Consider the following 144,179-nt stretch of genomic DNA (forward strand, 5'->3'; position numbering starts at 1 on the left):
CTTCAATAGGCTTGTACCATTCAACAAGAAAAATAAATTTCTTGAAAGACATAAAATCAAGCTCAATAATGTCCTCCAACACTCCATAGTAGCGAAGTGTTCTTGTGATTGGTTGTCTATCATTTGCACGTGAACGACGTTACACCTCAAATGATGCTGAAACTCCACAATCATAAGTTTTTCTCTTTTCATCAACTTTTTTGATGTGAAAATGATGACCAAAATTCCACATTCCTTTGTAATATCTTACCTAAATTCATATAAATATCAACTAATTAGATTCAAGGATATGAAATTTAACAAAAAGTTTATTAAATATATGCAATATATTAATATATGTCACCTCCCCATTTATGGATCCTTTAATGAAATTCAATTGTTGTTGTGTTACTCTATTAATCCCTTTTGTTGCCTCGTGTTCAATATTGGCCTTTAGCCAATTCCACGAGCATCTCTTTGGCCACTTTCTTTTATGGCTTGCAGGCAATCCTCGAGTAGTGTTTTGACCATGTCTATTATATATATTGGCCCATGCATTTTCATCTTCTAATTTCTTTTTTTCAGCGTACTTCTCCATCCATTCCAACATAAAGTTAGAATTGTATGCAACATACAAATGTAATGCCTCCCGCTCCTTCGCATCTACAATGAAATTTTTTTTTTCATTCAATGAATTAATAATTATTTAAAGCCATGTAATATAAAACTTAAGATACAAATAACTCCTAACATTTTTTTATATCTTTTATCCTATTTGAAGTCCCTTCTCCCTCTAATTGTTCTCCTTCAAATGATTGAGATTGGTTATAATTCCATAATCGCGGAGCTTCAAGATGCAATTGAGGTAAGTACTCACTCAAATGAACCATGGCCTGGAAAACCATGTACCCCTCAACTATGGACCCTTCTGGTCGAGCCTTTTGCCTCAAAAATTGTTTCAAGACCCTCATATATCTCTCCACGAGCCACATTATTTGAATATGAATAGGACCACATTGTTCAATCTCTTCTACTAGGTGTACAAGGTAGTGCTCTTGAGAGTTAAAGAATCTTGGAGGGAAGCACATTTGAATATCACACATCAAAAGTGAAACATTCCTCTTCCAATACTTCAAGTCATCCTGATGTATCTCTTTAGATGAGACCCACCTACAAGTATTACAATAAAGACTTGTTATTTCTTGTAAACTAAAAGTATAAACTCATATAAAGGCATAACCAATGTTGCACTTCAAATGATAAGAGTAATGGAAGAGTATGCATGATGGATTGAAAAATACCTCAGATATTTTACATAATTTGTAAATAGTCAAAGTGACATTGTGGTCAAAAGTACTTGGTATTGCTGCAGGTAACACATAATGCATGACCATTAACAAATAACCATGTTCAAATATGCATGAACTAATTTCATCACTATACTAGCATGTCTATTAACAAATAACCATGTTCAAATATGCATGAACTGATATTATCACTAGGATATACAATTTTATAATTAAGTTTCCAACAAATATAACATGTGACAACGTTACCTTTATCCAATTGTGCCAATCATGTGTTTTTAGGCTTGAGAACTCTGATCCATCTCTTGTGAATAAGTTTTTTAATGTCACACCAAAGCCAGAAGGAAATCTTATGCTTTTCATAGTAGAAATGATGTTTTCTTTCTCATTTGATGTAAATGTCCATGGAGCATGAACATATGAGTTGTCTTCGTGCAACCACATGTTCGGCATGATATTGGCAACTCGAAGGTCCTTTCTTAACTTTATTTGTGCTTCAATGTTATTTCCATTTAGATGTTTCCACAAGCACTCTGCCACATTTTTCCCGATGTGCATAGTATCAAATAGGTGGGCTATTGGCAAGCTCTCATAATATTCTAATTTGTAGAGAATAGGGAGTCTTTTCATTCCTAGGGGAAAGCCTGTCCCTTCTTTTTTGTCATACATCGCTTTCCACCTAGCAGGGTTCATCTTTATTGGCTTCCTCATTTCCACTTCCTTTCCATTGAACATATGTTTATCATGCACTCAATAGCGATGATTTTGTGGTAAGAATTGTCGATACTCATCATAGACAATTTTATTGAGATCCCTTGACTGCCTATACAACAATTTTGGCCCACATGATGGACAGCCATGTTTCCCCTTTGTTTGTAGTCCTAAAATAAGATTGGAACCCATATTTAGTAAATGCTAAAATGAACATAATAATTATAAATGTAATTTATATTATATTACCACAACAAATAGAGAGCCCCGGGGCATCATGAATTGTCCAGATAAGAATCGCATGAAATAGGAAAATTCTATCATTGATAGGTCTTGATACATCAAACATATTTACACCATCCCATAATTCACGAAGCTCATCAATGAGGGGCTCCATGTATACATCCATATCCTTTACCTGATATTTCCCTAAGTGAACAAAGAGTTATTTACTAGGATTAACTGAATTGAAATATTTTTATATAATCTTCAAGAAAACATTGCATGTTCCTTTTTCATTGCCATCCAAGGGGGGAGATTGTTATTTATAATTAACACTGGCCAAACAGAATATGTTGTTCTAAGATCTCCAAAAGGATTTACGCCATCCACTGCTAGAGAAATTCTTGCATTCCTTGGCTCATTTCTGAAATGTGGCCATTTTACCTCAATATGTTTCCAACATTTACTATCCGCAACCATACGCATGACACCATCTTGGCTCCTCCCTTGTGCATGATGATCCATATATTTTGCCAATTCCTTGCATTTGAACATTCTCTCAAACCTTGGCTTTAGTGGAATGTGTCGTAATACTTTATAAGGAACCTTCTTGGATAATTGATCTTGATGATACCTATTTGTGTGACACTTTGGGCATTGTTGTAAATTTGCATTATTTCCATAGTACAATATATGGTCATTTGGACATGCATCATATGTTGTGTACTCCATTCCAATGTCTTTCATTATTGAAGATACTTCTCTATGAGAATGAGGCAACTTATTGTCCTTTGGAAGTATTTTGTTTTCCAAAAGTCTGCATAGTGCAACAAATGATTTTTATAAGTATACACAATATTCAAAACTTTTAAGACATCTAGAGAATTAATTTATAGGAATATCAATCCAACCTTAATATATCAATAAAGCATGTGTTTGTCAGTGCATGTGTAACCTTCAAGTTCAACAACAACATAAGTGTGGCCAATATAGAAGATTCAACATTTGCATAAAGATGTGTCCTAGCCAAATGAGCTAGGGGTGAAGCAACAACTTCTTCAAAAGATGTGTAGAAGTCTTGGATAAATTCATTGACACTAGCCTCATTTATCTGCGAAGTGGCTTCTTCCATAAATGTGTCTTGTCCTTCATCTTGAGAGTCGATATTATCAATATCATCCATTGGTTCTTCATGAATATTGGAAACTAGAAGCGGCTTTTCATAAATAAAAAAATCAAATGAAATGATCAATAATAATGTATTAAATAATGTGCATATTTATTTATTATAAGAATAACAATTTGTTAATTATAATGTACCTCTTCTATATAAACTCCATGTTCCAATCTATGGATACCAACAAGCCTTCGCTTCTTTAGTTTCCTATTTTTGCACATTTTGCAACTGCAATATATCATTTCATTGAGGTATTCATCTTTACTTGGAGTAGGTCTTGTTTCCTGTTCATCTGAATATTCGGATGACGATGTGTTATTTCCCTGAATGCACCACATTTTTTAAACAATAAGACTGCAATTTTTAACTTGGGTATTACTTATTTTTCAAGAGAACATGACCAATGAATAAACCTAGGGAGTGAATCTATGAATATGTAGTTTTGCAATGCACTTTTTGGCTCTTTGATCACTTGATTGTTTGTACTTTTGTTTTTTTGTTGTTTCAAGGTAGTGTTTAGTGCTTCTATAGGAATTAGATATGAAAAAAATTGAGAACTAGGTTCAAAACCCTGAACAAAACTCTACCAATATGTTGAGTGAGCATTGAAGATCTGTCCAACACTTTGAGGCAAGCTTATCAAAGTGTTCAAACAAGCATTTAACTAGTCACAAAAAAACTTTTGAAGTATCATTTTAAAGTTATTTATAAAAACAAATCCATCCTCTAACTAAATCAACAACATAAATAATACAAATACCAAAAGAAACATAAATATCTAGTCTGCCATTTTGTATAGAATAATGTAATAGAAATCTGCAAAGAAAAGTTTGTGGACACTAGTTAGGATCATTACATAAATAAATGTTGAAATATATGACAAGTAGGAACTTTACCAATTGGATAATCCTTTGAAGACTCCTGAGGTTATATAGGCATATAATATAGCTGTGGAAAAGAATGAAGTTGAATATGGAGCATGCCAGGAAAGCATTTTTATTGTTGATGGCATAATTGATGCAAGTCCAATTAGAGAACAATTGTTTGATATGGACAACAACAAAAAACATGAGTGATTCATTGACCCTGCCAAAATTGAGGGAAACAATGGCCAGGAAGCTGGAGAGACACAAAATTTCAAAGTTGGAGAAAATATACAGATTGTGGTGAGAAATCAGGAACCTTCCCAGTTTGATACTCCGTTGAGGATCCCTGAGGTTATGGAGGGATATAATATATCTCCTTGTTTAAGCACCTAATTTGGCATGGACTCCAGTATTCCATCAAAAAGTTCAGGAACTTAGAAAAATTTACAATATATCCCCTTATTTAAGTATGAATGAATCTCTTCTAGAAGACAAGGATGTTTGCAATCAGCAACATTCCTTGGATAATCCATTGAAGAGGCTTGAACATGCCGAGGGACCAGAATATGATACCCTACTGAAAAATATTGAGCTTATAGAAATTGATGTGACATCAGAGACTGAATATTTGTCACTGCATGTCCCACTTGGAGACCATGTGTGTGTCATGGAGAAGGATGCTACGGTTTTGGATGGGATAGATCATTCTGAAAGTATTCTCCTCACATAAAATCCTGTAGAATCTGGAGAAGTAGCTGAGGGTTATACTATTTTGGATGATATGAATGTTCCTAGTAAAGGGGATTCAAGAAGAACCAAACTTGTAGACAGAATACCGACTTTGAGCAATAGATTACAAAATTTGCAATTGGACTTACAAGGACCATTCCCTATATTGTTGATAAAGAAAATTTCCATATTATATGTGATTTTATCTTGCTGGTAAAAGCAAGTTGTATGTGATATGGACCTATTTCATGCTAAAGAATTAGAGTCTAGTGCCAAACACATGATCACATATCCAAGCAAAAGATCATCCCAGTGCATCTCCTAGAATGGTAGATATCAAGTGACACAATGTGACCATTTATTGCACAGAAGTTGAATTATATAGCAATGAGCCAATGGGGAGTGCATTTTCATAAAAGGATGACCTCATTTCTCAAAACACACCCAAAGGAACTAGGATTGTTACAATGTTGTATGTTGGGTTAGGGTGCAACACTATCATGTTATAAGACACAATTGCATATAAAAGGTTATACTCCATTATTAATTTAAATTGTGATGCTAATTTACAACTAATTATTGAATTTTTTGCATTACACACTAAAAAGAAAATATAATTGAGTGAAAAAGGTGGAACCAACATCACAAGAAAAACCCAATATGGTATGATGTCCTCTTGAAGAAACCAACCATGTCGAATGTGAGGAATATCAAGAGAGGATGAATGTAGAAAAACCCCTAAATCTTGCAGAAATGGTGAGGATCCTAAAGTAGAAACACTCCTAAATCTTGCAGAAATAGTGAGGATCCTAAAAGAAATACTCTAAAGCTACGTGATAGATAATGAAAGGATAATCCAAGAGAGAGAAAGACCATTAGAATTGAATGCATTGTTGCTAGAAAATCTATCTGAAATTCAGAAGCAATTGCAACAAAGACCTAATGATACCAATGATTAATTTCAAAGATAAAGATTCATTGAGAGGTTAAAAAACACATATTATCTACAAATAAAATGAGGAAAATCACCTCCATAAAAATACACCATGCTAAAAGGATAGATACATCTAGTAACAAATCATTATTTGCTTTGTCTAAGGTTAGGATAGTCAATTCATATGAGCTTCTTGGAAATGGTTCCAAGAGTGAATTACATAAGAAAAAATAAAAATAAGCATTCTTGAACAAAACTTCCTTGAAGGAGAATAGATTCAAATCACAATAATGCAAGACTTTAGGAAATGGTACCAAGATGAGTTTCTTAGCCAAGATAAAACTATAATAGAAATATATAAGTGTGAAAAAATACTAGATAGCTACTTGCAAAACAAGAAACAAAAGAGAATAAAACCACTAAGAAATTAACTAGTGAACGAGAGAGACAATTCAAATTTCTAATAAAATCTAATAATATGTTATTGATGAACATGAATGCAATATATAGACTCTGCTAGAGACCAATTAATTCAAATTAGGTTGGGGTTCCATGTTCATGCACTAGTATAATTCAAAAGTACTTTCCCTAGTTGGAAAACATGTTAAATTATACTCACAAACCCAAATATACCCTGAAAATAATCTTAATGCCTACATCTATACCATGAAAATAATCCCAATTCCTACAACTATACCAATGAATACAACTACGCAAGGAAAATAATACCAATGCCAACATCTTTGCAAGGGAAATACATCAAATTGAAAGGAAAATACCTATGGAAAATAAACCCTTTGCTGTCTTCCTTGAAACTTCTAGCTCAGCTTCGAGTTCCTTTGCAAAATAACAGTGAAAACCCCAACATATAAAAACTAAAACAATTTGGCACCAAAAAGATTTTTGGCCTCTACACCAAAGAAGTTTCAGTGGTTTTAACTATCTTGTTTCCATTTTAAGCCAGCCTATTTCCATTTTAAGATGGCCTAGCCCGCTGTTTCCTATTGTTTCCCACTCAGTCGGCGCCCATGTCTCCCACTTTTCCTAAGAATGAGGATCTTAATATCTATCTCCCGCCACCCACAAATAAACGAGTATTTGCTCTGCTGCTGTTGGGCCTCATGCCCTTAATGCCCATCACAGAAACCCTAGTCTCGTGGCTCTCAAACATTGGTGTTTGTCTCTCCATTTTCTCGACAAACCCTCCATTGCAATGGGGCAAATGAGGAGGAAGGTTTGGTTGATGACGAGGAGGAAGGTTTGGTTTTAGAAGCAAAGGTGCTGGTTCATTGTAGTGTGGAGGAAGGTTTGGTTGATGAAGATGCGGCACCACTTTCCAGTGGATTCATAATGGAAAGTCGTGGCAGGAATCAGACATGGAATGGAGTAGTTCCGCGAGGCCCACCGCTGGATTCCGTTCCATCAATTCCTCCCAAAAGCCAAATTTCTCGTGCCGTCTGGAGAATCCCTCTGGAACAAATCGAGGCGATTCTCTAGCCATCTCTTAGCACAAAATGAAACAAAGTGACGTTGGTGTGGCACTGTCATCATCTTCGTGAATCTGCAAACATTTCTCAATCTTTTTTGTTCCTCTGTTCCTTGCAGAAACCCTCTTTGTTCCTTGAAACCCTCTATGTTCTTGTATATACTTTTGAATACAAACTGGCAAAACCAAAGTAATTAAGGTATCAAACCAATGAGTCATGATCCTTATATGAACAAAAAAAAGAATGGCTCCAATCTCAAACCAAGTCCACGAGCTAAGCATCAAATCTACGTAACATACCAAATCTTGGTCAACCCCACACGTAGCCCAGAGCTCTAGTTTATAGCCAAACCCCAAAGGGAAGAGCCCACAAGGGGTGCAAGTGTATGCGTGAACTGAAAAGAAACCCTGATTGTCGTCCTCCAGCTCTGAAGAAACCAGAAAATGTAAAATACCACTTTCTTCCAAAAACCAAAAATCCAAGTGGTGTGGATCATAAAACCACAAACCAACTTCCTGAGTATAAAATGCGCAATTAAATGACACCGATATAGCTGTAGTAGTGGTAAATTTTAGAGTTGTGGTAAGATCAAATCAAAGGTATTGTAGGCCAACATGGTGAAAAGTAGTAACACCCTTTGATTCGGTAATAAATAAATAATAAAATTTGGATGGAGACATTACATATTAAGACAACAAAACTATTAAAACTATTAATTAAATAGCATGAAATTTAATGTAACATGTTAAAATTTAAGTAATATAACATGAATCTAATGAATGGTTGTCTCTGGACTTTTGTGTTGATTATTATTTTTTTTTAATTTTGATTTTTATTATGTAAAATTAGTTTTTAATTATATATATGGATTTATATTTTAGAAAATCTTCTAAATTTCCAGAGCACTTGAATTTTAGAGAATTTTCAACTCAAACATGTGATTTTAATAAATTTCTAAAAAATTCTAAACAACTTAAACCAATCAAATATGCAAGAAAAACCTAAAAACAAATATGCATTTAACCAAAAAAAAAAAAAAAAAAAACCTATAAACAAATACACTAAAGCCTAATAAATTACAAGGCTTAATAAATTAATCAACTATAAGAAAAAAATTAACTAAACTAAACCAAAATATATTTTATATTTATATTTTTTATGAAGTTTAAAACTAGTTTCCTCAGTGTCTAAGGCCTAATAAATTAATCAACTATATAAAAAAAATTAGTAAACTAAACCGAAATATATTTTATATTTATATTTGTTATGTATTAACTAAACCAAAATATATTTATATTTATATTTGTTATGAATTTTAAAACTAGTGATGGATATTGACACTACAATGAGGGTGGTAGAATTTGTAAATCAGCTAACCACTAAGGGAATTAGTAAAAAATAATTAACTTAGCTGTTTTTGGAATTTAGTGGAGTCCCTGAATTTACAGAAGCAACCTCGGTAATTCTCTTTTACCAGAAAGTTGACAGTTAAGGTAGTTATACCTACCTGTTTCTTTTGGAAAAGAAAAAAAAGATAGGACGCTGTCAAAAAGGGGGGAAGGAAAAAGATTTCTTGAGCTGGAGAGACCAGTGGAAATCTATAAAGAAAAATGCAGAGAGATTTTGTGAATAATTCTAGGTTGGACCAAGAGTCCTCAAGCAAGTGAATTATTGTGAAAAATTGTTGACTCTGTGACTACTCTAGAACTGAGGAGCACGGTGGAGAAGACTGGGCATAATAGGTAGTTTCTTGTTGGAAGGGTAGAGTGGTCCCTTCTGTAAATTTGTGGTCAAGATAACAACAGATAACAAAAAATAACAGCAGATAAAATATATGCGAATATTTTCTCAGATGAAGATAGATTAAATATTTCTTGAGGAAATTTCTTATGTCTATGTATTTGATAGATTAAATATTTCTTGAGGAAATTTATTATGTCTATGTACTTGATATAATTTTTAGAACAACAAACTTTCCAAAAGATTGAAAATCTAGTTAAATTTTCCAGAAGTTTAACTAGCTGAAATGTTATTCTGTGTTTTTTTCTTGAAAATAAATGTTTATCAATGATTGATGATATTTTAAATAAATAATAATAACAAATATAAATTAAAAAAAATAAAAATTGCAACTCTCATAGCTTAGAAAAAATAATATCCCTAATCAAAACATGTAGAAACATTCGTTTTACTGAATTGGCCACTATGGTTACACTGGAGTTTCAGTAGAAAGCCACACCATTTTTCACCACACACATGAAAGAGGTTTGAAATGAGATACTACATAATTACTTACAATTGGTTTGGATTTTATCAAGACAGTCAAACTCATCAGATACTCACCAACATCTTTTTAAAGCTTAAAATTACAAAAAAATAATTTAGAATTTAGAAATATATATATTCTCAATATAACCTGCATTTCAACTGACCTGATCCTGTTGCAGACACTCCAACTTCAGTCTATATAGTTTAATGTATTTTCTTCGAGCATTCCTGTACTTAGACAACCCATTGTCAAACTCAATGCTACAAGCAAAGAAAATGATAAGCAAGTAAAATTAGAACGGTCTCCATAGTCATTCTCAGTGCTCCAGAATTCAAATAAGAAGGGCAACTTAACAATTTCCTTGGAAATGGTATTATATAAGGGAGAAATATAACAACAGACACATGAAAGAATGGAATAGAATAAACAGGATTATCATTTAAAAGCTAGACATGCAAAATCTGGAATAACCCGACAGCCAGATGATGATAAGTGTGTCTATGAGTAGTAATTCACCACGTATCAGTAAATAAGTATGTTAAAATTTTGCAACCTTGTGGTCAGCACAGTGTGGTTATTCTTTCTGATAATTTTAGCCTCTGTGTTTAGATTCATAGAAGAAGCATATCCAACCAATAACTATAGCACATAAAATGTGTCATTCTAGAAATCAAAATAAGCCACCAACACCATTGGGTTTCAAACAAACAACTTCCATAAGTAGAACAAAAGATGAGTTTGTTGATCCATACAGGCGTGATCCAAAGTAAATCCAAGAAGTGCGACGCAGAAAGCACATCAGCGAGGACTGCATTTATAGCATACTGCCACCACATTCTTTGCCAGCGAACACCAGTTCTAGCCAAAATATATTGAGTCCAAGGTCTAAACGGGCCATACCTAACAAGTACACAACCAACTAATATTCTTTAGCCAAAAATAGACATTCTGTGAACATAAACAATCCCAACAATCCCTTTTCGAGAATGCAAGCATTCTCTTAATCATACTTTACAAAACTGAAAACGAAAAACAAAAAGAATTAGAAAGATTGGTTACAAGATAAATAGATTGGTTACAAGATAAATGACTTGTGGAAGAAAGCAACCAGTGCATTACCATGTATCCATGAAGCCTAAAATATGTGTATTATATTTAGATGTAAGAAAACAATAATCGTATACCACAAACTAGTAAAGCCACAGATGAAAATATCATACCAACATAGGTACCAGAGATAACAATAAGTTCAGAGCAGATCAGAATAATATCTCCATATTAATTAAAGAAGATAGTAATATAGTTCAAACAAACTACAACTACTCGTAGCCTACAAAACCCTTTTCTAGAATGGGATCCAGAACCACACAAGAAAAAGTTCTAGTTGCTGCCATTGTTAGTCAAAGTGATGCAGAGGAGCTCAGACAATGCATCAGCCTATAGGCCATGAGCTCCTCTGTATAGGAAACAGTAATTTCATCACGAGTTCTTAAAAATGATTCTTTGCTACAAAATTCAACAGGACAAAAGCTCAATTTGTCAAAGGACGAGAATCTAGTTAAATTTTCGAGAAGTTTAACTAGCTGAAATGTTATTTTGTGTTCTTTTCTTGAAAATAAATGTTTATCTATGATTGATTGTATTTTAAATTCATTTAGTCAAAAAATTATCATACTTAGGAATGATCTGTAGCGGCACCGAGTACCTGAGGAAAGGGGTTTATGGGAGACTGTAAACAACAAAGATCCAAAAGTTTTGTTGAAACAACGAAGTTGGTAGACTCCCTGTAAGTAAGCCTCTATAGTACCATAAACTCACAAAGTGCATTGGATGACTAGAAAAAATTACCTGTGGGTAATTTACACCAATTTAGTCGTCAATTTGGGTCAGTTACTGACAGCCGAAGGAATAGTCTAGAGACAGGGGAAAATAAACATAGATGAATAACTTATTTACGGTGGAAGGATGGAAAAAGGAAACTACTAGTTGTTAAAGCCAAAATGAAGATGCGTTGAAGCCTTCGAAAAGATTAACTTGAGGATAAAAACACACATTTTTCTATGGTTTATTTATTTATGATAAATTAATTTCAAACAGAAAATAAGGGTTATCAAAACATAAGCTTGCCCTCCTTGTATCCGGTAACTTAAAAAAAGAATATACAATCGACTTGGTAATTCTATATACATGGGGTCTTGAGCAAAGAAACTTGTAATTCACACAAACAAAAGAAAATAGAACCAATTATACAATATATATATAAAACATGGATTGAAACAAAAAAGAAATACAACAAAAATTGAAGGAATGCATAGTTTTAGCCTTAGTACCAGAAAACTTAACAGAACGCTTACATTCGCTAAAACCCACATCTTTATGATTGTAGATAAAATTGTTACACCAAAACAAGCCAAAATGTGCCATGCAACAAATTCAGGGAGCAAACTTCTCTAGAAATATTTGATCAACTTATAGTATACATTAATAATACCAGCCATAGATATTAAGGGACACCTCGTACTCAGACAGAAGAACAAAGGAGGAAAATAAAAATAAAATCGTAAGGGCAAGATGAAACCCTAATATGTAGCCTACCGAATTTAACAATGTTTGGCATTACAAACAATAGAGTGTGGCTGAATAGGTAAGAATAGGAAATCCCCGAGAGCTGAAATAATAGCATCAAACCCTTCCTCCTCCCAATCCCACCGAACTCAGCCTAAGAGAACCTGCAATTCAAAGGAATGGCAATAAAATGAGTAAGGAATAGTTAAAGGAAGTATATGTGCGAAATCATGGAGGAAAGTAAAAAATTATAAGGGATTTACCTGAGGGGATTCGGTTATGTCGCCATAGTGGAGGAAGCATTTTTCAGGTTCCATCATTCCAACTGAGCTTAGCCCAAAATCAAATCTAGGAAGAACATATCATAAGGAATTGGGTTATTCCTGTAACCAAAATGGAACCCATTCTACTAAATTTCTTGCAGAAAATTTGTACCTCTTCCGTTCAACTCAATGTAAAGGAGATAGCAAGGCCAAAGAAATATACCTGAGTGATGAATTTCATAACTTTCTGTGTAAAAACCAGCAAACCAAACCCTCGACAGTGGAACCTCCTCCTTCGAATAGATGGAGTGCAAATGACTGACTGTAGCAGGGAATGGGGTAGTTGGTTACCCTAAATCCCCTCCCATGCACCCAACCTGTGTGATTAAGGGTATGGAAATAAAAAACAATGATTGTGACCAGGTGGAAGGGTTGTAGGTCACCTCGGTTCTAGAAAAACTGAGAATGGGTAATGGTACACCCACGCATAATATTATGTAAATGAATCAAATCCAAGTTGGTTTGGCAAAACACAGATCAACAACACGAAAAAATAATCCAAGTTCCAAACACAAAGTTACAATTGTCAAGTTCAAGGCTATGCATTCAATATCACCAGGACTGAGACCTTAGGGAAAAATTCACATCAGTTAATCAAATCCAAGTACTTGATATAATAATTATTAATGTGTGGTAGTGGTTACGGAATATTGGAATATGTAATGTTGTGTTAATTTTATTTAATGATTTTTTTCTTATGGTATGCCAAGTGGATGTTATAGCGAGGTTTGAGATGATGGTCGATATTTATGTTGTTTTATATCATGTGTTAAGTTGATATTTTTGAGGTGGAGTTTCTTGTGCGAAAGTAATTGCATGTTTACTTAAACACATGATTCAAATCAAATTTAAAGAAATAGTGTTAGTATTTATTGAAGATGTTTTAAAAAGAAACATGACAAAAAAATAATTAAAGAAATGATATTAGTATTCATTTAAGATGTTTTAAAAAACTAAATAGGAGGAAAATAATAATTTAAAAATTGTAAGCCTTAGCAAAATAATATTTCGAAAATATTATTTATTTTTTATTATGAGCAAAAGGAATAATTAAAAAAATGATATTACTATTTACACCTTAGCAAAATAATACTTAAAAAAAATTATTTCTTTATTATTATGAGAAAAAAGAATAATTGAAGACCTTCCATAGTTAAATAAAAAAATGATATTAATATTTATTTATGAGGTTTTTTTTATATTTATTTATGACCTTCAAAAAAAACCATGAGAAGAAGAATAATTATCATGAAAAGGGAAAAAATAATAAACCAAAAAGATAAAAAGTTTAAATATTTGTGTGGAAAATTCAAAATTATATATCTAATTTTCTCTTTGAAATTTATAATATTTAATATTAAATAAATAAAAGAATTGTTGAGTCTATATGCTCATTCGATAGTCCAATATCCAATGTGAAGGCAATGTATAAGTATATCCATTCCTAAATAGAAAAACAATGTTGACTATAATAAAAATGAAAAAACTATTATGCTTATTTAATTAATTGTCCATATAACCTAATATAATTTCATGTAAAGTAATTAGAAGTACAAAAAAAATATGCAAGATATTTAATACGTGATATCAACTTCATATATATCTATATATAGAAAAAATTGTTAAAAGAAAATATTTTAATGTTGTATAGAATGAAATATCCAATGTAAGTTATCAATAAAATATTTTAATATTAATTAATATTGACATATATTTAAAAATATATCAATAACAAAAGATGAATTAAGTTGTTTTTTGCACTCTCAGATAAGTTTACACAATATGAAATTTGATCCTTATCTACTCAAGTTAGATCTGTCGTTAAGATGGATATGTACTAGTATAATTAGTCATATGAAATTTGACCCTTCTCTTCTCAAGTTAGATTTGTGGTTAAGATGGATCTATGCTGGTATAATTAGTCTTGAGTGAGAGAGAAATGGAATAATTAGGTATCAATGGAAAAACGGGCTAGGGATTTGGGTGAAAAATCATGACGGCTATGAATTTGGCTGAAAAATCTGAGGTCTCGCGTCATGGTAAGGAATGCATCACCAAATGAAACATGTAAAAATATACTGTAAATTTTGAAACACGTTTGGTGCTAGTTACTTCACAATGGCACTAGGAATTTGTACTTTTAAAAAAATGTATAAATATAATTTTCCGAATCTTTAATGGGAAAACATTATTAAAATGATAGATAGATACTAATATACAAAAATTTAGCATTTGAATATAACACATTTAAATACATGTTTTTTACATTTACATATAATGTGGAAAATATGCACCCTTTGCATCTTCAACAATGAAACAACTCATTGCCCATACATCCACATGATCAACAATGTGACACATCAACATGGGTATTCAGTAGGTTAGCATAGTGTTTTTCTTTTCGCATGAAAAACCATCTTGTATCCCACATCTAGGGGAGAGATGTCTAATGTTGTGCAGGGACCAGTAATTGATATAGTACTAGTCCCACCAAACCACAAGTTGAGACTTGTGCCACCAATATTTAAACAAAAGTAAATAATATTAAGTGCAAATATGTTTTAATTTATGTCCAAAATTTCCCCAAACATTGACTGGGCCCACAACTATCCATAAATAGTATCTTAATACTTAAGAGTACAAATCATATTGGCTGAACTAGAAAATAGATAAAACCATAAATCCTTCCAAAATGGTCTATTCTAGAAGTACAAAGTAGCAGTCACGTCAACCCCCACTCATGAGAACAAAAGCTATGTATCCAAAATAAATATCCATACCTGCACATAATAAAAGTGAATTTATGTCAACCATAATTCTTGTGTTCTTCAACATTTAAACTCATTGTGTTCAATAAATGATTCCCATATAGGTTATGATGCCTTATGGGAGTGGATTAGGTCTAGCTTTGTTTTAAAGCTTTATTGCATGAAGACAAGATTGAAGGGTTAATAAAATTGGAGAGTTGATAAGTGTGAAAAAGCTTTTGTTTTCTCTATTTGGACGGTTCCACATCATATAACTTGTTGAACTAGAATGGAATATCCCCATAATGGTATTTTGTTCCAGTAAGTGCTCTACTTAATGGATAAGTGTTACAAGAATCAAAGTATGACATTTTCTTAGCATACTTGGTTGAAGTTGGGTTGTCAAGCTAAAGTAGAGGAGAGGTTGTGCACCCTACGAAGAAGTCTGAAGTTGCAACTAAATCTGAAGGTAGTCGCTGATTTTTCTCAGGAGAAGAATAAGAAGACTAACAAGTGTCTTGTTCCTTATACACCACACCAACATGCACACAACCATCTAGACCTCTTCAGTGTTTCCATGGTTATGGTCAGTGTTTTCATGGTTATAGGTAGCATTTAATGTTTATAAACTAATGCTAGCATTAGTTTCAAATCTTGGAAATATGAATCAAATAAATGAATGGAAAAAAGATATTGTATGAATAATATCAATGATATGGTTTGTCTACCTTGGGAAGAGGCCAAATAAGAACATCAATTATCTTATTGGTCCTCAAAGTTAAATTGATAAATTGATAGGTTGAGAACACCAATCATTTTATGAACATGGTAAAGTTCATAAGAACTTTGGATTAATATGCACAACTACATTCTATGTTGCACTACATTCTTTAGAATCGGTTAATTTAGTAGAGAACTAGTCACTTTGGTGTTTTAAGGTCAGTTCAATACAAGACCAACCTTAGCCAATCTGAACCACCAAATTAGACCAGTACAACTCTAAAACCATTGGGACCAACCAATTCTACTAGTTCAAGGTTAGTTCCAATAAGAGTGTGCCCTTCTCATCTTCCTCTCAAGTCGTTTTGTTGGATGCTTCCAAGAATGGTGATTTGGAGAGTGCCATAAACTGCCGAACTGTTGTGAGCACCTAAGATCATAACTAGTTAAGCCTTGACAAACAGGAATTTTCAAGGAACTAGTATAGACATCCCAAAACATATTTACTGAGGACGTGCATGCAAGGAACTATTACAGACCTCCCAAGATAGTTAGTGAGGACGTGCATGACCAAAAAGTATAAAAAAAATTATCCACCCTCAAAAACCTTGCCGAAAACATTGAAGTGTGGTGCAAAACAAACTGTTGGTAGGCTATTAATTCTACCAACAACCATTCCCTCTCCAATTTCACAAGAAGCTCCTACTCAAGCTACCTCCTCCATTATTGTTATAGTAAGTTTTTGCAACTGTGTGAGCTACAAGAAATTAAAAATCCCTCGGAATCTCCACCAATTTTAGGGGACTTGACTTCTCAATGATTGATTGATCAGTTAACTAAATGATCACTGAGTTTGACTGAAGTCCCACTACTTAAATGACCTTCCACTAGTTCCTCCAAAAGTTAGAACTAGTTTAACTGACAACAACTTGAGATAATTGACCTTTATTGCCACAAGTTAGCAATCGCATATGCAGAACTGAACTCTAACTCCTCTAACTCGAATTTATTGAGTAAACTAGGTGACACAAGCCATGTCACACAAGTTAACATCATCCAAGTTGTTTGTTGATGTGGAAATTTGAATTTTTTCAATTTAATCAAGGAAAAATCAAATTGAGAATTTCTTGCTGCATTTTTCAAAACATAGTTCATTGGAATGTATTACTTTCACTACGAACTTGGCATAGTTCACATGTTAAGTTCATAAGGTTTTGGGCTGATGTGGTTCTATGTGTTGTGTATATAAATAATAGGTTTCCAACTCTTGCTATTAGAAACAAGACTCCTTATGAAATGTGGTATGGCCACATTCTTTTGGTGAGGCATCTCAGGGTTTTTGGTTCCTCATATTATGCCTTCGTACCTAAGGAATAGATAAAAAAAAATCAGTGCAAGGAGTCACAAATGTATCTTCTTTGGGTACTCATACCTCCAAAGCATACCATCTCTATGATGAAGTGAATAAGAAGTTTATAATATTTAGAGATGTGATCTTTCTTGAGTCTTCCAAGATTGACAATGTTGTTGAGTGGTAGCTTAATTGTTTGGATATATTCGAACATGCAAAGTATTTTCAAGAGTTTGATAGTGAGATTCCACATCTCCTTCTCTTAGCTCTATAATTTCTATGAAGAGCCTTGAAGAAATCAGGTTGAAGGAAATTCCTTCACCTGCTTTGTCAGGAAAGAGCTAAGAGACTATTGGCAGCAGGTAGCCAAATCTGACAAGCGGTGAGGGTACATGCAAGATACAAAGCAAGGATTAATGCAAAAAAGTAATGCAGAGGAGTGTACTAACTACATACATATCATCAAACATCTTTCATCCCACTTAGGATGCCTTGCATCGTGCTTGGTTACTCATAAGATCATGTTGGTCACAACCTCAGTAGCTTAAATAAACAAGTGGTAATACTCTTCATCTTCTAAGCTATGTAATAAACAAGTGAAAGGGAGCAAGACATGTAGATCAAACACATGGAATGACTTTCAGTTCTTACAACCATGAATGTCATTGAAGACGGAATGATACGACAATGATAAGCAAACTTTTAAGCTACATTAAGAGGTGTATTTCAAAAGACGTGCTTTGTTTTCCATACCTAGCCTCCAAAGGGTTATGCATCAGATGGAGTCTTCATGCGATCCTAATATTCTATCAGACCTTGGGTTTCTTGGTCTACTTGTTTTTCTCCTCAGCTCCTTGAGAGTCATCTATCATGTCATCTTTCTTCGCGGCTCGTGAGAGACATAATTGTGTAGTTTCAATGGGCAGTGATTGTTGCGGGATGAGGCCTTGGGAGGACACATTTACACAGTTTTAGGATGTAAGGCAATACTTGGGACGAGGCCCTCGGAGGACACATCTATGCAATTTCAGGATGCAAGGCAGACTGGGTAGTCAAGGGACAAAACTGCACAGTTTTTGAAGACAGTGGGTTCTAGCTGAGGGAAGGACACTAGAGGAAACCAGTGTGCATTTTTGAATGGTAAGGGAGGTTGGGATTTCTGTGAATTGAACGGTTCGAACAAGCAACGAAAAAGCTTGAGGGTTACATATGTGAAGTATGTAGTTCAGGAAAGTTGGATGAGGCTAGGTTGCTAAGGAAACTCCGAAATTTAGCTAAGTGTGGGATCAACAGAACTTATGTGAATAGTGATAAAACTTCACCATGATCACACACTTGAAAACTTATCAATACAACATAGACCATCCAGAACATATATCACATACTTCACTTAATGCAACAACCTTTGTGGTAGATTACGGAAAGTGCGGCTTCGATTATAGGCTTCGGGAGGATAAAGGCGACACTTGTGTAAGAGTGTGTGAAATGAGTGTTAAACATGTATCATTCTCATAAATATTTCCCCTTGAAGCAAAACAAACCTCCCTTTGCATGACAAGCGATTACCCCCATGCCCAAAGATGACACATTCTATGTAAAGATAAAAGCATAAACGACTCTTAAGATCGAAAAGGGGAGCTTGAGATCATCAACTTACCAATAAGTGACTAAGGAATGATTGATCACAATATGCATAGTAGGCTCTGAAATTTAAGTGCAGGCCAAAATTTTGGAGGGTGTTGCAGCCTCTACAATAGAGCCTTCACCTTCTTGCTAGCTTCGTTTTCAACTAGTGTCTTGAATTCTACGAACTCAGAAAATGTCTCATCTTTATTCCATGTGAAGAAGATCCAACACTTCCGTGAGAAGTCATCAATAAAAGTGACAAAATATTTGTGTCTGATAGTGTAGGTTGTCAAGAAAGGTCCATAAACATCATAGTGGATCCTTTCTAGGACTGCATGTGCTTTGTTTTCCTATTCATGGAATGTGGATTTTATGTACTTTTGTAATGTACATCCTTTGCATATATCCTATTGCTTAAGTGCTCTTTTAGAGAGGCGAGTGGTTATTTGTTTTATAATATTCGAGGTACCATGATAAATATGACCAAGTATTTTGTGCCAAAGTTCATCGACATTGCGACCTTCACTTTCTCCTCCTTAGTGCTTAATGTAGCACATTCTTCCACATCTAGGTTATACAGGTTCTTCACACGAACCCTGATCTGCTTCACCTGCCTCGTGGCTATGTGTCTCAGGAATGCTTTTCCTTTGTTGAATATCACTTCACAATCATGGTAAACCAACCAATCAGTGAATGCCAGTAGACAGACCCCTAATCCTTTACCTTTACCTTTTTTTACTATCACCTCATATTGAAATTTTGAAGACAAAATATTTCTTTTCTCTTTAAAAATTGTCTTAAAGTCCCCCTCCGTGTAGTAGTGCCAAATGCAACAATAGACAAGTTGTCTCTAATCGTATCAGCATATATGAAAGGGACAAAAGAGGAATTGATGTCCGAGAAATCTTTTCAGTGAAACTTGTTGCGTTCTTCTTAGTCGAATACCCCCACAAAACAAAGAGCCCAACAACTCGTTGTCTTTATATAAGATAACGTGAATGATAAGTAAAATAACCACCTCGGTATAGGTGCAAGACAATAGCTGTCTACAAGCTGGCCGACTTAGGGCGCACTGTCACAGTCAATTTTTCAGTTGTAATTAGATAATATCATCTTAAATTGATATGTTTGTGTCTTAATTGTTAATTGTATTAAACATAGTTTTTTTTTTTCTAAGTAGTACTGATCTATTAATATAATACAAAAAAAGTTACAAAAAAACCTGATCTCAGAGATGTTAAGCATCAGTCAACATCACAAAATGCAACTGTTGGTATTGGACTACCCCAATAGAGGGGAAACCAGTCCAAGAAGCTTTGAAGTCTGCCCCTGTTATGGGGGAAACTAGCCATTGAACTAGAATAACTATTTCAAAGTAGACCTTGGTTTTCCAAAATGAACAAAGAGGAATGCAATCTTGAACCAAAAAGATAGGGACATAACCAAGTAACAGTATGCCATTTCCACCTAGCAGAGAGTCAACCAGAGAATTCAAGACCCTTGTCGTGAAGACAGAACACATCCAGACCACAAAACCACAAATCATAGAAACATATCCACCTAGAAGCTGAACACCTTTGCGAGAGACCAAAAACCACAAAAAGTGAGACGAATCCACCTAGGAGCCAGAGACCTTTGCATGATGCCACGTGTTAGGCTGGTGGTTCTTCTGGAGCTGGATCTTCGTCAATCCGGCAGGCAAACTGATACCAGTCGTCATCCTCTTTAGACGCGCCGCGACCTTGAACAGTTGGAGAATCTACAGTGCCTTCAACATCCATTTGTCGCTTACCAGCGTCCCCAGCTTTATCTTTGTCATGCAGAGCCTTACTGCTTTCACCTTGCTGCTTGTTGCTGATCCCATGACTACCTATCTCTTCCCTGTTCTGCTTGTTCCCACGACTAGATAGAGTAGCTTGCATCGCAGACTCTTCCTTGAAAGAAATTATGATGGTAGCAGTGATTGTAGGCCTGTTTAGTGAATTGCGGAAACGAAATTGTGTGTTGTGAGGGCCAGAAAGAGGAGGGAGTGGGAGATCCACAGTGTGGACAGCATTGTCCCTCCAACCTCTCCCACTTCTGGTATTTGGGTAGCTATGAGTGGGGTTAATGAGCGAGTTGGGAAATTTAGTAGTTGAGTCTGGGGAGTCAAAGGTGGAACTGGTAGAAGATTGCGAGTGGTTAAAACCTCCATGCGAACCTCCACGCCTACTGCGCATGCAGTGCCTGAGGCGAGCCATGGCTGAATTGACAGCGGAAGAATTGGAATGAAGGTGACAATGAGCGGGAGCAGGGGTGGGTGAACCACAATCAAGAAGACAATGAAAAGAATGTGAAAAATGAAAACCATTACCAAAATCCTGACAAGGGAGAATTAGGCAACGACTGCCTGTAGCAGTTCTGAAACACGGTTCAGCCGCTTGCGGAGGAAAAACGCCATGGAGAGGGGGAGGAGTAACAAAATTGTTTCCAAGGGCCATGGTGTTGAAGGAGGTGAGCTCGTCATAGCTTTCAGAGTCAATAAATGTCACCGGCAAAGTGTTTTTAATCCATCTACAGTGAGCCTCAGGACGAAGCACTTAGCCAGATGGCTTCCCAACCCGCCGGCGATCCGTCTTGTCATTTAAATGTCGTTGTTGACACCCGCATCCGAGTGCGTTTCCTCTGTATTTTCCCTTTCCTTTTGCACTAGATCATTGAAATCCTACAATTGATGAGTATTGGCTATAGTGCTAAGAGCTCCTACATGAAGAGTCTTACCACTTTCAACGCCAATGTTTGCTAGGAGGTCTGCTACTTTGTTACCATTCCAACGAGTGTGCTTATTGGTAACTACTCTATGAATGAGTAGCCACTATTCAATCTGTTCCAGCCTTTACACCAATCTCCAACTGCTACCCACTTTATGTGCTGGAGTTCCCTGTAAGATCTGGTTGATCATGTTAATTAAGGTCTGAGAGTCCCCTTCAATTATGAGTGGGAAGAATCTATTGTTTTGAGCAGGAGAAGTCCTTGCCAAATTCCTTCTAATTCGGTTGAGTTGTTTGTATCCCAACCTATTGACCCCATGAATGTTTGGAGAACATTTCCCTTGTGATTTCTAAATATTCCCCCAAATCCTGCTTAGCTTGGATTCCCTTTGATGGTCCATGAAAGTTGAATAGTACCATGTGTGGTGGGGGTGGAGTCCATTTGTCAGGTGTATCTCTAGAGGGTGGGATTTTCCTTAGGTGTACTTGCTCATGGTTCCACTGAAGGTTCCAGTTTAGCCATATATTTTGTTCCTGTGGTGTGGATGGGAAATCATCATCAAGCCATGTTTGGAGCATCAAGGTTTCTCGTATGTTTTGACATATATTGATCCATAGAACTTCTATGGGAGAGGAATGGTCTTTGAAGATGCAGATATTTCTCTCTTTCCAGATTGTCCACATGAGGAAACTTGGTATTAGCTTCCATAAGGCGTTTAAGATTTTGCTTTTATAAGGGTGAGGTGCCCAAGAACGAATAGCTGGTTGAATTCTCCTTATTTCGTCCATCTCTTTGACATCTGAAGCTAACCTTCTCCCAAAGTCGGGTGGCTAACAGACATGAGTTTAGGAGATGTTCCTTAGTTTCTTCTACCTGTTTACAATTTGGGCAGATGGAAGGTCTGTGAAAGCTCTGTTTCCTTCGATTATCCCAAGTAAGGATTCCATTTTGGCACAACAACCAGAGAAAGGTGGAGTTTTTTGGCCAAATTGGTGGTTCCCAAACTTTGTGCTAGAGGCTATCCTTGACAGTATGGTCCCTTAGTATTATATGATATGCTTCCCGGGAAGTGAAGGTACCTCTCATTTCATAACCCCATCTGATGATGTCTTTCCTATCTGATTGGCGAATTTTCATGTTTGAGAGTTCCGTATCCAGGCTATCTTTGATGGATTGCGTGGCTTGCCCAAGAATGAGGTTCGAGCATAACCATTGACTATAACCTTGGTTGTGAACTTCCTCCCAAAGTTGATTTACTTTCATCATCAGTTGCTCTACCCAATCCTGAAGCTGATGGGGCGTGAGTAGGTCCTTCAATTTTGGCCTTTGCTGCCATGATTCCTCCCAAAACCTTGCATTATCTCCATTCCTGATTTCCCAAAAACTGTGTTGTTGGATTAGATCTTTATGTTGTTTGGCAGCATTCCAAATTAGAGAGCCTGTGCCAACTTTTTTGAGCCGAATTAAATCATCCACTGGTCTATTATGAGCATACTTAGTTGTCCAGAGGATTGCCCAAGGAGTATATGGGTTTGAGAGCCATCTCCACCAGATGCGCGCTCCCATGACCTCGTTGCTATGCTAAGGATCCCGTAATCCAGTGCCTCCAGAGGATTTTAGGTGACAAAATGTTTCCCACTTTACTAGAGCCCATTTTCCTTTTTGTTTCATATTCCCCCATAAAAAATCTCGTTGAAGATTTTTGATTGCTTTAAGAACCCATTTGGGTGCTGCCAGGATCGTGAACAGATAGAGCGGCATAGATTGTAGCATTGCCTTGATTAGAACTAGGCGACTCGCCATATTCAGAGCTCTGAAGGTCCATGAAGAGATACGGGCTTCCAGTTTTTCTAGGAGAATTTTCTAGGATGAGTGCTTTAAGGCAGAGGTTGTCATTGGAGCTCCCAGGTATTTGGAGGGTAGAGATGCAATCGAGAAGCCCAAAATTCTAGCTATGGAGGCTTGAGTGATGGGAGGTGTGTGAAAGAAGAAGACTTGAGATTTTTATTTGTTAATGTAGGCACCAGAGGCATCCGAAAAGTCAGATAAAATTGATTTCAGCTTACGAGCTTCCTAGACTGAAGGATGACCAAATAACATATTGTCATCCACAAATTGTTGGTTGGTGAAAGCAGGGGTATTTTGGAAATAAAGGCCACATAATTGCTAGTTTTGAAGGGCATCTTTGATGTAACATCCAAGACCTTCCGCCATAATAACAAATAGAAAGGGTGAGAGAGGGTCCCCTTGTCAGATACCTCTGGATGGGTGGAAGGGGGTGGAGGGGCTCCCGTTGACAAGAATTGAGAAAAAGGTAGATGTGATGAGACTCATAATCCATCTTACCCAGGGGGGGTAAAGCCAAAGGCTAGCAGTATTTTTTGAATATATTTCCAGCTTAAAGTATCGAAAGCTTTTGAGAGGTCGATTTTATGAGCATACCTGCCTTTTTGGTTTGCTTTAGGGAGTGAATGATTTCATGAGTGAGAATTATGCCATCGATGATTTGCCTTCCTTCCATGTAACTTGATTGCTCTGGTGATATAAGAAGAGGAAGCAGGGGCTTGAGACGTGTGGCGATCACTTTGGAGACAATTTTATATAATACATTGCATAGTGCAATAGGTCGAATTTGTCCGGAGTCTGGCTGTTCTCCTCCTTAGGGATGAGGGCGATGAAGGTGGCATTCAAGGATGGAAGCATCCATCTGTTAGCTCTGGACTCCTCGACTACTTGCCAGACTTCCTCCTTGATTAGATCCCAAAAGTTGTGAAAGAAGTCCGAAGTGAAGCCGTCTGGTCCAGGTGCTTTCCCAACTTTGAGCTGTCGCATAGCTGTCTCCACTTCCTGTAAAGAAATAGGCCTAAGGAGTATTTAATTGTGTTCCTCAGTTATGATCTTAGGAATAATCTTGATGATCCTCTCTATAGCTGGCAGTCGATCAGTCTCCGTATCCTGATGCACCCTTCGAAAGTGGGTGAGAAGTTCATGTTCTATATCTTCATGCTTCTCTAGATGTTCCCCTTATCGATTTTGGAGGAGAGTAATGTTGTTGTGCATTCTCCGTTGGATAGTGGTATGGTGGAAGAACTTTGTATTGTGTTCACCCTCTTTAAGCCATTGGATCCTTGATTTTTGTCTCCAAAGAATCTCTGCCTGTCTTGCTCTTTCTGAGATCTGCGTTTGTAGTTGACGTTCCTGTTCTGCTATGGTTTCGGATCTGCCTTAGCTATGATTCTCTGCTATAATTTTTGCATTTCTTGTTCAACAGTGTTTTGTGCCTGAAATATATTACCGAAGGTAAAATGATTCCACTGTTTTATTTTTTCCTTGATATGTTTTAGCTTTTCTTGGAGCTTGTACATTTTTGCACCTTTTGGTGGTGTGAAATTTCTCCATGTCTCTGTTATTAGGTTATGAAAATCGGGGTTATTCAGCCAAAAGGCTTCAAAGCGGAAGGGCCTGTGAACATTGTCTCTCGGTCTTTGCCAGTGAAGCCTAATAGGCCAATGGTCCGAGCCAGAGAGTGGCAATATAGAGGCAAAGAGATACCCGCCAAGATGTATTGTGTTATCAGAGATCAGGAATCTTTCTAATCGAGATGCAATTTGGTGGGCATCTGCACGCTTGTTGTTCCAAGTATAAACGCCATTGTTGAATTCCATATCTATAAGCCTGTTGTTATGAATGTAGTTTTTGAAGTGAGTGCTTTCACAGTCCAGCTTGATCCGTCCTCCTCTTTTTTCCTCCAATCTTGTAATCATGTTGAAGTCCTCTCCTGTGATCCAAAGTGGGTTGGATCTTTCTAAGTTGATTTGAGTTAGGGTGTTCAATGTGTCTACTTTGTTTGTTTCCTCCTGGGGGAAGTAGACATTAGTTAAGTTTCCATGAACATTTGTCCCTGTTAAATGAAACTTGGCCTGAATAAAGAGCTTACTGGCATATATGTTGGTAAGTGTTATAGCTCTGTCTATTATAGCTCTGAGGCTCCCATGGCTTCCACTGCCACTTCTTTGCTTCCTGGCCACGCTTTGGCAAGGATCTGATCCAACGTTGTGGAATTACACTTGGTCTCCTGCAAGAAGAGAATTTGAGGCTTTTCCTGTTGTAGCATGTTCCTTATTAATCGTCCCTTCCCTGTGTTGTTGAGCCCTCTGATGTTCCATGAGATGAGCTTCATGATTCACGACTGGGAAGGGGATTATAGTATTTGGTGTTCTTGGAGTATCTTCCAGATTCCATCAGCATCTCCCCTATGCGGATGGTTCTTTGAAGATCGGTTTTCTATCCTCGTTTCTTGTTGTCTTTGAAGATATTTCTTCCATCCCACTGACTACCAGTTTGGATGCCTAATGATCTTTGCTTCTGTGCTCTTGAGAGAATTACTTCTAACTTCTCTAGTTGTCGCTTAGGAATTTTGTCATATTCCTTTTTCTTACAAGCTTGTTCAAGTCCCAATATATCTAGATCTCCAATGTTGAAGCTCTTCGGTTCCTCTTCCATGCACTGTACTATTTCCTGCTCTACCTCTGTATCATCTACAATCATGAGCTGCATCTGAGTGCTATCTACCTCCATACCTTGAGCAGTCCTTTTCTACATGTTACTGGGAGAGGGCATTTTGGTGTCCGCGGGTTGCTTAGAAGTGAGGGCTTTCTTTGAGCTTGATGGAGTAGAATGGGCAGAATTCTTAGGAATGGCTTCAAGTTGTTTCTGATTATCTAAAATATGAACCTCTGCCTGGAGCAGGATTTCAAAGTTGTTGCTTGTTGAAGGTAAGGAGGTGCTGGTGACAGGTTTTTTGATTGAGGTAGAGGGCTTTTTATGGGTATTTTTGTGATTTGGAAATTTTGTGAACCCATTCGAGTCGGATTTGTCCATTGAAGGGGTGGTCATGGATTTCATATTAGAGGGACAGTCTCAGAATAAATGGCCCAGGGCATGGCATTTTCGATAGTGGAATGGTACATGCTCATAATCTATTGTTTGTAACCATTCATAATCATCATGGTAGAGGCTTACCGCATCTGGGAGAGCTTTGTTGAGGTGCATGTATACACAGATCCACACATAGGAGGTGTATTGCTTCAGCTTTGTCTCCTCTGCCACTTTGATGAATTTGCCTAAACCATTCCCAATGTCTTGCAAAGAGTCTTCGTCCCAATACTCCAGAAGGAGAGAATAAAGGTGCAACCACACCGGGGCCCAGCTCAGATCTTCTTTGTCCAGGTTAAAGAGCTAGATCCATCCTCTTAGGTATAACCCTGTTGCGTTGAATAAATATGGTCCTCCATCCAATACCCTGTTTTGGTCCTCTAGACAATTGAAAATGGCAGTAAAGAAGCCCTTAGGCCCTAATTGTAGTGTTATGTGCCCTTTTGGCTTCCATTTGGCTGTGATCCAGCCGTGAAAAGCTTTTTCCATTGGCCAAAGGCCTATGAACTTTCCTATCAAAGCATGATCCCTCATAAACTGGATCTGAGTGTTGATGCGCTGACTTGGGAGCTTGATTTTGGGTCTGTCAACTACTAGCGGCTTGCAGGTGTTTGACGTCACTCGTGGTTCTTCATCTGTGTTGTTATTAGTTGGCGTATTTTCATTCTTTGTTGTTGTATCTTCTAGATGGTCCATCCTGACATTTTTAGTCTGTCGTAGGCCATTTTCCGTATCAGCGGGGGGAGGCATCATGTCCTCCCCCTGAGGGGGTTCCATTGCCTGATAGTTGTTCCTTATTATGTTGTAGCTGCCTTATGGCTGAAGGTTAATGGCAGAACGACACAGTCTATGAAGGTCTGCCAGTTGCAGAGCAGTGTCAAACCCTAAGCTCTCCACTCTCTATTTTCATTTGAAGTGAAATATCGTATTAAACATAGGTTTGATCTAAAGTGGTCATTGTATTAAATATAAAGTTTTGTCTTAAAATATTTTTGTCTCAAAATTCTTTTGTCTTAAATATAAAGTTTTGTCTTAAAATAATTTTGTCTTAAATTGTTTTTGTCTTAAAATAATTTTGTCTTAAACTATTTTTGTCTTAAAATGATTTTGTCTTAAACTATTTTTGTCTTAAATATAAAGTTTTGTCTTTAAATTTTTGTCTCAAACTACTTTTGTCTTAAATATAAAGTTTTGTCTCAAAATATTTTCGTCTTAAATTATTTTTGTCTTAAATATAAAGTTTTGTCTTAAAATATTTTTGTCTCAAACTACTTTTGTCTTAAAATATTTTTGTCTTAAACTATTTTTGTCTTAAATATAAAGTTTTGTCTTAAAATATTTTTGTCTCAACCTATTTTTGTCTTAAAGTCTATATTTAAGACAAATCAATTGATATTAATTTTTAATGTAAAATAACTAAAATAAAAAATGATTTTTTGAAACAAAAGCTTTTTTTTTTGTCTCAAAAGTGCCCTTGGTGTAGTAGTGATGTGGCCAGATGACCTATATAAACAAAGCAAATAAAATGTCACCATAGAAAAGAACACTTTAGGAACTTAGTAAAAACTTAGACACAATCATGCCAATTAAGTTACATGTTAAAAGGATCAGGTTGTCGATAACTTGTGACAACAAATGGAAAGAAAAAGACAACATATAATTAACAAGTGCTACATAGTAGCTAGTACCTTCTGCTTAGTTTAAATATAGCTAAATTGGAGTGTGGGATGCTGACAAAATGTAAGATGATCAATTAAAGACTTCATAAAAAAATAGATATTAAAGTGAAAATACTGTGCTAAAATGGTGTTTTTTCAGTAAACACCCTACCTCATTAGTTGTAATGAATATTTATAATTTTATTTGTTTGGAATTGATTTTTTCAAATTGATATGGAGAAACTTAGTTTCAACTAAATGAGATGTCAATTCCAAGACACTTATTTTGCACAACCATTTGTCTCCTATAATGTTCATGGGAATTTTACATGATTGATATAGAGATGTATGTAATTGTGTCTGTGGCAGTGAAGGCCAGAGAGTATGGAACAAAATTTTTATTGTTATCTCTCAAATGACATCCTATTTTAAACAAGATTGCTTTCGTTTGCAGAGAAAAATGGAGTTGGGATGATCAATACCTTTCAATACTTAATATGGAAAAGGTTCTTCCTATAATCTATGCATTGCAAAAAGATAGAACTTTATGCAGTCCAATGGTGATAGAAATTCCTATGAAGATTAGCTAAGCATGCTTTACACTATGTCATGTTGGCTCTAATTAAGGAAAATGTTGAATCTTAACCTCATGCTGCCCCTAATGTAAACATTGATCAACTAAGGACCCCGAACAAGATCACAAAGAACAGAAAATTTAGGGGCACTACCTTCCTTCTCCTCTTCATAGCATTCATGGTTGGAATGGTTATCTCTGAATAACTTAAGCACTATATAATTTATTGAAAGTGTTGCAAAGTGGGGAATATCTAAATGTATTTTCTCCAACTACTTCCATTGAAATTTTTGTATATCTTAGATCAACTAGAAGTGGTTATTATATCAAATATGACAAATCTAGAATTTTATTTCCAAGAGTACTACTATCAACTGAGCTAAATAACCCAAGAGGACAATGAAGGATCAAATGACTGGATCAGATAATATAATACGATTAATTGATAATGAATGAACATGATAAGTATATCAATGGGGAAAAAATACATCCAGTATCAGTTGTACCAACCTCACAGCAATACCGAGACCAAAGGGAATCACATACGCAAGTGAAAAAGTGTTGAGGTTGAAAATAAGAAAAATTGAGCTCAAAATAGGAAAAAATGTTTATTAGAAATGGAAAAGCAAATATCATTATGAAGCTTTATGTATAATAAAATTTTCAGCTATAAGATATTTACCAAATGGAAAGCGCTGACATTTGAAGTTGTGGTTTAGGAAAAAATCTAGAGTGGAGAATAAGCATTTCGAAATATATTACATTCAACAAATATTCATATCTAAATTGGTGAGTGTATTGAGATGGATTATGCACACTTTTGTGCGAGGGGCTACGCAATTTTTTTTTTTTCCATCACACCACATGATCATTTGAAAAACTTATTACATAGAAGAAGCAACTTAATTTTAGTGGAATATCAATCTCTACCGAGAACACATAATTGAAATGAAATTTAACCTGCTAATTATACAAATGAAATTACTCAATTAGGTCTTTAGAGACTTTCACAAATGATATGCATAATTTATAGCATTTGATCCATACTGGGTAGACTTCACATAAATTTTAAAAGGGAAATTTGATGGCCCAAATAAATACATCCTATGTTTGGGGTTTTAATCAAAATAAACCTCATAAATCGGTTTAGACTATAAAAGAGGTAGAAATAGAACAACTAGAAAGTGCAAGATTTCCCAATGTTGCACAAATCTAACAGATATCACCTGCAAGAAATATTGCAACATGTTCATTCTAATCATAGGCCTTGCTATTCAACATAATTTATTTAGTTCCTCCCATATGAGACTTTGAATGCACTTGACATCATGAGAAGGCTCTAATTCATAAATTCTAGGCTTGTGTTTTTTCTACAAATGTGATGAGTAGCTGAGTTTCCTCAACATTTTCGCTTATAAATGGCTCCAAAAAGTCTCTCTCATCAACATGAACCAGAGGTAAGGCAGGTCTCTCCATGAAAAATTTCATTCTACATAGACTACTAGAAAAGTGAAAATTTGAAGGATAGGAACAAAATTTTGCATCCAATACCTGAAAAACTATTTAAATTCTCTCATATATTCATTGGTCATTGACAATATGAATATGTACTTGTAGAAAAAAATAACATATATTCACTGAAAATGTGAAATGTAGGCACAATGTATTCTTAAGCTAAGACCCTTAATTTACTGAAATGTTGAAATATCAGTGAATTATTCATATCGGACAACTAAATTTAAGGACTATATTAAAAAATAAAGGAATCAATACACAAAATCTATACAAGCCTTTTCTCCAAAATAAAAAAGATACATTGTCACTTAAACCATTTTTACGATCTCCTTATCATGTGATCTAAATTTCTGGCAGAAATATCAATCATGAAACTCGAGGGAAATTTACCTATGTCACTTGCGTTAAATAGATTTTTAAGCGCACAGATATGACTATCAAAAAATTTTACCACATGAATGTAGTATCAAACCTAATACCAGTGCAAGTATAGTCGAAATAAATGAAATAGCTTGAAATAAACAATCTAAAATGCATAAAAATATAAATAAGTGAGGAGTTAAAGTAGCATAATAAAGAAAGCCAACAAGATTCAGAAACATATGCAAGCTTCAAAAGAAATAGGTTAAAAAATCTCTGACCTATAAAATGGTCTCTTAAAGTTGTCGAGGTATCAATTCTCAATAAGTAGCAAGTATTGCTTTTCAAAATAAATATGTTCTAATCTATAATAGTCTCATAAATTATCCTAGGAGACTAACTTTGCCACATACTAATTTCAAATTCTTGGAAAGGTCTTATGCTCCTAGAAAGTTTGTGTGTGTAGAAGCACAAATTTCTATGTTATCTAAAAAAGATTGGCATCTAGATAAAAAATTTATAATAGTACCAAATATTAAAGATAATATTCTATCATACCGTTGTGCCATCCTTCGTTGGGTAATCATTACCATATTCTTTCAGCAATGCTTTCCTACCCACAACCACTTGTTGGATGAAATATATGAGGTTGTTTAGAATTCCCTTCACATCTTCACTAATCTAGCTACTTGGGTGAGCTCCAACTAGGTTGAAGTACCTCAAAAAATTTATTCTTGACTTTGTATCTACATTATATATATCATAGGCTATGTCTCCAAGGAAGAGATGAAAAAACTGAAGGAAAAGGAATTGATTTTTGCAGCTACGTGGTCCATATGACCACTAATAACAAAATTATTATAATCGAAAAAGATGCAAGGATCTACTGAAAAAATATTAATAGTTATTAAAATAGAATTGACACTCAACAACAGAAAAACATAATATGGAGATATAACAATTAATGTGCACATCAAGTTGAACAATAAAACTTAGTGCTTCCATAGGGATTCATTGCATAGATTTAGAAGTCTTCTAAACAAGGAATCACCTTCGGTTGTGCATAAATTATAGTTGATGATGAAAAAACCAACTGATGAAGATATTTGAGTAAAAGATTATTATGCTTCAAGTTAAATTACTAAAAATAATTTATGAAATTAACATCTAGTAATTTCATAACCAAAAAACAAACCACATCGATACTCGTATCCTTGTATCCAATGTGCATACTAAAATGGATCACAACCATCATTTACAAACCACATCGATACTCGTAGAAGCAGACAACGCCGATACACATATCCTTTTATACGTACTATCTTACTCACTTTCATCAGCATTTTATATATTGTTCTCAGAGCAACACTGAACAAAAATCTTATCCTTCCTTATTTTCATTTTTTTCTCTATTGACCCATTTATTATGCCACCAGGGAGGAATTGAAAGCATCAACATGCTACACATCTTAATTAGCAAAAATAACAGAATATATTCCGAGATTCTACGTCAAATTAAATAGAAACATTCACACAATTAAAAAAATGACAAATTTGCTTAAAATCAGGAATATTTGTACTTGTATGCTATGAAACACAATTATTTTGAAAATACATACCATTGCATGTTTCATATCTTTAATCATATTGAATCAGGTATAAAAAAAAAATGATGTCATTTTAACCATATAGATGACTTATTTAGATCTAGGCCAATATTAAAGACTACGAAATACATTTATTTTATCAAGGCATACTTGTCTTAAATCATTTAAATACTCCACGAATCCATTAAACATCACCATTATAACACTACCACATGAGGAAAGCACATAAAAAACTCACCAGCGTTGGAGCTTCTATCTTTGTTTGAAGATCAATATGATAAAATGTAAAGAGCAGATGATGGTGGACAGTAAGAATAGATGGAAGGGAAAGCTTAACCTCAGCATGGTAGCATGTTGTTCAAATGCCAACAACAACCTATGTGTTATCCCACTTCTGAAATGACACACCTCCATGTTTTGGATATATAACCTGCTCATCATATACCCATACTGAAAATAAGATATTAGGGAAAAAAATTACTATTGAAAACAGTAAAGCATATGGTAAAGTATAACAGAAGTCAGTTACCCAACCTCTAGTGCATTTTTACGGATATCCACATCGTTCTTTAGTAAATCAACCCTCATGAACAAATTGCGCTTTCTACTCAAGTTAACTATTAAAGGATACACAAATAAACAATGAAGCGACTCATAAAAATGCTTGTTCTTTGTCAACACTGGAAAATCCGAAGCCCATAACTGCAGACGCTAAACAAAAATTACAAAATATTTGAGCATGTATAATTTTAAGAGTTCCTCTAATTATAAGAATCGAACATGACATAAATTAATTTCTGAAGTCCTGAGACAAAGCATGTTCTTTTGAAATTTACACATTATTTTTCAGATACAATCAATAAATCACAATAACTTCAGCAAACATCAATACCAACCCTCGAAGCCATGTCTAACAACTAGATTTTTATTTTTACCAAGTCCAAAATCACATTTTGATGTCATTCAAGCATTCATGTAAACACTGATCCAGTAAATCACTCTTCCATGCTCCCAAGAAATGGAAGGTAGGAGATACTTACGTCATCATTGCCATTTTCCAGCACTACTCCTTGAATAATATTTGAAAGGCTACCACCAACTTCCCTTGCTTGATCAATATTCCATTTTGAACCACCATTGGATGTTCTGCGAGTATTATTTCTAGTGATTTTTAAATACATGTTTCTCCAAAGTCTTTCAGCAACATCATTTCAATGATTGTTGAGGCTACTAGTTTCAGAAAGAGTGTCTATGTCAAGATGAATGACCTGTAGTTTTTGAACTTCCAACCTAATAATGCATTTAACTGGTTTATGAACCTTTCTTTTGGGATCCTACATCTAAAAAACAACAGAATTATATTTTAGAGAACAATATAATACTTCATGACTCACTACAATGAATAAAGAAGTTTCTAGACGTAACAACTATAGGTACAATTATAAATAATATTTAGATTCTTCCAAATTGTTAAAAGAAAGAAATTAACCAAACAGAACACACAATTTCAATTACAATCCAAGTATTCGACATGTTTATCCAACACTAATGGTAGATGCACCACAAAAAATGTGAAATCGAATCTCTAATCACACAGTGAACCTGAAGTGCTCAACAGCTAAGCATCAACCATGTTACGAGTAAATTTCAATCATTATGCATGCATCCTTACATTCTGAAGAATAATACAAGCTACTAGGTATTGTCAACAAAAGACAAAACAATTAAATCTCACCATCTATCTAACAAGTAACCGTCCATGGGGAAGACATATGTTGACAATGTCGGATCTAAAAATAGTATTCAAAGTCAATCTTCTATGATCCATATTCTGATTATTTGAAAACATTTTTGGAAGAAATCACATTGGAAGACTTCGGTCACGTTTCGAGTCAATCTGTGTGGTTCATCACCAGGATGAAAAGTCAGATCATAGTGGCAAGTTAAATAAGGAGCTAAGACCTTCTAACGGCTATAAGAAAAATGGCTATTACTTTATTTAGGAGTGTGTTATAATCCTTTGTTTATTTAATTTATTTATATATTTTGGGTCATGTTAGTTTTATATAATTATATATATAATTAAATATTGGAGCTGATATTTAATTTAATTTAATTATTTTAAAATTAATTAATAATAAAAAAACTTGATTATTTATTTTGTCCCTTTTTTCCTAACGAGTCAAATTTAGTCATTTTTATAGCCTTTTTCTTTATACCCATTAGAAGTTCTTATCTCCATATTTAACTTGGTGCTTTAATTTGATTTTTCATCTTGTCGTGATGATGAACCACACAGGTTGGTTCGAAACGTGTCGACCTAAGTCTTTCAATGTGATTTCTTCCGAAAATGTTTTCAAATAATAAAAAAATAGTAGTTAAATGATGCATCTCAACTATCTATGAAATTTTTGTAGTTATTCATCATGTTTAATAGTACCATATAGATCCTTAACTAAACAATCCCATAAAATTTTCTAGAGCTTTGACGGGACAATGAACACAAAACACTTTTCACCAAATATTCAAATTTGCAACTAAAGAAGCATGCTTTTCATCACATATAACTGGGAGGCGCATTATAGTACTGGGTCATTTTGTGGTTTTCATGGAAATTATGTTACATATGCATAAGACCCATATGTTTGGAGTGTATTTATTAGTCAACAAGATGACAAAATATGCTCAACAACATGAATGTTGTGTTCACAATAAAGAACATTATTATTACAAGTTTCCAATTGTATGGAAAGCAAGCATGCATATTCCAATAATTATAATATCAAAACATATTTCATTTTCATCTATGTAGCCATGTTCTCTTTGAGAATAACAAAAGTTTTCTTTAAATATCGGTAATCTTATTAGTATTACCCTAAAAAACTTGTAAGACTAACACAATAAATAGTTTACAGACAATTGTATCAAACCTTAAGCAACTCCTCAACGTAGCTTTCTTTCACTCTATTCAAGTTGGGTATCTCAACAATTACAATAGAATCGCTTGAGTAATGGGTCATCCTTCCATCTGATGTTGTTCCCCAAATGAAGTCAATGTTACTTTCTTGTGAACTTGACCCTGATATACTAGGGGCAAGTGGGCTACTCAGAGAGGTAATGCCACCAATAGCTCCACCAATGTTTCTCTTAAACAACGGAACAACAACCCAAACAAAAGACTCTTGGTATGGCATTATTCTAGCATGTACTTACGAATTATACTTCTCTTGCTCTCTCAAATGAACTTGCAATATTTACTTCATTCATTTTCTGATAATTATCAGAAAATTTGACCTTATAAGAATGTTCTTCTAAGAAGCTGAAATTTTCACTACAATCAGGGCCTTTCATGGGATAAAAAATCTACACACTGGAAAATCTTAAAATTCAACAAGACCACAATATTAAAAGCTACAAAAATCATTTTTTCTCAACCATTCTCTAAAGCAAGAGGAAATCGAATGGAATGGTTGTTGGCCCTCAGTTTTGATCCATTTTTGCTTAAGGAAACTTACTTAACTCTTATATTATCCATCCAGTTTCCATCACGTTCACTTCATTTTGATGTATTTTATGCACATTCAATTTTAATTTTGCAATTTCTAGAACTTTTTATGGAAATTGAATTTCAAGTGCAATTTTTAGACAGAATCATAAATTCTTGTAATAACTATATGGATGTCATACTTGAAGGACACCTGGGATCGAGTTGGATACATGAATCGAAAGATTGGGAACTAGGATTGAACTAACTCCAATTGGTTCGGTCAAAACAAGCTAAATCAGGCTCGGTCAAAGCTAGTCAAACATGACCAGTCATCCAGAAAATCCCTAGGAAATAGGGCAGTTTTGTGATTTCATGGGATTATCCATATTTTTAGTGATAGATTGGATGGATTTGAGTTGGATAGATGGATATGAGTAAACAGAGTTCTTAAATAGATTTTATATCAGTTTGTTTCATGATCTTCTATTTAAAGCCAAAACATTGAAGGCTTATGTGTGTAGTTTTTGTATAACTTTATGCTGAGACATTTGAATATTTGAAGATAATTTGAAGAACTTGTTCTACTTCCATTTTGTTGTTCATTGGTGTGGATGAGTGACTGAAGTTTCAGTAGTTGATAGCATCCTCAAGTGTGCAAGGCAAGGGTGGAGGGCCCCCACTCCAAGCTAAGTACACTTCATTGTTAAACTAGCTTAAATTTTCATGTACTAGTTGCTTCAGAATTATTCACTTGTTTTGTTTCAGATTTGCTTACTTGAATTGATGAGTAATGATTTATATTGCTGATGAATCTTAGTTTGTTTATCACTTTGATAAGAAGGGACAACAAAGGGTTCAAGTTAAATCCTCCTTCTGTTGAATTAATGGATCAAAACTAGAATTCATCTTTAGTGTGTTTAAGCAGTTTTATGCAATTTCAGTTTCTAACAATAACATAATGATGAGTGAATTGTGATGAGGAATACCAAAGATCTCTTAAGTTAGGAGTCTCCTTCATTGTTTATTCATGCATCATGAGTTGTTAATTAATGATTTTTGATTTCTATTCATTAAGCAATATTGTAGAGGAAGGACACAAATGGATCTCTTAAGTTAAGAGCCACTTCATCTTACATACATTGCAGAAGTGAATTAGAAATTGTCTAAATAGATTTATATTTGTAATATGCACTTCCTTAAATCCTTATATTTTATCTTCTAAGTTTGGCTACATCTGATATCCATACATTGTGGACATGCCTCCAAGTTTTACAAACCTGGATTGATAATGAATACTTGTGTTAATTTGTGTTAATAAATTATTTAAACATTTTGCCACCATTGCTGGGGAAGAATCTATGAACATAGTCAAATAAAAGATAAACAAAAACACTAAAAATTTTATAAAAAAAAAACAATAAAAATCTAGTTATGTTACATGTTTCTTAGTTATGTTTCTTTATGCCTAGGAATAGAGATCCTAAAGGTAGATTTATTAAAAAAAAAACCCCATCAATAGAAGTAGGACCATCAAAACTAACCCCACTTGTTGCTGACAAACCAACAATAGAGTAATTAGAAGAAAAACAAAGAACATGACAAATATTAACTTTAATTGAAAGATAAACTTTGTGAGCCTTGGAGGTGAAAAGAAAACAAACTCCAAAAGAAACAACTACTTGACGAAAAAAAAAAAAAATGTTAAAATAAATTAGCCCATTTTTGAGTCCATAGATCAACCTATTTTCGAACAACCTGAATCTCAAGTTGATATCGAAATAGCTGAACCTATGATAGAAGAAGGGCACAGATCTGTTATCTTTACTCTTGAACAAAGACTTGAATATGAAAGACAACAAAGAGAATGGAGAAGAAAAAGAGAGGAAGATGCAAAAAGAGAAAATGATAGGAAGGGAGAAGAGGATAGGAAAAGATAAAATGATAATGAACAGGAAAATGTTGGTGATCCGGAAGCTACTTTTGGCTTTCCGATATTGGATACAAGTGCAATATTAGGAGAAGATGTGAAAATGAAAAATATTCCACCTTCTGTATTGCCTAACTTTTATGGAATGTCAACAGAAGATCCTGATTCATTTATGTTTGAATTTGACATCTTGTGTAAAACTTATGGATACATAGATGACACACACAATCTTCATCTCTTTCCTGCTACTTTGAAAGCGGCAGCCTTAAAATGGTTCATGGGATTAGGAGAACGAACAATAACTTCTTGGGATGAAATGAAGACAATATTTCTTAAAAAATACCAACCCTATTGTAGGTCTAGGGACTCGAAAGAGGATGTTTTCAGAATATATGAACACGTGTCATATGAAGTGAGTCATCATTTTTTTGGGCTTATGGTATTGATAAGCCATGATATTGGCTCATGTTATTGTATCAAAGTCTATTTACATATTACATCTCTATGGTAAAGTAGTAGTAAATATCCATGGTTAAAAATATCGTTTCATGTTTTTTAAAATGTATATAAATGTTTAACTTATATACTAATTCAATTTATGAGTCATTTAATTTATATAACTACATTACTATTAGATGAAAACACAATCTGGTTTGATAAACTTTTATGTTTTGTCTCATGTTTTGGGGGGAAACATGAGAGGAAGTATCTTATGTTTTCTCTCATGCTTCAAGGTGGGGGTGGCAGAAACATGAGAGAAAATGCATATTATGTGTGACTTTGAGTCATTTATATTCTTCTGATGAGTTGGGTATCATGGGTGGTTCATAAATGTGAAAAGTGTTGTTTTCTATTTTGGTGACTACATGTCATTATTGAATCAATCCATGATAGCGAGCGTGGGGGTGCAAGGAACATGAGAGAAAATGTATCTATTATGTCTTCTCTCATGTTTCCCTCCACCCTCACTATTATATTTTCTCTCATCTTTCACCACACCCACACCCTCATCCCCCGCTTCCACCCCTACCCTCCTCATGAGGGTGGGGTTTGGGAGAAACAAAAGAGAAAACATAATATGAAGGCAAGGGTGGGGGTGCAAGGAAACATGAGAGAAAATATAATAACATATCACGAGAGAAAACAAGAGGGTGGTGGGGAACATGAGAGAAAACATAATAACATTTGTTTTCTCTGACGTGTCCCCACACCCCCATCTGTCCTCCTCATGAGGGTGAGGAGGGTGTGGGTTAGGGGAAACACGGAGAAAATACAAGGAGGGTGGGGTGAGAAAGAAACATGACAGAAAATACAATATGTTATTGTATTTTCTCTCATGTTTCCCCCAATTCCCTTTTTTTCTCTCATGCTATGTTATTAGCTTTTCTCTGACATTTTTCCGTCGGGAGGTTGCAGGTGAGGGTAGGAGGACACATTGGAGAAAACGTATCATGTGGGGGGGAACATGAGAGAAAACACTCATGTCGGGGTGGGCAGATAAATGAGAGAAAACATATCTCATGTTATGATGTTTCCCCTCACTCCGACCCCATGTGGGGAGATGTTTTCTCTCATATTTACCCTCATCCCTACCATATTATGTAGATTGAAGGAAGTTAAGTGGATTCATTTCCCAAATAGTTGTGTTCATTTTGTATTTTTCATTAATTATAAAAAAAAGGTCATATTCAACGACTTAAGACTTTTTGGGCATGTGATATTGACGAGTCATGATATTGGTCCATGATATTGCAACAAAATCTATTTACACATTAAAAATCTTTTATGGTTAATCTCCATCATTAAAAATTTTATTACATGTTTATCTAAATATATATATCTTTAATTTATAGATTAATTTTTATCATAATTATGTTGATATTTTTGTTTTAGTCAAATAGGCAAAAATCTCAGAAGGATGACAACAATAGGGATTCAGTTCCTAGATTAGCTCCAGGTTGTTGGGAGGGAGTTAATGCCTCCTATATTTGATGTGAGGGAGTTATGAGGCTGTTAGATTCTCTATGCTATATAACAGGCAGTCATTCGGATGATTTGCTAAGAGAGTGTGAGGATTTCTTGATGTAATCTCCTAATTTGATTAATAAATCCCTGATGCCTATGTTTGGTGGACGTAGCCCAGATTGGTTGGGTGAACCACGTTAAAAGATGTGTCTTATGTGCTTATTTATTCTGCTGTGTGTTTAATTAATTTTGCTGTGCACCTGATCCAACAATTGGTATCAGAGCAAAGTTGGAGTTGCTGAGACTGATTGCTGTCTGTAATCGATTGCTGGAGCACTGCGCGCTGAGCATGGATACATGTCAAACCAGCGTGGATCTGGTACTGCGTGGCGTGGAATGAATATACTGCTGCGTGGATTTGAAGCCGACCTGCGTGCTGGAATTGGGCGCATAATTGAGCGTTGTGCGTGGTGAGGAGCAGTCGCTGTGTATCCGTGTGAATGATGCGTGGATTGCTTTGCGCATGGAGGTATGATGACTGTTTTGCGTTTGTTACAAACTATTCACACGTTAATTTTTCCTATATGCCCGTGTCCAGTCTCTGCTATAAAAACGCAGTGTGATGTTATAAAACCCGCAGTCTCTGCTATCAAAAACGCAGTGTGATTTGATAAAAACGGATTTGAATTTGTGTGGTGCGTATTTGAATTTTTTTTTGACTGGTGTTGGAGCATTGGAAAAGGTCGAATCTTTTTTGAATGTGTGGTTGTTTTTTGACTGGTGCGGGAGCAACCATGGAAAAACCATCAATTCAGTAAAACCAAACAGCGTGGGTATTGTTTTTTAAAACCAGCATGAATATATAACATAATGGAAACATAAACGGTATAACATAAACGGCGTAGTTTTCCATATATGCGTTATGGTTTACATATATATGTTTAAAAAGTTAAAGTGGAAACGCATGTGATATATACCATGTTAAGGTAATGGAAAGTGTAAGTGGTGGAGTACGTAATTTTTTAGAAATGCCATTAAACAAAAAAGGAGTTATAAGGGTTATGTAACATGGGTTTTTTCTAAAAATTACAAGGTTGGAACGCATGTTAAATGGTGGGGTGTTAAAATATATTGGGGTATATATTTTGGGAACCAGGTTTGTTCAATACAGTACTCCCACGACATTTCCAGGATACTTGAAACAAAAGTTAATAAAACAAATATTTTTTTGTTTTTGGCGGAGGTCTACTGTAATAAGGCAGTTTTTTGTTGTGTCAAAACAAAGGCATAGGCAGAAATTTTTTGTGTGAAGGGAAGATATTTTGTTTCAAAGGCATAGGCAATTTTTTTTTTAAATTGCTGGTTGGATATTGGAGATTACTGTGTTTTTTGCTGATATCAAATGGCGAAAACTCAAAGTGCCCGGTTTGAAATTGAGAAATTTAATGGCAAGAATAATTTTGAGATCTGGAAGGTGAAAATGCACGATCTGCTGGTTCAACAAGGTGTGGCGAAAGCACTGTTGGGGAAAAACAAAAGACCTTCTTCCATGACGGAGGATGAATGGGATGAGATGGATGATAGAGATCTGAGCGCAATTCGGTTATGTCTGGCGGACGATGTTCTGTTCAACATTGTGTCAGAGAAAACCGCCGCAGGCCTGTGGACGAAGCTTGAGAAGCTCTATATGAAGAAATCTTTGACAAATCGAATTCTCCTGAAATGACAGCTTTACAGTTTGCGGATGAAAGAAGGTACCTCAATTGCTGATCACCTGAATGTTTTTAATACCTTGTAGGTGCAATTAAACAGTCTAGATGTGAAATTTGATTCAGAGGATAAGGCGATAACTTTATTATGTTCCTTGCCTGAATCCTGGGATCACTTTGTTACTTCCATAAGTTTTAGTACATAAGAAATTCTTGAGTTTGACGATGTTGTTGGAGCCTTGTTGGCTGAGGAGACGAGGAAGAGGTCGAATGCAGACACCTCGACATCAGAGGTAATGATGGCCAGAGGTCGCTCACGAGAGAGACACTTCGGGGGAAAGCATAGTGACTCTCGTTCAAAGTCCAAAGGAAAGAAGCCCAAGGTGAAGTGCTGGCATTGTGGCAAGGCTGGACATCTGAAAAAGGATTGCTGGAAGCGAAAGCAGGCTGCTAAAGAAGGCTCTTCGACAGAAAAGAAGGAAGCCAACACCACGGATACAGGTTCAGTATCAGGTTCAGGTATGAGTGATGAGGTATTGTCAGTTAATATTTCAAAACATGATAAACATTGGTTGTTAGATTCTGGGGCATCTAACCACATGTGTATACATAAAGATTGGTTTAAAACATATAGATCAATTGATGATGGTGTTGTGTACATGGGTAATGATGTAACATGTAATATTGTTGGGATTGGAAGCATACAACTACACATGTTTGACAGCACAACCAAAATATTAACTGATGTGAGGCATGTACCAGATTTAAGGAAAAATTTGATTTCATTAGGAGCACTTGATTCAAATGGATATAAAACTGTAATTCAAGGTGGAGTTATGAAAATCTATAAAGGCATCTTACTAGTGATGAAAGCTCAGAAAGTAGGAAATCTATTTCAGTTAGAAGGTAGAACTGGGTCAGATCATGTGTCTGTGTCTGAACATGATGGTAGTTCCATTCACTTATGGCATCAAAGATTGGGGCATATGAGTGAAAGAGGATTGAAAATCTTGGCTGACCGAAAGTTACTTCCTAATCTAAGATTTGGAAAATTGGATTTCTGTAAACATTGTCTGTTTGGTAAACAAAGTAAACAAAAGTTTAAAACAGGCAAACATACTAGTAAAGGCATACTTGATTATATCCATTCAGATGTTTGGGGTCCAGCCCCTACAGCGTCATTTGGTGGCTCATCTTATTTTGTATCATTCATTGATGACTTTTCTCGGAAAGTTTGGGTCTACATGTTGAAAAAGAAGTCTGATGTTTTTACAGTTTTCAAGCAGTTTAGAGCATTGGTAGAAAACAACACTGGTAGAACTATAAAATGTTTAAGAACTGACAATGGTGGTGAGTTTTCCTCCAAGGAGTTTGACAGCTATTGCAAGGATGCAGGGATCGAGAGACATAAGACCACGGTTTATACTCCTCAGCAGAATGGAGTTGCTGAACGCATGAACAGGACTCTTCTAGAGAGAGCAAGGTGTATGCTGAGTAATGCCGGGTTGCCGAAGGAGTTGTGGACGGAAGCAGTGGAAACTGCTTGTTATGTGATAAACCGATCTCCATCAACGGCAATAGACTGCAAGGTTCCACAAGAGGTATGGACAGGACACCCTTGTGACTATTCTAAACTCAGAGTGTTTGGTTGTGATGCATATGCTCTAGTGCCTAAACATCAGCGAACTAAATTAGATCCGAAATCGAAAAGGTATGTCTTTGTTGGGTATGGTGAGGGAACAAAGGGATTTAGATTGTGGGATCCTACTACCTGCAAAATCATCATCAACAGAGATGTAAGGTTTAATGAATCCTCTCTTGTACAGTTAGATGTAGATAGAAGATTGAAACAGGATGATGTATCTGATTTCCAGCATATTCAGTTTGACAGCATTTCTAATGATAGTCATAACGACCATAGTTCAGATTCTAGTCATGAACAGGTTTCAGAATCAGATTATGAACAGGGTTCAGATGGAGGACATGAACAGGTCTCAGATGGCGATCATGAAGAAGTTTCTACAGATGATAGACAGCCAATTGTGGAAGCACCAGAAACATTCTTAAGGAGATCTACAAGAATCAAACGTCGTCCGAGAAGGTATGATGATCATGTTACTTCAGTTGCTTTGATCGCTAATGATGATGAACCTTTGTGTTATCAGGAAGCTGTAGAAGGTTCAAATAGTGACAAATGGAAAGCAGCCATGAAGGAAGAAATGATGGCCTTAGGTAAGAATGGTATGTGGGATCTGGTTGAACTTCCCAAAGGCAGGAAAACTGTGGGATGCAAGTGGGTGTTCAAGCTGAAACGGGGTGTGAATGATACGGAAGACAGGTACAAAGCGAGACTGGTTGCAAAAGGGTTTTCTCAGAAAGCTGGCATAGAATTTCATGAGATATTTTCACCAGTGGTTAAAATTGTTTCAATTAGAATTGTGTTAGCATTAGTGGCTTTGTTTGATTTGGAGTTGCAGCAGTTAGATGTTAAGACTGCATTTCTACATGGTGATTTAGATGAGGAAATATATATGGAACAACCGGAAGGGTTTGTTCAGCATCGCAATGCGAAATTTGTCTGCAGGCTCAAGAAGTCATTATATGGCCTGAAGCAGTCGCCTCGGCAGTGGTATAAGAAGTTTGATTCTTTCATGTTGAGTCAGAAATATGTAAGAAGTGAATATGATCATTGTGTTTATTTTAAGCAGTTAAATAATGGCATGTTCATTATCTTAGTGTTGTATGTTGATGATATGCTTTTAGCAAGCAAAAGCATTGAAGAAATCAACAGGTTGAAGACTCAGATGGCAAGGACGTTTGATATGAAAGATCTAGGAGCGGCAAGACAGATTTTGGGCATGGAGATTTTCAGAGACAGGGGTAATGGTAAGCTGTGGCTATCACAACAGAAGTATGTTGAGAAAATACTTTTGAGGTTTGGTATGAACAATGTGAAGCCTGTGTCAGTCCCTTTAGCTTCCCATTTTAAGCTTTCTTCGAGTTTATGTCCTAATACAGATGAAGAAAAGGATTATATGTCTCGAATTCCTTATGCCAATGTAGTAGGATGTTTGATGTATGCGATGGTGTGTACGCGACCAGATATTTCTCATGCAGTTGGGGTTGTCAGCAGGTACATGGCAAATCCGGGTAAAGAACACTGGTCAGCAGTGAAATGGGTGCTTCGGTACTTGAGAGGCACAAGTAGTTATTGTATTTCTTACAATAAGAGTAGTGAATTTGTTTGCGGATATGTTGATTCCGATTTTGCAGGTGATTTGGATAAGAGAAGATCAACTTCAGGATACGTCTTTACTCTTGCAGGTGGAGCTATAAGCTGGATGTCAAAGCTACAGAATATTGTTGCTTTATCCACTACTGAAGCAGAATACATTGCTGCTTCTCATGCTTGCAAAGAGGCAGTTTGGTTGAAAGGTTTGCTTGGTGAGTTTGGTAGGTTACAGGACAACATCAGGTTACTTTGTGATAGTCAAAGTGCAATACATTTGGCTAAGAATCCGGCCTATCATAGTAAGTCAAAGCATATTCCAATCAAATATCATTTTGTAAGACATGTTATCACTGAAAGGGGAGTTTCTCTTGAAAAGGTGCATACAAAGGAGAACTGTGCAGACATGTTCACGAAACTAGTTTTGTTGGAGAAGCTACGCTGGTGTTTGGCTTCTCTTGGCTTGCAGAAAAGATAAAATAATAATAACAGGGCATCAGGCGAATTGTTGTCAAAGTGGAGATTGTTGAGATTTTCTGTTTTAGTCAAATAGGCAAAAATCTTTGAAGGATGACAACAATAGGGATTCAGTTCCTAGATTAGCTCCAGGTTGTTGGGAGGGAGTTAATGCCTCCTATATTTGATGTGAGGGAGTTATGAGGCTGTTAGATTCTCTATTCTATATAACAGGCAGTCATTCGGATGATTTGCTAAGAGAGTGTGAGGATTTCTTGATGTAATCTCCTAATTTGATTAATAAATTCCTGATGCCTATGTTTGGTGGACGTAGCCCAGATTGGTTGGGTGAACCACGTTAAAAGCTGTGTCTTATGTGCTTATTTATTCTGTTGTGTGTTTAATTAATTTCACTGTGCACTTGATCCAACAAATTATTCATAATAAAAATAATTTAAAATAGAATTATAATAAAATTATTTTTTATTTTTAATATTTTGTGGTGTATCATAAAGTCTTTTGACGTTTATGATAAATGGATAGCTATTACATTTCCTAGTCAATTTTTCGTCCTATTACTTAAAATTTCTTGCGAATGTATTGATTTACTAGAACTTTTATTAAAGAACGTATTAATTTACTAGAAATTTTTATTATTATGGGAATCCATGATGGCAGTTAGTCCTTTGATTAGTCTACTATTATGTGTCTTTTTCACGAGTGATGTTGCTCTATTTTTCCTTTAAAAACTAAAATATCAGGTTTGATAGTGATTTATTGTAAAATTGAAATATCATGTTTGTATGTTTTTGTAGTTGAACATGTGATTTATTTATTTATTTCAAGTTCGTCTTCTCGTAAGTAGCCGTATTTTTATGTGTGGTGTTGCTATAAGCTTTTTTTTTTAAGGTTGTGAATTTTATAAAATTAAAATATCATATGGGTATGCTTTTGTAGTTGAATGTGTGATTTTTTTTAATCTCAAATTTGTTTTTTGGTAAAGCGTTATATGTTGAAATTCGTAAGAGTAGAATATGAATACTTTTATAAATCTTAGTAGTCAGGTGAGTCTTTGTCTCAAAAAAAAATGTCATATATATAAATTCTCTGTTTTGTTTAACTTTAATAATAATAATAATAATTGTTTATTAAATGAGGTTAATTTGTGTATACCAATTATATTTATTAATGTGATTGTGTTAATAACATAAACTATGCAAATTGTGAAACTAGCTCAACCATATAAATTAAATGGTTGATAAACATTGATAGGCATCATATCAAAATCTTTACTTCATGATGTGTCATTTTATGTTGCTAAACTTGAAAAAATCATAAAAACCAACTAAATTATAATTTTATTATTATTATTATACAATTAATTAATATATAAGTTAAACATATATACATTAAGAAAAATGATTTTTCTACAAGCTACACAATAGAATTTTATTTTCTACTAGATAATTACTTCCTAATGATTTTACACACAATATTCTTATGCCACTGATATCATTGAGCAATTATAGCTTAGAAAATATGAACAACAAATGCAACAAAAATAATAAAGATAATAAAAAGATAACCATGCAAAATAGATACAAAAATTTTCACCTAGGAAAAGCAACATGCGAAAAACCTTGCAATCTTTTCTAGAATAAATTTGTCTTTTTTAGCAATGTTGCAAATCGAAATTTTGTTTAGAAATATGTTTCAATATGGTAGTCAAAATATCATTCCTAGATGGTGAAAACTCCAACAAGTCAATGCTAGTCAAACCAACCAAAATAATCAAAAGTCAACATTTGTCACAGAGTGGCTAGCCCTGTGATCACAATTTGCACATGTGGCCCTGCGATCAAATTGTGGCTGCTCAAATTCTTGCAGGTGCAGTCTTCCTACAGTCAAACAGCGTGTTGTCAACGCTATACAGACCAATCAAATTTAGGTAAGTAAATGTTGTCAACCATCAATCAAACTCATTCAAGTTTGTTGAACCTCTATTTTGCTTTAATTTTGTGCTTGAAAAGTCATTAGTTTTATCATTAAAAATCCCTCCCATCATTATCCTTCAACCCTAACATGGTCTAAATTTATGACATTGAATCCCCATTCCCCTGACAACATGCATAAGGTAAAAGTGCATGCTTAAGGTAAAACTGCTATTTTACTATTTTCTTCCTATGTTTTTGGCTAGATTAATAGGATATTAAAGATTTATTTTTCTCATGAGGAAATATTATCATTATGTATATTGCAACCCTTTTTGGTCAATGCTTGTGTTCGAAGATTGGTCTTATGGAGTCATAAAAGCCTAACGAGATATCTTGAGAAGGTTTGAGTAAGGTCATTCCATGGGGGATTGAATCAAGAAGAATCAATATAGACAATAAGGATCTTCTAAACATGGACACCAGGATTCAAACCTTAGACAACGAAGGATGTGTCTCAGAGCTTTGTTCCAGGTTTTGTTTAAAATATACGTTTGGAAAACGACTTCTTATAAAATTATGTAGAAGATCACCCTCTGATATCTAAGATCACCCTTTGATCTCTAAGATCAGAGGATCAATCTTATGAATTAATTAGGAGTTTCTTTTGTATATTATGCATCAAAATATTAAGTGTGAGATATAGTTATGTGTTATTGTGAGACTTCGCTAATAAGACTTATATTAGTTTCTTATCAGTATTAGTTATTTTTTCTATGGATTTGGCATGAGAGTGAAACTATGTAATTTTTTCTTCTACTTAATGGAAAGTTCATGTCGTTTGCTAATGCTTATCATGGTTTAATTGCAACCTAACAAATCATCTCGTTGCACTGGCAAGTGCCCACCAATCTAGGTTGATAGAAGCTCATGTATCCTATTTCATTTTAGTCATTTAAATCTAGTTTGTTTCTCTTTATCAACCTGTGATAAGATCTCATTGGTAAAGGTTAGGTTAAACATTCAATTGCTAGGATATTCCAACACATAGGAAATAATTAAGTATAACTTGGTCTAGTGTATAATTAGGTAAAGTGTGTTTATTTAGTATGTACTTTTTGTAACTTACAATCTCACGATCATGATATGTTCTATACATGAAGTGATCTGACGGTTCATTCTCTCCTAAGTACTACCGACACTTGATCCATGGTTTGACACCCGATTGGTCCATGATCTCTATTTAAAGAGCATGAAGGGTAATTTGTCAGGTGACCATTTATGAGAGAAGATTATGTAAATTTTCTTTATTTTACATTAATAAGTTGCCCGAAGTGGTCGTGTTGGCTTAGGTCGTGGACTGTTTCCATCTTTGAGGGTTTTAACCACGTCAAGAATATTGGTGTAATGATCTGTGATCTGTTTGTGAGCTTTTTCATTTGGTGTTCTATCTAAGGAACTTACCTTGTAAATTCCTACATGGTATCAGAGCTATTTGAGGGTTGCATCTGTTGGTGATCCAAATCTAAAGTTGATATAACTGCACCCGACTGTCGTTTCCTAAATCTATTGTTTCTGACTGCTTTCAGGCCGAAAGGACTCCTTTATTGTGTTAGGAGCATCTGTTCTAGTGAGGAACCTCTTTCGTTTCACGTGAAAAGGTTTCAGGTAGCCCTCGCAACATCATTTTTACGATCTCGAGGTATACAGTCTTTATTTGCAGTTATAGTTATTTATCTCTCTGTTTATGTCGGTTTATAATCATCATTTTTTTTTAATTACCGGATCTATACCTTTCATTTATGCGTATGGTCTTTTCCTTGTGACTCTGTGCAATCTCGACAAACTAGAAACATAAAGAAATAAATTTTCTCATGCGTATGCTCTTTTCCGTTGCGCGTTAGTGTGATCTTGAAATATCAGAAACATTGAGGAAAACATATCGTTTTCGGCCAAATCTAATTTTAAGCCGTAAGGATGGGATACTTTTGCTTGTTCATTTCGTTTGTGTGGTTTCTTTTTTGTAGGAAAAAAGGGGGTTTTGAAGTAAGCACACACCCCAAACTTCAGTGAATAAAAAATGGAAAAAAACCCCTTTCTCCTTTCCAAAATTTACTAACCTTTTAAAGTAGTTCACTTGGTCTAAGGTTACATTATGAGAATATAGATCTTGGGTTTAAATCTTTCTTTTTGTTGAGTTACTTTTTCAAAAAGCACATGTAGGTTATGTTTTAAAGTTATTTTATGTAAAAGTGTTTTCACTCATTATAAAAAGTGAGTCACTTATAATTCTAAAGTCACTTTATCTTTTATTTAAGTTACAATTTAGTGGATAGTTCATAAAGTACCATTGTAAAGTGACTTTCACTTTATTATAAAAGTGGGTCACATAAAGTTTTTTTTTTTTTTTTTCTAGTGAGCTAATTAGATTAAGTTTGGAAAGGGAGAGATTTCTTTTTTAAATATAACATTATCATTCACTTCCCAACATTCATGTGGTTTGTTGGTATCTTCAACAACATTTCTTTAAAAAACCATAACTTCTTTATCCAGAAGCCGTTTTTAGAGCCATTTTTTTTAATCAGCTTAATTTTTGAGATATTTCCATTGAAACACTTAGTTTCAGTATCTATAGCTTCAGTTTCTTTTAAAATGGAACGTCCATGCTAAGCTTTTCTTGAAAACACCAACTACTTCCAATGGCTATCCTACATTGTGGATTTACTTAGAAGTAGAGGTATTTATAAGATAACCTCAGGCCAAGAGTCTCAACCTCAAGATGAAGATAAGTAAACCAAATTGAAAAATAAGCAAGATCAGGTATGTGGGTTGATAGGGATGTCTATTTCTCCATACCTTAGATTCAATATCGTATAAATTGATACCACCGATGAAGCAATGAAACAACTCAATAAATTTTTTCGAATTAAAAATGAAATTAAAGCCCATCAACTCAAAAATGAGTTGCTTGCATTGGACCCCTATAATTTTTCTTCCATTTAGTATTTTTTGTCCAATTTCAAGACCCTTAGACTTCTCTTGGAAGGTTTTAAGGTTAAGAAAGAAGATGGTAGCCTTATCTATTCTGTTCTTACTAAGTTAGGATCATCCTACTTTGTGTTTGTTTCCACCTTCCATTCTACTAGAGGAGCCTTTATTTCTCAAGGACAAGAGTGCAAGTCCCCTGCTTCTGATGCCTTTTATGATTCTTTAATAAGAGAGCAATAAAAAATCTTACATCTTGGTTTTATTAATACTGGAAACTCTTCTAAGAAATCCTTAACTGCCCAGCAACAACCAAGTTCAAAGAATCATAAGAAGTGGCATCCTAAAAAGAATGGTCCTAAACCAAACAAGGGCCTTAAGCAATTTCAATCTCACAATGAAAAATCAACTCAACAAAATGATAAGGAAACTAAAAACAAAGGGAAGAATACTGATAGACATTGCAACTTTTGTAATCGTGATGGCCACTTAAAATCCAAATGCTTTAAGAAGATGGAAGACTTGGAAGCAGCAATGAAGAAGCATAACATCCATTTGGAGCACTCTTCAACTTCAACTTCATCTTCAGGAATAACACTTTCTGCATGTGGTTTTCAAGCATCTCTGTCTGGTTATGCACTAAATGTATCTTATTCTTATCATTCTCATGAGTGGCTCATTGATTTTGGAGTTTGTTATCACATGGACAAAAACAAAGCCATGTTTTCTTCTTTAAATGATTGTAACCCCAAAAATATATATGTATTCATCTAGACAATGGTCAATTTAATGATGTATTATGTGTTCCTACCTTATCCTGCAACCTTCTATCTGTATATCAGATAACTCACTCAGGTGAAGGTAAAACCGTTGAATTTTCACCTCATGATGTTGTGATTAAGGACTTAAGAGATCCTAGATAGATTTTAGCTATTGGAATGCTGATGATTCTACAAGGTTGTATAAGTTTAACAACTTTGGGTCATCATCTCTTCCCTAAGTAATTTTTTTTCATAAAGTGAGAAAAAATTGGCATGAGTTATTTGGTCACTTAAACTATTGCTCACTTCAAAATCTATGTAAAGAAAATATGGTGACAGGTCTTCCTATGGTATCTTCTAGAGATAGTGTTTGTTTTGGATGTGTACTCGAAAAAAATCATCGGGATATTTTTGAAAAATGTGCCTCTTGGCATGCCTCATCCCCTTTATAACTTATGCATAATGATTTATGTAGTCCACTTCTAGTTGTTTCATTCGCTAGCTACAAGTATTTATTAACTTTCATTGATGATTTCTCCATATGAACTTCAGTATACTTCTTAAAACTCAACAATCAAGTCTTTAACATGTTCTTGGCCTGTAAGGCCTTTGTTGAGAAACACTCTAGACATCAAATTCTTAAGCTAAGATCTGATAATAGCGGAGAATATGTTAACAACAAATTCATCAAATTTTTCACTGAGCATGGAATTCAATTGCAACATACTGTTTTATATACTCCACAACAAATAGGTGTAATTGAAAGGAAGAATCACACCTTAAAGGAAATGGCTAATTGTATGCTTCAATCTAAAGGACTTAGTCTTAATTTTTTGGTAGAAGATATTAACTGTGAAAATTACATAGTAAATCAGACTCTTACTAAGGTTTTAAAGAATATCACTCCAGAAGAAGCATGAAGCTCAATTAAACCAAATGTAAGTCACTTTCGTGTTTTTCGAAGTGAAGCATGGGCCCATATTCAAGATGAGAAACATAAAGCCTTAGAAGCTAAGAGTGAAAAATGTATTTTTTTTGGATATTCTAAAGATGTCAAAGAATATAGACTTCTTCAACATAAATCCAAAAATGTTATCATTAGAAGAGATGTAAAGTTTGTTGAAAATATATCAACCTACGAGCCTAGTTCGACAGGTGTGTGACCTCTCATTATCCATTCTACTTCTAAAAATATTCCTTCTTCAGATGTTGACAATGAGGATGACAATACTCCCCCACCTTCTTTGGATCATCCTTCAGCTCCTCAACTTCCAAAATGGGTCCACGGTACTCTGGATGCAGAAAGTACTCTTGCAAGTGATCCTACAGATCGTACACATTCTCAGTTCGATAGAGCCTCTTATTTACTAGGTCAATCTTCAGTGAATTATGATCCTGACAACTTTGCAGAAGCTTCAGGCCATACAGATTGGGACTCAACTATGAATGAAGAATATCATTCATTATTGGCAAATGATACATGGAACCTTGTTCCTCTTCTGAAGGGATGAAAAATTGTTAGATGCAAATGGGTTTATAGAACCAAGTTTGGACCAGTTGGAAAAGTTGATCAACATAAAGATCATCTTGTTGCTAAGGGTTTTTCACATGTTGAAGGCACTGACTATACTGAAACCTTCTCCCCTATTTCCAAAATTAATATTATCCACCTTGTTCCTTCCCTTGCTACCTCTTTCAAATGGGAATTCCATTGGATGGATGTTAAATCTTCCTTCTTGCATGGGGACTTGCATGAAGAAATATACATGGAACAACCTCCTAGATTTATAAAAACATACTCCAACCTTGTATTTCGGCTTAAGAAATCCCTTTCTAGTCTCAAGAAAGCCCCTCGGGCTTAGTATGCCAAAATGGATAGCTTTTAGATACGGGGTTTTCTTGGTGTCATTCTGACAACACTGTCTACACCAAGAAAGTGGGTAAGTCTCTTATCATTATTGTTCTATATGTTGATGATCTTATCCTTATTGGTAGTGATCCAAACATTAAAAAGAAGTTTGAAATGACAGACTTAGGACACTTGCATTATTTTCTTGGTCTTCACATCTTGCAATCCAAAGAATGTATTTCCCTTTCCGAGTCCAAGTATTTTTTTTATCTTCTACGCCACTTTCACATGGAATACTGTAAGCCAGCCCCTTCTCCCTTTCTGTCTGGGGCCAAACTTTCAGTCACTTGTACTTCCCCTGAAGTTGATGCTACCTTATATCGTCAGCTTGTTGGAAAAATTTTGTATTTGACTCATGCCCGTCCTGACCTTTCCTTTTTTGTTGGTCTTGTTGCTTAGTTTATGCAAAACCCACATGAAAGTGATTGGAAAGAATCTAAAAGAACACTTTGTTATGTTTGAGGTATAGTTTAATTTGGGATTCATTATAGTGCAGACGCATCTCCTTTACTGGTTGGTTTCACAGATTCTGGTTAGGTTGGTGACCCTGATGATCAGAAGTCTACTGCAGGTTATGTCTTCACTCTTAGTTCTGGACCTATTACATGGGATTGCAAGAAACAAACTGCCATTTGTCTTTCTTCAATAGAAGTAGAGTATCGTGGCACTGTTGAAGCTAGTAAGGAAGCCCTATGGATTTTTCAAATCGTGTCAGAGTTTGGTTTTTGGCAGAAGCATCCGACTACACTTTGGTGTGATAATCAAATTTCCATTCAACTAAGCAAATATCCAGTCCAACATTAGTGCAACAAACATATTGAACTACACATGCACTTCATCAGAAAGTTCATTCATGACCATGGTATTGAAGTGCAATATTGTTCAACCAATAATCAAGTTGTAGACATCTTTAAAAGGGCTCTCATAGAGGTGATATTTACTAAACTTCGATTTATGGTTGGAGTTTAGGAAGTCATCACTGAATGGGGGTAGACTCTAATGCATCCTTCCTTATCCTATTGTGTCATCTTTATACATCCTTCAATCCTATCCCAGGTTGTTATTATGGGGGGATGTTAGGATATTCTGACACATAGGAAATAATTATGTATAACTTGGTCTAGTGTATGGTTAGGTAAAGTGTGTTTCCTTAGTATGTACTTTTTGTAACTTACAACTTGGCGATCATGATATGTTCTAGACATGAAGTGATCTGATGGTTCATTCCCTCCTGGGTATTACTGATGCTTGATTCATGGATTAACACCCGATTGGTCCATGATCTGTATTTAAAGAGCATGGAGGGTCATTTGTTAGGTGACCGTTTGATGCAGGAGCATCCGGACACGTCAATGAAAGAAAATTAGAGGAAGAGGACAAGTGGACAACCACATGGACAGCCAAGGCAATCTTGAACAAGATTCGGTTAATGAACTAATTTTAGTTAAAAAATCAGTTAAAACTGAATGCATGTGTAATAAAAACTGTAGGATTCTTGAGTAAATCACGAAGGAAGAAGAAAAAAAAGAAAATCCTGTGTGAGAGAGAAGGCAAAATGTAGTCGCTGGAGAGTTTTGATTAAGGCTGCGATGCCTTAAAACTGTAATCTAAGTTTGTGCATAATACAAATGTGTGTTTGTGAATTTGTGTCTTCGTGTGTGTTTTTTGGTTTTCTTTACAGTTGAAAATGAAAATTTGAATGCCGCAAAATAGGCATGTCGGTGAGCAAGATTTTGATTTTATTTCTGATGAGGCGGACTGTGAATGTGTGTCGAGGATGTTGAGAGAGGCCGGTGGCTGGAAAGAGATCCACATAATGATCGCTTCCAGTACAGGGAAAGGTTTAACAACAGTTTAAGAGGTAGAGACAGACCGGGCAGGAATTTGATGGAACTGAAAGAAATCAATTACGGTCTAGTACTTTTAGTGCTGAGAAATGGAAGCATGATCTATTTGACCAAGCCAATAGGAGTCCAACACCAAAGACTGAAACACTGAACGCGAGGCTCTAAGAAAGGGTTCTGACCCAAAATCTTATAATTCATCAAAACCGGTAAATGTGCCCAATGCAGGATCCTATTTCCAGGGTGATGAAAGGAATGCAATATCGAGCAGTCGGAATGTAAGGCGGAGATACCTTGTTTTCTGATTTTGAGCATTCGGCCGAGGAAGAAGTTGCAGGCAGCCCTGAAAAGGAGGCGGCAGTGAAGCTCGACAGTCCCACTACCACGGCTGCGACGCCACCCCAGCCCCATCGGCATGGTGTTAGGACTGAGAAGGCGCCAACTCCAGTTGCTGAGAAAGGAACGACCTGCACAAGAGGAAGCGAACTTCTTCTGACGGAGAAAGTGACAGTGACCTGAAAGATCAATTGATTGCTGTTCTGGGAAGAAACAGCCAGGTGTTGAGCGCACATGAGGATGCACAGAATCTGATGATGATGATGAACAGATTACCGGTCACAGGTTACCGGTCTTGTTGAAATCCGGAAGCAGCTGCCTGGCGAGAGATGTCTCTCATCATGGTTAGATCAATGGAAAGTGCTGTGCAATAATGTTAAGGAGACCGTGAGAAGTCTCAGAATGGCTTTGTGGGCCCATAACCCACAGGTCCCAGGATCGAGCCTGTAAAAAAAACTGAAAATGAAGATCACCCAGTCGTCGTTTTCATCAAGTGGTATCAGAGCGGGGAAAGATTTCCTGCGGAGAGGAGTTTTTTTGCATGCGAAGAAAGAAGAGGTGCGAAGAAGAAAGAGGTACAGTTTGTTGAAGACGGTGAGAAGATTGCAGCAAACCTGGAGCAGGAGTGCTCAATGGGTTCGAGAGGAGAGAACCGCAGAGATGCCGAGAGGACTAAGCTCAGTGGAGAAGCTTGGTAGGGCATCTGATAGCAGGGAGGACTTGCTATGGCAGAGGTTTGGTTGCAGCTCACAAAAGGCAGTTCCACTGATGAAGTGAAACAGTGGGTAGAATTGTGAATTGCGAAGAAAACGCATATGACCAGGAGGTCATAATTTTTGTACCTCGGGAGCATATGACCAGGAGGTCATAATTTTTGTACCTCGGGAGTATGATGCAGGAGCATCCGGACACGTCAATGAAAGAAAATTAGAGGAAGAGGACAAGTGGACAACCACATGGACAGCCAAGGCAATCTTGAACAAGATTCGGTTAATGAACTAATTTTAGTTAAAAAATCAGTTAAAACTGAATGCATGTGTAATAAAAATTGTAGGATTCTTGAGTAAATCACGAAGGAAGAAGAAAAAAAAAGAAAATCCTGTGTGAGAGAGAAGGCAAAATGTAGTCGCTGGAGAGTTTTGATTAAGGCTGCGATGCCTTAAAACTGTAATCTAAGTTTGTGCATAATACAAATGTGTGTTTGTGAATTTGTGTCTTCGTGTGTGTTTTTTGGTTTTCTTTACAGTTGAAAATGAAAATTTGAATGCCGCAGAATAGGCATGTCGGTGAGCAAGATTTTGATTTTATTTCTGATGAGGCGGACTGTGAATGTGTGTCGAGGACGTTGAGAGAGGCCGGTGGCTGGAAAGAGATCCACATAATGATCGCTTCCAGTACAGGGAAAGGTTTAACAGCAGTTTAAGAGGTAGAGACAGACCGGGCAGGAATTTGATGGAACTGAAAGAAATCAATTACGGTCTAGTACTTTTAGTGCTGAGAAATGGAAGCATGATCTATTTGACCAAGCCAATAGGAGTCCAACACCAAAGACTGAAACACTGAACGCGAGGCTCTAAGAAAGGGTTCTGACCCAAAATCTTATAATTCATCAAAACCGGCAAATGTGCCCAATGCAGGATCCTATTTCCAGCGTGATGAAAGGAATGCAGTATCGAGCAGTCGGAATGTAAGGCGGAGATACCTTGTTTTCTGATTTTGAGCATTCGGCCGAGGAAGAAGTTGCAGGCAGCCCTGAAAAGGAGGCAGCAGTGAAGCTCGACAGTCCCACTACCACGGCTGCGACACCACCCCAGCCCCATCGGCATGGTGTTAGGACTGAGAAGGCGCCAACTCCAGTTGCTGAGAAAGGAACGACCTGCACAAGAGGAAGCGAACTTCTTCTGACGGAGAAAGTGACAGTGACCTGAAAGATCAATTGATTGCTGTTCTGGGAAGAAACAGCCAGGTGTTGAGCGCACACGAGGATGCACAGAATCTGATGATGATGATGAACAGATTACCGGTCACAGGTTACCGGTCTTGTTGAAATCCGGAAGCAGCTGCCTGGCGAGAGATGTCTCTCATCATGGTTAGATCAATGGAAAGTGCTGCGCAATAATGTTAAGGAGACCGTGAGAAGTCTCAGAATGGCTTTGTGGGCCCATAACCCACAGGTCCCAGGATCGAGCCTGTAAAAAAAACTGAAAATGAAGATCACCCAGTCTTCGTTTTCATCACCGTTTATGAGAGAAGCTTATGTCAATTTTCTTTCTTTTACATTAATAAATTGCCTGAAGTGACGGTGTTGGCTCAACTTGTGGATTGTTTCTCTCTTTGAGGGTTTTAACAACATCAATAAAACTGGTGTATTGGTATATAATCTATTTGTGAGCAGTGTCCTTTGGTGTTCTATCTAAGGAACTTACCCTGTAAATTCCTACATTATTGTGGTAGAATATCTTTCTTTGTTGTTGGTATTTTTTATTCTTTGTTTGGATAATTAGCAATATTTGGCATCTATATATATTAAATAGTTCTCATTTGTATGTTAATGAACTATAGTAATTCATATAGAATGACAAAACACCTTAGTGGGAATTGTAGTTTCTTTTGACATTGTTATTCAAAGTTTTGGAAATTGTAGTTTCTTATGACATTGTTATTTGAAACTATGAAAACTGTAATTTCTTGAAACATTAATACTTTAGGTTTAGAGTAAGATCAATAGGGCACTCTTCCCTTCCTCTTCTTCTATACTATCCCTTTCATATCAATCTCTTGTTTAAAGACTTTAATACTACATTTTTCAAGACTTTTCGTAAAGAAATGGTATATTAGTCCAACAACACATTAAATGTCATGAATTAATTTGGTCCTCATACTAGTCAATAGCGCGGACACTGGTATTAAAGAAAATTTGATAGTGGTAAACAAGATTGGTTGATCACACCAAGTTTGAATCGTTGCATGTGATCTAGAGTTTGAGACTTTTCTTATGATTTGATGAATTGTTAACATATTGAAGGTTGGAATGATGATTGTATCTTGATAGCCCTTTTTAAAACATAACAAGAATTTATTATATTGTATGAATTCGAACTCATATCATGCACAAAAACTTATTATCTACTCATAATGACATACCACAAGTTGTTCTACATTCGATGAATTACCATAATGGTTGGTTTCTCATATACATCATAGCTTGTTAAATACAAATTGAATTCTATGCAAAATATTCTAGTCCGTAATGACACATATTGGCATGAGTAGTAGGAAAATGTTTCAAATATAAAATTGAGTCATTCGATCCTTCTACAACTATATAATTTTGTTGTTAGGGTTTTTCTTGTACAATTAAGTTAGGTTATTGCATAGTTAAATTAGGCCATTGCATTTCAATATTATCTACTAGTGGAACCTATAATTTACTTTAGTCTCTTCCATTTCCTGAATAGAATATGTTATGATTGATTGTGTCTCTGCTTAGTAAATTTGTGTGTATAAGGTTCACTTGGGAGTGGTTTTGATTATGTTGGGAAAACACCTTATTCTCTTAGAGGAACCAATCAATAATAATTAACTTGTGCTAATGAATGATCAGTAACTTTGGTTGGGGAGAAGTTTTCCAAGCTTGAATAAGAGCTTTGGAGGCTGCTAGAAACCTCAATAGAGATGCCATTGCATAGGGACTATATCTCCAAGCGTAGTAGTGTTGAGCCTCATAATTTTGCTCACTGCTTACATATTATTTTACAATCACCTCTTGTTGCTCTTTTATTGAAACATTTTCTAGGTATGACACATCGGTACAAGATTTGAGTAGTCTTATAAGTAGTTGGATAGGATCCAAAGAAATTTAAGATATTTTCTCCCTTCTAGGTTTCAATTCACATTACATTATCCCTTTTAGTGAGAGCATGAACACAAGTAAGACCCAGTGAAATATTTCTCTTGGATTATAAGTGGGAAATCAACATAGGCTAAGAATATTCTAGAGTCATTTCATTTGTTTCTTTCATTTGTGAACAATTTTATTTTGGTTGATAATCGATTCATGAAGCCTGTAGCATATTTTGGATTAGGTTATTATGTTTTTATGTCTATATTTTGTTACTTGCATTGATTGTGCACACAGTTTATGACATTGTGAATTGGGCTGACACAAGGGAATTTTGATTCCCATTAATTATTCGCAACATTTTTGGCACCATTGTCGGGGACTTGTGAAAGTTAAATGGTGACAATTTTGTCCTCTTTGGTTTGTTTTTCTAACTAGTGTTTATATTGGCAAAGGGAATACCATAAGACATAAAGACACCTCTATTTTAGAGATATTGAAAGAGGTCCAAGCCTACTACATCTATTTTAGTGGGCCATCCCAATCCCTAACTAACATATGGTAAGAACAAGGGATAGGAAGGCTAGATTTCTTAAATTTGAAGTTCCAACAGATTTGTTTGGTAATACTCAAACTCCACCTACTAACCTAGTAGAGAAATATGCAGGAAACCATCAAAGAGAAAATAGTCATCTACTTAAGCTTATTTCAAAATTCGAAAGGCCTCATTTTGAATGTATTATTGAAAAGGTAAAAGGGAAAGTAGAAAACAATCAAGTTGATCCACCCTTGAGCTAGGACATTAGTCTTGTACATATTAAATGATTTCTTAAAACACCTAAGAATGTGGTACTCTCACAAATTGAGGATAACTTCAAATTTTCCCATAACACAATCATTGAGCCAAAATTTTCACCTAAATTACTTAATTTTAGAATATTTGGTGATATGGCATATGAAAAGCTTAGAGAGGATCAGGAGAAGAGATTGCTTCTTGGTATTCCTAGAGTCTTGACCAAACACGGAATACCTCCATGAAAATTATACCTCCATTAGTCCTTCCTAACTTTAGAGGTATGGCTATGGAAGATTTGGATGCCTCTCTTTTTGAATTTGACATTATCTGCGAAAGCTACAAATATATAAATAATTCCCAAAAGTTGAAATTGTTCCCCCCCATCATGAAATACTTTGCTCCTAAATGGTTTATGATGTTGGGAGAGTCTACCATTATGTATTGGGTTCAGATGAACTCTACCTTTATGAAAATGTACCAAAATTATTGTATGGATAGAGACTACTGTAATGACATCTTTAAAATCCAATAACTACAAGAAGAAATATTCGATTTTGTTGAAAGGTTTTCGTACAACCTTCAAAAAACTAAACTAGGTGCACTAAGTGATGAATATGTTAGGAACATCTTTTTGAAAGAATTATTAGATGAATATGTAGATGATAATAACCTCATGGGTTCTAGTGATATATCTCAAATGGAATTCCATAAAATATGTGATTTATGTACGAAATATTCTAAGAGAAGAGCTAAGTTTGGAAAGAAAGTACGAGAGGTCTTCTCAAGGGCAGTTGAATGTGCCTCGGGGGGGCATAACTAGTATTGAATTAGGAAATTTGCTTGAGGATTTTAAAATAGAGATCCTTGGGAATATTTTTTCACAATTGGATCTATCGAAACTTAATAGGAAACAAGAAGACCAAAACACAACATTAGCTATATTTTCTCATCAGTGTAAAATGAAGGATTCTCCTAAGTCTAGTCCACTAAATTATGTGCAGTTTGTGGTATATGTGAAGATGATCATCATTAGATGAAATTTTAGCATAAAAGTGGTCTCCTAAGGAAAAATAATAAAATAATAGTTAAAATAAGAAAATAAGAGTTATGAATTTTGGAGGGAAAAGAAGAAAACTACTTTTTTAATTGTATTTTTGGCTTATATCCTTATAGGTTTACTCAAATTTTAAATGTAGATACTCGTTGGATGCAAAATTAAATTTTTCATGCAACGAGTAACCATTATGCATACTTTTGAGAAGACCCACATTGATAAAATAATTGCAGATACATTAAAAAAGAAAATACATTAAACGTCCAAGATTTGTATCCACAATACTTGCTTTAAGAGGATAAGAAAGAGAGAAAAAATGGGCATATTTTTTCATTTAATCTACCACTAACATAATGCCACTCTTTCCTTTATATTTGGTTAAATTTGTAATAAAATCCATTACAACTTCTTCCCAATGTTGGCTGCTCTATCCATTGGTTGCAGGAACCTTGGGGTATTTATATTTTCTCCATTATTTTGTTGGCATAGGACAAATTTCACCACAAATTTTTGCACATCTATTTTAAGACCTTCCCAAAGAAAAATCTTTCTTGATATTATGGTATTTCTTCAAGAACCTTGAATTCCCTCTTATAGGATAAGTGTGTAATTCCAATAGGACCTTTTGTTTCAGTTGACAATTCTTACATAAGTGATCTTGATACCTCAACAAATCATTTTTCCATGTAAAATTTTTTACTCCATCAAGGTCCTATTGTATTTATTGAATGGAATTGAATATCTTCTCATCCTAATGCAATTCAATTCTTTCTTCTTCCACCCAGTAAGATTATGGAATGAAAATAGCACATAGTACACCATCTGTGTTTTCCTCTTTCCTTGACAGTGCATCCACCACAATATTTTGTTTTCTATTTTTGTAGATAGTTTCAAAGTTATAACCCAACATATTTGTGGCCCATTTTCATTTCTCTTCTTAAGATATTCTTTGCTCCAAAAAATACTTTAGGTTATCATGATCTATTTTTACTATGAAGGGTCTTCCTATTGAGTATGGACACCATTTCTTAATTGCATGTAGTATGGCAAAAAAATTGTTTTTCATAAAAGGGTTTGAGTATGTTCTTTCCTTTAAGTTCAGTACTTTCAAAGGCAAGGGGCCTTCCTTCTTGTCTGATTTTTTTTTACTATAATGACATGGGTTTCGACCATAGGGTGCCAACAAAGAGTTTACAATAGTCTAACATGTCACCAACATTTTCAATCCTCTGCAAGGGAATAATATCTCACCCGAGGCTTTCCGAGACTTAGAAGTGATATGTTTGGGTTTTAAAAAGTAAGAAGGTTCACTCCATTAATTGAAACACACATTAAAACCATTAAAATTCACAAATCTTTAGAATAACCCTCACGCAAAACTAAATCGATGCATAATAATGAACTTATTGGAGGACTTTAATAATTTTAAAAAGTGTTATATAACACAATAACATTCAATTATAAGCACACATATATAGATCCATGCAACAACCTCCTTTCATATTATATTCAAAGAAGTTTATTATGTCATAGATCCACAAAGAATATGTAGGATATTTTTAGGATTCCCTTCAAACTCTCGCTACAGACTCAAAATACATTAGAGTTTCAACATATTTTAGGAGTATAATTTAAGTTCTCATTTTGGTAGCATTACGACCCTTCTTTGATCTCTCTCTTCATAGCTTTCTCTATGGGGCTATATATGGTTTTGGCCTCTTGAATATTTTCCACACTTGCTTGATAAGGTCCAACCTAATCATCTTACTAAGATCTATCTGCTTGGTCCACATTTTCTTGATTTCTTCAAACTTAGCATCTGGATCCCTCTTTCGTTACCTTAACGAGTTCCATTGTAACTACTCACTTTCCTTACTTGTCGCTTTTTTCTTTTCTAATGTTTCTTTGTGGCCAAACTAACCCTCTTATTTTTCACTTGTGCTTCTTATTTCCGTAGCTATTTTCTATCAAAATATGTCTTCAAAAAACAAAGGACCCAACAAGTCCCAACCATAGTCCACCAAATCATTCTCGAGTCAATATTTTTCTTGTGCACATGGTGCTTCTTGTCGTTGCGCAGTTGATGCTAGTGTTATATGTTCTTGTATAGATGCTTCTCCTTTAGACAAAGGACCCAACTCCAGGATAGTCTCTAAAACCTAGCCACTAAAGTTGTTGTAGACATCTATTGTGTCTCTCCATGTGGTTATTAGAGTGGAGACTTTATCACTAAATTTCTTAGTGGTCTCTACATCTATCTTTTTAGGGCATGTAGTAAGCAAAGTATTCCATTGAACATTTGCATCAAAATAAAGTTTTCATAATTGCATGTATTTGGCATTAGTGTCACACTTAATTTCCCTGATAGTAGTTTTATATTTGTGGAAATCCTCTTTTGATCCATGAATCCATTTGTTTACATCTTCAGCTTGATCAAGGAGCTTTTGTTGTTGTGCCAGGTCTACATTAGTGAGACATTCCTCCATCAACGTTTTACTCTACTCTCGTAGCTATTAAAGTAGTTAGTTGTGTTTAGCAAGCAATCCTGACCAATCTTGTACTTCGCAAATAATTTCCTGTGAATCCCTTGTCTACTACTGGATTATGATTTGGAGTGCAAATCCTCACTCTATGATTTGATGAATTTGTTATTGAAATTTCTCTGTAGGATTGGAAGTTGTATTCCATAATCTAACCGATGGTTCCAAATACGTGCAAATCACGCAGCTTCATGAGAGTGGACTTGTGTAGTGGTTGGAAATCTGGCTTATTCTCTGCAATAAGTTCACCAGATAAAGCTGAGGTAGTATCCATCTAAACTTTAGGAGGTAGGGCTAGAAATAGAGCAGGGCCTGAGAAATCATTGTCAAACAAAGTTTATTTCTCATGTTTTCCCAATATCTCATCCATGGGCTCAATGCGGTTGTCAGAGAAATCAAAAGGGATGGTGGATTTATTGGAGTGAGGCATGGAAGAAGGTCAATGACTATAAACAAAGTGAATGGGTGGACACTTATGGGATTTTGAAACAAAGGAACTCGATGGAAAAGATAGGGTGAAAGACTTGAGAAATTATAAAGATACAAATGAACAATATTGCTTGAATGCCCTATACTTATATAAAAATTCACTTCTGTGAGAACATGAGACCATTGGACATGATATTAAAAATATAATACTAACAAAATCAAAGTTGGATTCAATACTTTATGATACCCACCACACAAATCCCCAATACATGACACAAACTGACCAAAAGGCATTTGAAATGACAACTAGATGGAAGGGAAAAGGTAACCAACAATTTGAAATGGAAACAAAGTTAACAGAATTGACAGTTACAGGGAAAAGACTTGACAGTTGAAAAGACTCATTATGATGATTCACTAAAACACCACCAATATGATCTACAAGAACTTTAAAAAAATAAGAGATTAATTAAAAGTTAGATAAATAGTTACAAAGAGCTAACATTAGAAGCATCAAACTTAAAGATCAAATTCTAATTAAATGATGTGATCTTTATAATTAACCTTTACTTACTCATAGCTATTCGTATAGGGTTCTTATCCATAAACCATGTAATTGTGGAAAATGCAAGAGCTAGGAATGAACTATTGATCCGTGTTCTTCCAATGCACCGGTAAATCATGGCCATGCCTTTCATATTTTTTTTAAGAGAATAAAGGTATTCCAGGCCACATCTAGTCTATCATACCGAACTTTAATTTGACAACAACGTGTATGATAGATAATTTCAAATTTCCTTTAGTCAGAAGTATTCCATGCTAACTTTAATTTGACAACAACGTGTATGATAATTTCCATAATTTTAATAAAACTCCAAATTTCCTTTAGTCATAAGTATTCCATACTTTAATCTGACAACAACGTGTATGATAATTTCCATAATTTTAAGATAATTCCAAATTTCCTTCGCATGATGAGAATCTATTTCAAAATTAATACACATTATATTTTTTAATAATAAAATTATTATGCTGAGAAGTGTTTTACAGCTAAGTATAAAGGAGATTATAAATATAATATAAGAAAATAAACATTTTTACATGTTGTTTTAATATATTGAATTTACATATTTACATGTTGATTCAATTAAATAATAATAAAATACTAAAAAAAATATATAACCATAAAAAATTTAAAATAATAAAATTCAATTTGTTATATTCTAATTTTATTTTTATTAATAAAATTATAAATATTTTTTTGATAAAATTATATATATATATATATATATATATATTAGTGAAAAGGTCATTTGGTCTCAAAGTTAGACTATATAACATTAAACACATAAAAAAATTAATTATGGATATTTATACTCACTTTACGCTAAATATTATTAACTTGTAAGTAGTCTTTGTTACAATACCATGGGCCAATACCACGTACCCAAAAATCATCTCTCATTTCACAATCAAAATGTTTTATTAATATTTTATTTTTATTAAATTTTATAGAAAAAATAATAATTAAATCTAAAAGCCAACATATTATAATTATTTTTGAGATATTTCTAAACTCTCTATCAAATTAAAAAGTATATAATATAAGTAGCTATAAATTAAGATTTATTTTACGATACAAATTAAAATATTCCATAAAAATACAATACTTACACTTAACAAAATTTTAAACTATGGATATTCACCTCCCCATTACCATGGATATTATTAACTTGTAAATAAGCTTTGTTACAATACCATGGCTCATCATGTCTCATCAATACCACAGGCCCAAGAGACACCTCTTATTTCATGATCAAAATATTTTACAATTTTCTTTTAAATTTATTTCTATTATATTTTTGTGCTGAGAGACATTATGGAAGAGATATTGTAATATCATGTTATGTTTTCTAAAAAATTTCAGTCCGTGAAATTACATTAAAATACAAATAAAATTATTCATTATAATTATTAATTATAACAATCTGACTCCACGAAATTACATAAAAATAAAAATTAAATTAAAAATAAGATAGAATAATATCATCTAATAATTATAATTACTAATTATTAATAACTAAACTAGTCTAGATCTATTTTAACTCTAAATTTATAGAAAGATTAGATTCCTAGAAACACAAATTTCTTTTAAAATTTTACACTAAAAAAAAATGCATATCAAGAAATTTGATCCCTCTACTTAATATATTTAAACTTACTTTAAATTTAATATATTTAAACTTAAAATAAATTTAAACCAATCACTTAAAATTTTCAAAATAAAAAACCAACAAAAATTAATTGTCAAAATAAAAACCAACAAAAAGTAAATTCATTTCATGTACCGCTAAACGTGGTAAATTTTGATAATAAAGCAAGAAATTGTTATGAACAAAGCAATTTCTTTAGATTGATTCTAAAACGGCGTCTACTTTAAGTTAAAGAAAGATTTGGTATCGAGCTTTCCGGTAAGGCATGAGAAAATTCCACACAAGAAGATACACTTATGCATTTGCAATCAAATTTGGCACATTTAATGGTGTGTATACTTCTAGAAAAGACATGCCTTCAAAGAAAATTGCTTCAGCCTCCACATTCTGCACATTAGATTCTAACATCCTCTTCTAATCAGAAGAATAGAACAGGGTATACTGTCAAGTTTCCTTGGCAGTGGAGACAGTGATATCGCAAACAAACGCCAATGGCTACAAAACAGTATAATGAAAATGAATGGTATTCATAGAGTAACCTGAGTGTAAAATGAATTTTAAACCCTTTAACAAAAGAAAATTTAAATTATCTATTTTTCCGTAGAAAATAAATGAAAGGAAATGTTCCGTAGAAAATAAATGAAATGATGTTAGAAGTAAAGAAAAACATAATGTATTAAAGGTGCTAACTTCAACTTCAATATAAATTATTAATGTTAATCTCTTTTGGATTTTTGAATTTATAAAATTTTAGAATTAAACACATGCTTTTAATTCTTAATTTTGCTCAAATTTATTATTTATTTATTAATTTTCAGATTAAGACATAATAAAGAAATATGAAAATAAATATCACATATCATAAAACATTTAAAATTTGAATTGAATAAGTAACAGAATAGAAGGTTATACTATCCTTATTTAATTATTATTCGACATAATTAATGAGCTTTTTTTCCAAACACCAATGCAATAGGTAGTGTTAACTCATTAGAATGTGTATTTGTTATATATATTTTGATTGATAAAAATAATTTTTTATAAAATTTTATATTAAATATTTATAATAGTATAAATAAATTATTATGTGAATGGTATAGATTTAATTTTTATTGGATATTTTAAATATTTATAGTAGTATACATAAATTTAATGTTAAAATTTATTTTCAATGTAGTTATGTTTTTTTTGTCTTTTAATTAAATTGATAAGCCACAATATTAACCCAAAATATTGTAACAAAGCCTAAAAGAGGAATACATCTTCATGATTAAAAATAGTGTTTCCTGTTTTTCTAAATATATATTGAAGAAATTATATGTAAATAGTAACTACTATATTAAAGTTATATATTACTTGGATAGTTAAAAGAAATATGCATCGAGAGAAGAAAAAGAAAAACGATGTAACCACACTAAAAAAATCCTAAGAAATGAAAAACACTTTAATCACATTAGGAAAAAACTTAACAAAATTCTGAAATGACATTGCCTATTGCATTCTGGTTGTTTTTGTTGCAATAAAAGTCTGGTGTTGAGTTTGAGGTTGCTGCTAGGCCTTGTAAAGTTATTGCAATGTCATAATCAATCCACTTTGTTCTATCTATGTTCCATAATTGCTATAGAACTCACCACCTAGGTTTTTTTAGTTGCTGGTCATTACCATGGCAATATTAAATTATTTTAATTATTTATTTTAGAAAATGAAAAAATATAACCATCTAACTATCCATAATCATTAACTTTAAGTGGTACTTTGTATTCCCTTTGGAATTCACTTCACACAGAAATTGACTTGTATTGATGTCATATCAAAGTTAGTTGAGGGATTGTCGTAAACAAAACAGAAAATCTCTGCTTCGTAATCATGGCTCTAACACGTTCATATTGGGTAAAGTGAAAGAAGGGGAGTCATATTGTTATGGCAATGAAATTACCTTATTTATCCCTAGATGTCAAGCTCGGAAGTAACAACAAGATATTAAAAAAATTAATTTTGAAAAGGTACATTTATCTCCTTGAGAGATTCAAATTCACGAGGTGGAAATAAATCAGCGGCCATAGAATTTTTTGGCATGCAAACCGTTGTTTGCATTGTCACATTATAACTCTTTTACTGTACTCTCAGTTGTGTTTCTTGAAGCATTGTCAAATCCATTATTATAAAAGAAAAGAGCACACTACCTAAAAAAATTAACTGTTCAATCCAACAAATTGTTTAATCTCCTAGAATCGTTTTTGAAATATAACTTAAAATGTCCAAATAAAGTTTGAGGAAAAAGTTATTCAGAAGCAAAGGAAATCTCCTGCATTTTAATTGGCTTTATTATCAACAGTTTCAAATCAGAGTCAAGTAAATATCAACCACCGAAAGAGAAATAACCAAAACGTCGAGTGGCCTTTTAAGCACCTAATTCGCTGGATCATGTTTAAGATTTTCATCAGAGCAAGGCACCACGCATTTGTTGTTAAATAGTTTGGCTGGGGAACAACATGTAGAAATGATAAAGTTAAACATATTTTTGTAGGCAATAGCATTACATTAACATTTCTCTACTTCAAAGCGATGATTGCGTCCTTCAAGAATAAGCCAACTCGTCTTTGAATCCCGAACATTTATTATTGCACAAATAGAGAAGAAAGACAACCAAACAAATTAACGTGCTCTCTCTCTATATGTAGAAGCCTTGAGACAGTGATGATGTAATTCATATTTATGAGGGTTAATAGAAATTTTGTGGTGAAATTTATGAGTTCCCATGTGTGTTCGTTTATTTTTAATTTTTGTGTGTATGCTTCTAAGTTATTGTTGTGATTCATCTGGAGTGAAGCCAAAAGAGTTTATCCATTATATGGGATAACTCGCTTGCTCATAAATTAATGTTTTGGAAACTTTTAAATGAATGTTTATAAGTTTCAAGTGAGAGATAACATGGGTGTCTCTTTCAAAACTTTAATTTTTTTAAGTGATTTTGAGCAATTTCCCCTTCTTTGGTAATGGCCGCTATGGCTACAATGTAGGAGCTCTCGAAGTTGAATTTGATGAATATTTATGGGAATAAATTTTAGAAGTTGGTCTTTACTAACTTGGCAAGAAAAATAGTGATATATAGTCATAGTAGTACCAAATTGTGTGGTGGTTATTATCTATGTTTTGAAAACCATTTTCTTTACTTGATTTTATTTAATAGCAAAACACATTAAATTGTATTCCTATCATAGATTATATGAAACCATAAAAAATACTTCTTTTTTTAAGAAGACTTTTATTTTGGATTGGAAATTGAGTTGGGTAGAGATGTTTGAATTAAACATGGAATCCATTAGTGGTAAGGAAGACTTTAGGCAATATTTGGGGTGTGTATCTAAGGTCCAACACCTATGGCTTACTAAACTGAAAATTAGGTCCTAAATTCACACCAACATTCTTAGGCCTACTAGTGAACTGAGTCAAGTACATATGTTTGGAGGTAACTATGAAATAATTTGAAGTTATTTTATGAGAGCATATCTGGTTGCAGAGGATGTGGCTCGACCAGCGGGAGAGGATGCCCCCGACACAACTTTTATGAGAGCATATCTGGTTGCTAATGGTATGCTCTATCTATGGGGTTAATTCTATGTTGGTATTGTTCTCTAACAAAGCATTCTTACAACCCTTGTAATGCCATAAAGACCCTAAAGTGGTGGAAACCATTACATTGGTGACCATATTCCTCAACATGACCAAAATTTAAGAGGACATACTTATACATGGTTGTATGCCAATTGTTTACCAAAAATTTTAAGTGAAGCATTTCAAATCTACATAAAGCACTATACCGCAAACACTTGTGTGTTGGTTTTTGCAAGTGTACAATTTTATTCTTGTGCTTGGAAGTGTATATTTACCTCAAAATTTGACATTCAAAATGCACTCTCACTACCAACACTAATCGTTATTGACAATCAAAAGTAATTAAGGGTACAACACTTATTTTTAACACATATAATATATTTTGAATCCATCAGGTCATCTTATATTCACGGGAATAAATTTTAGAAGTTGGTCCTTACTAGCTTAGCAAGTAGAATAACGATATACAGTCAGAATAGTATTGAATTGTGTGGTGGTTATTATCTCTATTATGAAAACCATTTTCTTTACTTGATTCTATATAACAACAAAACACATTAATAGTTATGAGCACATGAACAAGAATGATGAATCCAAAATCACTTCAAGTGCTTAAAAAAAAACATAATACATTATTCAAACCCTAAAACAATGACAAAACTAATTGTACAACATTCAAATATTTAGGAAAAAATCAGTGAGGAAAAAATTATGAAGTCATCATAGAAATTCAGTTAAAAACAAAATTATGGAGCCATCAAAGAAATTGAGTGACAAGGAATATAAATAATGTATACCTACCCTGTATGGAATACACTTAAAATATACAGGCCTATGAAAAAGTCAGGGAATGAAAAAAATAACCTCTTCAAAGAAGATACATGCCTTGTTTCCGACAATCTTGTGCACAAGGTAAGGGAAAACATAGTTATTTTATTGTGAAGAAAATCCTATAACTAAAGACTACCTTATAATGCATTCAACCATAAACAATATAGCATTATATTCAATCTAAAACATGATCAACATGGAACTATTGAAAGGTACAAATTGCAAATAACATATATATAAAGAAGTGACATATCGCATTTGAACCTTTCATTTATAGAACATTTATGGAATTTTTACAATGTAATTCAGATGAAGGTTCTCTAAAAGTATCTAATGTCATATATACATGATGAGGTATATATAAATGTAATTGATAGTGAGGAACTAATCATATATATAAGATGAGGCATGGCATTGGAAACACCAATTAATGTTTATTGTGGTGTTAATATGTGAATGGCATTCTTTCGAGTCAACTCGTATTTTTCTAATTGTGTCTTTTTCATGGATGTGGATAATTTTTTGCAGGAGTTTTCTTATCTTGTGAAGCAAGATAATAGTTGGTTGCAATTGATAAAGAGGCAGAGATTGTGGCAACATGATCCTAGTTTGTATATCTTCTAAGGAAAGTTCCAATTGTTGAATTTCTCAACAATATTCATATAGCGTGGACAAGTAGACCATATCCATATCTGTTGGTCATAAGAAAAAGGAGAAATAATAATTGTTAGTGGAAATGTGAGGTTAAATGCAATAGTAAGAAATTGTATGTAAACGTTGGTTAGGTAGCATGCGATGCTTAGCATGGGTCAATTTAGAAGATAGAGTGTGTGGTTGATTAGAATGTATTCTCTTGTGGATATTTTGACGCGAAGAGTGATTCTTCTTTTTTCCTACGCTTGAGATATGGATTATCTTGCATGTGTGAGAAGCATGAGAATGAAAATGTTGGATTGATCTGAAGATCCGACAAAGATATTACTCTTGATATGGTAGTAAATGTTAATACTTTCATTATTTGGTGCCAATGTCTATAATTTCCTTGTCTAATGTCATACCCTATTATTTATGTGTTGTTAAATCCCATGTCATTCGAAGGGGAAATTATTGACATGAACCTCTTGTGATGGGGGAAATGGGTACATATGTTGGATGTGGAAAGTACCATAGTGTCCCTCTATATTGGTGGAAGTCAACCACCACAAAGAATGACAACTCTTGGGGATTTCAGTAAGGTGCATATAAGATTGAAATGACCTTGCCAAGCAGACCATTAACAAGGCCTGTATTTACCCACAAGTCATTGGTGAATATAATTTTTTTCTCATTGCATAAGAGGACTTGTTTATCTAAATGTTCATCTTCTATTGTAGTAGAAGTTTTTTGTTGTTGTTTCTCTACAAATCATATTGCAATTGGCATGTTCATTTTTTTAAAATCCTTTTATTATGCAAAGAAACCAAATGGTTTGTTGCATATAGGTGCATGGAATCTTGGAATATTTTATGCTTTTTGTTTGTGATATAGGAGTCATTCCTTGAAATTAGGAGATTCTAGTCTTCTAGAGTAGGTGTTTAATTTTTGAGGTTTATGAGGAGCTGACAGAAAGAAAATTGGGAAGTACTAGCACCTTGTTGACGAAAAATAGTTGAAATTGTTATGAATGTGTTGAAGCTATGGAATACTACATTACCACATGATGTGTCAACATACAGAGGAATTTCTTTCATAGGTGGTAGCTAGCCTAAATCTCCAATAAAGATAATGTTGTGATTGATGGATGGTGTATGTCATTTAGAAGGGAATGCTTCTCTCAAGCGATCATCAATACGGGAAAGAAATTTTTGAGTGATGAAGCTTATCTCATCAATTAGAATGTACTTTATATGGCGAAGTTGCTCTTGGAGGTTTAAAAGTGATTGTACTTCAAGAGGATGCATTATTTGCACAGGGATGCAAAGGGAAAAATGGATTGTAAGGGAATTTATGTTTAAATATGCAACTCTAGTAGGTGCAAGTAGGAGCAAGGGGCTTTTGTTTGTTGGAGAATTCGCCAAGAGTGTGCTTTGTAGAAAACTAATTAAGTAAGATTTTCTTGTCGCAACTATTCCCTGGATGATCATTGTGAGTGGAGGGATTAGTGCAATGTTTTTGAATTTAGAAAGGACAATGTCAAAAGTTGTTCTTTGGGTGGAAGAGAAGGGGTGATTTTGGTGTGGGATTGAAAAGGGATGATGTTGGATTTTCGTAGTTGAGTGATTGAAATCAGTGAAATGTATGGAATTTTGTTGCAGGTGGTGATGAATATTAGTATGTGACCAATTATGGTTAGCATCGAACTTTTCATGTCCAAGAATTTCAAGGTCATCAACTTTAATGTTGTATCTTGGGTGGAGTTGAGCACAAATTTTCTATTCATTGATATTAATGGAGTCAGGAGTGGCAACCAGAGGAGTGAATGGATCTTCAGGATGCGAGGATTGTGGGGATTCAGGTTATTGATGAACATGCCATGGTATATATGTCCTTTTTTTTGTTCCCAATGTGTAATTATTTCCTCATTGGTGGAACCAATGTATGTAGGGAGTTTGTGAAAAGGGAAATATAGCAGTAGTTCACTCCAATAGAAAGCAACATAACAAGGATCCCTAATCAGTGGAGGGACTACATGTTTCCATTCGTTTTTCTTTCGATGAGTAGTAAATGACCAAGAATGTGCGACTTCGAGGACCGTCAGTGGTTCCAATGAAACAAGCCTATTCACATATGCAATAATGAAATTTGGTGTTGAATGGGATTTTTAAAAATCATGGGAAACATTTTTGAAAATAGTTTTGTTAACATTCAAAGAAACAAATGTGTTACTATAGAGTGAAAGTGGTAGTTTCTGTAACATATGTCATATTTCTTACGCCCCAGTGTCTCTTTCTACAATAGTTTTTGTAAGGAGTTTTCATATGACATTAACAACAGGTGATTCTGGAAGCACAATTTGTGAAAGGCATGATAACATTTGATGGTATATTTTTGAACTTGTTTATGTTTTTGGTACATACTTTGAAATGTACCTTAACACAACATGGAGCGATATAATAGGTTGGAAATCAACATTTTCTCTCCAAATGGAAAGTAGATCAACACTATGAATGCTCAATCTATCATCATTGTGAGAAGGGATGTATATTTTATGGCCTTTATCATAAATGAACATTGAATATGTTGAGTGAAATTCCCATGGTACTCCATATTGACAGCTAAGGACATTGTCCTTTTTACAAAGGTAGGAAGATTCATGACACTGTGTGTCATTGAACACAATTGACAAGTTCTATGTAGTCTTTAGACTGAGTCGATGCAAAGATCGATGTTGTGTCTAGAAGATGGGTCGTCAATTATTTTTTATGAAGCACATGATTCTGATGCTAAAGATGACACAAATTCAATTGGTTACATACTCATTGAAATAATTCTTAGCATCAACGACTTTTGTTTCATTGTTCCAATGAAGAGTGTCCATATTTGGTGCATCATGCAACCAAAAGAAACCATGTATGTGTGAAGATCCTCAATGTTGACAATTTGTATATGAAGAACATATGAGAGTCAAAATTTGTAGAATAAGCATATTCATAATGTAAAAAATAATGGAGAAAAGAATGGTTAGATTGAAATCTACACAAATAATAAAGTGTGTGAGAGACCTTTTGTAGGACTTATTCGAGGAAAATTTTAAATCTGCATTTCATATATTGGGTCTTTATATGTGGGTTTTTTTAATTACATTTTGAATTCTCCATTAGTAAATATTGTTGAAATTTGAGGGAACATTGTCAATAATGATCATGTGCAAGCCATGCCACATGGTATCAGCTGCACCGAGGGTAAAGAAGAATGTCAAGCTTCCTATTTGTGTGATCATATTAGTCATTTCACATTATCTCTTGTTCCAGAAAGAGCATTTTCCTTGAAGACGTCAACTGAAGAACATAACTTGTATTGGGAATTTGGAATCTGGAAAGTCATGAAGACATTTTCGAGGATTGAAACAGTTGTTTGTAAGTTGTTCTCAATGATTTTTTTCACAAATATAGTAGCAGTTTCTTGTCTATGATGGTGCATTAGAATGTTGTATAAGTAGAAGCAGAATCTTGGATGTTGGCTAGATCAGTTATCATAGTAAGGCATTAATTCCAAAGCATATTCATGCATCTCAACTTTTGTAATTCTTGGTTGTGGGATCATGGAAATGCTTGTAGGAAAGAGTGTGAGGAAAGAAATAAAAAAAAGGTCTTAGGTGGTGTATTCATTCATAGGTTTTTGATGAAAAAATCCCTTTTGTAAACAAATGTTAACTCCATATATCTAGTGGCTTGATCTAGAAACAACAAAGACAAAAATACTTATGCTTTCCTTAGAGAAATTAGAACATGGAGGAAAGACCTACCTGGAGTCCAACACAAGTTCTTCTCTTCTCTTTTCTTGTAAGCTCTAACTCTAACTTCAATTTCTATAAGTGGAGACTGCAAAAAAACTATAACAAGAAAGATAACCACAAGATACAAATATGATAGACTAATATCTGTAATCAATCATTCAAGAAGGCATTGAAATACATATGCATCAAATAGACATAAGTATATGAAAACAAAGATTTTTGTATTAATGAAATGTAGGAGAAGATTACAACCCCTTTACAGATCTTGACCATGTAGATTTCTGCCACCTAAATTATCCTTAGCCATAAAGAAAACCTTCAATCACAACTCAAGGATGGTAATGGATCCTTAGGTAAAAGACAACAGCATTAGGGCATAACTAATAGTCTCCAAAAGCCAACCCAAACTCTATGGGAGGTAGTGAATTTATAGGGTTAATAGGGTAGTTTGGGTTTTACCAATCTAGGAATTAGATCCACATATGAGGGAGGATAAGCTCTAGGGATAAGAGATAATACCCCAAGTATAGGAGTTCAAGATCCCAATAAATAGGAAATGGTTAAAACCACTTTGGAAGATTATGGAAAGAGAATATTCAATTTTTATTTTTATTTTTATTGAAATTTAAGAACCATCACACCTGCAACAAAGGAAACATGTAATAATCAATGTAGTTTCTGAGTTATGCAACATGCAACAATGCATGTTTTTGGAAAGGAAATTGTGATGGGTCCAAAACTAGGTTTTTGAGCTCATTAACCCATAAAACTTGGAATATTTATAGAGATAATGCTTAACGATTTGTAAATGGATGATTGAAAGGTGTCGAAATTTTCATTGAACCAGTTTCCGTGTCATTTAAGTGAATGAAAAAAAATGTCTTGTAACAGATTACACCCTAAAGTACAAAGTTAGAAGCAATGGTTGAGGACTGAAGTGCTTTACCATGTGACAAGTCGAGATCAAGAAAAGGTTGGTTGAGATCATCATCTATTATAATACATAATCATCATGATACCATTTTTTAGGTAGGCATACCCATACTCAGCCTACAAACCAATTTAGATGTACAAGAATCAAAGTCACTACCATTGATGGCAAGTGGTGGAACCATGTTTGGATGGCTTTCAAAATGATCATAGACATCATACTCTATGACCTAGTATGAATTCTAAAAGTGCATCCCGGATAAAGGGAACTAGATTCGAGCTACTCTACCTTGTCACTCGATAATACGAGTCTAACCATGCGAATCAATGAGTTACAGTCAAATATGGTAGACACCATCTGATTACCAACCAATGACGTAAGTCATTAAGAGATGTGATAGGAGCCATTGAGAATAGTAATTTCCCTCAAGCTACAATAATACAATCCATGTGGTGTGAATGAATGAGTTGAAGTCAAACGCCATACGAAATCTGTCGGTCGAAGGCCAATGATGAAACTTATCACTGAAAGCGAGGAAATTTTCCATTGAGGTATGCAAGTTCCAAGGCACTAAAAGGAGTTTCTAGTTTAACTTCTCAGATAATATGTTCATGTCGATAGGAAGCGACCCATCACAAGAGGGCCTTGATGTATCCCCCATCAACGACACGAAATGGATATCAAGATTTGAGACATAATGTAATGATGTAAAGTTGGTTTAGGAGAGGCAGACATGAAGGAAGGCTTAAGGTATTGTAGTATATGTCAACTAAGGGTGGAATTTCTCTTGAACATATCGGCGACACTGAATGGATATGGTAGAATTGACTCAAAGACCCATGATGGGGGTGTGATCAATAGTGAGGTAAGCATATTTCCCCACTGAAAGTAGTCACAAAGATGAAATGAAATAGTGTCATGTTCAAGAGAAACTCACTTCCATTTATAGGTATGATGCCCTATTTTCCCAATTTCCCAACCATTTTTGGTCAGTACCTTTTTAGTTTTTACAAATTTGAGGAGGATAACATATGCTTGATATATAAGTTCATCCTTTGGATCAATCCTTCTGAGTATTTTTAACAAACCTTGAGAAGGAGTTGTTCAGTCTCATCATGCTTGATGAGTCCAACATTGTTTAATAGTTTTACGAGTCTAGTGAAGGCATAACAAGTCTTATTTTTCATGTTTAGAGAGTTTAAAAAAAATGCAAGAAAAAACTTCAAAAGGTTCTTTTTCGTAAATTTAGTCTCTTGGGCCCAAAATGGCATAAAATAATACCTAGGAGAACCTTTTAGCCATGTTTGACTAAAGTGTTCATTTTTCATAAATAGTCTATCCCAGTTAGGAAAAAGGTTAAGATTATACTGGGAAGACTTCTTTTCATTTACTTTAACGAGTTCAAAAAGACAAGTGCTCACCAATCTTTTCATGTTTTGGGAGTCTGAAAATAGCTTAAGGAAGAATTCGAGGGGTCTCCTAGAGGAACGAGTGGTATAAAGGGTATAAAATGGTTCCATTCATGATGGAACTACTCAAAACACATAGAAGTCAAGAGGCAGGCTAATAAGACCATTCATCGCAGGGGTTCCTAACGAAAGGGTAAAATACCAAGTGAACGTGTATGATCGACTAAGCAAATGGTGATGATGGAATGAGAAAACCAAGGCTCATATGGTAGAAATAGGCTAATAAAATGGTAATCATGAGAATAAAGTGAGGAATCTTATTACTCTTGAGGGATTTCGAAAGGACAAGGCACAATGATGGTGAATTAATACTATGTTCAGAATAAGTTTCATTTCTACACAAGCTTGAAATAGAGAAAAAATATGCTTGAGAGTGGTTTCATTTTTACACAAGATTGAAAGAAAGAAAACTATGCTTGAGATAAGTTTTCATCCCCCCAACATAATGGCTGAATGGATTCTAGGCACATGCCCCCCAAGCTTCATTTCATTCACCTAAGTAGACTATTGGTTACTAATAGGCAGATGGAATGAATGTTCATTTACGAGATCAAGTGAAAGACTCAAATCAATATTTACGAGATCTAGTCAAAGACTCGAATTGGAAGGGGATTTGTTTCATTTTTTAATGAGCTTGACATAACAAAAGAACCATGTTGAAAGGACCTATTTTATTTTTTAACAAGCTTGACATAGTAAAATAACTATGCTCATGGCACCTTGTCTCATTTTTTAACGAGCTTGACACAAGAAAAGGAACTCTACTCAAAGGTTATTTACCTTGATCATGGCCCCCAGGAGGCCATGGCTTTGAAGAGGTTCTCATAAAATGGGAGGAAAATACTCTAGAAGGGATACATATCAAGGTATCTAATGGAATGATCAAGCTCCAATTCCCTTAGTAAATGATTCACTATATCACCCACTAGATCTAAATCAAAAGAAGTTGAGCAAATAATGAAAGGCCTATCTTCATTATTAGTTACATGAATGGGACAGTTTTCCACATAATTATCCTATGGAAGGGGAGATACCACTTTCATATTTGGAACATTTAGGGAATTTGGATGATTGATAATCAAATCAGTACCAATGAACGAAATTTGATCGATAGTGAATATTTTTTCATCATATGGGAAACACACCACTCGAAAGAGTGTGGAGACGATAAAGTTCATAACATAAACATAGTCTCGACCCAGGAGAAAATTGAAATCCAAGGGGACCATGACTACCATAACATCAATACATAAAGTTTTACATTCCAAGGTAACATGAAACTGAGGAAGAACCCCTAAAGGTTGACTAGTTATTATGTTAAAAGCTAATAGACGTGGAGTGGTGGACACAAACTGTGGGGAACCCAAATCTTACTAAGTAGTAGAGGATAAAATTCTAACAAAAGCTCCCTCATCTATAATAGTGTGAAGGATGTTTGGCAGATACTTCCCTTCTGCAAAAAAAAGTGAACTCCCTAGATTTAGTGGCTTGATCTAGAAACAATAGAGACAAAAAGACTTATGATTTCCTTAGAGAAATTAGAACATGGAGGAAAGACCTATCTGGAGTCCAACACATGTTCTCCTCTTCTCCTCGCTTGTAATCTCTAACTCCAACTCCAAATTCTATAAGTGGAACCTACAAAACAACTATAACAAGCAATATAACCATAATATACATATAACATAGACTAATATCTCTAATTAATGAGTCATGAAGGCATTGAAATACATATGCATCAAATAGACATAAGTATAGGAAAATAAAGCCTTTTGTATTACTGAAATGCATGAGGGCTTCACTGGGGGAGCAATACCATACCACATGGGTTCATATTGGGGGATATTTATTGAGGAAAAAATGACATAATATATTGGGGGATATATAAGGGGTAGAGGGTTTTTATATTGGAAGGTATAAAAAATGGAGGCCAAAGTTAATGAAAAAATATAAAGGGGTATAAAAAATGTTAATGAAAAAATGGATACTTACAATGTCTAGTGAAAGTATGGGTATTTAAATTGGGAAGGTGTATTGGGTTCGTATTGGTAGGGGTTAAATAATGTGATTTTTAGAGGTATTTTCCAATATGTAGTCAAATTAAGGGTATTGCTTAATATGCTAGGAACACACATGATACATGAGAGGCTCATTGAGTGAAGGCCCTGTGGTGAAATGTAGGAGAAGATTACAAAAATTTTACAGACCTTGACAATGTAGATGTATCCCACTTAACTTGTCCTTCCTTAGCAACAAAGAAAGCCTTCAATCGCAACTCAAGGATGTTAATGGATCTTTAGGTAAAAAACAACAGGATTAGGGCATAGCTAAGAGTCTCCAAAAGCCAACCAAGACTCTATGGGAGGTAGTGAATTTATATGGTAGATATGGTAGTTTGGTTTTTACCAATCTAGGACTTAGATCCACATATGAGGGTGCATAAGCTCTAGGGATAAGAGATAAGACCTCAAGGATAAGAGTTTGAGATCTCAATCAATAGTAAATGGTTAAAACCACTTTGGAAGCTTCTGGAAAGAGAAGATTCAAAATTATTTTTTATTTTTACTGAAATTCAAGAGCCATTGCACCTGCAACAAAGGAAATATCCATTGATCAGTGCATTTTCTTAGTTATGAAACATGAAATAGTGTTGGTTGCTAGAAAGGAAAGTGTGATGGTTCCAAAAACTATGTTTTTGAGCTGATTAACCCAGAAAACATGGGGTCTTGGGAGAGATAATTGTTAAGGCTTTCAAAAGGGATGATTGCAAGGTGTCAATGATGTTAATTGATCTAGTTTCTAGGCCCTCTAAGTGAATGTGAAAAAAAAATCTATAAAAACAGGGGATCAGGATATTGCAGGCCAAGCAAGTGAGTTTGTTGAATTTGAATGAGTTGAGCGCATATAAGCACATATGTGCTCAAGCGCAGTACATGAATTTGGTAAATTTGGAACAAAAGAGGAAGTTTGGAGACTGAATGGAGTGAGGATGACTTTGGGGTCATAATTATAATCAACTATAGTTTCATGGGGTTCAATTGAAGAGGTAGTTACACTACGAAGAAGAGAGGAGATGTTTGTAGGTTGATTAGGCAAAGCATTAATTGCAGATGGGTTGAGTTGGACATCCATGTGGTAGGGATCATTTTTTAGTTTTTATTCAAGTTCCACCATTATACATGATTTACAAACATAGAATTTGCAAGCCTTTTTAGAAGTATTATGTCTTTTGACAATGAGGATATCCAGTTTAGAAACCATATGAGGTAATTAGTTCAAAATAATAGCGATGTCTTGGAGAAAGCTTATTTTATGGCCATTGTATTTATATTGACCACCATGAGTATGAGTAAGTTGTAGAATGGAGTTCACATGTGTGATGCACATTTCTTCAACTTATTTTAAATTATGGAGGAAAAGTGGTTGTGCATGAGGGTCGATGTTGTTTGAATGAGAAAAATGATATATAGGCCCAGATGGGGCACAACTAAAGAAGGAAAGATTACCATGTAAAAACCTTGCTTTCATGCCTAGGTATGATTCTTTGAATATTTTGCAAACATGCATGGGAGAAATTTATTGATCATTTGTCGAAAGTGACAATGCTCACCATTGAGCGGGGAGGGGTGGTGGTAGTACTGGTTTTGAAGAAGGTAAGGTGAAGAACATGACTTTGTGTGATTTTATAGGCATTTCATAGTTGTAGGGGATAAAATTCTAACAAAATCTCCCTCATCGATAATAGTGTGAAGGATGTTTGACAGATACTTCCCTTCCACGGACAAAAGTGCACTCCCTAGATCTAGTGGCTTGATCTAGAAATAATAGAGACAAAAAGACTTATGCTTTCCTTAGAGAAATTAGAACATGGAGGAAAGAACTATTTGGAGTCCAACACATGTTCTCCTCTTCTCCTTGCTTGTAAGCTTTAAGTCCAACTCCAAATTCTATAAGTGGAACCTACAAAACAACTATAAAAATCAAGATAACCATAATATACATATAACATAGACTAATATCTCTAATTAATGAGTTAGGAAGGCATTGAAATACATATGCATCAAATAGACATAAGTATAGGAAAATAAAGCCTTTGGTATTAGTGAAATGTAGGAGAAGATTACAACACTTTTAAAGACCTTGACCATGTGGATGTCTCCCACTTGTCCTTCCTTAGTAACAAAGAAAGCCTTTAATCACAACTCAAGGATGTTAATGGATCTTTACGTAAACAACAACATGATTAGGGCATAGCTCTGATTCTCCAAAAGCCAACCCAGACTCTATGGGAGGTAGTTAATTTATAGGGTCGATAGGATAGTTTGGGTTTTACCAATCTAGGACTTAGATCCACATATGAGGGTGCATAAGATCTAGGGATAAGAGATAAAACCTCAATGATAATAGTTTGAGATATCAATCAATAGTAAATGGTTAAAACCACTTCGGAAGCTTCTGGAAAGAGAAAATACAAAATTATTTTTTATTTTTATTGAAATTCAAGAGCCATTGCACCTACAGCAAAGGAAATATCCATTGATAAGTGAATTTTCTCAATTATGAAACATGAAATAGTGTTGGTTGCTAGAAAGGAAAGTGTGACGTTTCCAAAACTATGTTTTTGTGCTGATTAACCCAGAAAACATGGGGTCTTGGGAGAGATAGTTCTTAAAGCTTTTAAAAGGGATGATTACAAGGTGTCAATGATGTTGATTGATCCAGTTTCTAGGCCCTTTGAGTGAATGCGAAAAAAAGAAGAAGCTATAACAATAGGGGATATGGATATTGCAGGCCAATCAAGTGAGTTTGTTGAATTTGAATGAGTTGAGCACAAATAAGCACATATGTGCTCAAGCTTAGTACATGAATTTGGTAAATTTGAAACAAAAGAGGAAGTTTAGAGACTGAAAGGAGTGAGGATGACATCGGGATCATAATTATAATCAACTATAATTTCATGGTGTTCAATTGAAGAGGTAGTTACACTACGAAGAAGAGAGGAGATATTTGTAGGTTGATTAGGAAAAACATTAATTGAAGATGGGTTGAGTTTGACACCCATGTGGTAGGGATTATTTTTTATTTTTTATTCAAGTGTCGCCATTATATGTGATTTACGAACACATAATTTGCAAGTCTTTTCAGAAGTATTATGTATTTTGATAATGAGGATGTCCAATTTAGAAACCATATGAGGTAAGTAGTTCAAAATAATAGCGATGTCTTGGAGAAAGCTGATTTTATGGCCATTGTATTTATATTGACCGCCACGAGCATGAGTAACTTGTAGAATGGATTTCACATGTGTGATGCACAATTCTTCAACTTATGCTAAATTCCAAAGGACAAGTAGTTGTGCATCGGGGTCCATGTTGTTCAAATGAGAAAAATGATATATAGGCTCAGATGGGGCACAACTAAAGAAAGAAAGATTACCATGTAAAAACATTGCTTTCATACCTAGGTATGATTCTTTGAATATTGTGCAAACATGCATGGGAGAAAATTTATCGATCATTTGTTGAAAGCAATGATGCTCCTCATTGGGGGGGTGGGGGGGGGGGTGGGGGGTTGTACTAGTTTTGAAGAAGGTGAGGTGAAGAAGATGACTGTGTGTTTTTATCCACATTTTCATAGTTGCATGACATATCTAAGAAAGTAAAAGTAATTTATTGTTAGAATGGAGGCGTAAGGAAATTATAGAGAAGTATCAATGAGTTTTGTATACACCGAAAATAAATTATGAATCTTTACATTTTAAAATAGTTTATATAATAAAGAAGAAAAGGTAGCATTGCTAGGAAAGGAGTGTGTCCATGACATGCTTGAAAGTATACAAAGATACATGATATGTTTGTGAGGAAATTCATTATTGCAGCCTCAAATGTATGAATAAATACATATAGATATTCATATTTTATTTTTTTATTTGAACATGCTTGAGAGATAACATGAATAAGTAAAAATACAAATATTCAATGTATACACAAATAGACATTGTACAAAAAAATGAATTGGAGTTGTTATAGATGTTGATATGTATTTTCTATAAATTAGAAAGCCTGGGTTAAACATGCATATTTTGGAATTTTTGAACAAGAGTCTTTTCAAGAAATGATGTATTACAATATCATGGATATATTTTACAAAACTATGTGGTTGTAGTTTAGGTTCGTTTCTTTCACTCTGTCATTTGAAACAATATATATTTGGCCAACTTGGATTAGATTATAAAAGGATTATGCCAATTTAGCGAATGCGTAAAGGTGGATCTCATCTCTATCTTGATCAATAAGGTGAAAGCCAAAGACTTTTCCTTAGCCACATGCATTGTTGTAAGTCTTCAATGTTGTCTTTGCAGTTTCTCTACCCTGAATCGACCAATTTCTCCGGTAGGGATTGAGCAACTTGAATGAGAGAATTGTAGGTGTGGAAATATTTGTTGGAGTTACTATAGAGGGAAAACCCTCGTGTGACGATGAAGAGCTAACTTGGGATGTGATTTCCTTTGCATGTAGTAGTGTTGATGGATGTTTAGTCAGTGTTGCTTTACGTCTCACAAACTCAAGTTAAAGAACTCTTATGGACCTAGTGCAAATGGAAGAAGAAGCAATTAATGTACATTTCATTAAATTTTTGTGCATAATGGAGGAAGAGAGAAAAGACAAAAAAAAAACCAAAAGAGAGTGTAGGAAAATTTTGGGCTTTATGAAGAGTGTTGGAAGATAGTGAAAGCTACTTTTTAAAGTAGAATGATTGAGCCAACTTGGATGTCTTTGGATGCAACCTGTCTGGTATATGCATATGGCAGCGGATTCTAGTGTTGATGTGTTCCATCAGAGAGAGTAATTTGGAAGCATGAGGATGTAGCTCTTGTTGAGGTAACAAATTCGATGTCAATTATTTGGAGTAGTGTTTGAATCTCCGTAGAGCCATTCAACAACATAGAAATGGAATTCTTAGTCAATATCGGCTCCATGATATTGGCACAGTACAATATTTGTTTTTGAAGATAAGAATTTAATTATATTTAATCCATTGGAAGAGATATTAAAACATAAAACTATAAGTTTTACAAGTGAAGCATGAATTAAAATTGCAAATTAAAATTTCTATAATTGCAAATTAGAATTCCTTGAGCATGGACATGATTTTTGTTTTCCAGCTTAATTAGATATCTTCTTGGCCACACTCATTAAGACTATTTTCCACCAGACACTGCTATGACATGGAACCCAACATTTTTTCTCTTGGAAGATATTATAAATTGGGGACCAAAAAACCAAATAGCTAGTTTTGTGTCTTTAATGTTAGCTCCTTCAAGTAAATACCCTACAAGGTCTTGGTCATCTAATTCATGTCTAGTTTATGGTGCTAAAGAATACCCTTCCATAATAGCTTTTATTTCTGAAGGCTCACCTAGATCACAAACTAGTATCTTTACTGATCTTGGAAGAAACTCTAGAGTCTCTCGATTAACTTTCTAGATCAATGCTTGGATTGGGAAAAGGTCTTAGTTTACTATGAAAAATTTAAACTAGTTGCCATAACATTTGATCAATGCAAAACAATTTTGGAAACCATTTATATCTTAATACACATTTATGCAAGCATTTTTATCCATTTTGAAAATTGTATGATTTCCCTCTTTTATTCACCTGTTTACAATCACGCATAATGAAAAAATAGAATATAACAAGAAATGCTCAAAAAACATAATCATATGCTTTCATCACAAAATAGATATATATTTTGGAAATATAGCAAGTTACTATTTGATTTCCAATCAGAAATATTTGTTCATCATATTAATTACAAAGCATAATACTTCTGAACCAAAACACAAATAAAGGTGGCTATCTAAGAACCCACTCACGCATCTCTCAAACGAGAAACTAGAACAATGGATCATGCAAAATATCATTATTATAAATTTACATATCTTTGCAATGCCTATTTCAATGATTGTAGAATCATGTACTTGAAAATATATAGATCTTAATGGGAGGCTTCCAAGAGCATTTCCATTTGGATGTTGCGACAAGAACATGCCACTATGGATGGATTTATATTTTTTTTGCACCTTCAACAAAATGGTGAGAACTATATGGGGGAGAGATGGAAAAATGGTAGAAGATGAATCCCACACTTTTTGTATTGAAATCATAATACCTAGTCCTTGGTTTCTCTACAAAAAGGTTGAAAGTAAACATAAGTTCATCCAGCACAAGCTTACATTTTATAAAGGAAAACAAAAATTCCAAGTTCCATTCAACTTGATTGTAGAGTCACAACCACCACATACTTGTTGGAAGTCCGAAATGGTCTTGGGTGAAAATTGGCATTTCTATGGATATTATGCCAAGACCCATTTACTGAGATTATTCGCCTTCCACAAAGGTATTGGACCATAATTGGTACCCTTAGATGTAAGTGTGCATACACAATGCTCACATTTTGGAAACTACATTATCATATTGTGGTCATCTACATGAATTCCAATAAATTATTTTCTTAGGGACCTCAGCATGACCTTTACAACTAGCTAATGTTCTCAATTTCATAAGACATTCAACTTTGTTGTCTAGATTTGGCCCATGGAAATACTCTTAAACATATTGTAGTTCTTGATGAAGGATACCCATTTATAATTCTACACTCCAAACTATCTTTAATGGATATTGCAATAGAATAAATCTATTGAGCTATGCCAATTTACTCATGGGAATGAATTGGTGGCTCAATTGTTTACAAGTAACAATAAGACATAGGGTTTCAAGCACAAATATATTGGATTTGAGTTCTAGTCAAAAGAGGTAAATCAAAATAGAAGCGCATTCAACATTTGGAGGAAGGAAAGAATTTGCAGAGCCTTCTCAAGACACATTTGATTGTAGATATTAAACAAGTCTTGCATGTTGTAACTGGTCACCACAACAATGTATAGTTTATTTTCCCGTGGCTTAATTTCCCTAAAAAATATATATATATTCTAATGTTTTAGTTCTATTTTCCTCTCATTTTTTAATCTTGGATGGTATGTTTTGTCCCTAGCCCATTAGCCTTCAAAAAATTGTGCTCTAGCACAATAACATGTGAAACATGGAAATTGGAATTTAATTCACTTAGAAATAAAAGATATTAGTCTAATTATTTTGTGTTTTTGTTTAAGAATCTGGTGATTTAATTTTTCAGTGAGTTAATGGATATCTAAAGTTTTTAACTACAACCAAACATCACTACATAAACATATTACTATGTACCAAATCTATGTGTCTTTTGCATAATTGTGCAAGAGGAAGGTAATGTGTCCTTTGCTTAACACGCTTTCCATTAACATCAAACCCATTACCTATTTGCACCCAACCATTTCTTGTTTTTCTGCTAGCACTCTTAAGCTCAGTGACAAGAGGGAGAAAAAGGTGCAAATGTAGTCTTACATTCATCCTCAACTCCAACAATAGTTCCTAAAAGCTTAGTGACAAGAGGGAGACAAAGGTGCACATGTTGATTCTCTGGTGCTTTAAAAAACTTTAGTCAAACAATTTTTTGTTGGGAAGAATAATGTTGCTCTGCAAGAGCTAAGATTCAGACAAAGGTGCACATGTTGATTATCTGGTGCTTTAAAAAACTTTAGTCAAACAATTTTTTGTTGGGAAGAATAATGTTGCTCTGCAAGAGCTAAGATTCAGTTAGTTGGCAAAGGGAAGAATTTATCTTTGCCCACTGAAAATGAATCAAGATTCAAATCACATGGCTATGTAGATATTTAATCTATTTTCCTCTGAAAACCACTCGTGGGTATTCCACTTTCAACAATTTTTCCTAATTTGAAACCACAAAATTTGGCATGAAAAAAAAAAACTAATTAAAAGCATAAAATCTGCGATGTTTCTAATATTACTTCTGAGCCCTGAGATGAAGAATTATCCAATTAAAAGCATAAAATCTGCGATGTTTCTAATATTACTTCTGAGACCTGAGATGAAGAATCATCCAATTAAAAGCATAAAATCTGCGATGCTTCTAATATTACTTCTGAGCCCTGAGATGAAGAATTATCCTCTCTTGAGGCCCTAGTATCACTTCATTCCCTGTAAGATGTTACAAAATTTCTTGGTCATCTACTACGAGGATTTTATAAGAGACTGGTCACTGATTTTGAAAAAACGTGCTTCCTCTTGTTGACTCTCAACATCACTGAATATTTGTGTATTTTTAACTCAAAGTCTATCTTCTGAAATACAACTAGTAGTTCTTGCCATTGCTTCAAAACTCCTAAACTACCTGGTTGACTATTGATGCAGTTTAGTAAAGAAAGATACATTTAACTACCTAGTTGACTATTGATGCAGTTTAGTAAAGAAATATACATCTAACTCGATGATTTTTGAGAGTCGGTCCAATAATGCCAACTTCTTAAAAAAAATAAAATAAATTGAGTAAGAGTATTCAAAATCTTCTGGTGATAAGGAAAGGATGAAATCGTATTCCTCATGCAGCTTAATCCCCAGTCAATTATGCCTTGAACAAAAAGATGAGGTGTTCATTCCTATTTATTTTAGGGTTGCTTGCTCCCTTTCTGTTGTTAATATTTAGGTACAATAATGAATGGGAAAAAGATGGTTCTAGGAATGAATGGAAGCTCTAAAACAATAAAAAAAATTGTTTACTGGAGCTACTCAACAATTTTCCCTAATTTAAAACCACAAAATTTGCCCATGAAAAAACAAACAACTGTCATTATGATCTTTAGCATTCAATCCTTTAACTAAAATTGACTAGGCTTGAATATATCATGATGCATTTATGTATATCTATTAGCTACAGGTAGATAAATCCTCACCGGCTAACCGGATAAAGCAATAAACCCTCCGAGGTCCTGCCAATAGAGACAACAAAAGTCACCAAACAGGTTGATAACACAGTTGCAATGCACCTCCTATCTACTACACACACAACTATGGCTAAGGGAACAATAACCAACACAGGATCAACAGGAATTGATTACCCAATGAATCAAACTGAACGGAAGAAAAACATAGTAGGAACTGGAACTGAGTAAAAAACAAATGTTGGCGTAAAAATACACATGTTCACTCTTGATCCGACATGATAGGCCTGGAAGCCTGAAGAATAACTAAATGGTTGATCATGCATCATGGAATTCAATTCGTAGAATCAACTTCAGAAGATGATTTTGCGAGGGTTGTCTAGGGTTGATTACCGACGGAAAAACCTGCAAGGCTTACAATTTCAGGATTTTCTCAGCGTAAAAATCACTGGAGGCCCCAATGGAGCAATGATCATGCAGCGTGCTTACAAGAATATAGGAAAAATGTAGATGAATGGTGGCCTGACCATTTTCAAAATGAGATGCCTATAGGGATAAGTATATGTATATTTATATATAACTAATAATTTTTTTTTAAATTATCGCTAGTATTGCCATGAAGACTGTCAAATGTGAAACTAGTCGGAGCAACACAAGTTATGTTGTTGTTATTGTTTCCGTTTCCTAGCAACGAGGACTAGGAAAACAGTTGGTTTGTGCCCCTTCTCACACTGGAACTGAGACATATCAGGTTCCACTAACTACGAAATATATAATTGAAATTGGAAATGCATACCTCCAATACAACGCTAAAGTTGACTTCCCTCAATATTTTTTAGTCCCTTTCCACGATTAGAGAAAAATAAAATTTTCAGTCATATTTATCAATTAATTATTATAAAACTGAATGCCTTGTACACTTCTAGCTATGTCAACCACGTTACAAATTAAATTGTCGGTCATAATTGACAAGTGATTCGTAAGTAACGCTGGTTTGCCAATTTGGTGGAATAACATCATAGGCAGGGAACGTTCTTTTATTTGAAAGAGACTGTAAACTAATAGAGAATGAAAGTCGTAAAGTGCTGCTATTCAAAGACCAATTTCCGCCCCATGTGCTTGCCATGTTTCAGAGTTTGCGTGCATACATGAGAATATAAACATAAATATACTTGCAATGATATATTGATACAAGAAAGTATAATCCAACCAATCTTTGATAATAACAAAGTCGCTTTAAAGTTTCAATTGAATACTCGAAGATCACAATCTCTATCTTTGTATTTAATAAGGGAAGCGAACCTGTAAGTAGTGGGGCTTTCGTTGACTTGGAATGCAATATTATTTCATGTATATTTGGAATGCACATTATTAGAGTTGGATTTGGATTTATTTATTTATTTTATATGTTTTTCTTAAAAAAAGTTAGGTTTAAAATTTTGTTTTTCAAGAATTATGTTTTTATATTAAATTAATCTTTCACTAAAGATTTGATAAAAAATTACTTTTAAATAACATAACTATGTTAAATTATTTTACATATTTATTATAAGGAAAAATAAAATGACTAGTGCATTTTTTTTCTATGTGGCATTATTATAATTACTTGTATTGATCATCGTTTTTCACCTATTACTACTTAGTATCGATCAACCATATTTTTTTTCACATGGAACAAGGATACAAGATTGTAAAATTACAATAGTAATTCAAAAAATAAATTTAAATGTCATAATAGATTATATTTAATAAACATAGTCTAAATGTTATATGTTATGAGATTTTTCAGGGTATATTTTTTAATTAAAATTTTCCAAAATATAGTTAAAATTTATTAAAATTACAAAAATAATTCATAAATTCATAAAATTCAAATATTCCAAAAAAAATTAAAACATTAAATTCATTTCATATTTAAAAATACAATTTTAATAATAAAAAATTATATTATTAATTTTCAAATGGAATTTGTAAATGATAAAATGACAACATAAATAATAAAATAACAACAAACGCTCTTATTTAATCTAGTATTTCTTCGTTTGATTAGTTTTCTTCTTGTTAACTAGTATGTGACCTTTTTTATTTAGTGTTCATACTTTATAGTGAGAAAATGCATTGAAAATATTTTACATGTTGCACAATTTTCCAGATGTTTTTATCTTTAGATGGGAATGATTGTCTCTTCATATGATCTTTAAAAACATGTGTTACTTTTAAATCTTATTTACCACATGTAAAAGAAAAGAGAATATCTAGAGCACTAAAAAGGCAACTGTGGGTGTTTCTCAACTTGTACAAAGACACAAGCAAACACCTAGAAACCAAAGTTGCTTTCATGTTATCTTAAGGTTATGAGAATTCATGCTTAGCAATTGTGCTAGTTTGAAAAAAAATTGCATCCCTGTTTCATGCAATGCAACTTTGATTTAGGTCAGGGAAGTTGTTTGCACTCTCTAGGTATGCACACTACTAGTTGGTTTGTAAACCTCTCTATGTTTTTGAATTGTTTTACATACAATCCCTTGTGTTTTTCTTGTCTTTCAAAGATTAATTATTATTAAATTTTAAATGGAATTTGTAAAAGGATAAAATGACAACAAACACCAAATTAAAACAAAATGGCCTCGCAATAAAAGGGAAAACCTACTCCACCAAACCTCAACATAGTAAAATAAGACTCATTACTACAACAATGCCAACTTGATAACCATTAAAAGGGTTAGACACATATGATTCTAATCAACAACTTCTCCCCAAGTGTGGCCATTGAAAAAAGAAAAAGCTAATGAATGCAATGCTACATCGCTAGAGATTTTAGGTTTCTTAAAAAAATTAATCAAAAAACCCATTAAATCACACCACCTATTGAAAAAAGGTAAAAAATAATACTCAATAATAAAAATATTAAAATTTCTAGGTAATAAATTCATCAAAATAAACTCAATAATAAAAACAAATTTCAGAGAATTTAAATGCATTTAAAGCATTCAAACTAACTCAATAAAAACAAATAATGGCTCTACTTTAGAATGTTCACTTCTCTTATTTATAAAAAATAATAATAAATAGAAAACTCACCACCGACATCCAAGCTTCCGCAAATATTATAATTTGTGCTTTATTAATGAGTTTCAGGGTCTAGTTTTGAGAAATAAATATTCAATTTCAATTAATGAAGTTGAAGGGAAAAATAACCTCGGGTGCTCGTAAGCATTGAGTGATGTTATGGATGCAAATTGAAATAGTGGTATTTTGCTACCTATAAATTGACAGTTGGAGGGAGGAGAATCAGTTTTGACTCTCTGAGTCTCTACTATCCAGAGAGCCCTAAAACTCCATATTCATCGCATATCCTCCTTCTCTAGAGCCCAATCATTCTCTCTGTAATTTATATGTGTGCCTTCAACTCAACTATTTATATGTGCGCCTTCAACTCAACTACTTCAGCCTCCAAGTTTCATTTCAGATTATTTATATTTTATTTTTTTGTTGTGTAAGCTGCAATATATAATGTATATATAATATTTTGAACCTACAGGTTGTAACCTATTATCTTTGCGTGGCGCACCATTCAGTGATTAGAAATATGCCATAATTCCATTAAAGGAGCACCCTCTACACATTTAATGACACTACATGCTCACTATCTAGACTTTAGAGCGAGTGAATATATACCTCATATCATCTCTGCTCTCAAACAGGTCGAGCTGAGTTAGACAGGTCGAGCTGAGTTGGACAATGGCCACTGTTGATCTTCATCAGGTAATGGCCAGTGGTAGTTAGAAAATAAAGCGAAGAGAAATAAGAATTAATAACATTTTCAAATAATTGTTTCCCCTCAAAAAATAGTTTTCCCCAATTTCAATCACATCCGGGAAAACAGGCATAAATTTGTTGAAGTCGTCAAAACAGGCATAAATTTCTTGAAGTCATCAACTAAGTGCAAAATACCCCATTATAAGAGAAATAGACATCAAATTTCATCTCTGCACACCATATAATAACATAAGAAATGAAATATGGAATAATCAGATAAAATGATACAAGCATCATAAAGGAATTCAACTCTGCCATGTCCTCTAATCTATTTGATCAACACCGTTGGAACAAAATGGAGAGGACTTGAGTGTTAAGCAGATCCAAAGATGTTCTAGGAGATGCCATGTCGCTGAACACAGTACCATTGAGATCAAAGTGTATTTTTGATAGAGCTTGAGAGCTACTGAGATCAAAGTGTATATTTTCCCTAACCTGAGAAGATTCCAATAGGACATTCATCTGTAATAACAAAAACCATTCTCCATGCAAAGTGTATTTTTGATAGAGCTTGAGAGCTACTGAGATCAAAGTGTATATTTTCCATAACCTGAGAAGATTCCAATAGGACGTTCATCTGTAGTACCAAAATCCATTCTCCATGCGCTCTGCCAAGGCGCTAGACATCATAAATATGATAATGAGCTAGTCCCTCATCAACAAGGCACCAGACATGAAACATATAATGAGCTAATCCCTCATCACCAAGGCACCATACATCAAAATACTAAAAAAAGATATGTTAGCAAGCTTTAAATCCATTACGGTCTTTGAATAGGGCCAAACTTCATTCAACCATTTTTTATTGGAAAGGGATCTATTTCACCGACCATATGCGGGTGCACAATTCCTTTCCTGGATCTGACAATTTATGTCCCAATGGGTCACCTCTTCTGGTCGTCCCGTAATTGTGCGGGCAACTACGACAGAGAAGCCATGAGTGAGGTAGCGCACATCATTTACCCATCCACTATCATTTGCACGTTCAATTGATTGACAAATTAGGTATTTAAACTAGAAATTTACCTTAAAGACGGGATTTTTAAATTGAAAATTTTGTACTTTAATTTTCTTAATCAAGCAAATAGAAATTGAGACATTAAATTTAAGTTTTTTTTTTTTTTTTTTTGTATTTTTTTATAAAGTTTATAATAGTTAAGTATATCAAATTTGGTTTAAAAAATCATTTTAGAATGTTACTACAAGTTTGAACATTAAATATTGGACATTTAAAATGTCAATGTTTTCTAGAAATCAATCAATGTAAATTAATTATGTCATATTTTAAAGTAGTATAATTAATAGATGAGATAATCTTTTTTGAGAATTTTTTTTCGTTAATTTTGCTCAAAATTATGTATAGAGTTTTAAAATTCGTAAGTTTAAGTTGTTTAATTTGCAAAATTGAGTGTGTCACAGATCCATTTATGCATGCAAAAGCATTTATAAAAAACACGAAATTATAATATGGTTAAAAATTGATTGCTAGATTACAAGAAAAACCAACTATTTTATTTATTAGTTAGACTACACTTATTTTAAATATAGATTGAATGGGTTCTAATCATTAAAAACACATGCCTTCTTGTAAAAGGTTGAAAATTCAAATTCAAAAGGGTAGAAGATATACATCTCGGAATCAAATCACTATGCAAAGACATTGCATTCATATTTAAATATAACTTCCTAAGAACTGTAATAGTCTAGTAAAACTCAATTAACCACAATTAGTTTTTCTATATTCAATTATAAATAGTGTTTTTCCATTCAATTGTAAATGATGGAGAATTCATTCATGTAATGGGAATATTTGACATTTTTTCATATTCATTGAATTTTTGGCATCTTTACATATTCATTGGAATTTTGACATCTTTTCATATTGATCAAAAATAATTTTTTTATTTTAATAAGAAATAATATATATATGTGTGTGTGAGAGAGAGAGAGATTTTATTAAAATATGTATTGTTTTATTAATTTTTTATTTTATTTTTTTATTTCAAGAGTGAAACATGTGGTACTCTTGAAGAAGCACGGTCCATAATCCCCGTTATTTCATTTCCTTAGCAAGGAGTAGGGTCCATAATTCCCATTATTTCATTTTCTATATTCACTTCCTTAGCAATCTCATCTTATAGGGTAAATTTTGCCACATGATTTCTTAGATACTTGTGGGTTTGTCTAGTACTATCTTAAGGATGGCTTCTTGAATTTTCTTTTAGATCTAATTTATCTTTTATATATGGTTTTCCATTCCTTTTTTATTTTAGAAATATCTGGATAAAGTGCTTTCCATGTTATGATACATTTTGGGTTTATGATAAATGTTTCAGATCGTTGAGATGTACAAAAATGAATAACAAATATTCATTTTGAAATAGGTGTTTACTATCTAAATATTTATCCAATTTATACTCAGTTTGTTTTTAATCCGTTAAGGCTTACATTGGGGTACTTCCATTCCTATTATACCTCATGAGTCATTATTATAAACTAAAATGTAGAATTGCTACACATAAAAACAAGTCTTTGGACATTATTCCTATAAGAATTGAGTTTGGTAATTGATATTTGTGATGGGACATTATTATTCTACTCGTAGAATTTCCATACATAGAAGTAAGTCTTTAGACATTATTACCCCAAGTATCGAACTCTATAATTGATCTCTCATGGAAAAATATTATTTTACCAAACCAAAATTTTGCATAAGTAGCTTAGTGAGAAAAAAACATATTTGAAAAAAAATCCAATTTATATAACTTCCAAAATACTTCTTCTACTTTAATTAGTAGAGGGAACCTAGCTTGACTTTATATTTATGCAACAAATATAATAACATGAAGTATACTATTAATGTAAAGTTAGTGTTACTAGTTCCAAAACTCGTAAAAAACAACGAAGATGTTATATATAGCTTCCAAAATACGTCAGGAATATAGACAATTTAGCTTTCCCTCATATTTATGAAACAAATATGCAACTCAAAAATATAATATGGATAATTTCATTCGTTCTATAACTCATAGAACAAAACATAAAACAAAACAAAGTAGATCATAATTGCTCCGACCTCATCACATTGTCTATTCTGTTTCCTTGTAACTCAGTCTAGCTGCTCAGTCTAGCTAAAGAGAGAGTTTCAAGATACTGCACACTATAAATTAAGAAACCGTGGATAAGAGCAAATAATAATCACTGCCACTTTAATAAAGTCTCTTTAATTAAGATGAAATAAAAACAGCGTGAAATGAAATGTTATTACTGGGTACAGTTCGCTTTTTCTATGTAGACATCCATGATTTAAGACAAAACTTCCAAGAATGCAGACTCACTCTATTTAAAAAGAATTTCCTCCTTTGCCTCTTCTACAATGTTCTTAATCATTGATGGCTTCTTAAGGGACTCTTTACACATCATACATGATGTGTACATGCAATCTCATATGGAGTAAGACCCGCTGATGCATCGTTCTTGAGCAACATTGTTGAAATTTACAGTACACAAGAACATGCCGGAGACAAGGAATCCAAATGGAAGTCTTGTTATATACGGACGGGAGTATTATGCGAGAAGCATCCGAAAACAACTCTAAAAAAATTCAATTTCAACCAGGAGGAATTAAGTGGAGATCATTGAGCCCAACAATTCAAATTTCAGATATATTATTTAAGATATTAGCAGCCAATTGATTCATTCTTTACATTCATAGAAATCCGTTTTTATTTATCCCAATTCATAGACATGAGTTTAGAAGGAAAACATGTGGGTGAGCTTCATAAATTTTTATGTTTCTGATACTATTTCAACTTCCTATATTCTATATCCAAGACTCTTTGATAATACAAAGAAATTAGGAGATCCGGAAGAAGTTGAGACTTTCCTTTAAAATCTATTTGGTATTAGATAACTACAAATACGTACTATTGAAATCCTACCTTTCAAACAAGAATATTAAGCAAAAAGGTATTTTATTGGAGCGATCAATACAATATAGAAAATAGAACATAGTTAAAATGGAAAACTTTTACACACTTTTTTTTTTGACCTTACACATAATTAACATTAAAGCGTTGCAAAATCCTATCTCCATTGAAGATCACCACAAATTAAACAATTGTCTTCAGGATTCAGGATTCAACATGGAAATAATGAAGATGGCCTTATGATACACCTAGCAAGAACCTCTATCTCCTCCTGCACACAATATTGACTCCCACCGTGTTCAGTGGTCTTCTTCAAATACAAAGTTTAAATGGGTTTCCAAGCTAAACAAAGTTTGGTATTAGAAGATTTTATACAAATCATATCTGATTGATTTTGCATCAAAGACCACCTTCCAAAACATAGTTCACAAAGAGTATATTCACCAATGATGAATGCCCTACGATTCCAAATTGAAGACTATAAAATATCTATTTTGAAATGTCAGTTTCCTAATCAATATTATGATACAATAAATAAAAATAAAACTGACACAATTTCATTAATTTCTTTACTCAATTACATCATGCTTATATAGGAATAACACCTAACTAATTCCTAACTACTCACAACCGATTCCTGTTCAACTGCTCATAACTACTTCTATTTCAACTGCTTCATAACTAACCATTTCTGCATTAGCATTATTCTCACATCCTCCCTTAATGGAGAAATGGATTTTCTACCATACCTAACTGACTTCTAGAACTTGTACTTTGAACATCTGCTGTATTCTCTAGATTGATCTAACTACTGCATTAACAGAGGCTAGTTGGAACTGACACAATTTCATTTTCAACGGTTGCAACTTATCTGTCAAATCATCAAGCTCCTTGTGAACCTCAGCCAAACGAGCTTTACTAGCCTTATCTTTCTCCTTTTCAAGGGCATGCAACTCAACTTCTAGTTGAATCCTTTTCCTTTCAAGGGTGTCAATTTCTTCAGGTTGACTATCGAGTTGAACTCTTACATTTGCACATGCTTCATCCACAAGATCAATTGCTTTGTCTGGAAGATGTCGCCCAGTGATATATCTACTTGATAATTGGGCAGCAACTACAAGTGCTCTGTCCAATATTCTCACACCATGATGACCTTCGTACTTCTCTTTTAAACCACGAAGGATACTAATAGTGTCTGTCACACTAGGTTCAGCTACATAAACTTGCTGGAATCGTCGCTCAAACGCAGCATCTTTCTCCACATACTTCTGGTACTCTTCCAGAGTAGTTGCTCCAATGCACCTAAGCTGGCCCCAAGCAAGCATCGGTTTAAATAAATTGGCAGCATCCATTGATCCCTCAGTACGCCCGGCACCCAGAACCAAATGGATTTCGTCAATAAACAGAATAACTTTTCCATGAGCTTCTTCTACCTCTTTCAAAACAGATTTAAGTCGCTCTTCGAATTCGCCTCTGTATTTGGCACCAGCCACTAGAGCTCCCATATCCAAAGCTATCAATCTCACTTCCAGCAAATTGCTTGGTACATCCCCTCGAACAATTCTTTGTGCCAGCCCTTCCACCACAGCAGTCTTTCCAACACCAGGCTCTCCAATGAGCACAGGATTGTTCTTGGTCCTGCGAGACAAAATTCTAACTACTCTCTGAATTTCTTCATCTCTACCAATGACAGGATCAAGCTTCCCAGCATCTTCAACCAAATCGCGGCCATATGTTTTCAAGGCCTGAAAATTAGTATCACCAGACGCAGTATCTACCTTTTTGCCCTCTCCTCTGAGCTTCTCCACTTCGGATTTCACTCTGGCTATACTCACACCTGCCTCTCTAAAGCAATCTGAAACCTGGGAGTCTTCTAGCACTCCAAGAATAAGATGATCTACTGCCAAATGAGTGTCCCCCTTGCTCTTTTGTGAAGACTGCGCACGCCTGATGGACTTTATTAACGAAGTGTTAGGAGGAATACTGTCGGGGGCAGGATCTTGGAGCAGTAAGAAACAACCAACTATTTCTTTATCATCAACAGAATCAGAGTACAAAGCTTTAACCAATGCCACCTGTGAAGCTATTTGGTTGCGGAGAGTTCTTGCTGATCTTGAAGAAGCACAAAGTGGTGCAACATGTATCAATTGTGATAATCAGAGTGCTATCAAATTAGCACATAATCCAGTTTACCATGCTAGAACAAAACATGTTGAGTTACAGTACCACTTTGTACGTGAGAAAATTATGTCAAAAGAAATCATCTCTGATCGGGATGTAAAGTTTACTGGTCACTTTTGGAGAACTCTGTGGAAAAAGTTGAATACTCAATTGCAGTTCAGCTCCGCTTATCATCCGCAGACTGATGGTCAGACGGAAGTCGTAAACAGAAGCCTAGGGAACTTACTTCGCAGTTTGACAGGAGGAAATTCCCGGACATGGGACCGTGTACTTGCTCAAGCAGAGTTCGCGTACAACGATTCACCTAACCGCAGCACCGGTTACAGTCCGTTCCAGATTTTGTACGGCATGCATCCGCGAGGAGTGCATGAATTACGGGATTTGGGAAAACTCGAGAAATGGAGCGCTGATGGGGAAGAATTCGCTCAAGCGATGAGCAATTTGCACGAACAGGTCAAGCTGAAGTTGCAGGACAACAGTCAGAAGTACAAGCAGCGAGCTGACACAAAGCGTCGGGAAGTTCAGTTTAACGTTGGGGATGAAGTCCTTGCGTATTTACGTAAGGAGAGATTCCCGAAGCGAGAGTACAACAAATTAAAATTCAAGAAGATCGGCCCCTGCAAAATCATCCGCAAATTTTCTGCGAATGCTTACGAAATACAGTTGCCACCTGAGATTGGAATTTCTCCCATTTTTAACGTGGCAGATCTATTTCCCTATGTCGCCGATTCAGAGAATGATACAGCAACTACAGTGCCACAGAAAAACAGCTATGAAGAAGATTCTTGGACAAGACAATTACCAAAGGCACCACCCCTTGAGATCGAAGGAATTCTGGATACACAGGTAGCTAGACGCACACGCAGGAAAGAGTATCTGCTATATTTGGTCAAGTGGCGGAACCGTCCAATAGAGGACAGTTCTTGGCTCAACGCAGCGCAGATAACTAAAGTGGGCTATTCTGTTGACGACCTCATGGAACGGAGCCATGACTTTTTGCCACCCCGGGAGCCTAATGCAGGAGCATCCAGCTCCGAGGAGACAGAAGATCGATGACTGACTCACGGTGAAACAGGAACACGACAAGACTCCAAGAGTGGTTGGACAGGTCATCAAAAACTGGTTGTTGTCTTTTGTTAATTAATGTTTATTTCTTTTTATTTCAGAACAATTTAAGTTACTAGTTGTTAGTTTAGGAAACCAAAAACTGTTTAGTTAACTTTCTGTTTAAAGAAGCAAGTGACAGTTACAAATTCAGTTCAATAGACAGTTATATTTCATGTAGTTTAAAAATGAAAAGGACGGATGTAACAGGAACTTTTTTAGTTCCCTTCATAACGAAAAGAGAATGAAAAGCAAGACGATATACAAAAACCCTCTGTAACAGAAATATTGAATTCTTCTCTGAGATAATCTACTGTTAATTATCTTTCCCATATCGTACATCTAAGCACTACTGAGTATTTGTTGTTTTTTAGAAATGAACTGAGACAGAAAGAAATTTTTATACTGTAACTAGAAATTCAAGAGCGTTACAGGCATTGAGTCAAGACCATAAACTATATTACCAGAACCAACACGCAGGCGAGACAGCGTAAGGCGGCCATACTTAACAGCATATGCGTTGCAGAGTATTACAAGAATAAAGAACGACACAGGCATCAAAGTAAGCCCAGATTGCAGTCGTAAAAGCACAGAACCCGCAAGCCAAATACGAGGAGCAACACGGCCACATACAAATCAAATATAACAGCTATTAAAAAAGAGGTAACAGTTCGAACCATTCTGTTTCTATTAATAAAGCATTTCATAAGTCTTTACATACAGAAAGTTCGACAAACAACACAGAACCATGTATTAAATCCGGCACCGCCATAACAATACAAAGTTCCAAACCCTTGTTGCATTGAGACCGTATAATGACGCAAAGGGACAAAGCACAGAGACTGTAAACGCCGGCAAGGGGCACGGCCGAACCCTATACAACTTAAGCAACAGAAAACTACAGCTAACACCATATTGAGCAAACTATAGATATGCTGGAGCAGGAGTAAACCCTACCCGGTTACAAAGGGTACCAGGGTTGGAAGGAATCGAAGACTGCAAACTTGAAACCCTCGTGAGCAGGTCTCCTGGTCAACCTGCACATAAAAACAATGTGAGTTAGTCCAGTTACCAACCAGAACCAATATCAATCTAAGAGAACGAAAGAGCAGCAAGGTGCGAGTGGAAAGGAACTGTGAACTTACCCACGGGTCGACGGAGATTGCTGAGACAGAACCCAGTTCCACAAGCTGAGAATGCACAAAAACCTGTAAGTGTCGATAACAGGTGACAGAGTAGGGTAAAACATAGCACGAGAGCTTACCTCGAGGGCAGATAGAGTTCGGAAGAGCGGCAGTTTCGTGGTCGCAAACACCTGTACAGAACTAAAGCTCAGAAGTTGAAAACCAAAAAGACTCCTACACAGAACCCATGAAAATGTAAGCAACTTACCACAGACTTCCGAACAAAACCATTGAAGACAGCAGCGAAGGCGAAGGATTAGCATTTCAATCAGAACTGTAACCAGTAAAAGAGCAAAGGGTTCGTTGGACTATCGCACAGTGAGCATCGCCACAGAAACGCAGAGAGAGCAACAGTAGAATGGCGGAGTGAAAATGAGCTAAGGATAACCCTTTAGGGTTTAACATAGGCGGGAAGTCTTCCTAACTGGACGAGCCGGTGACTACACCCAAGAACCGGCAGATATATGTTTTAATGAGCCTCGGATTGGGGGCCAGGTAAAGTCCACAAGATATTTGTCCGCGCACAAGTGACCACCGTGGGACTGAAGGGAGTCACGTGACTGTGTCCACGTCACCGAGGGCTGGGCCAGAGGGCTGGGCCATCATAAGTGGTATACATAATACCAAGATTCACTGTTCCCTTTAAGTATCGGAGAACTTTCTTTGCAGCAATCCAGTGATTTCCTGAAGGCTTAGCCATGAATTGACTAAGGATACTGACTGAGTATGCAATGTCTGGCCTGGTAGTGGTGAGATAGTTCAAACTTCCCACTAACTGACGATACAATGATCCATCTGCCTCTTTCGAACCATCTTCTTTGTACAACTTTGCATTCTGTTCTAAGGGAGTTGACATAGCTTTACAATCTATCATATTGAACTTGGGTGATCCTCAACAACATGAGTGATTTCTTCAGGGACATGATCTTCAACAACATGAAACTCTTTGTCAATGGACTCAAAAACACTGCTAATCCCAAATGGGTTCATGAGAAAATGATCATTGTCAAAAAAATCTAAAATAATAGACATATCAGTTAGCTTTATCACACTTCAATCAGCTTTATCACACTTCAAACAAAACGCCTTTTCTACTGCCTCTCTCTGCTCTCCTTGGCCCTCCGGGCTCCTCCAATCAGACCCGCTGTCACAAACGGTGCTCACTAACAACACTCTCTTGAACAAGACCCACTTACACGATTTTTGCAACAAAACAAAGAAAACCGGGCCGACTGAAAAAAAATATGACCACGGTAAGCTTGCAAAAAAACACCAGCAAAGTTCTGGCAGCAAGGTTTCAAGAAAATCAAAGAAACACACGCAGGGAGTCTCCGTCTTCTTTTGGACACACCGGTTCTCACACCAGCAATTGCTACCCGAGTTCTTGACAGGGGTCTTGGCAGCACGCTGACCTCAACTGCTACCCGAGTTCTTGACAGGGGTCTTGGCAGCACACAGGGGTCTTGGCAGCACATACGCACAACAGCAACGCCCTCTGGCCGGTTCTGGACAAGATCAGCAATGATCAAAACAGATCTACAGTCCACGTAGCAACAGGTTCTGCTCACGATCCACGGCACTCAACGGTTTCTGCAAAGAACACAATAAGGAAACCACGGCACATCAGTTTCTGAATTACCTCCACGCAGCGGCACAAACTCTCTGCACAAACGGACTCTCCACGTCAAATTGCACAACGCCTCCGGAACTGGGGTTCACCACGCCAACACGGGTACCAACACCTGATCTCTTCACGTTGGGTTCACCTCAAAAGAGCAAACTTAACTCACACACAGTAACGGCTCCACGGCCGTGTCCCACCAGGCGTGCCATTGCCCCGCAAATGCATAATTGCAATTGCTGATGAAAGCAACAAAAACAAAAGATCAGAGATGAAGAAGCCTTACGGCAATAACCAAACCGTGCGATATGGCGTTCGAAAGAAAAGCGTCGGGAAATCTATCTGCTGCCGCGAGATGCTGCCCCGAACAAAACTAGGGTTTAAGCTTCAACCCTCATTGATACAGGTTCTTCACCTGATGAAAGTCGGTTTCAGCGAACAAAAAACGTAAGAAGAAACCCTCATTGATACAGGTTCTTCACGGCGTTTCCAACTAAGCTTACAGCCTTGTGGACAGCCGGACTCTCACACACAGCAATTCCAGGCTCTCACACACAGCAATTCCAGGTTCCTTCACACGCAGCAAGTCTGGCCTCACGCAGGTCTCAGGGAGCCGGATCTTCCACAAGCCAGGCGTCTGGCCTCACGCAACCACGCAGCAATGAAACAAACCGCCTCACGTAGGGTCTTTCACACAGCTAAGAGCCAACCGCTCGGATCTCCACACTCATTGCACCGATCGCTCGACCCTCAGCTCTCACCCCAGCTCAAACCCTGAGCTCCGATACCAAAATAAAAATAAAACTGACACAATTTCATTAATTTCTTTACTCAATTACGTCATGCTTATATAGGAATAACACCTAACTAATTCCTAACTACTCACAACCGATTCCTGTTCAACTGCTCATAACTACTTCTATTTCAACTGCTTCATAACTAACCATTTCTGCATTAGCATTAAAATAAAAATAAAACTGACACAATTTCATTAATTTCTTTACTCAATTACATCATGCTTATATAGGAATAACACCTAACTAATTCCTAACTACTCACAACCGATTCCTGTTCAACTGCTCATAACTACTTCTATTTCAACTGCTTCATAACTAACCATTTCTGCATTAGCATTATTCTCACATCCTCCCTTAATGGAGAAATGGATTTTCTACCATACCTAACTGACTTCTAGAACTTGTACTTTGAACATCTGCTGTATTCTCTAGATTGATCTAACTACTGCATTAACAGAGGGTAGTTGGGATTAATACCTTTCTACCACTCCCCCTTAATTCCAACTATATAACAAACTATATATTCTTAATGATGACGACTTAAACTTTAACTTGCCTGCTGGTCTAAGTCTCAGCTAGGCTTACAACAAAACATTTCATTTTTGTCTTCTTATTAAAAGGTCCATGCTTATTCCTTTTCCATTGCTGGTGCAGTTTCATCTTCACCTTTTTGGATTTCCTGATGAGATTCCTTTGCTCCTTGCTTACATACTTAAGGTCAACAACCTCTTTTGGATTGAGAGGCAATGCAAGATCTCGAACGAGGTAATTTAATTCATGTTCTCCCCACTTTCCATGAGGAACCAATGAAGGAGTCACCAAAATGCAGTCATCTTTGAACATGAGCGGCCTTCGAAGAACATCCATGGTAGTATCCTCCAAAGTAGCAGTCATCTTGAAAGTAGATCCAATAAAACTTCTAACAACCGGGCAACTTTTAATCTCAGTGATTTCTTCAACAGGGTGATCCTCAACAACATGAGTGATTTCTTCAGGGACATGATCTTCAACAACATGAAACTCTTTGTCAATGGACTCAAAAACACTGCTAATCCCAAATGGGTTCATGAGAAAATGATCATTAAAAGGATCATTCTCAAAAAAATCTAAAATAATAGACATATCAGTTAGCTTTATCACACTTCAATCAGCTTTATCACACTTCAAACAAAACGCCTTTTCTACTGCCTCTCTCTGCTCTCCTTGGCCCTCCGGGCTCCTCCAATCAGACCCGCTGTCACAAACGGTGCTCACTAACAACACTCTCTTGAACAAGACCCACTTACACGATTTTTGCAACAAAACAAAGAAAACCGGGCCGACTGAAAAAAAAATATGACCACGGTAAGCTTGCAAAAAAACACCAGCAAAGTTCTGGCAGCAAGGTTTCAAGAAAATCAAAGAAACACACGCAGGGAGTCTCCGTCTTCTTTTGGACACACCGGTTCTCACACCAGCAACTGCTACCCGAGTTCTTGACAGGGGTCTTGGCAGCACGCTGACCTCAACTGCTACCCGAGTTCTTGACAGGGGTCTTGGCAGCACATACGCACAACAGCAACGCCCTCTGGCCGATTCTGGACAAGATCAGCAATGATCTCAACAGATCTATAGTCCACGTAGCAACAGGTTCTGCTCACGATCCACGGCACTCAACGGTTTCTGCAAAGAACACAATAAGGAAACCACGGCACATCAGTTTCTGAATTACCTCCACGCAGCGGCACAAACTCTCTGCACAAACGGACTCTCCGCGTCAAATTGCACAACGCCTCCGGAACTGGGGTTCACCACGCCAACACGGGTACCAACACCTGATCTCTTCACGTTGGGTTCACCTCAAAACAGCAAACTTAACTCACACACAGTAACGGCTCCATGGCCGTGTCCCACCGGGCGTGCCATTGCCCCGCAAATGCGTAATTGCAATTGCTGATGAAAGCAACAAAAACAAAAGATCAGAGATGAAGAAGCCTTACGGCAATAACCAAACCGTGCGATATGGCGTTCGAAAGAAAAGCGTCGGGAAATCTATCTGCTGCCGCGAGATGCTGCCCCGAACAAAACTAGGGTTTAAGCTTCAACCCTCATTGATACAGGTTCTTCACCTGATGAAAGTCGGTTTCAGCGAACAAAAAACGTAAGAAGAAACCCTCATTGATACAGGTTCTTCACGGTGTTTCCAACTAAGCTTACAGCCTTGTGGACAGCCGGACTCACACACACAGCAATTCCAGGCTCTCACACACAGCAATTCCAGGCTCCTTCACACGCAGCAAGTCTGGCCTCACGCAGCTCTCAGGGAGCCGGATCTTCCACAAGCCAGGCGTCTGGCCTCACGCAACCACGCAGCAATGAAACAAACTGCCTCACGTAGGGTCTTTCACACAGCTAAGAGCCAACCGCTCGGATCTCCACACTCATTGCACCGATCGCTCGACCCTCAGCTCTCACCCCAGCTCAAACCCTGAGCTCTGATACCAAAATAAAAATAAAACTGACACAATTTCATTAATTTCTTTACTCAATTACATCATGCTTATATAGGAATAACACCTAACTAATTCCTAACTACTCACAACCGATTCCTATTCAACTACTCATAACTACTTCTATTTCAACTGCTTCATAACTAACCATTTCTGCATTAGCATTATTCTCACATCCTCCCTTAATGGAGAAATGGATTTTCTACCATACCTAACTGACTTCTAGAACTTGTACTTTGAACATCTGTTGTATTCTCTAGATTGATCTAACTACTGCATTAACAGAGGGTAGTTGGGATTAATACTATATTCTTAATGATGACGACTTAAACTTTAACTTGCCTGCTGGTCTAAGTCTCAGTTAGGCTTACAACAAAACATTTCATTTTTGTCTTCTTATTAAAAGGTCCATGCTTGTTCCTTTTCCATTGCTGGTGCAGTTTCATCTTCACCTTTTTGGATTTCCTGATGAGATTCCTTTGCTCCTTGCTTACATACTTAAGGTCAACAACCTCTTTTGGATTGAGAGGCAATGCAAGATCTCGAACGAGGTAATTTAATTCATGTTCTCCCCACTTTCCATGAGGAACCAACGAAGGAGTCACCAAAATGTAGTCATCTTTGAACATGAGCGGCCTTCGAAGAACATCCATGGTAGTATCCTCCAAAGTAGCAGTCATCTTGAAAGTAGATCCAATAAAACTTCTAACAACCGGGCAACTTTTAATCTCAGTGATTTCTTCAACAGGGTGATCCTCAACAACATGAGTGATTTCTTCAGGGACATGATCTTCAACAACATGAAACTCTTTGTCAATGGACTCAAAAACACTGCTAATCCCAAATGGGTTCATGAGAAAATGATCATTAAAAGGATCATTCTCAAAAAAATCTAAAATAATAGACATATCAGTTAGCTTTATCACACTTCAATCAGCTTTATCACACTTCAAACAAAACGCCTTTTCTACTGCCTCTCTCTGCTCTCCTTGGCCCTCCGGGCTCCTCCAATCAGACCCGCTGTCACAAACGGTGCTCACTAACAACACTCTCTTGAACAAGACCCACTTACACGATTTTTGCAACAAAACAAAGAAAACCGGGCCGACTGAAAAAAAAATATGACCACGGTAAGCTTGCAAAAAAACACCAGCAAAGTTCTGGCAGCAAGGTTTCAAGAAAATCAAAGAAACACACGCAGGGAGTCTCCGTCTTCTTTTGGACACACCGGTTCTCACACCAGCAACTGCTACCCGAGTTCTTGACAGGGGTCTTGGCAGCACACAGGGGTCTTGGCAGCACATACGCACAACAGCAACGCCCTCTGGCCGGTTCTGGACAAGATCAGCAATGATCTCAACAGATCTACAGTCCACGTAGCAACAGGTTCTGCTCACGATCCACGGCACTCAACGGTTTCTGCAAAGAACACAATAAGGAAACCACGGCACATCAGTTTTTGAATTACCTCCACGCAGCGGCACAAACTCTCTGCACAAACGGACTCTCCGCGTCAAATTGCACAACGCCTCCGGAACTGGGGTTCACCACGCCAACACGGGTACCAACACCTGATCTCTTCACGTTGGGTTCACCTCAAAACAGTAAACTTAACTCACACACAGTAACGGCTCCACGGCCGTGTCCCACCGGGCGTGCCATTGCCCCGCAAATGCGTAATTGCAATTGCTGATGAAAGCAACAAAAACAAAAGATCAGAGATGAAGAAGCCTTACGGCAATAACCAAACCGTGCGATATGGCGTTCGAAAGAAAAGCGTCGGGAAATCTATCTGCTGCCGCGAGATGCTGCCCCGAACAAAACTAGGGTTTAAGCTTCAACCCTCATTGATACAGGTTCTTCACCTGATGAAAGTCGGTTTCAGCGAACAAAAAACGTAAGAAGAAACCCTCATTGATACAGGTTCTTCACGGCGTTTCCAACTAAGCTTACAGCCTTGTTGACAGCCGGACTCTCACACACAGAAATTCCAGGCTCTCACACACAGCAATTCCAGGCTCCTTCACACGCAGCAAGTCTGGCCTCACGCAGGTCTCAGGGAGCCGGATCGTCCACAAGCCAGGCGTCTGGCCTCACGCAACCACGCAACAATGAAACAAACCGCCTCACGTAGGGTCTTTCACACATCTAAGAGCCAACCGCTCGGATCTCCACACTCATTGCACCGATCGCTCGACCCTCAGCTCTCACCCCAGCTCAAACCCTGAGCTCCGATACCAAAATAAAAATAAAACTGACACAATTTCATTAATTTCTTTACTCAATTACATCATGCTTATATAGGAATAACACCTAACTAATTCCTAACTACTCACAACCGATTCCTGTTCAACTGCTCATAACTACTTCTATTTCAACTGCTTCATAACTAACCATTTATGCATTAGCATTATTCTCACAACAATTCACTAGAATTTTGCATTCATACTTCAATATAATTTCACATTCGCCAAAGCCCATCTTAACAACAGTCATCAACTTACTCTCTTGACTTTTATTTCCAGTAAATACTAAAAATTCAGATGTTACTCAGACTGAATGGCTTTGGACAAGATTCGTAACATCTTTTGGTTATATATTTCTCTAATGAAATAGTGCATCATGGTCTACCTTGTAAAAACCTATTGGCATACCATACCATCCAATGCAGGTTGAATGAGCAAGTTTCCACCCTTGCCAGATGTTTTTAGGTTGTCTCCCACTCAAAATCTATACTCTTTGAGGAAAATGAGGATTACAACTCAAATAACATCTACAATTAAACCATTATCCCACCATAATCACCTCTAAGGCTTTATATTTCAACGCAAGTACTTACAAGTAATGGTCCCATACATACAACCAGATGTTAATCTCGATTACAGTGTAACCTCATATTCCATATTCAATAAGAAACTTATTCTCTTGACTTATAGATTATAACATTAAATTTTAAGCTCTTGACTTATGAATGATAACATTTAATTTTAATTGTTACTATTCTTTTAACTTGAAAAGTACACTGTAAATTTATTTGTAAATGTCTTAGTGTCATCTTCTTAAAAAATCTAATCAAATACGGTACCTGACCAAACAATTTATTAATTAAAGAAGGGAAACAGATTTCAACTCTACCTTCTTCCGACTTTATTGCAACAATTATCTCAATGAAACAAAAATAGTCTATTACGTTATATTTTTCTTTTATACATATGCTTTCATTTGTAATAAAAAAAATATTATAAAAAACACTTCAAAAGAATTTAAGAACCTACCTTCTTGTTGAAGATTGTTAAATTGCTTATGGTTGCATTAAGAACAGATAGTAGCATATCTTCTTGTTTTGTCCGCTCAAAAATACCCAATCCTTCAAAGTCCAACATGACATAAATGCGTTTCTCTTCTACTCTCACAGTGATCCACACTCCATCGGTACACCTTCCACCTACCAAATCCAAAAGAGCCTCTCAGGCGATTTTAAAAATAAGATTTTCCACTGCTATGTTTTCCCATGGATGATATGACCATAATCTTTCCCTCCGAGTTACTAAGAACTATGTCATAAATGCCAAAAGTTATCAAATTTGTCAGAGATAAATTATCTGTATAACTCAATTCCAGTGGCATCTGAAACCCATCCTTGAGAGAAATCAGTCCATTGTTTTCTGCTCGGGCTATTGGGATAGGAACTAGGCATGCAAGCCTCCAAGTCTTGCTCCTGAAGGTTGAGGATTGTATGAACTCAAGGTATTGTTAGGAATTAATGGAACAAGGAATGGTTTCTATTGTTTCAACGTCTGGGGCTAACATTCCAACTGTTTTCAAGGTAATGTGTCTTGCTTCTGACAAACAAGAGCTTAGCTTTGTTGAGAAGGTCCAACTTCCGCAGGACCATATTTTACTTCTTTGCAATGAGCTTGTTCCCAATTCTGCAGTAACCATCGGTGCTCAATTTATTCAAATGCACCGATGACTACCAGTGGTTGCATTCTACGGGGACAAGCAAATGATGGCAGAGGCTTTCAGGAAGCAGGGTTTATTAGGAGAAGAAGAGGTACTTGATCAGTTGGATCCAAGACTGTATGCAATAATTGGAGAATCAACCATTTTTGTTTTCTATTGGCATGAAGGTCAAGATCTGAAAGAAGCCTCGAGGAAGGACGTTTCTTGCAACTTAATTTGATATCTCGTAGAGCTCTCCGACTATCTATATGTTTTTGTTGAAGGCTACTATCCTTTTGAAGCTTCAGCTTCTTCGTACATAACTGCTTCTTTTAAAGGGAGACGCACCAAGAAGCTTCAAATAAGCCATGTGAAAAACTCTAAGAACGATGTCAGGCTTTCTGATGGATTTAATGTTGCCATTGATAGAAAATTCAAGAAATCGACTTTGGCGCCTCCCGTAGCACCAAGTAATGTTGTATTATGTGATGGTTATAATCAAGGTGCCTTCTTGACTGCATATTACAGGCCTTCAAGAGTTTCTACAAGCCCTGAGTGGAAAACTCTTAAAGGATCTCATCAACTTCGAAGTCAAATCTATTGGAAAGGCGGAGGAGACAAAGCAAATAATTCACACACAAAACTCGAGTTGCGTCTTTTCTATTGATCACACAAAACATGATGCTTACAATGAACCTGGTGAAGGGTATTTATTCTTTTCCAACTAGTGACTTGCCTAAAAAATCTTAACATGCAACCACATGCAACCACAAACTAAAAGTTGTGTATCACTTGACTTAACTCAACACTCAATCACTCAATCACTCAATTAACTGACTCTCTATGTTCAGCCAACTCCTCATGTAGGAGTAATTATATTATTTTAACAACCCCCCTTAATTACGACCTCTAAACTCGAACATGACTCATGACAACTCAAACATGCATGTTGGTCTATGTCTTAGCTAGGCTTACAACACTCAAGTTTCTTCTATGAAAGTCAAACACATTTTTTTCTAATGACTTAGTAAATATATTAGCCAATTAATCACTATTTTTAAAAGGCTTCAAGTGAACTTCTCCATTGCTCACAAACTCTTTAATAAAGTGATATCTAGTATCAATATTCTTACTCTTTTGATGAAACACACTATTCTTGGATAGTGCAATCGCTGAGGTGTTGTCACGATATATTGTTTTTGATCCTTGTTATTTTTGCTTGAGTCTATCAAATACTCTTCTTAACCACACTGCTTGACATGCTGTTGATGTTGCTACTACATATTTTTCTTCTACTAACGAAAGTGTCACAATGGGATACTTCTTAGATGCCCATGAAATCACACTTGAACCAAGATGGAACACAAAATTAGAAGCGCTCTTCCCATCATCCAAACTTCCTACAAAATCACTATCTGTGTATCCAATCAAATCTTTATTTTCTGTGCTTGCATACATTATGCCACAATCTCTAGTTCCTGCTATGTATCTCAGAATTTTTTTTCTTGTTCTCCAATGTGTGTCTTTTGGAGTCTCCATAAATCTGGAAATCAAACTCACTCCTTGGATGATATCTGGTCTTGTAGCTGTGAGATACATGAGGCTGCCAACCAATCCTTTGAATAGAGTTGGATTGACATCTAATCCTTCATCATCCTTGCTTAACTTTCTACTTGTTGCAACTGTTGTAGGGATAGGTTTGAAATTTTCCATCTTGAATCTTTTCAACAAATATTTGGCATATTTATTTTGACAAATAAAAATTCCTTTTTTAGATTGCTCAACCTCTATGCCAAGGAAATATTTCATGAGACCAAGATTTGTCATCTCAAATTCTTTCATCATGGCTGCTTTAAATTCATCTATTTCAAAATCACCTATAAAAATCATGTCATCAACATATAAGCAAACAATCAAAATTTGTCCTGGCTCATTTACCTTTGTATACAAGGTAGGCTCAATGTTGCTTCTGCAAAATCCATTCTTAATCATGTAGTTGTTGATTTTTTTATACCAAGCTCTAGGTGCTTGGTTTAGTCCATAGAGCACTTTCTTCAACCTGTAAACTTTATCTTTGTTACCTCCAACTTCATAAACTGGAGGCTACTGCACATAAATTTTTTTCTCTAAAATTCAACTCAAGAAGGTTAATTTCATATCCATCTGATATACTTTCGACTTGTTCTGAGCTTCTGTGGCTAGAACTGCTCTTACGGTATCCAATCTGGCTACTGGAGCAAAAATTTCTACAAAATCTATTCTTGGTTGTTGCGAGAATCCTTTTGCTACAAGTCTAGCTTTGAATCTGTCAATTTCACCTTTCCCATTCAAATTTGTCTTGTACACTCACTTTACACCAATGAGATTTTTGTCCTTTGGTAAATCGATCAAATCCCATGTATCATTCTTTTCAATAACTTCAATTTCTTCATCCATGGATTGAACCCAATTTTCATCTCTGGTTTCTTCTTCAAATGAAGAAGGTTGGAATGACAATAATGCAAAATTTTAACTAACATCCAAATCATCATAAATATCTTTCAAACATCTCATCTTTCTCTTACCATTGCTTGATTCATCACCTAATTGATTGTTGGGAGAATCTTGAACTATTGATCTCCTTGAAGATCCATGTTGGTCTGAAAATCTTGGAGTCCTTGTTGGGGTGTCCCTGTTTGGTGTCTTCACTTGTGATTCTTGCTACTCCTTTTTTTCTACATCATCTTCTTCCATCAGTGGCACTTGTGCATCCATTTTTTTGCCTACAGTTCCATTCCATGAATCTTGTTATTTGAACACAAAATCTATTCTAATTATGGTCTTCTTTGTGACAGGGTTATACAATTTGTAAGCTTTTGATTTCTCACTATAACCAGTGAATATGCATTTTTCACTTTTATCATCCAATTTGCCTCTTCGCTCCTTAGGTGATCCAAAATGGATCTAACATAGACTTCTAAGTCTATAATTTCCCTCACAGAGGAAAAATGAAAGTCATTGGATGATTTTGAAAATAGTCTCATTTCGTAGATTGTTTCATTCTGAATCCAACGCAATTTGAATGGGCCAAAACGGACTCCGAACAAAGGAGTTATTGTAAAAAAGAAGATTTGCCCAATGTCCTTAGAAAATGAGGCATTTCTTATTAAATTTTGCCTAAGGGTTAATATTAGGCTTATGCACTAAAAACCTTTGTCAAGCGCTAAACCTTATAAAGCGTGTTTTACATTGAAAATCATGTGGGCAGTCTCGGCCAAGCGGATCCGAAGAATTTATATAAAACGAGCTAAAACCTTTTGAGTTCTAAAAGGAAGGCAGTAAACAGTATTTCAGTCAAGCTCCAGGCAATAAATGGTATTGAAAGGGTTGAACTCGATTCCATACACCAGCCAACACGTAGCAAGTTGCAGGAGAGAGAAAACTTCTTTTTCGAGCAGGTAATCTCTATGCAAGTGGGTCAACTGAAAATACTATCAGTCGTCAGATTAGAGATCACGAATCAACAGTGGAGATTAAGCGGATTGCTTACTGTTTCGAGTTTAGTGCGAACCATCGGATTAAACGGTAAATCGACAGACAAGAGTAAGTCACGATGTTTTAACCAAAGGTCGAGGGCATTACGATATGCAATACGCTGATTGCGATGAGCACTTCGAGCCATCAGATCAGAAAAGGAATCAACGACCAAGATCTTATCGGAGATCACTGATTGGGAAATCTTAAGGACTGCGGACCATGGAAGTAGCGACCACCGATATGCCGAAACAAGAATATAGCGATGGGCCGATAGCATTGATTGGAGTGATCGGAGATCGGAGATTGGATCGCAGCAATGCAAAGTCGAACATTGGGCCATGCGACATATGATTTGTGATAAAGGCACAAACCCGATAGGATTAAAGGGGTGATTGAATTCCGTTTGAAATCCGGCTTTGCATATTTTCATTGGATTTCTTTCTATTTCCCGTGTATTCCATTATTTGGGCTTTGTTCGGGTTTAGCCATGGGAAATGCGCAAAGCGACTTGCGATATGTAATGAAAGGATGGACCCGAGAGGATTATAGATGTGATTGAATTCTATTTGAGTTTCGGCTTAAAGGCTCATGATGTGTTTTTGTGAGTTTTGCATGTGTATTCCGTTATGTGTCTATTTCGAGATTAAGGTAGAAGGAAGGCCAAATGATCGGGTTGCCCGTGCCCGCTGGTTTCTTTCCAATTATGAGACTGTTTCTAATTCAAACATCATTGTTCCCCACCGTAAGGAAATGATGGACAAAACGTGTCATGAAAACAAGAATTAAAACGCAGAAGGAGGTGAAGATATGGACAATTGGTTTCCACGCTTTAAGCGATTGTGGTAACAGAACGTGTTATAAAACGCGATGAACCCAAAGATGTTGGGGGACAAAGGATAGCCACCAGAGTTGTAGAGCCAAAGTGCTTGACAGAGGCAAAGCCACCAGAGGTTAGAAGCAAAGCCACAGAGCCAGAGAGCTCAAAGCAGACTTCTAAGAGCCATGATGTTGTAGTGAAGTTGCAAAACAGCAAAGAGATCAAATGATCAAGCTATTGCTGATGTCCATTGTGTGCTGAAGACAGAAGAAGGAATTCCAGAGATAGTTAACAGAATTATGAGGGAGTTGGTGCAAGCTAGAGCTTAAGACAGCTCAGAGCACTAATTGAAGAAGTCTAGTCTAGAGAAGCCTAGATCTATCTGCAGAGTAAGGACATCCAGGGATAATATGGTATTCTAAACCCGTAGGTGCAGTTGTACACCAATGGAGTTAAGTGTGGAACTTGTAAAAGAAGCATCACCATAATCTCAAAGAGCCTAGTCGAGTTGATTAGAGCTCAAGGAGACGTAACCAAAGATATCAGGGTGAACTCCATATTATATTGTTGTCTTATGTGTTTGTTTATTTGTTGCATTTTTATTGTTATGTGTGTTTATATATCAGTGTAAACAAATAAACCTAAGGCAATTAAGCAGTTAAAGGCAAACACAAGTATACAACTATTTCCAGATCTTTCAATTTCGCATTTATCAATCATAAGCATAGATCTTCGAAATTGTTTAAGCTTTGGAGTGGGAAAGGTTCTTATAAGCTGAAAAGAAGCCTTTAGTGACCCATTTCAGATCAAGTGGTATCAGAGCAAGTTATATCAGAGTCCAAGTTATACTAGAGCAGGTGGTATCATGATGCAAGTGGTATCAAATCAGAATGCGTGGTTGACCTTAAAGGTGTTTGATTGTTTGTAAACTGAATATTGTTTAAGTTTGAAAAGGTGAAGGGAAAGCTATTGATAGCTAAGTCCAGGAGAGGACAAGAAGGAAGAAGGGCTGAAGGCATTCCTCTTATCCTAAAGGACCTCAAAGCAATCCTTGAAGCACAAGAGGTTTGTTGCAAAAGGCTTCTTGAATAAACTCTTGTTAATCTTGTTCGAAGTTCTTTTGTTCATTTTGATAATGACAACTTCTACAAGTGAGTCCTCAAATTCTTCCTTCATCACAAGAGTCTTTGATGAATATATGAAGCAAGACTTGTTCATCATGATGGATATGGTGAGAGAAATGTATGAGGATGGAAGGAACAGCATCATACTTCGAGAGCAGTTGAATTCTATGAAGGAAGAGAAGCAGTTGCTTTCTAAAAAATTGCAAGAAATGGAGAGACAACTTCATATTGGAAATATGGACTTGGAAAGGATGCATGAGTTGGAGACACATCTCTTTGTTGCCAAAGAAGCCTTAGTCAAGTATCAGCTTGAAGAAGAGGAAAATAATTCCAATTTGTCTTCAATTTCCTTTAAGAATGGTTATATTGGTTCTTTTGAAAAACATACTAGAGGCATAAGTTCCAACTTGATGTCCAAAATGGGCTATGAAGGAAAAGGATTGGGAAAACATGCACAGGGTATTGTTGAGCCAATAATAGTTGAGGAAAGGCCTAAGTATTGGGGTCTTGGATATGGACAAGTTTATGGAGAAAGTTCCAAAGCTGCCATGAAGGCCATTGAAACAGTTCCAAGAAGGAGTTTCATTTCAAATCTTCTACCTCAAGAGTGTAAAGATTGTATTCTTGGGGAATGTAATAGTTTGAAACATCATTTTCAACAAGAAGGTGTTCATAAGCATATGCTTGAACCAGAGAGTTGTGGAAACTTTGAAACCATTGAAGAGGTTGATGGTGTTCCAAAGGGAGCTACTTTTTCTCTTGATTCACCTCCTCATGAAGGAAATAAAGGTGAAAGAGAAAGGTATAAATTTGGTTTTAACCATATTCCTTTTGATTATGTTCAGCATGGTAAATTTCCATACAAGTATGGGAAAATAATAGCATGTTTCTTTTGTGGTTTGGATAACCATAATGTTTCTATATGTTGGAAGAGAATGGCCACATATAGGAAACTTTTGAAGGAAAGGAAGAAAAAAGCCAAAGGTCCATTGGACAAGGAAAATCATGCTATCAAGAAGATTCACATGCAATGCACTTATAGCCAAAAGCAAGGACATATTGCTACAAAATGTTGGACTCTGAATCCAACAATGCTTCCATGAAACTTGAAGAAGGTGGAAAGAGAAAATGGCAGGAATGGAAAGAAAGATTCCATGATTGATGTGTTTCAGGATGATTCACATGTTGATACTGATGTGCAAACAAAGGAAGGACCTTTGAAATGGATTGGTAAGAAATGGTTAGAGTTCTTATCCAACTAAGATTGCATGTCTATTGATATAATGCATCTATTTGAATTTCTTTGTTAATGGAATGCAAGTTGCAGGGTTTTATCAAGAAGGTGAATGGAAAAAGTTGAGTAGAAGACTCACTTTATTGCTGAACATAATATTCATTTCAGCTTCGAAAGTATAGTGTACTTAAGCAAAAGTTGAAGGATGAAATGCATGCATAAGCATGATATGCATGAACACAGGGATGTTGATGATTTCCTTGTATTTGAACATGTATGTGTGATTAACTTGAAAGGTTGATTACTTTGTCTTTAAAAATGCATCTAATGTTAATGTTGACTTGGAAAATGTTGATTTGGTCTCCAAGATGGAGATAATGATGAAGTGTTTCATCTTTGAAAAAAATCCTAAAGTTCTTTTTCTACATGCTTGACTTGAAGGGAAAATTGTTTAAAAGGCATGTTTTGTTGGCTTATTATCTAGTCAATCATTTGTATGTGGATGTAAAGACATCGAGGTGCTCACAAGATGTGAAATCTGTTTCTTTTGTTGAAGCAGGATTTTAGGCCATCCAGTTGTTGTCTGTAATCTTGTCGTTGTTAACAATTGTTGTTGACAGTATGTCAAATAGATACAAATGAAATTTTTTTCAAGCAGATGTAACTTCACATTGGTTTGAGCCACCTTGGATCAATGATCAAGGAAGAGAAGTTCAAACTACCTTTTGTGACCTTTTCAGCAGGAGTTCTGTAGGAAGTCAAAGAGGAAGACAGTTCTTCCTAGGAGGACAAGCACATCCAGGAAGGGAGTGTTCAAAGGCTATGGTTCAGAGGCACTATGCAAGGCAAGTGTATGGAGGCTAAAAGAAGAGGGTGAGGTATTCTCATTTACTGTTCAGATCAGTATATCAGTCTTTTGGAGTCCAAAATATTTTTAGTGGAAGGGCATGATCCAAAATGGATCTAACATAGACTTCTAAGTCTATGAATTTTCCTCACAGAGGAAAAATGAAAGTCATTGGATGATTTTTAAAATAGTCTCATTTCATAGATTGTTTCATTCTGAATCCAACGCACTTTGAACGGGCCAAAACGGACTCCAAATGAAGGAGTTATTGTAAAAAAGAAGATTTGCCCAATGTCCTTAGAAAATGAGGCATTTCTTATTAAATTTGGCCTAAGGGTTAATATTAGCCTTATGCGCTAAAAACCTTTGTTAAGTGCTAAAAATTATCAAGCACGTTTTACATTGAAAAGAATTTGGGCAGTGTCAGCCAGGCAGATCCGAAGAATTTATATAAAACAAGCTAAAACCTTTTGAGTTTTGGAAGGAAGGTAGTAAACGGTATTTCAGGCATGTTCCAGACGGTAAATGGTATTGGAAGGGTTAAACCCGATTTCATACACTGTTTGACACATAGCAGGCCGCAGGAGAGAGAAAACCACTTTTTTGGGCGGGTAATCTCTGCGCAAGTGGGCCACCCAAAAAGACTGTCAGTCGTCGGATTAGAGATCACGGATCAATGGTGGAGATTGAGCCGACTGCTTGCTATTTTGGGTTTAGTGGGAACCGACGGATTAAACGGTAAATCAATGGACAAGATTAAGTCGCGATGTTTTAACCAAAGGCCAAGGGCATTGCGATATGCGATAGGCTGATTGTGATGAGCACTTCGAGCCGTTAGATCAGAAAAGGAATCAATGGTCAAGATTTGATCAGAGATCGCTGATTGGGAAAGCTTAGGGGTTGCAGACCATGGAAGCAGTGACCACTGATATGCTGAAACAATGATATAGTGATGGGCTGATAGCGCCGATCGGAGTGATCAGAGATCGGAGATCAGATCACAGCAATGCAGAGGGGAGCATTGGGCCATGCGCCATACAATTTACAATGAAGGCATGGACTCGATAGGATTAAAGGGACGATTGAATTCCGTTTGAAATCCGGCTTTGCAAATTTTCATTGGATTTCTTTGTATTTCCTGTGTATTCCATTATTTGGGTTTTGTTCAGGTTTAGTCATGGGAAATGTGGAAAGAAACTTCCGATATGCGATGAAAGGATGGACCCAAGAGGATTATAGATGCAATTGAATTCTATTTGAGTTTCGGCTTAAAGGCTCATGATGTGTTTTTGTGAGTTTTTCCTGTGTATTCTGTTATGTGTCTATTCCGAGATTAAGGCAGAAGGAAGGCCAAATGATCGGGTTTCCCGCGCCCGCCGGTTCCTTTTCAATTATGAAACCATTTCTAATTCAAACATCATTGTTCCCCACCGTAAGGAAATGATGAACAGAACGTGTCATGAAAACACGAATTAAAACACAAAAGGAGGCGAAGAGACGGACAATTGGTTTCCACGCTTTAAGCAATTGTGGTAATAGAACATGTTATAAAACACGATGAACCCAGAGATGCTGGGGGATAGAGGATAGCCACCAGAGCCACAAAGCCAGAGTGCTTGACAAAGGCAGAGCCACCGGAGGTTGTAAGCAGAGCCACAGAGCCAAAGAGCTCAAAGTAGACTTCTAAGAGCCATGATGTTGTAGTGAAGTTGTAGAACAGCAAAGAGATCAAATGATCAAGCTATTATTGATGTCAGATGTGTGTTGAAGAGAGAAGAAGGAGTTCCAGAGATAGATAATAGAATTCTGAGGGAGTTCGTGCAAGCTAGAGCTCAAGATAGCTTAGAGCACTAATTGAAGGAGTCTAGTCTAGAGAACCCTACATCTATCTACAGAGTAAGGACAGCCAAGGACAAGATGGTATTCTAAACCCATAGGTGCAGTTGTAAACCAATGGAGTTAAGTGTGGAACTTGTGAAAGAAGCATTACCATAATCCAAAAGAGCCTAGTTGAGTTGATTAGAGCTCAAGGAGAAGTAGCCCAAGATATCAGGGTGAAATCCATATTATATTGTTGTCTTATGTGTTTGTTTATTTACTGCATTTTTACTGTTATGTGTGTTTATATACCAGTTTAAGAAAATAAACCTAAGGCAATTAAGTAGTTAAAGGAAAACACAAGTATACACCTATTTCTAGTTCTTTTAATTCCACATTTATCAATCATAAGCATAGATCTTGGAAATTGTTTAAGATTTGCAGTAGGAGAGATTCTTGTAAGTTGACAAGAAGCATTTAGTGACCCATTTCAGATCATTAGGCACTTGTGCATAAGCTACACAACGAAATAATCTGAGATGAGATATGCTACAAGACATACCTAACCATTCTTGTTCTAATACTCTATTCATCACACTCTTTGTAGGAGATCTATTGATCACCTAAATAGCACATGCAACTGCTTCTGCCCAATACTCATTAGAGAAGTTTCTTCCTTTCAACATGCTTCTTACCATGTTCATAATTGTCCTCATCTTTCTCTCTGCGACACCATTCTACTACGGTGTGTACCTTGTTGTAAATTTTTTTCTAATTCCATGTTGTTTGCAGTAATCATGGAATGCCTTTGAGTCATCTTCTCCACCATGATCTGACCTCAATACCTTGATCTGTCAATCACTTTGGTCCTCTGTTAAAGCTTTCAATTCCTTGAACTTTGAAAAAGTTTCATACTTTTTCTTTAAGAAGTAAACCCAAGTCTTTATGTTGTAGTCATCAATGAAAGTGACGAAGTAACAACTTCCACCAATCGACTGTGTCCTCGTAGGTCCACACAAGTCTATATGCACTAGCTCAAGAGGTTTCTTTTCTCTGTATGTAACGCCCTTTGGAAAACTTTCACAGTGTTTCGTTCCCAAGATAAAACACTCACAAGTACTAGCAGGTTCTTTGATGGGAGGTAATCCTTTGACCATCTGTTTTTGCTGCAACAATCTTAAACCTTAAAAGTTCAAGTGTCCAAACTGAAAGTGCCATAACCAATAATCATCAAAAAATGCAACTATAAAAGAGCTGACTATTGTAATTCATAATTAGAGGAAAGATTTTGTTCCTCATCATCTGCACCTTTGCTATAAGCTGCATGCTTGGGGACTTGTCATATACAACACATTCTTGACCTTGAAATATAAATTTGTATCCTTGCTCTGTCAATTGACCAACACTTATCAAATTATGTTAGAGACTAGGAACATAGTATACCTCTAAGATTGTCTTCAATTCCCCCTGCTTGGTCAAAATGTTGACCACTCCATTTTCATCTACTTCCACAATCTTGCGAGTCCCCAACTTTACCTCTATTTTCACAGGTTGATCGAAATTTGCAACCAAATTCTTGTTTCCTATCATGTGATTATTGCAACCACTTCCTAATAGCCACACACTAGCAGAAGTTTCATGCATGGTATGGCAAGCTAGGAATATGGAGTTAGTACTCTCTGTAGTGACATTAACTTTCTGGATCCCTTGATCAGCTATGTTCTTCCTACAATCACCATCATAGTGACCAAATTTATTGCAATAATAGCATCTGATATTTGATTTGTCAACTCTTTGATTATTGTTGAAGTTTTTGTAGATTCTTCCATTTTCATGTTCATGCTCTTCTCGGCCATCTCTCTAACCACCATGTCTTCCACTTCGTCCTCTACTTCTCGTTCTACTTCTGCTTCGACCTCTATCTCTTGAAATAGAAACTTGGTTTTTGAAGGCAATGTCTCAAGTGGAATCTTTATTTTTGTCTATCCTTGCCTCATGCGATAGAAGTGATCCCATCAACTCATCAATTGTTAATGATGCCAAATCCTTGGCTTCTTCTATGGTTGCTACCACAACATCAAATTTGGTACACAAAGATCTAAGGACCTTCTCAACCGTTGTTTGATCTTTTATATCTTCACCATAAATCTTTAACTAATTTACGATAGTTATGACCCGATTCATGAAAGAATCGATGGCCTCTGTCTCCTTCATTTGTAGACTTTCAAAATCTCTCCTAGTATTCTACAACTTAACAATATTGACTTTGGCCATACGTCTATACTTTTTCGCCAAAGTATCCCATGCTACTTTTGCTGAAAATGTGATCATAATCTTCCGGAACACTTCTCGGTCCACTCCCTGCTCGATAAGCTACAACGCTTGTGAATTCTTCTTCTTGTATTGCTTCCATTGTTCCTTCTCTGTATTACTGAGATCTTGTTCTTCTGCTTCATTCTTAAGTTCTGAAAACCCAAACTGGACATAATCCCAAACATCATGTCCCTGCAATGTGGTCACCATCTTAGTGGCCCACACATCGTAATATTTCCCTATAAATGGTGGAAACTAGGGTTGGAAGTTTGAGAAAGCCATTCTGAAAAAAAAAAAAAAAAAAAAAAAAAAAAAAAAAAAACAACCCTAAATTTATCCTTTAAAAACATTTTTTTTCAAAAACCAATACCCCTTTCAATAAAAACCATAAGTTTTTATTTTATAAAAAAACATAAATAAAATCTTTTTGCAAAAACCCCTTTTGAAACACTCTTGATATTATGTTTTATATATAAAAGAAATCTTTATATATAAAAAACAAAACACCTTCATATAACACTCCAACGATTTAAGCAAAAATTATGTGGCTACTTTTTAACAAATCTTCCCACTCAATGTATATGAAGTCAATGTACATGAATTTGATGATGGTATATGAGTTCTAAGACATATGATGATCGCATGTGAGTATACGCTTCTCAAGTAATGACCAGGTGCGACTAACGCCCTAGAAGATCGGGAGCAGTGTTAATGGTTTAACACTCTAAAACCTCAGAGAAGCCGCATGCGTTGAAATCACATTAATTTTAGCACTGTTAATGTGGCTCTTTGTTGAACCCCTATGTGTTGTAACGCCCTGTATATAACCTACAAGGTGCATTATAGCACTAACAAAGAGAAAATATAAATTGATCTCCTCTCACACGGACTGTTCCTAATTTGTTCTTCTTCGCTCTGTATAACCTCCTTATATCATCAATTTGCTGGAAATGCGGAGAAGAAAAAGCAAATAATTCACACATAAAACTCAAGTTGCGGCTCTTCTATTGATCACACAAAACATGATGCTTACAATGAACCCGGTGAAGGGTATTTATGCTTTTCCAACTAGTGACTTGCCTAAAATATCTTGACATGCAATCACACACTAAAATTTGTCTATCACTTAACTCGACTTAACTCAACACTCAAACACTCAATCACTCAATTCACTGAGTCTCTAAGTTTAGCCAACTCCTCATGCAGGAGTAATTATCCTAATTTAATAAAATCGATAGTTGGTTGAAGGATGACGAGTTGAACTTCTGCAAAATAAGCAATAAGGATTTCGTCTCTTTGCTGCGGCATGGTAAATTTCCAAAGATATAATGAATGCTAAAATTTAATGAAAACTCTCAATGCTTCTATGATGGAAGCCCGGTAGGTGCTTCTGTCAAGTCCTCTATGGGAGAAATTTAGGAGAGCGTTGTTGCCTACTTTCTGAAAATTTTACCATAATATTTTAATGGAGCATAAATTTTGAGTCCCTTGGGACTACGTCCTCATAACATCATGAAGAATTACATGGATCCAGTTCTATTGATAGGTTTGATCAACTTCACATCGAGTTGAGTAAGATCTTAGCATGCAGGAATTGTGATAATAAACTCATCCTTTTTAGATTAGAGGTTAAATTTACTGGTGATTATCATGTTGCTCACATCTATAAGTTTGAAGGCCCAAAAATGTGAGTGGGCCTATTAGATATGGAATAGAACCCATTTTGAAATGTTGACATCCAAAGGAGACATTGAAAGCCACACTACTGCAATTCAATGAAGAAACATCTAAAGCTTCATTTTCAGCTTTAGGTGAGAAGGTAAAATTGAGTAATAAAGGTACTAAAGGGGCCACACAACTACAATTCAATGAAGGAACCCATGTGGTGTCATTTTTATTTTCAGGTGACCAGGTAAAATTGAGTACTAAAGCTACTAAAGGGAGCATAGAGGGAACGTTTGAAGATTTCGGTTATAGATCTAACCCAGAAATATTATAGATCTGATATGATAATGTAAATAAACCCAGAAATAATATGAAGTGATTCTTTATTGATCAAACCCTTAAGGTAGGGCAACACCATACATTCACTCCTTAAGGAAGGAGAGCACTTCACAAGCCATATGCCTGTTCATACAATAATCCTTGACACTCTTGATACTCTCCATGTGGAGTCTCTAGCCTCTATATAGGCCTCATACATACAATACCATGGGTCATTACGATGGTTCCCTCATACCATCAACTAATACCATGGGCCCATTACATTATTACTAACTACTTGTGGTCCCTTACATGATATGGGTTAACCACTTTATTTATTACTATGGCCCATCTCATTATTACATTACTACCTTGGGTACCTCCCTTGGTACCCCATATTATCCCCCCTATGTATATAACATTCCACCCCCCTTAGCATGTTTCGTCCCCGAAACATGGGAAGAACACAAATAATAAGATCTACTCAAAAGAGTAGTCCACTGGTACCATGCACATGCATCTAGCCATCCAAGAGAAAGGTGAACCCTGGATCTCGCTGGTGCCTCGCTCGCTTGAGATGGAAGTTGACCGTGGCAACTCTTCTGTGTTGATGTGTAGTAGGTGGATCTTCGCTCCTCGCTATCTGTCATACGAGGGTTGTTGTCCTTGTGGCTAATTGGTTGCCATCTTGTTGGTTGTTTTCTTGCGGGGTGATGTGGGTGATGATATGTTGAAGTTTTAACCCATGGTGTCTTTTTCTTTAATTCACCCTGCTGTGGTGCCTGTTGTGGTGTCTTCTTTTCCAATATGATTTCAACCACTAAGCCCACATCTGATGTACCAGCACCTGTAACCTTTTCTGCTTCAACCTCTGTTTGTGTTTGATTGTCTATCATCATTGGCTCATCATCTAATATGTCAGACCCTAGAACATCTTCTCCTTCAGCCTCCTTGGACTCTACCTGTTTATTAATGGAAATATCCTGTAATGTAATTTTCTTCCTTTTATACCAGAGCTTCAGGAATTTCTTTTGTACATTAATATTGATAGTACCCATTGATTCTATCCAAGGATATCCCAAAACAACATCCATATTATCCATCTTTAAAGTATAAAAATCACCATGCAACACATACTTATCCATAGAAATCTTCAAATCCTTATACACTTGAACATTCTCATTATCCACTTGTGTGTTTTCAATGTGTTTTGCAGGAACTTGCAATTTTTTTGCCAAATTAACATTGATGAAATTATGCTTGCCACTAGGATTTATAGAAACCATGATCTTCTCTTTCTGAATCACTCCATGAACCTGCAATAAGGAGATACCAGCAGAAAATAACCCTTTAGGTTCCTTGGTTTCCTTCTTTTCTGTAAAAATAAAATCTGTGTTAGGAAGTGTGTCTCTTTGTGTGAGCTTATCAACAAGATTAGTTTTATGGTCAAAGTGGTCCATAATAGCTTTTGTGAATATGTCCCAAGTCAAGGGCCTTCGATAGCAATGTTGATGCCTTTGCCACCATTGCCATCTTTCATAGTCCAAGTACATTTGTCCCATTCTCAGTCGAGTCTCATCATCCATGATGTAATTCAAACTAAAAAATTTCTCCATTTGTGCTAGCCATTTGGCTGGATGAGAGCCATCAAATTTATACAAGTCCCTCAAACTCTGATCCATCACAAAAAAATTGGCAAAAATTTGAAATTGTCACAGTTCAATCAATATTGCATAAAATCCCTATTATGACCTGTTTTCAGAAATTGAACAATAATTTTGCATCTACCCATGCGATAGAAATCTTGATCCAGGCACTTGGAATTTCAGATCTGTGCTGCAACTCTCCTGCCGTCACCAAAATTTCTGCAAAAAAGAGCTGATTTTAAATCAGTGATATCTCCCTCATCCGGACTCCGATTCGACTGATTATTTTTTTGAAATTGAGTGTTTTTTCACACAGAATCCAGATCTACAATCAAAATTTTCAGATCTTGCACTAAGATGTCTAGATCTGTGCCGCAAATTCGCTGCCCTGAAAAATTGTCTACAACCCCACTGATTTTTAAATCAATGATATCTCATTCATCCGGACTCCGATTCAACCGATTTTTTTTTTGAAATCAGCTATTTTTTCACAAATAATTCAAATATGCAATTAGATGTAGTAGATCTTTCACCAAAACATACAGATATGATCTGCAAACTCCCCGCCCCTGAAATCCTGCAAAAATAAAAAACAATTCTCCACTTTTGCCCAAGAAAGTGCTTCGATACCACTTGTTATAGATCTAACCCAGAAATATTATGGATTTGATATGACAATGTAAATAAATCCAAAAATAATATGAAGTGATTCTTTATTGATCAAACCCTTAAGGCAGGGCAACACCATACATTCACTCCTTAAAGAAGGAGAGCACTCCACAAGCCATATGTTTGTTCATACAATAATCCTTGACACTCTTGATACTCCCCATGTGGAGTCTCTAGCCTCTATATAGGCCTCATACATACAATACCATGGGTCATTACCATGGTTCCCTCATACCATCAACTAATACCATGGGCCCATTACATTATTACTAACTACTTGTGGTCCCTTACATGATATGGGTTAACCACTTTATTTATTGCTATGGCCCATCTCATTATTATATTATTAACTTGGGTACCTCCCTTAGTACCCCATATTATCCCCCCATTTCAGATCTGCGCTGCTACTCTCCCGCCATCACCAAAATTTCTGAAAAAAGAGCTGATTTTAAATCAGTGATATCTCCCTCATCCGGACTCCGATTTGACTGATTTGTTTTTTGAAATTAAGTGTTTTTTCACACAGAATCCAGATCTACAATTAGATTTTGTAGATCTTGCACCAAGACATCTAGATCTGTGCCGCAAATTCGCTGCCACGAAAAATTGTCTGCAACCCCACTGATTTTTAAATCAACGATATCTCCTTCATCCGAACTCCGATTCAACTGATTTTTTTTTTTAAATTGGGTATTTTTTCACAAATAATTCAGATCTACAATAAGATTTTGTAGATCTTGTACCAGAATGTCTAGATCTGTGCCACAAACTCGCTACCCTGAAAATTTGTCTACAACCCCACTGATTTTTAGATCAGCGATATCTCCTTCATCCGGACTCCAATTCGATTGATTTTTTTTGAAATCGGGAAATTTTTCACATAGAGTCCATATATACAATTAGATTTTGCATATCTTGCACCAAAACATACAGATCTGATCTGCAAACTCGCCGCCCCCGAAATCCTGCAAAAAAAAAGTAAAAATTCTCCACTTGGCCCAAGAAAGTGCTCTGATACCACTTGTTATAGATCTAACCCAGAAACACTATAGATCTGATATGAAAATATGAGATAATGCAAATGAACCCAGAAATAATATGAAATGATTCTTTATTGATCAAACCTTTAAGGTAGGGCAACACCATACATTCACTCCTTAAGGAAGGAGAACACTCCACAAGCCATATGCTTGTTCATACAATAATCCTTGACTCTCTCCATGTGGAGTCTCTAGCCTCTATAACCACTTGTTATAGCTCTAATACCACTTGTTATAGATCTAACCCAAAAATATTATATATCTGATATAAAAATATAAGATAATGCAAATAAACCCAGAAATAATATGAAATGATTCTTTATTGATCAAACCCTTAAGGTAGGGAAACACCATACATTCACTCCTTAAGGAAGGAGAGCACTCTACAAGCCATATGCTTGTCATACAATAATCCCTGACAATTCCTTGACGTGGAGTCTCTAGCGTCTATATAAGCCTCATACATACAATACCATGGGTCATTACCATGGTTCCCTCATACCATCAAATTAATATCATGGGCCCATTACGTTATTACTAACTACTTGTGGTCCCTTACATGATATGGGTTAACCACCTTATTTATTACTATGGCCCATCCCATTATTACATTATTTCCTTGGGTACCTCCCTTTGTACCCCATGTTATCCCCCCTAGGTATATAACACTTTCAATGAAAGTTCCATTGTTATTCAAAATTGGGTGAAGTCTCTGACCCACTAGTTACTATTTTACATCATTTTACATAAGATGTAGAGCTAAATTCAATATCTGTATCATGTAAAAAGATCTCAATTTGTGAAATTTATAAACATTACTTGCATAATAGAGCAATATCAAAATTTTTGAATCCATTATCTTCAAAAATCAACAAATATAACATATTACCTATGGTAGATAATACCCATGGTCTATAGAAACAAGCTAGCAGAGCACATAAGCGATCAGGTCAAGGGATTGAATCGTGTTGCCAAGGGCTTTCATTTGAATTTCTCATCAGTTACCTAGAATCTTCTGAACTCAATATGGCTGGAGGGAAAATAAGGTATGGATCATGAAAACAAGGCTTTTTCTAATTTTCAGTATGACTCGCAAAGGTAATAGGGATTTTAGGATGACAATCCTCTAGTAGACAATATCCATGGTCTATAGGAACAATCCAGCAGTGCATAAAAGCAGCAATGTTAAGGGATTGAATCATATTATCTAGTGTTGGGAATTTTTGATGATTCCAACAAAATAACTGAATAGAGGATAATACTCTGTTTCAACACAGGTTCTTAACACGGGGAAGCTAAAATTGTTTGGGAGAATAGAGTTTCATACCAGCACAGAAACTTGTATTCATAAAAAAAAACAATTGCTGTTACAAAAAGAAGATCTTCCTCTCACAGAGGGATTACAACAGGAACGCTTCAGTTCCACAAAAAAAATTTACTCTGTCTCTATATTCAAATTCTACACTGTTGTGTGTAAAAACTTCATTCATTTATGCTGCTGCATACACCATTACATATTCGTTCTCTTAATAAAAAACATTACATTCGCTACTGTGAATTCCCTTTGCATTACATATGCAATGATCAACACAAAAAAAAACTTCGCACTGCTGCACATACACAATGAACAACTAACAACAAAACATTTCTTCACACTGCTGCATGCTCCCTATGCTCGCGATGTTCTTCACAATGGCGCTCAAGCTAAAATATCTCTGCACTGTTGTGCATTACAAACTCTGTCTTTCAACAAAACATTACATTCACTTAGCACATATGCGCTGCTGCGTATTGCCTTTTGTTTTCTCTCAACGAAAAACTTTCTTCACGTTGCTGCGTTTTTCACACTATAGTTCATCTCATATTCAACAACACAGGAATTACATTCACGCTCCTACGTGCTCCCTCTCATTTCTCAAATGAACAACCACAAAAGAAAGACATCCGCACTGTTGCGCATTACCCTTTCATTCACACTTCTACGCTGCTGCGTTTCACATCACCTCTCTATCACTGCACTGCTATGCATAAAACAACTTCTTACATTACTCTCGCGCTACTGTGCATTACATTTCATGTTCTCTCAACAAAACCAGATTACCCTCACGCTGCTACGCATCACATTACAGTTCAATTTTTAAATGAATAACAAAAACAAACATAACAGGACAATACATATTGTTTTACTTGTGCAATACTCTCGCGAATAGGAAAATAATAAAATTAAAACTTTTACCTATATTTACTAATTACAATTAAATTTCATTAAATGCTTCACGTGGACTTTGGTTCTTTGTCCATCCAACGCTTTCAATCAGGCCTCCATCTGTATTCAGTTATACGACCATTGTCAGCCATACGGAGGTCCTCCAAAAAATATGTGTTGTTGTTGCCATAACCGTTGATCTGCCTCAAGTTAATCGCACGGCTGTTGGCAATATCGCGTAGGCGTTTTTGCCGGTCTTTATGCTCCGGGGAAAACTACTTTGACAAAACTGCTGTCCACATGTCTGCTGCTGGGTGTTATCGCTGCCCCTCCAGAAAATACCACCGTCTCATGGAAAGCGGTGCGATAAACACTGGCGGTTTTCTAGAAAAATAACGCGACAGTTTGAAATTACATTTCAGCACTCCCCTTTAATCTCAACTGCTGGGTTATCAGTCATACCCAGACATTTCATAAAAAATTTAAAACTTTTCTATCCCAATGGTTTGGTCAGAATATCTGCAACCTGCTCCTTCTCTGCTCTTATGACAGATTTAATTCCATATCTCTCCCCTATAAGAAGATCCATATGATAGAGTTCTACCAGGGTCTTCATCAAATCTTCAATCTCTTCCTTTGTCATATTGACAAGGGTGTTGGCAGTGAAGCCCATCTCGGCCATCTTGGCAAGAGTTACGTATCGAACTCCATACTCTTTAAACAGATCTTCAAGGAACTTCAATTCCTTTCTCCCATTCATGGGTTCTATCCATTTCCTATCCTTAATTGCTTCTTCGAAATGAACAGGGTCATCAACATGACAATATAAAGCAAACAAAGAGTTCATACCTTCATTTGCTGCCTCTTGTTCATAAATGTCACTTAAATTTCTGAACTTCTTACCTCTTTCATTTGGTGTACAAGTGCTTGAAGAAGCACTTGAATTTCCTCCTTGTGGTGTGCTTGGATAAGCACTTTAATTTCTCCTCAAGGGTGTCCCTTGCTGCCCTTGTGTTGGTGTTGTTGTTTGGGGATGTATTTCAGCCATCTCCTCATCATCTTCATCATAAGACATAGAGTTTTTAACATTTACTATTTTCTCTATGCTTCCATCCCAAGCTTCCTCCTCAATGAACTGTGGTTTTGCTATCTTCACTTTCTCCATACCTTGATAGGCTATCTTGAGAGTTTGCCATGCTTCTTTAGATCTCTCGGCTGCTGCTATCCTCTCAAACACACTCTCATCCACTCCTCGATACAAGAAGTAGAGGGCTTTACAATCCTTCTTCTTATTTCTCTTCAGAAATTCTTTCTCTACCTGAGTTAAGTTATTAAACTCATTTTCATCCGCTGGTTCTTCAAAACCATCCTCAACAAATTCCCATAAGTCTTGTGAGGCAAGCAAAGCTCTCATAGCTATTGCCCAATAGTCATAGTTTTTCCCATTAAATTGTGGGAGCTAAGTATTAAAGATACCCATGCTAGTGTTGGCTCCAGCCATTCTTGCACTCTTAACTATGCTTTAAAATACTTGACTGTGTATTTAAAAGAACTCACAAAAAACTAACTTGAGAAATACCTTGGATTCTTTCTTGAATGAGTCTTCACTCTGCTGGAGAAGCTGTTGTAGCAAGAAATCCTTCCTTCAGCTTCTTTGACACCTTCAAAGAGCCTAGACAAGCTCTGATACCATGTTGGGAATTTCTGAAGATTCCAAACAAAATAACTGAATAGAGGATAATACTCTGTTTCAACACAGGATCTTAACACAGGGAAGCTAAAATTGTTTGGGAGAACAGAGTTTCATACAAGCACAGAGAAACTTGTATTCATAAAAAAAAACAACTGCTATTACAAAAAGAAGATCTTCCTCTCACAGAGGGATTACAATAGGAACACTTCAGTTCCACAAATTCTTTTTACTCTGTCTCTGTTTTCAAATTCTACACTCCTGTGTGTAAAAACTTCATTCATTTACACTACTGCATACACCATTACATATTCGTTCTCTTAACAAAAAACATTACATTCGCTATTGTGAATTCCATTTGCATTACATATGCAATGATCAACACAAAAAAAACTTTGCGCTGCTACGCATACACAATGAACAACTAACAACAAAACATTTCTTCACGTTGTTGCATGCTCCCTATGCTCGCGCTACTCTTCACAATGGCGCTCAGGCTATAATATCTCTACACTGTTGTGCATTACAAACTCTGTCTTTCAACAAAACATTACATTCACTTAGCACATACGCGCTGCTGCGTATTGCCTTTTGTTTTCTCTCAACAAAAAACTTTCTTCACATTGCTGTGTTTTTCACACTATATTTCATCTCATATTCAACAACACATGAATTACATTCACGCTGCTGCATGCTCCCTCTCATTTCTCAAATGAACAACCACAAAAGAAAGACATTCGCGCTACTGTACATTACCCTTGCATTCACACTTCTACGCTGTTGCGTTTCACATCACCTCTCTATCACTGCACTGCTATGCATAAAACAACTTCTTACATTACTCTCGCGCTACTGTGCATTACATTTCATGTTCTCTCAACAAAACAAAATTACCCTCGCGTTGTTGCGCATCACATTACAGTTTAGTTTTTAGATGAATAACAAAAACAACAAAACAAGACAATACATATTGTTTTACTTGTGCAATACTCCTGCGAATAGGAAAATAATAAAATTAAAACTTTTACCTATATTTACCAACTACAATTAAATTTCATTAAATGCTTCACGTGGACTTTGCTTCTTCGTCCATCCAACGCTTTCAATCAGCCCTGCATCTGTATTCAGTCATACGGCCATTGTCAGCCATACGGAGGTCCTCCAAAAAAAAAATGTGTTGCCACTGCCATAACCGTTGATCTACCTCAAGTTAATTGGACTGTTGTTGGCAATATCATGCAGACTTTTCTACCGATCTTTATGATTCGGGGAAAACTGCTTTGACAAAACTGTTGTCCACGTGTCTGCTGCTGGGTGTTATCGTTGTCCCTCTGGAAAATACCACCATCTCATGAAAAGCGGTGCGATAAACACTGGCGGTTTTCTGGAAAAATAATGCGGCAGTTTGAAATTACATTTCAACATCGAGGGTTTTCGTTTGCATTTCTCATCAACTTCCTAGAATATTCTGAACTCAATATGGTTGGATGAAAAATAAGGCATGGATCATGAAGACAAGCCTTTTTCTATTTTTCAGCATGACTGGCAGAGGGAATAGGGATTTTAGGTTAGTCATTACCTATGGTACTATCTAAGTGGGGAGGAGGAGAAACTATGGGACCAAAACCCTTGCCTGTGCCTGCGTCGGTTCTTCTGTCTCCTTACAGACTAGTGGACGCAAGTCAGGACTCCAAGGAAGATGCACCCAGATTGCGACATAGGCATACATTGACGATCGTTGCAGGCATTGGAAATCCCAACTGTTGGATTACATTGGACTGAGACTTATTTTGTTTCGCGACGCTACTAAAATTGAGGATGGTTCCTCTGCTCACGGCGGGGGGGTAAGTATGTTATTGTGTTTTATGTTTTTGGTGAATTTTCGTAGTTTGGGCCCAAAAATTGTTAGTGGAATCTTATGAATTAGTGAAATATTTTACTTGTAACAGTGCAGACGAGGGTTCTCATTTAACCGGAGCTCTTTGCCCATAACTGAAATACCCACCATTCCACCCGTAACTGAATACCATCACCTAAGACAGTTAAAGAAACGATGAGATTGGCGGTTGGTATAAGCATGAACAATGTCTGTCATGTTAATTCTCTCCTCCCATTCGCAATGGGCCCATTCATAAGCATGCTCTGGTTTTCTTGGTGCTGGAATGTACATATTTCAATGGGAGTGTCTTTCATACATCTCCAACCTCACCAGTTCACAGGGTGCTCATGGTATCTACAATGGCCCCTTTGTCATACGATGTGCATTTTTCCCTCCAATTGCATAGCTTGTTTCATTATTGTCCGTTGATTCTAGCTTAGAAGACAGTAAAGGGAGAGAGGATCAATTTCATCCCCCTTTGCATTCATAGTTGTGTCAGTCAAGAAAAAAGAGTCTCGGCTTAGGATTCAACTTAGAAAGGGATTACTAATGGCATATCACCACGAAGACCAACTCGTTGGTGCTATTATTTTAGGGAAAGTTAATTCATATAATTTGGCTTCATGGTTTTATACTCTTCCTCTTGGTGAAACCTCACCAAGGCTCACATCCAATTTGGGGTTCGATCACCATTCGTTTCAGGATGGAGGGCTAACCTTGGTGGTCTGGAAATTGGATAACCAATACTCAAGGGATTCAGTAGCGAGTACAAATGCAAACACCAGGGATTCACGAGAAATGCTCAATTGAAGGCTTTGTGTACCACTTCTCACATGAATATTGTAAGTGCTCAATGGTTCACTTTCCACAGGGACCGACAAGCGGCTTCAGTTTAGAATGAACGCAAAGGTAGCAAAGTGTTGGGCTAGTCTTAGTTCACCAACTCTCGTTCCGCTGAGGTATTTGGTTAGTCTAGTATCTCATCAATCACTCTGTCAATGTAGTCATTCTGTCATAGATATGTCAATACAATTTTGTTATAATCCAAATGACACATCAAAGGAAATCCATCAATTTTGTAATTAGCAGTTTTGTACCTTTAGCATGAGTTATCAATTCTCTTTTCTAGACAGGCTAGTGCAGGAACTTATTTACAATCTCAAGAAGTTGAACACGCGTGTGTTATTGGGTCGGGTTCTTAACGCGGTGGCTCATAGAACCAAGAAAACAAAATGTAATTTTTTTGGCATAGTAATAGAATGACTAAGTTTTGTAGAAAAAGAAAACATAGTTAAATTAGAGTAAAAATATTGAATTCAAGTTTTTATTAAAGTTTACCATCCACACAATTTAGGTTTTACTGATTGATAAATTGAGGTATTTTCTTATTTGTAATTTTTCATTGTGGCCACAGATAATGAAATACTACCTAGCCACAATAGTAATGTCTTATTACACTGGGACTATTTTTGTTGAGAAGGTTGTCTAGAAAGTTTTACATTTTCTATGTAAAGTATAGATAGATATATTTTCTTTCTAGATATATTTGTAAAAGATATGTTGAATATATTATTTATAATATATATATATATATATATATATATATATTAAAAATGAAGTTTTATTTACTTGGTTATTTGTTGATTGAAATGATAATCATTTTAATTTATTATTACTATTTTTTTGCTAATTTCTTATTGATATTAAGTAAAATTGTATAATTTATTTGGTATAATTTAATTTATTTGTTAAAATGCATTTCATTTTTATGAGCTTAAACCTAGTTTTGTAATAGACAATAAATAAATTGAGTAGTGTTTTTTAGTTAAATTAGAGTAAAAGTATTGAATTCAAGTTTTTATTAAAGTTTATAATCAAGACAATTTAGGTTTTACTAATTTGTAAATTGAGGTATTTTCTTATTTGTAATTTTTCATTGTAGCCATGGATAATCAAATACTACCTAGCGACAATAGTAATGTCATATTGCAGTGGCACTATTTTTGTTGCGAAGGTTGTCTAGAAGGTTTTACATTTTCTGGTTGGTTTCATCCATGGATATCTCGCTATGCGGGTAATGAAGTTGTTGCACACATACCAACGGTTGCTGCAACTAGTTCCATGATTCCATGTAAGTCCTTCTCATGAAAATTACGAACAATTTTTTCCCAAGAATGTTCAGATGACATATGATAGTGACAATTTCTGTAATCTCTTCACAACAACAACACTTGAATTCTCAATTCAACAAAGTGTCAAAACACAGCTTTTTAGAGAAATTTTGAGTTTTTAACCTCATCATTAGCTTAGAATGTGTTCAGATTTTTACTATGATTGTGTTCATTAATTGCATATATATTCTTAGATCTTTCTGATTTGTCCTCATAAATGCAACTTTCTGTGTGTTTTAACGTTAACTTTCCCTTTTAACAGTCATATTTTTCAAGTGAACTTCGATGCAACCCATATTGTAGCGAACATCCTTCCTATGTTGCAGCACCTATGTACTTCGACATAATCTAGACTATAGAAAATGAAATTCCTATGTCGAAGCTCTCTATAATGTAGTTCATAGTCTAGTTCCCACTTTCGATTGTAGATGGTACTAAGCCTCTTCTCCTTTCTTCCTTAGAGTGAGGTTGTAGGGACAGGGTTATCCTTGTACAACTTCAACATGCTGCCATTTACATTTTCCTAAATCAATTCTCCATTTAACTTTGCTAATTGAACTGTACCTCCATTAGTAATATGCTTGACAATGTATGGGCCCAACCAATGCATCTTGGATTTTCCTAGAAATTTTAAAAACTTATTATCATAGAGGGGAACAAGGTCTCCTAATTGGAAGTTCTTTTGCTTAATATGTTTGTCATGCTAGGCCTTTTCTATTCCTTTTTGTACATGCTGATGAGATCCTGCTATAAATATGTCTTCCTCCAAAGAAATCAACTGCGACATTCTCTCCTTCATGCTACCAGGGTCTGCCATATTTTTAAAAGCTTAAATCCTCAAGCTAGAGTAAATGTACTCCATGGACATCATAACTTCTTGCCGATAAACTAATCTAAAGGGTGGATGACCTATCATATTTTTGCATGTGGTCCTATAAGCCCATAAAATTGCTCGAATTCTAAGGTCCTAGTCATCTCTATTAACATTTCATAGCTTAGCAAGTGCATTTTCCAAAATCTTATTAAATGCTTCCACTATTCCATTTGAATGAGGATGATAAGGGGTGCTTTTCTGATGATAAACTTAGAATGCTTCAATAGTCTTATTTAGGAAGTGTGAACCTTGGCCACTCATTAAAATATTTGGACAAACAAATCTAGACAATATGTACTCAAAAATAAAATTTGCGGTAGTCTTTGCGCTGAAGTCCCTTACTGGTTGTGCTTTGGCCCATATTGTCAAGTAATCAATTGTTGTAATTATGTACCTCGCACCATTCATTTTCCCAAGTGGGTTGATGGGTCCAACAAAATCAATAACCCATTTATCAAAGGCCTATAATGTAATTTGTGGTACCAATAACATATCATCTCTTCTTGAAGGTTTCCCTATTCTGTGACACACATCACATGCTCTGCAATAATCCTTTGCATCTTGATGTAGTGTAGGCCACCACAATCCTACTTCCAAAATCTTCTGCACAATAGATTTTCCTGCGTAGTGTCTACTAGATACGCCACTATGAGCCTATGATACAATCATATGTATTTCATGCTTAGGAACATATCTACGCAATATTTCATCTAGTCCCATCTTCTATAATTGTCATGCTATTAATGAAAAGTCAGTTGTCTTAACCACTAATTCTTTCCTTTTCTGACTAGTATACTTTGAAGGAGACATCCACGTGGTAAAAAATTGAATGATATCTCCAAAATGGTCATCTACAACTCTGATTGTGAATAATTGTGCATCAAGGAGATTATCTTCTATGTTAGTTGGTTCTTCCTCTATTTCCAATCTTGATAGATTATCAAGTCATGCATTTAGTCTTCCCGATTTAAAAATGATTTCAAAGTCATATTCTTGGAATAACAATAACCATATGCAAGTCTTTCCTTCTAAGATAGGCTTATTAACCATATACTTCAGTACATAATGATGTTTAAAAATTTTAAAGTGTGATCCCAACAAATAGTGTCTAAACTTCTTCAAAGTGTACACCATGGCCATTCCTTCTCTTTATGTAGCGTTGTAAGAATAAACCATGGTCATCCTTCCCTTTCTATAGTGTTGTAATTTTTTTCTGCTTTAGATAACTTTCTCCTTGAAAAAGTTATAGCAAGATCAATTTCTCCTACACCAGGTTGTGCCAATACTACTCCCAAAGCTATACAAGAGGCATCCACATTGACAAGGAATTCCTTATTCCAATTAGGGAACACTAATATAGGAACAGCTACCATTTTTCCTTTCAATATGTCGAGGCTCTTCTGACATTCTTAATTCCACTTAAAAACTACATTCTCCTTTAACAATTTCTCCATAGCCACAGTGATCTGTGCATACCCCTTGATGAATTTTGTGTATTACGTAGTATGTCCATGTAGTGTGGCGTTGTCTTACTATCTTGGGTGGAAACATATTTACAATGATAGAAAACTTAAGATGCCCCACTATTAGTCCTTTCTTGCAAACCATATGTCTTTTCAATATACCGAAGGGTACACAAAATATGCACTTCTTTAGATTCAAAGAGATCTAATATTGTCTACATGTGTCGTGCATAAATCTTAAACTTCCAATATGTTTTCTCAATAATCCAAAATATTGTCGAATGATCAAATGCTTCTAAAAACTTGTGGATATATTCCTTAAACTCTGTAACCACCACTCTAGAAAATATAGCAGGGTCGTTCTTTATTCTTGTGTATTGATATGAGCCCTATTCTCTACCAAATGTGGTCTTATGCCAATCTTTATGTGCAATGCTAATATGATGATAACACTAAAATCCATTATTAAATGAGTAAGTTCTGTGACCTCCTACGTTGTCTAGCACTTCATCTATGAGAGGGGTGGGGAAGGGATCATGTAAACATGCATCATTCAACTTCCTCATATTAGCAGAGATCCTAATTTCTCATTAAGTCTTCTTCTCTTGCACCACCATAAGACTCACCCATTCTGATTCTGCTACTAGTTCAATAATTCCTATTGCTATCATTTTATCAAGCTCTATCTTTACTTTCTCCTTAAACTTCAGGTTCAACCTTTAAGGTCTTTATTTGACTGGCTTCACACCAGGCTTAAGGGGAATGTTCATGACTCCTAGATCTCCTATTATACCCTTCATCTCCAAAAACTTGGTGGGAAATAGTTCTTGATATTCATGAAGTAACTCTATAACTTCAATGACTATCTCTTCATCCCAATAGTCTCCTATTGTTTCAAAATTAGGTTCCTTCTCTAATCCTATGTTCACCTTCTTGGACTTAGGTGGCTTCGTTATATCTAGTATCTCTAATTTAGGTCCATTTCTTTTGTGGTATCCTTATGATTCTGCTATGTTGATGCTGTGAGGATCTTCTTCTTAATATACAGTAAGGTTATAGCATTCTAGTGCATTTTCTATCTACGCATCCCAATCAGGTTGTTGTCATGTCAGTGAGGTTACATTATCAAAGATCTCCTTCTTAGCTATCTGAAGGGCCAAATCTATGTATGGGAAATCATCCTCAAAGCTGAATGTTAATATGAAGCCATCAAGCCTGTCATCCCAGTTTATTGTACCATGTCAAAGCTCTGTTTCTAGTTACCAATTCTTAGGGATTGTCTATAATGTATGAATGAATCCATGTATCCATTCTTTTTGTTGAATCTCCTTCCATGTTGTAGTGCATAGCTAGATATGATTCCTAGGATTAGTTTCACTATCATATTTTATCTCTATTTTTGGATCTATCTATCTAAACCTTATCCACATCAATATTCGACATTCCTACCAACTTCCTATTTTATTCTTGTGTGCATTCCACCATCTAGCAGGGGTAGCTTTCAGGGATATATCCAAGGCTTCCAACCTTTGATTTTCTAGGAATTGTTCTTCATATTCATCAAGAAAAGTATTTTCATCACCTAAACCATCATAACAAGGTAGGTCACATACCTCAGATATCATACAATGAACTGATTTAGTAATTCTTGCACACTGTCTTATGGATACTTCATGCAACATATTCTGCTAGTTTTCCAACTCTTCTTCTAAGTCTGAGGTACAAGAACTATCATGCTTCCAACTCAACTTTCCCTCTGCAGTACGGTTTAAAAACATTATCTTCCTTTGTTTTCATTTGATATATATTGTCTATATCGGCTTCGCGACATTCTTCTTTGACTGGTTTTCTATATCTTGCTATGGATCCAAGGGAACAATTACTCTCATATTGCTTCCTTCAAATATCATATGTCTCTTCTTCAGATTAATTTTGGCCATATTATCAAACACCCAGTCAATTCTAAGCAATGTAGAGTAAGGGTTGTTGTCATCGATGATCTCTACTACTTCAAAATCAGCAATAGTGCAAACTCCTTCAATATCTACTATGACACCTAGTAGTCTTCCTAGAGGGAAGATCTTTTTTTGATTTTCCATCCTTAACTAAATAGATGACCATTGTAGCTTCAACTTACACATTAATTCCCATGTTTGCTTCGTCAAGACATTAACATCAGATCCCAAATTGAGAAAAACTTGATCCATCTCATATTGTTGGCCTGGTGGGCCCTTACCCAGGTTCAATGTTAAGTTATCCAGGCAAATCCCTACACTACTGGCCCTTTCGGCATCAATTTGTAGAGCGCAGACTAAAGTATCATTTGAAGCAGTATGGGGTATGCAAGAACCAAGTTTCTGCACACTGAGATGGTTGTGACATTGTTTTATACCCTAACCCTTCCTTCGCGCAGACTTATAATCCCTTTAGGGCTTATTAATGTAATTCTCGTATTCGTCCTTGAATCCTCTACGAAGCTCTACGACTGTCCTTTGCGTACCCTAAATAGATAGATCATGCACTTACGCACCTCTGTAATTACTCTTACTTCTGTATTTACTCAGATTATCTTAGCTTCGTACAGTCTTGACATGTAATTATGATATATATTCGCGTAAACATATATCTTTACTTGTGTTCATATAACAAAGAGAAACATATAGATTCACGCATCAGAACAATATTAAAACATAAACCAATTGTTCAATGTAACATAATCGCATGCAATTAACAGAATTAAAATACACAAGTAATTCTAGAGTACTTCTCTTTACTAATGATCCGAATTGGATCCTTAAACATTTCCATCACTATTTCAAATTATGTCAGGCTTCAAAATCTTATGAATGATGAGATTATCAGAAATGACCTTTGGACAATGGAAATTTGTGGCCAGCACGGAACAATGAGGACCCTCGGTCAAAGCGCGCTGACTATTGGCCCATGGAGACTGCGCATGGATGCAAATTGGCAATTGGAAGCCCAGATCCAAAAACATAGGCAGTTTTGGAAGCCCGGATCACAAAGCACTAATCGCATATCGCATGGTAAAACTCTCAGTGAAGGAAATCCTCGAGCACTCGGTCACGAGGAAAATAGGAAACCATTCGAAAACCATCAGAAGGTGGGTCCTGCACCCAAAACTGGCAATATATCGCATGCACTTCGAGCGGTAAGCGGGTTTGGCCAAGTTCAGCACAATGCCACACACTGGGTGATGCGTGTCCAGCAGATGAGAGAGAAAATTGCTTACATCACGTGAGTAATAGTTGAGCAACTTACCTGCGTGATATAGACGGAGATCGTAGGATCTGGAGGCTCTAGATCAATGGTGTAGAATCAACCCGATGGAAGACCAGATTTGACGGGGAAATAAACTGGGGTACATGAGATTTGAGGTCCAACATGATCGATGAGTTGGCAGAGGAATCAGTTTCGTAGGCAATCTTAGAGCAACAGAAATAACGATCGTTCAAAGTAACTGACACTCAGTTCGTGAGGAAACAGATGGCCACCTCTCTATGAAGTGTTACACAATGATGATGATGCAGAGTAGGGGAATTCCAGTGGACAGAGGCAGGTGATCCAGAGAGCTGGGAAGCGGAAATGATCAGTCAGGGAGTAGATTGGATTTAAGCCATGAACAAATAGAGAATACAGGGAATGGAGGAGAAGTAGTAAAGGAGAGCAAAGAGAGAGAGAGAAGAAAATTGCAAAGAACAGAGAAGCCGAGCTGACCTGCAGAGCAAAGGCAGCATCGAGCAGACAGAGAGAGAGGGAGTCTGAGAGCCTATGAACTCTAGAGAAGGCTTGAGAGGTTCAAGAAACTCCCCTAGGTATACCTGTCAGGTATTGAGTACCAAATTGGACTCATACCACCGAGACCAGTTGAGGTCAAGATTCAGTAAGGGGAGTCTGTGTACTTTAGAGACATGGGGGATCCAAGTATAGCCCTACTGATCATTATATGTTTAAGTGAGACTCAATTTGAGCTCACTGTTGTAAAACTCTACTTTTTAAGACACAATAGAAAGGCCACCACTAAAGGCTAGACTAGGAGACATAGCCCAGGAGGATTGGGTGAACTCCTTCTTAAATTTGTTTTGTTCATGTGTTTGCTTACTGTGTTCTCTTACCTTTTCAGTGTCTATGTATTTCACAATCTTATCGATTAGTTTCCTAAAATAACATAGACACACCCCAGCAGATAAGTCTGTAATACCTTCATTAATTAACTGAGATCATTCATGAGTGATTTTCAGATCAAGTGGTATCAGAGCTCTAGGTTATTTAAGGTTAGACAAGCTTGTGCTGGATTTTGTTGTTGAATGCTAACTAGATCGATTTCCCTTTAATGCATATGGATTCTAGTTGAGACGGCGAGCACATACTTGAGCATCTAGCACTGAAGTTGCTTGGGGAGAAGCAACAATTGGGAGGGGAGGACTATAATGTCCCTTCCTAAATTATTTTGGAACATGATTAATTTCTACATTTTGGTGCCGATTTTGGAGGTGATGGGTCCCATTCAATTTTATTAGGAGGCTAGACTTAGTAGAAGTTATTTCGATGTAGTTAATTTGTACATGGGGGCCACCCACATTAGGAGAATACGCATTCCCTAGTTCAATTTTCATTCAAGGGAAATTGATGGTTAAGTGAGGGACACACAATGAAGGGACAAGCTTGTGCTGGATTTTGTTGTTGAATGCTAACTAGATCAAAGCTTAAATTAGGATAAGGAGAGTTGGTCGAAACTAACCCGGAAATTGGAAGAGTCTATCCTCAATATAAAATGTTCGGAAAAAGTCCCTTGGGACCAGATCCTCAATTTATAGATAATTTCCTGGCCATGAGGTCCATGGTAGAGGAAATGTATAAGGACTTTAGAAAACATAAATATGAAGATTCATCAGGCTCCAAACAAGATAAAGGAGAAGAGTCTCTCCTCCATGATCACTCAAAAGGAAAAGGGAAAGAAGGTTTCTCACACCTCCTAATAGCCATGAACATAAAAAGAAGACATATTTGATTAAATTAGATATTAAATTTGATTTACCAACATATGATGGGGAGTTGAATGTAGAGAAACTGGATAATTGGATCAGACAAATTGATGTTTATTGTAGAGTGCAGAGTATCGACTCAAACAAGAGTAAGATTAAGCTGGCCAACCTACACCTTGGAGGCACTGCCTTGGTATGGTGGGAAGGCAGGACCCAAGCTAACATGAAGAAGCATGGGAAGATTCTTTCTGTCTGGAGTGAATTTGTTTCTGTAATAAAAAAGCAGTTCTATCCACTAGCTTACATGCAGCAAGCCATGATAGGTTGGAAAAATCTTCGCCAATTGAAAGGGAAAAGTGTACAAGGTTACACCTAAGAATTTAGGAAGAGAGATTTGATTCTAGGAATTTCATTAGACTCACCTGAGACTCTGTTGAAGTACATAGGTGGTATACATAGCTACATGAGGCACACTATCCTCATGTTTAATCCCACTAGTATAGATGAGGTATCTGTTCAAGCTACACATCTAGAAGCTAGAGGAAAGAATGGGAACCCAGAAGTTAGAGGATCATCCAAGCCCATTGCAAGCAAGAATAAGGAGAGAAGAAAAGATAAATGGAAAGAGAGGAAGGCCAACACTGCACAGAAAAGCAAGTCTTCATGCACTCATTGTAAGAAGGATGGGCATGATGATGAGCACTGTTGGATTCTACATCCGGAGCTGAGACCTAAGAAGTTTGAGGGCAAGAAGAAGAAGACTACTGCAGCTATTCAGAAAGATTTGGGGTCAGACTTAGGTGATGAAACAACCATTGCAACCACAGGTATAAAAGGTAAATATTCTGAAGCATCTACTACTAATTCTACACAATCTATTAATGATGAAGAAAATGAGAGAAAAAGACATGAGTTTTTCCATATTCGAGTTATTTCCAAGCATCAAAAGATTGATACTTTGTTTGATAGTGGCTCACAAGTAAATTTAATTTTTGAAGCAATTGTAAAGAAGTTGGGATTACTGAATACACCTCACAAGAAACCATACCCATTAGGTTGGTTAAGTGATAAACCATAGCTACAAGTGACTAGACAATGTAAACTTAATTTTTCTTTTGGGTCAACATTTGTAGATGAGGTTGAGTTAGATATAGTTCCTCTGGATAAATGTGGAATTGTTTTAGGAAGTCCTTACCTGTATGATAGAAAAGTTAATTTCTATAGAGCTGAGAACAAGTATCTACTCGTTAAAGATGGAATCAAATGCTTTGTAAGAGCTCATAAGTTCAAGAATAATTATACTCTCATAAACTCAGGGATGAAATGAATTGTAAATTCATGCGAACAATTTTTATTGATGGTTGTAAAGGAAAAGAAACCTAATAAAAACAATGTATTTGAGGGTTGTGATGCTAAACAACAAGCTGATTTAGAAAAAGTTGTTTCAAAATATGATATCTTGTTTCAAAAACCTAGTGGTCTACCACCCAAAAAGGAAATAGTGCATGATATTAATTTGCAGCAAGATGCTCCATTGCCTCACATCGGAATGTACAGGTTGTGTGCTTTAGGGAATGCAGAAATCAAGAAGTAGGTGCAGGAGTTCCTCGAGAAGGGGTTCATCAGACCTAGCACATCACCATGTGTGTCTCCAATCGTTTTGGTGAGAAAGAAAGATGGCTTGTGGAGAATGTGAATTGATTACTGAGCACTGAATAAGATAATGATAAAAAATCATTATCCCATTCCTCGCATAGATGATTTATTAGATCAACTGAAAGAAGTTGTTTATTTTTCCAAGTTAGACTTGCATAGTGGATATCATTAGGTCAGAGTTGTAGAGCAAGATGCATGGAAGACTGCTTTCAAAACAAAGCAGGGATTGTATGAGTGGTTGGTTATGCCTTTTGGCTTGACTACTACTCCTGCAACTTTCATGAGAATAATGAATGATGTACTCAGACCTTTTCTTGATGATTTTGTTATTGTATATTTGGATTACATTCTTATATTTAGAGAAATGTGGGAATAACATTTAAAGCATGTTAAGCAGACATTAGATGTTTTGAAAGGAGAAAAACTTTATGTTAAATTCTCAAAATGTGAATTTGGCAAAACATCTTTGAATTATTTGGGACATATAGTAGGGGGTGGTGAATTGAAGATAGATCCCTCTAAGGTGGCAGTCATTGTAAACTGGCCTAAATCCAAATCTGCTAAAGAAGTAAGAAGCTTCTTAGGAGCAGCACAATATTGGAGAAAGTTCATTTCTAACTTTTCCTTAATTGTAGCTCCCTTACATGCTTTGACAGGATTGAAAAAGGTGTTTTAGTGGGGAGGCAAACAACAAAAATCCTTTGAAAACTTGAAAGAAAATATTAGTACAACACCGTACTAGCACTGTTCGATCTTCAAAGACCATTTGAGATCCAAACAAATGCCAGTGACTGTGCCATGGGAGCAGTGTTGATACAACACGATAAACCCATATGTTACCATTCTGAGACATTTAATTCTATAGTAGTTAACTATCCCACATACGGTAAAGAATTGTATGCATTAGTACAGAGTGTGAAAAAGTGGAAACATTACTTAATGGGCAAAGAGACAGTTATACATACTGATCATCAACCACTTCAATATCTACACTCCCAAACTAAGTTGCAGCAATGAAGACACTATAGATGGATGGGGTTTCTACAACAATTTAATTTAGTCATCAGATATAAAAAGGTCATACACAATAAAGTTGCAGATATGTTATCTAGACCTATTATAAATGCATCCACTATACTTAAGCATAATTCAGTAATGCATGAGAGCTACATTGAACAATATTCTCAAGATATAGATTTTAAAGATGTATATGCAACTTTA

General features: G+C 35.7%; 1 protein-coding gene and 1 pseudogene across 1 annotated transcript; both read right to left on the reverse strand.

Annotated features, from left to right (window-relative positions):
• Nucleotides 1-56,561: 56,561 nt before the first annotated feature.
• On the reverse strand, nt 56,562-97,828 carry LOC149209462 (chaperone protein ClpB1 pseudogene; annotated as a pseudogene).
• A 1,849-nt stretch (nt 97,829-99,677) lies between these two features.
• LOC149209463 (uncharacterized) lies at nt 99,678-100,500 on the reverse strand. The gene is made up of 2 exons (XM_089394267.1): nt 100,119-100,500; nt 99,678-100,010 (listed from the first exon to the last, which is right to left on the reverse strand). The coding sequence occupies exons 1-2, from the start codon at nt 100,418-100,420 to the stop codon at nt 99,935-99,937; spliced, it is 378 nt and encodes a 125-aa protein (XP_089250393.1). The 5' UTR covers nt 100,421-100,500; the 3' UTR covers nt 99,678-99,934.
• Between the last annotated feature and the right edge of the window lie 43,679 nt (nt 100,501-144,179).

The sequence above is a fragment of the Pinus tabuliformis genome, chromosome 1_2, assembly GCF_031772625.1.
Source record: "Pinus tabuliformis cultivar Carrire ecotype Pingquan chromosome 1_2, CPIR1, whole genome shotgun sequence".
Lineage (NCBI taxonomy): Eukaryota > Viridiplantae > Streptophyta > Pinopsida > Pinales > Pinaceae > Pinus > Pinus tabuliformis.

Excerpts from the sequence above, each read along its gene's own strand:
- LOC149209463 (XM_089394267.1), bottom strand. The coding sequence starts at position 100,420 with ATGCTAATCCTTCGCCTTCGCTGCTGTCTTCAATGGTTTTGTTCGGAA. Across the intron at positions 100,011-100,118 it reads CAATCTCCGTCGACCCGTGG|GTTGACCAGGAGACCTGCTC; the intron begins GTAAGTTCACAG and ends TTTTATGTGCAG.